This window comes from Clarias gariepinus, chromosome 25, assembly GCF_024256425.1.
Source record: "Clarias gariepinus isolate MV-2021 ecotype Netherlands chromosome 25, CGAR_prim_01v2, whole genome shotgun sequence".
NCBI lineage: Eukaryota > Metazoa > Chordata > Actinopteri > Siluriformes > Clariidae > Clarias > Clarias gariepinus.
Genome location: NC_071124.1, coordinates 22,207,208 through 22,351,386, shown reverse-complemented (window position 1 = coordinate 22,351,386; position 144,179 = coordinate 22,207,208). Strand labels below are relative to the sequence as shown.

At 40.0% G+C, this 144,179-nt stretch overlaps 5 protein-coding genes across 9 annotated transcripts; 3 read left to right on the top strand and 2 right to left on the bottom strand.

The window, feature by feature from the left end:
- Window positions 1–8,270: 8,270 nt before the first annotated feature.
- Window positions 8,271–23,610, top strand: mkxb (mohawk homeobox b). Its single transcript, XM_053486440.1, has 7 exons — window positions 8,271–8,405; window positions 9,247–9,492; window positions 11,206–11,353; window positions 11,565–11,718; window positions 13,310–13,594; window positions 22,594–22,627; window positions 22,731–23,610. Exons 2-7 carry the CDS (start codon window positions 9,329–9,331, stop codon window positions 22,921–22,923), a joined length of 978 nt encoding a protein of 325 aa, XP_053342415.1. The 5' UTR covers window positions 8,271–8,405; window positions 9,247–9,328; the 3' UTR covers window positions 22,924–23,610.
- Window positions 23,611–31,663: 8,053 nt separating this feature from the next.
- rab18b (RAB18B, member RAS oncogene family) lies at window positions 31,664–42,630 on the bottom strand. Its single transcript, XM_053486441.1, has 7 exons — window positions 42,470–42,630; window positions 40,255–40,310; window positions 39,148–39,209; window positions 37,579–37,651; window positions 35,582–35,700; window positions 34,520–34,586; window positions 31,664–33,699 (listed from the first exon to the last, which is right to left on the bottom strand). The coding sequence occupies exons 1-7, from the start codon at window positions 42,535–42,537 to the stop codon at window positions 33,527–33,529; spliced, it is 618 nt and encodes a 205-aa protein (XP_053342416.1). The 5' UTR covers window positions 42,538–42,630; the 3' UTR covers window positions 31,664–33,526.
- Window positions 42,631–45,716: 3,086 nt separating this feature from the next.
- LOC128512917 (patched domain-containing protein 3) lies at window positions 45,717–48,664 on the top strand. The gene is given in 4 exon segments (XM_053486432.1): window positions 45,717–46,469; window positions 46,685–46,806; window positions 46,897–47,042; window positions 47,148–48,664. Coding segments are annotated over 4 exon segments (2,535 nt in total). The 5' UTR covers window positions 45,717–45,719.
- A 630-nt stretch (window positions 48,665–49,294) lies between these two features.
- On the bottom strand, window positions 49,295–62,550 carry yme1l1b (YME1-like 1b). Its single transcript, XM_053486431.1, has 18 exons — window positions 62,365–62,550; window positions 61,621–61,731; window positions 59,293–59,473; window positions 59,043–59,135; window positions 58,090–58,199; window positions 57,819–57,969; window positions 57,271–57,354; window positions 56,566–56,739; window positions 56,321–56,473; window positions 55,109–55,241; window positions 54,930–54,992; window positions 53,706–53,818; window positions 53,363–53,518; window positions 52,800–52,951; window positions 52,374–52,500; window positions 51,987–52,060; window positions 50,863–50,949; window positions 49,295–50,740 (listed from the first exon to the last, which is right to left on the bottom strand). The coding sequence occupies exons 1-18, from the start codon at window positions 62,395–62,397 to the stop codon at window positions 50,597–50,599; spliced, it is 2,139 nt and encodes a 712-aa protein (XP_053342406.1). The 5' UTR covers window positions 62,398–62,550; the 3' UTR covers window positions 49,295–50,596.
- Window positions 62,551–63,798: 1,248 nt separating this feature from the next.
- mib1 (MIB E3 ubiquitin protein ligase 1) lies at window positions 63,799–124,303 on the top strand. 5 transcript variants are annotated; one of them, XM_053486430.1, is made up of 23 exons: window positions 63,799–63,966; window positions 64,770–65,009; window positions 67,255–67,426; window positions 68,937–69,066; window positions 71,525–71,629; window positions 73,447–73,513; window positions 76,565–76,769; window positions 77,770–77,953; window positions 78,429–78,573; window positions 80,108–80,241; window positions 81,150–81,257; window positions 83,549–83,746; window positions 83,853–84,004; window positions 106,677–106,809; window positions 109,128–109,214; window positions 110,098–110,256; window positions 114,832–115,013; window positions 115,510–115,699; window positions 117,702–117,780; window positions 117,969–118,055; window positions 119,877–119,945; window positions 120,367–120,467; window positions 121,526–124,303. In XM_053486430.1, exons 2-23 carry the CDS (start codon window positions 64,781–64,783, stop codon window positions 121,664–121,666), a joined length of 3,057 nt encoding a protein of 1,018 aa, XP_053342405.1. In that variant the 5' UTR covers window positions 63,799–63,966; window positions 64,770–64,780; the 3' UTR covers window positions 121,667–124,303. The 5 variants fall into 5 exon arrangements, with proteins under 5 accessions (XP_053342405.1, XP_053342404.1, XP_053342402.1 ...); XM_053486429.1 differs by having other exon boundaries at window positions 119,874–119,945; XM_053486427.1 differs by having other exon boundaries at window positions 117,969–118,088.
- Window positions 124,304–144,179: the final 19,876 nt, after the last annotated feature.

The following is a 144,179-nucleotide window of genomic DNA, read 5'->3' as shown; positions in this document are numbered from 1 at the left end:
TTATTAATATTATAGTAGTATTATAATATATCATTCTATTTTTCTTTCCTTGAAAGTAATGTGAAGTAAACATATGTAAAAGTTGGTCTACAAGTGTTTTGCAAGACAAGCTTATTTTTAAAAATTAATTTTATATATATATATATATATATATATATATATATATATATAATATTTATTAAAAAAAAAAAAAAAAAATATATATATATATATATATATATATATATATAATATATATTTTTAAAAATTAGCTTGTCTTGCAAAACAGGTCGTTGTTTTTTTTAATTATATATATATATATATATATATATATATATATATATATATATTATATATATATACATATATATATATATATATATATATATATATAATTTTATATATATTTGCATGTTTCCCTGTTTGGTGGGTTTCCTCTGGGTTGTCCAGTTTCCTCCCACAGTCCAAAGACATGCATATTAGTGTGAATGTTGACCAGAGGTCCTACTATGGTTGTGAAAAATGGGAATAAATACAATAATCATCTTTAGCCTCCACAGTTTTTAGTTGGACTCCAGAGGTTTCCTGTAGATGGATGGATGGACTGATATATATATATATTGCAGAAAATACCATTGCATTAACCGTTCCTTGTTTTTTCCTTTTTAAATACCACTGAATACATTTTTAAAACCAGTATAAAGTTGCAATATGGAATCCTTAAATGTACAGTATAATGCCTGGCCAAAAAAAAAGTCACTATTTCGGAAGGGTAAAATTATTAAGTATTTATAAACTAAAGAGATTAGAAATTACTGGAACTGGGTTACGACTCCTTCAACACATCATCAAAATCTGGAATGTTTTAATAATGTTTAATGATTATAATCTCCGTTATAAAAATTATCAGCAACTCAAGAACTCAACAGCACAGTATTATAAGGCGCACAAGGCAAGACAGGGCAAGACGGGACGGGACGGGACGGGACGGGATAAGTGAGTCGGCGGCTGTCAGGTTCGATTATTTCCCGTGGTAACTCAACCAGCCTGAAGTGGTGTTTACAGCTCGGCTCAGGAACCGGTCAATGGAGAAAAGCCTGCGGAGTCTCCAAATATTGAATTATGGATGGGGTTCTTGACTAACAAACATGACCTGATCCATGAAACACGGAGAAGCCTGTGAGGCGAAGGGACGCATGTGGAGAGCGCGAGTCCGCAGGAAAGCACTCGGGCTTGAAGGAACATATGGGAACTATTTGTTGGGTTAATGATGCATTAGTATGAAAAGAATGATTGATGGCTAAGTCATAATTATATGATATGGTTACTCCAGTATTTTAACACCCAGGGAGCAAATGTGGCACAACCCTGCATGTTCATACGGCAATTCATCAAAGCAAAGTCACACTGGGCATTGGCTCTTAGAACCATTGTTTTTTTTAACTCCACATCGCCTCAAATTAACGTTATTAACGGTACGACGCGTGAAACGCCGCAATGCCCTGAAAAAGATGGATAAGCGGATGCTTCTGAGTGAATATCACATTAATCCAGGTCTTATTTCTCCAATAATACCATCGTCAGACCTGAGACTGGCAACAAGACGTCTATTTATAGTCGTATTACATCATTAATATTCCGTTTTCCCCTTATGTACGATGTCTCATTTAGTTATTACGCCGCTCAGAAAATCCCGAGTGAAAAGTTAAATGACATTCGGAGGCCTGGGCAGCAGAGTCGAGCTGCCAGAGATTGTAACAGCGAATCGGGACGCTTGTTTAAATTAGGTTTTGAACGCACCCCTTGAAATAACACGGCTTAAAATAAAAGCTGCTGCGATTATGAATGAAAACCTCGCTGTGTTTTCTCGTGCAAGCATATTATTTAAATAAGGATATGAATGTTTGAAAAACAATACAGTTGGTCTAATACAGTCAACACTGTAAAGCGGAATAAACAAAAACAAATCCTGAAGAACAAATGCCGAACAAAGTTCCATCACAAGCCAAATATCAGCTGTGATCGATTGATATAATGCACTAACTCTAACTCTGAGCCTAAGTGCTAAGTGATATTAATCAATTATTATAGTGTGTGTTTGAATTATTTCCTGTGTGTCTGTAAATCACAATACAAAAGATATTTTTATTCAGAAAATAAAAGACCCAGAATCTGTCAGTTATCTTCAGTAACCAGTCTACCCCGGTCAGTGTGGGAAAACTGCCCAAAAGTCAGGAATATACACTGTTTAACACCTAGGGGCGGTTTAGTGTAGCCGGTGCACCTTCTGGCATGTGCTACGAAAGTGTGAGATAACCAGAGAGCTCGGAGGAAACACACAGCCTCCAGGAAAACACACTTGAGATCAGGATTGAACTGAGGATGAGGTGACACTGCTACCTGCTACATTACTCGCCCTGTTAATTCCCAGGGTCAAGGGTTCGATTCCCGCCTCGAGTCTGTGTGCATGGAGTTTGCCTGTTCTCCCTGTACTTGGTGGGTTTCCTCCAGGTACTCCGGTTTCCTCCCACAGTCCAAAGACATGCAGATTAGGCTAAGTGCCGTTCCCAAATTGCCCATAGTGTGTGTGTGTGTGTCCAGCGATGGATTGGCACCATGACCAGGGTGAACCCTGACTCATGCCTTATGGCGCCAGGCCCCCACACCAAGCGGTATAAATGATGAATTAATTATTAATAGTGGTACAGTATTAATGCAAACTACATACACACAGACCCATGGTGGGTGCGGAACCCAAATCCTGTAGGTGCAAGATGACAGTGATAACCACTAAACCAGACCTCTCGGGTGACATGAGGAAGAAATCTTGTGAAGAACCAGCGTTAGAAGTGAACCCATCCTCGTTAAGGTGACACCATGAATAAATTCCTTCTATACCTGTTCTGTGGTCGAAGGAGCAACTGTTTAACAGGAAATTTGTTCAGTTAACATGAAGTCTTGTTTGCTCTGGTTTTATAAATTAGCCAGGGATAATCTTTTCTTAGTCGCTTAGGAATTGAAGGCCTCTCGCTCGTATAATTGCTAGTTCGCTAGTATAATCAATTTTCATTTACTGCATTCAGCAAACGCCCTTATCCAGAGCGGCGGAGAGAAGGGCTTTTAAGTTTTCTGCCAAAAGCATCCTCCGTACCAATATTAATAACCCATATGCTGAGAATACTGTCAAGCTAAACCCCTTTTATGGCTGCATGGAGGCGTAGCGGTTAGACCCCCAGGGTCCGGATTCAAATCCCGCCTCATTGTCTGTGTGCATGGAGTTTGCCTGTTCTCTCCGTGCTTGGTGGGTTTCATCCAGCTACTTCGTTTTTCCCCCCTCAATACAAAGACATGTAGATTACTCTAACTGGCGTTCCCAAATTGCCCGTGTGAATGTTGTCCTAAAATGAGAATAAATACAATGGTCACCATTGACCTCCACGGCCCCTAGTAGGACTACAGAGGTTCCTAGATGGAAGGAGAATCCTCTTTAAGAGATTAGTTACTATGATATGTAAATAAACTTCGTAAACACTACGAGCACTAACAATGCAGTATTTGATTTCCAAATGAGACTTTTTCACATTGAATCATTCAGAAGGTTGTTTGATATTGTGCAGAGAGAAAAAAGGTTTATAATGTTGCTACTCACCGGATTAAGTGTACTTCGTGACCCTCTTCCCATACTGTAGCGGTTTGCAGAAACATTCTGGGGAACAAACCAATTAGACCCGAGTCAATCAAGTGTGAAATCTCAACTTAGACGAGAAAAGATCCAAATCAAATTCGACCATGTTGCTTTTGTTGTTGTTGTTGTTGTTTTTCCTCTAGAAGCATAAACCCTCAGGACCGAGCTGCTCCCCGCGTAATGGGCGAAAATCAGCTTAGACATGAAGGTGGCGCTGATGTAAGCTGGTCATCGGGATCCGTTTACTGCACCCTGTGGAGGATATTCGGCCCCCGATGATTTATTAGCGATGAGAAAACATGACGCAAAAGGGATTTTATGGGATTTAACTTTGGAGATAGTTGATTAGTGAAGTGACATTATGAGAGGAGAAAAAGTGAGTTCAAACACATGGGAATGAAATCACGGCAGGCTGAATGAATAAACATTTGTAATATTATTTGTTCTAACAATAAAAATTGCATTAGAAGGATTTTGAATAGATTTTCCTCATACTCATCCTCTATGCTTGTTTTGTCATTTACATTATGATACACAAGCAAATGGGCTTCATGGTGGTTTAGCGATTAGCACTGCCTTGCACCTCCAGGGTCTGGGTTCGAATCCCATCTTTGTGTGCATGGAGTTTGCATGTTCTCCTCAATGGTTGGTGGGTTTCCTCCCTAAATTGCCCATAGTTTGTGAGTGTATGTGTGTGTGCCCTGTGATGGATTGGTACCCTGTACAGGTTGTACCTCGCCTCGTGCCCTAAGTCTCCTGGGATAAGCTCCAGGTGACCCTGAATGCAGGATATCATTAATCTTGTTTGTTTTTTTTTCACTCATGGTGTTTTGCACTTCTTCAGTAACGTAATGCATGGAAAGGTGCATGTTTTTCTGTCTTGCTAACTTTGAAAGAGAAAGCTGCTACAGCATAAGTGATCACAGGAACCTGCTTTACACAATTATAACCTGATCAAACATATAATATATTGATTTAAAATGAAATTGTTTAATAACTTCAGGATGAATGCAGTAACATTTTATGTAACATGTCATGAGTTAGATAGAAATAAAGTTCCCAGGATATACAGTACTGTGTGTAAGTCCAAGATCAGTCTGGTTAATAAACCTCTGTGAATGTAGGTCAGGATAGAATCGGATAGAATATTATGTTTTAGTTCGATAAGGAAAAATGGAGGAAGCGAGATCTTTGAGGTGGCACAGGAACCCGATCTCAGATGCTTTGGAGGCTGGTTGAAGAATGCTCAATCGTTCGTAAGATTTTTTTGCCCAAATCAAATGGTTGGTCCAAGTTTGAGCAATAAAACACTCCAAGACAAAAAAAAATGTATGAGCTTATGAGGTTTATTTTTTAAATGCCTTAAACATTGTATACTAAAACTATGAGGTAATGTAATTTAGCTAAAAGTAAAATCTAAGTTATAAATTATAATGACTTTGACTCCCATGAAGGGAGGCACGCTGGTTTAGTAGTTAGCATTATCAACTTGAACCCCCAGATTCTGGGTTCGATTCCCGCCTCAGGTCTGAGTGCATGGAGTTTGCATGTTCTCCCTGTTTGGTGGGTTTTCTCCGGGTTCTCCGCTTTCCTCCAACAGTCCAAAGACATGCAGATTAGTCTACCTGGCGTTCCCAAATTGCCTGTAGCGTGTGAAAGTTGACTAGAGGTCCTACCACAGTTGTAAAAATGGGACTAAATATGATGGTCACCACCGGCCTGCACAGTCACTAGTTGGACTCCAGATGGATGGATGGATGAATCATTTTGTAATCATTTGAAAAATGCCAAACATGTGTCATAAATATACAGAACTGTAAACCATCAGTACAAAAAGGAAAAGCGACCAAAGCCGAGCCCGTCGGCAAAATGGCGTCTCGGTCTGATGAACGAGGGCGGAGAGTCACGCAATAAGGCTAAGTATAACTTTATTTCCTTGACATGAATGGGGCGAATATTTTATGTGTCAGTAGCAATTTGACACAGAAGTTATGTCTAAGCCAATGACAAGCTAATCCACACGTTTGTCTAGCAGCAGGAGGAGAAAAGTGAGCCGTCTTGGCACTGTGCTTATTTAGATAACACATGTGGAGCTGGTTATGAGAGAGAGAGAGAGAGAGAGAGAGAGAGAGACTGAACACTTTCTGTTACAACTCTGAGTGCCGTTTGAAAGATGCAACAACCAATCAGATTAACAGCCGCGGCCTGGCGAGTCATTACCGCCCAATCAAACGCAGCAAATTCTTCAAAAATAAACAAATAAAATATGAAATGATGGAAGGATGTTTTCTTTTATTTCTTCTTCTTTGTTTAAAGCCTTATTTTCAGGCATGTCTAGCTGAACGGCCGAATTGAATTTCATCTCAGTTCACCGTCTCGTCCTGCCAGAAGCAAAAAGGTCAATAATAAAAGAACAAATAAATTACCTAAATGTTAAACGCCCCCCACAAAAAAAGGGTGCAAGATGGAGTGATGAAACATTGATTTTTTTCATTTTACAGACTAAGAGGCTGTTTCATATTGATCTCATGGCATATTATAATTACACACCAACATTTTATTGTCTGTTGCAGAACATCTCAGATTCAAATGCATGCGGTTTCCTCAAAATTGGTACTGTAAAGTCGCATTGTCTGGCATTTTATTTCTATATATATTAAAAACTAAAATAAAAAACAATGTCTGAAAGAATGCACGGCTGTTTTTAGTGCTCGACAGCCACATAAGTCGATTTTCATATACAAATTTCTGTTTCTATTGTCAAGACATGTCAGGACCTAGAACTTGACATTGATCTCCTGCTTTAAACTTTCTCCTTAACGTTTCCGAGATGCTTTTCTGCTCACCATGGGTGTAAAGTGGAACACTGGAGGAAAAACAAATCACTTCCTGCTTCACCCCGGACACGTCCTTTTCTCCTTTACTGTAGACTTTCTGAAACAAGAACAGACCCCTTGTTTTTACCCGCAGTGACCATCCTGAAAGATGAAACCAGCGGAGCTCACGAAGCGATGAGGGTCATCCTTCACCCTACAGACAGCGGGGTGGAACAGATCACAGAGTGAAAGTTATAAATCAGAGGAAATGCTGAGTGTGTCTTGCATCATGCATGCGCGAGTGCGCTCCTCAGAGCTTGTAGATGCTAACTGGTGGAAAGGTTCTGTGAGATCTCTGAGGAAATGGGATTTATGATGTGTGCAGCTGTGTTACTGGACTGTACAGGCTGGAGTGGAATGTGCTGTCTGGGCTTACAGTGTCACAGGGGGATGAGCTCAGAGATCAACAGAGTTTAAGTATGTTGTAATGATAATAATAATAATAATAATAAGAGTGGGTGGCACTGTGGTCTCGCACCTCCAGGGTCCAGGGTTCGATTTACACCTCGGGTTAGTGTACATATGCTAGGGTTTGGGCATTGGCTGGGATTTGAACCCAGGCCTTCTTCATTGTAGGAGAGTGTGTAGCAGTGTGTGTGTGTGTGTGTGTTTCCTGCAATGGATTGGCACCTGGTCTCCTGGAATAGGCACCAGGCCCCCTGCAACCCTATATAGAATAATCATTATAGAGGAAAAAGAATAAATAAAGGAATGAATGAATAATAATATCCAGTTTTGTTAAGCCTGTCTGAAGTCGTCAAGACACTGAATGTTGACAAGCTTTCCTGTTCACTGTCTATGTAAAGAGTGCTTATCTTCCGCAGCCTTCCTGTCGACTCAGATCACTCAGGCCGCTCTGCTCTGACCTACAGAAGCCTACAGAACCGATGTGCTTTGAGTTTCCTTCCTGCTTACCGTGGATTTCACGGTAAGTAATTAACTTCCTTTATTATAAAATATATAATATTCCAGCAGAACTGACTCTCACTATATGTTATTTTATTCTGCAGCACTCTCTTGAAGCTATAGAGACAATTGAGCATCGATGTCATCCTCTATATCTGAACTGGGTGCCAATCCATCATACACATACCGGTCTTTGGACTGTGGGAGGAAGTGAACCCATAACCCTGGAGGTGCAATGCGACAGAGGTAACCATTACGTCACCATATTATTACTAAAACAAACTTAAAATCTGTTGATCTCTGAGCTCATGCAAACAGACCCAAGGCGGGAATTGAACCCGGACCCTCAAGGTGCAAGTCAACAGGGCGAACCACGACACCACCACCATGCCACCACAACGTGTGTGTGTGTGTGTGTGTGTGTGTGTGTGTGTGTGTGTGTGATTATGATTCTATGCACCAGCTGACTGGGTGGTAGCAGGTGTGCAGGTGTTTCTATTAAAGTGGCCGCACATGCTGTAAAGCTCTGTGTTTTTTTTCTGAGTTGTTTAAATGCTAAACAGTGTTATTTAATATCTTTATATATATATATACTGACTTGGTCTTGATTCGATTGTAGTTCCGTGTTTCATGTACAGATGTGAAAAACATCTGGCGCGCTGGCACATTGGCACGCGCGTGCGTGCGCGCGCGCGCTCGGTGCTGCTGTGGGTGTGCACCGATTCAGGTTCCGGGGCGGGGCCGCGAGCCCCGGGACTAACGGTGTCGGTCGGTGTGGCGCGCGAGCCTGCAGTAGTCGCGCAGCAGCCACCGGGGACGCGTGTGAGCGCGCGAGCGAGCGAGCGAGCGCCAGAGACAGAGAAGTGAGTAGCGCGTGCCCCCGGAGTCAGCATTAGGATTTCCGAGCGATGGAGCGCGCGCGGGACTGAGTGATGCTGTGGGGTCTGCAGAGTCTAACGGTATTATTATTATTATTATTATTGTTATTGTTATTATTATTATTATTATAGCTTTAGGTATTGATTTAATTAACATATCATTAATTATGTACTGTTTGCATTTATGATTATTATTTCTGCATGTGCATATTTTGATTTAATTTATATAAATAGATTAGACTTTATTTAATATATAATTAAATCTTTTTTTCTTTTTTGATTAAAAATGCCTGCTCTTATTATTATAATTAATAGTAGTAGTATGTTATTATTATTATTGTTATTATTATGTTTTTTTTGTATTCCTTTTTATTAATCCATTTTTAATTATGTAGGCTACTGTTTGTATTTATTTTTATAATTTTGCATGTTTATATTTTTATTACATTTATATAAGTAGATTAGACTTTGTTTAATATATAATTTTTTCTTTACTTTTTCTCTTTTACTACAAATGCCAGCTTTTATTATTATTATTATTATTAATATTATTATTAATATTAGTAGTAGTAGTAGTTTATTATTATTATTATTATTATTATTATTATTATTTTAGGTATTGTTTTTTATTAATGCATTTTTAAATATTTACTGTTTGCATTTATTGATTTAACTTTGCATCTCCATATTTTTATGACATTTATATAAATAGATTAGACTTCATTTAATATATAATATAATCTTTACTTTTTTATTTAAACAATCCCAGATCTATCTAACTATCTATTTTTCCGTCTGTCTGTCTGTCTGTCTTTCTATCTTTCTGTCTGTCTGTCTACCTTTCTTTCTGTCTGTCTGTCTATCTATTTGTTTTTCTTCTTTCTTCCTACTCTAAATGCCTAAACTCTCGTTCTGTCCCCAGGTAGAGAATCTGGTCGTCCTCGCCCCTCTCGACCCACACCCACTCTAACTTCCACCCTTGATGCGAGAGGACACCTAAGACGATGAGCGCGCTGGTGTTCAGCAACCTGGACGAGCGTCTGACTTTCGAGGAGAACGGAAAAGCTGTCGAGAGGAAGAGCCTGAGTTATCTGGAAGTGTTAAATGGCCAGCATGCAGACTCTCTGACCAAGAGGATGGACGGAACGCTGCAACACCGAAGGCAGAGGTACGAGCAGCCTGGGTTTAACCAGAGAGAAGGGACAGAAAAGTGTAAGATGAGTTTGAGAGAAATAAAATGCAGTAACTGCAGGACAAGCTGTGCTGTGAATTCTGGAGTCTGATCCGGTCTCAGGCGGATGGTACAGACCTGAAACCAAACAACTATACATTATAAAATCTGTGATCTAAACATAACTGAAACATCAAATACAACAAGATAAATCCACGTAGTCGTCTTTTAGCCGGTTTAGAATTTCTGTGCATTAAGTGATTCCTTTTTAAATGCCTTGATATTTCAAATGTCTGACCGAGAGGTCATCTGTAGACGATCTGCAGACGCTTGTATCACGCAGTTGTACTCAGTTTAGTGTTTTATGGTCATCAGTGTGAAGAGAAGTGCGCGTGTGTGTGTGTGTGTGTGGCAAGAGTGAACAGACTTTACTCTACACTGACATCTGCTGCTTAAACAACCTTCTGATGATGCTTTAGTGATGTGATTGAAACAGAACCATTCATTCATTTGGGATTCCCTTGAATGTCAAGTTTAGATTTGTTCTGTGAGTTCAGATGATTCATACATCCAAATACAATTTTTGTAGCGTCATGCATGCACGAGCACATGGGATACAGTTATTATCTTAAATGCTTCTCCATGTTATTCCTATGTTTGTATTTGTCCTGCAAATATATTTTCAAGCTATTTGAAACTCTGATCGAGGTTTGATCTCGTGAGCTAGTTGTATTTTAATTTTAAACCAGGAAAAAAAGTTCTTCTTTAATGTTGCCATGAGATCATCAAATTCCACTATTAATGTGCACTATTAAAACTTTTTTGTGCTTTCAATATGTTGATTTTTAACAAGGGTAATGCTCAGAGATTCTTTATGGACAGAGATTCTTAAAGTCTTACAATGGGAACTCCTCTGGAATCGTGTTGTGAAATTTAACCTCCTGATGCTTTGCGAAACATTGCACTTAATTAGGAATTCCAGAGCTCTTGTACTCACTCAGTCCTCAGAGCCTTTGTACTCATGATATGTATATATATTTTAAAAAAGCAAAAATTAATAATAAAAAACTAAGAAGGACAGGAAATATGTCTCCGTAACACATCCTCGTGCCAAAGTACACTTTACTTCCCATTAAAGAATCTCTTTTCATTTTTAAAGCAGTCTTGTGAAATTCAAACTCTATCTATGACCTTCGGAACAACACACTTTGTCTTTTAGCACATTTTCACAAAATAGTGCTAATAATACGCTGGGATTTGAAGTGGGATGTGAATGAACTGAGATGTAACTCTAGCAGAAGTTCAGCTTATCTACTGAATCAGGCGCTTTCTTTAAAGGAAAGCACAAATTATCCAAAATGTGGGCATCATTTTAATACCCGGAGAGCTCAAAATAGCAAAATATGACCTCTGTTTAGCGCTGTGTGGCCTCATTAAACTAAATTGCAAACAAAATTTGAGTGAACAAAAAGAAAAAGAAAAAAAATCTTTTGTTGCACGTTCCAGGGCTGTGCTATTTCAGCTATTTCCCAAGTGTAGTGTTTGCATTTCAGGACTCGGAGAAATCACCTGCCGATTAAACAATTATCCTCTAAAAGCCTGGAAAGCTAACCAGAACTCCCCAACCTCTCGAGTGAATACGTGTATAGCAATTGAAAACTAAGATCGCACTTTCTTTTTCTCTGTGCTTGTTTTTCTTCCTGTAACGAGTGGAGGGAAGGTGCGGCACAAGCGGCAGGCTCTACAGGACATGGCCAGGCCGCTCAAACAGTGGCTGTATAAACACAGGGACAACCCGTATCCCACCAAAACCGAGAAGATCCTGCTGGCCCTCGGCTCCCACATGACCCTGGTGCAGGTGAGCTCAGAGGAAGGCGTCTAAAGCATGAATGGGATCTCTTCTAAAACTAAGATAGAACGTAAAAGGGATACCCGGAGGTTTTTCGGTAATAACGTGATTAAGTGCCACATCTTCTGTCTGAAGCCTGCCTGTGGTTGTTTGTGGTTTGGACAAACTCTACACCTAATCATTATATAACGAAAGTGAAAGGCATTGTGTTATGTTGCAGGTATCGAACTGGTTCGCTAACGCACGCCGCAGGCTGAAGAACACGGTGCGACAACCCGACCTGAGCTGGGCTCTACGCATCAAACTGTACAACAAATACGTTCAGGGCAACGCGGAGAGGCTCAGCATCAGCAGCGACGACTCGGCTTCTGAAGGTGAGAGAGATACAAGGAGTTTTACACACTCACCTAGTACTATTTACATCAAGGCTTACCTGTCATGGGTAAGTAAAAGCATCAGCGTGTCGACAACAGCCCTAGGAGGTAAAGGAGTAGGATTAGTTTTATTAGAGGATCCTTTTTTTTCTCTCTAATTTAGTCGCATCCAATTCCTCCCCGTCACTAGGGGGCACTCACATTAAGCTACTACTACCACTCAGTCGGGAGGGTCGAAGACTATCACGTGTTTCCTCCAAACCATGTGACGCCAGCCAACCGCATCTTTTCAAACTTTTCGCTCATTCACTTTTGGGGGTGGAGTAACACACTTGGAGGACCGCGCTATCCGCTCCTTCCGCTTGCGTGAGCTCGTTAGCAGACGCCCCTGACTGGCTGTAGAGCCGTGATTATTGTGGGAGCACTAAGTAGCTCTCATCGACTCCCCTCTAAGAGAGCTCAGCCAATCAGCTCTCTCTAGACCTCCGCCTGCGAGAGGTTACAGCATCACCTGGGAATCGAACTCGCGATCTCCTGATGATAGGACGAGCACTTTACCACTGCGGTACTTTTTACTTTGATTCTATTACATCATACAGCAAGTATCTGTACTTTTACTTAGCTACATTTCTAAATGGCATTGGATTAGCTAACTACATTGGTGTGTAGTATTTAAAGTTGGAATTTTGCCACCTGCTGACTGTTATGCATATTTACGTACAGTAAATTGGTTCCACTTTAGCATCAACGCTGTTTACAAGCTAATACAAGTCCTACAATTTTAATACTTACATCATTTTTAAGATGAGCACTTTTGTACTTTTACTCAAGTACATATATACATGGAAGAGTTTTACTTTTAATTGAGTAACACTACTTTGCCCACAAATTTATGACGACATAACACACAAAGTCGTTAAATCACACAAAGTTTAATTAATCTTCCTAGGAAAAAAAAAAAAAAGGAATCTAGCATCTACACATTTACCTATGGGTATAGTGCAGCGTGTTGTTGGATGTACAATGAGTACAGAATGGATGTGTGTATCTACCCGTACAGAAGTCGGTCAGGCTCGTCCTAGAAGCCCTGGCTACTGATTTGTCCGATCATGTCACGAAAGATACAGCACGTCACATGATTTCACAGGAGTCCCTAAGACTGTACACCCTTTTCTTTAAAGAGTCAAGTTATTATTAGCGGTAATTGTCATAATAGGTGCCATTATAATTCAACACAGGAACGCCTTGGAGTTCCTTGCAGGGAAAAGCTGCCAGAGTTTCCACACTATAAAAATTACTCTAAAAATACTTAGATCAAACGTATAATAATTTAACAGTTCAAAAAAAGAATATTAAATCTAGAACCTTAAAGGGTAATATGGTTTGTCCACCTTAAACCGATGAAGAAGCACTAGAAACCCTTACCGTTCCAATCCACCTTTTACTAACCCCGTCTCCTATGTAGCTCATGTACACCACGCTTATCCACAAGGTTAGATTCTGCTTCTGCACCATTTTTTTTAACCCTCCTTCATCCTGGACGTTCTATTCGCTGTGATTTTAATAGAAGAAATTACTCTCGTTGTTCCAGATGGTGAGAACCCTCTCCAGACGCAGCCCAGCGAATCCGAGTCCAGCCAGCCCGCGCACAAGACGGTGATCCAGGAGAGCCGGGGCCTCGATTACGTCTCCCCTCCGAAGTACAAGAGCAGTCTGCTGAACCGCTACCTCAACGACTCGCTGCGGCACGTCATGGCCTCCAACTCGGACTCGCGCAAGAGGAACCACTCGGGCTCGTTCAGCTCCAACGAGTACGACGACGAGCTCCTGTCGCCCTCGTCGTCTGAAACGGAGGCCAACTTCACCTACCGGACAGGTCAGACGACACTTCCTGTACAGAGAAATTCAGTTTTGTACCATTTTTTAGTTCCTGTAACGGTAGGATGTCAGGAGAGAAGGTATGAACGTTGATTAGGAGTAAAGGAAATGCTGATTTCACTCATGGAAGAAGTCTCCAGTGTCAGAAAGTCCTTGTTCTCTTCTGGTTTCTCTGTAGCACGCGTCTAGCCATGTTTTTTTTCTGTTAATGAATACTCAGGGCGAACGATTATAGGAATCCCACCCGGTCGGGATTTATTTATCGCGTCCTTAATTACAGACTCTTGCTGGGAATATCTGAGTCACATTAGCAGCTGCGTCCCAAAACTGTACATATTTTAAAAATAACAATGCGCTCAAGTCCCAAGATGACAATCACCAGGATGACCTGCTAATTAAGAACGCGTCTGTGCCATCATTCGACTTCTCTTTTTTTTTTTTTTCAGGATGGAAATTTGTATTACTCAGCGGTGTCATAGCTTATAGGAACACCTGTTAACGTCTCGGGAAGGAGAACGGTTCCGTCAGGCCAGACTCGTGGGGTTTAAATTCAGCGTTTGCATAATTTCCACCACATTTCTGTAAATGTTCTATTGCACTGTTGGTTTTGTCTCTTTGCCATTATGGAACAGTTCTGGGCAATTAAGGAATGTTCTCCGTTTTGGAACTTGTAATTTAAGAAAGTTATTTGTGCGGCTCGCGTCCGAGCCAAACAAGGTATCCAACCGCAAAGCGGCGATTCTCTTGCGTTTTTCTAATGGGGCGTAAGAGCGGCGGCGGTTATCGCGGCGATCTTATCGCGTCTTACATGCAGAAAGTCGTGCAGCTTTTAAGCAGGAGAGTGGGTTAGGGAGGTACGTGGCGTAGGCACGACGAGAATTCTTTCCCCAAGGTCAGCTCCGGTCAGCTTTCCGAAAATAACCGAGACGTCTGTGGTCGTGGGATTTACAGTGACGAAGCATAAAGGGTCACTCGGAGAGAAATTTGCATTTACAGGGAAAAAAAAGGAAACAAAAGGAAACAGAGAATGCAAGAATGTAAACGTACGTGCTTGCATTTTAACACACATTTCTAAAAATCTCGCTTAGTGCATATTCGAAACTCCTGATTCGCGAGCAAGGCTTTTCTATTTTAAAATATATATATATATAAAAATCGAGGCCCACTTGACGCTTCCATGCTATGACATTTCTTTTTATGCTCTGCCTTCTTTCTTTCTTCAGCTCTCCAGATCTATCAGTTTTACAGCAACCGATTTCAGTACTTTTCCACACTCGGCAGCGTACGCCGTGCGCCAACGCTGCTTTCAGTCAAACTGACAGGCCGCCCAGTGCAGAAAACGAAAACAGAACAGAAAAATCCTATTATCCACCATCACGTTAAACATATAGAACAAGTCGAAGAGGGAAAAAATGGAAAGAAAAAAAAAGTCCTGCTAAACAGTTTAGCGTGTCTCTCTGGCAGTTCTGGAGAGCTGGCGCGCGTCTGGACGTCGCTGCTAAACCCGCTGCCATTTCATCACACGGCGACGTGCATGGAAACATTCTCGTCAAACCAGAGTGGAATTATAGAGAAACATCAGAGGCTTTAGAAAACCCTCACTTCACGCTGTTTCCTCCATGAGGATTCACCACTGCGGGGCCAGGAGTCGCACCACATGGACGCGGACGGTTCTGCGCCCGAGTCTGCGGTATTTCACCGTCTGTACGGCTCACTTGTCTGTACTCAGTGATTTACATTATTTACACTTTTATACTTTTCATATCTTTACTTTGTAAAAAAAAATCGAATTCAGATCAAATTAAGATTTAGTGAAAGTGACAGGGGAGAGAGAGAGAGAGAGAGAGAGGGATCGAGTAAAGTCTGGAGTTTGGAAGCAACATCGAGTCAAAATAAACATGATTTTTTTTTTTTTGCTTCAAGTCAAAACAGACAGCAGAGCAAAAAAACAACACGTGACTAAAAGCCTCTCGATCCGAATACCATGTATATCTCTCGCATGATGTTTCTTTTTTGCACTTATTTTCCCCAGATTTTCTCCCTAATTTACTTCCGTCTAATTCCCACCCTCCTGATTAGAACACGCCGCCATCAACGACTCCTGTTTCTTCCGTTCGCATCTCTATAAACTGCTGCTTCTATACCGCTAGGGAGCGGCGTAACACACCCGGAGGCAAGCGATATCCTAACAGACACCCGTAATTGGCTAGAGCCGCTACGATTTAAGACGGGGTGCGATTAGGCCACGCCTCCCTCCTGAGAGAGCACACTGTAGCTGTAACATTCCTCAGGGACTGAGGTCGTGCTCTCCGGATGATAGGATTGATGATAAGGCTAGCAAATCAACCTAGATTAGACCTCCAGGGTCAAGGGTTCGATTCCCGCCTAAAGTTTGCATGTTCTCCCTGTGCTTGGTGGGTTGTCTCCTGGTACTCCAGTTTAGACTAATTGGCGTTCCCAAATTGCCTGTAGTGTGTGAATGATTGTTTGTGTGCCTCGCGATGGATTGGCACCCAGTCCAGTGTGTACTCTGCCTCATGCCCTTAGTCTCCTGGGATAGGCTCCAGCCCCCCTGTAACACTGTACACAGGATAAAGCAGTATGGACGATGCGTGAGGGAGTGATAATGTGGGTAGATCAGTAGCCCAGACACACTCAAGACAAGTAGATTCTTTAAATGATAATGAAAATATTTATTTATCAATATCAATTGGCGAAGGCAGTGAGTCAGTAGTAGCGAGCTACTCGAGCTGGGTGATGCGGTAGCCTCCTGCGTACTGGGAGCCAAGAGAGAGAGCTGATTGGCCGAGCTATCTGAGAGGGTGGGATGGGATTTACACTAGCACTCTCACATCGATTACGGCCAATCATGGGCATCTGTGAGCTCATGCAAACGGAATAGCGAAAATTTTATGTTTTAGGCAGCCATGATCTGAAACGCCGGCCTCCCAGGAACTCCTTTAATGGCTCAAGCATGTGGAAATGTCTTGGAGCGAGGTCAGGACTGTAGTTAGCGGCAAGATATCCGCCGATCTCTTTTTCAAGGATCAAGCGTTCCGCTGGCTGAATGTTCACGCTAGCGGCTGCAGCGGGCTCTGAGCCACCTCGGCCTGGATCGTCATTCACAGATCGTACGGTCTTCTTTAAAACGTTTGCACCGGTCAAATGTTTAACTAAGAGTCTCATCACCGTACCGTGCTTGAAGTCTTCTCTAAATGCTGATGGCTTCATTCGCCAGAAACTTCATCACTAGTCCCGATTTGACTTGAACACCCCGTATATTAATAATTCAATCTCATTGTCAGTGTTGGTCTAAAACTTCTGATCAGGAGTCACTCAGGATTTTTTTTTCTACAAGACTTTTTACTTTACATACTTTCATGTTTGTTTGTTTTTATCCTTTTATGTTCCAGTAGAGACTCCTTACAACCTGATTAGTCAGGGCTGGACTCGGCAAACAAATAAAAAAGTCTTTGATGTAATTCTGTGCATTCTGAGAGCACTTTTAAAGTTGGGAAAAAAAAATTTAAAAAAGGGAAATAAATTGTTACTATTTTAAATAGTCCTGATTTTTTTCCTTATTTAGTATTGTCTATTCCCACCCATCTCCCACCATTTAGGAAAAAAAAGAAAAAGGTTTTAATTGTACACCTCCAGCTGAGTGACTGCAGGCCTTTAAAATGCTGTGGCAGTTCAGCTGAAAGGTGCTGACGTGGTTAAGGTTGGGGCCTCAGGGGTCAGGGGTAGTTCAGTAGTTAAGGCATTGGATTATGGTTCGAAAGGTCTTAGGTTCAAATCCCACGACCACCACCAAGTTGTCCCTGCTGGGCCCTCGAGCGCAGCCCTAAACTACTTGAATGTATGAGTGAGTGGCTCTGGATGAGGGTGTGTGCCAAACCCTGTAGATGCTCAGAATCTTTAGCACAGCAGGAGGGAGCGTGAAGATCATGTGTGTTCATTTAGTTTTTGAACAGTGATATACACTGATGGTGAACTGTGGGGTGTCTGTAGAGTCGTGCATCTCTGATCGACATATTGTTTCAATTTTACGATCAGCAGGATGGTAATTCACCTCCTGAGAAATTTTACACACACACACACACACACATTCAGGCAGTGGAAGCCTGAACCCTTAATGGAAAGTTACATCAGAAGAGATTTTACAAAGTTACATTCAGTAAATATTTTGACTCCAGGTTCGAAGCTGTATCTGGCTCCGATCCGTGCGAGGATAACGGGTCGAGGGCGAACTTACAAGGGTTCGACGTCCCACAGAGGCAACAGTAGGAGGCAATAAACCTCGACTCCGATGTTGACTCAAAGCAGCAGAGTGTGAAAACGTGGCACAGGCTAGGTTTCGGTTATTTGCTATGTGTGCAATTTGTAAGTCATTTTTGTGTTTCAGTTGGAATTCCGTCAGGTCGGGTCGCTCACATGACGCTCATTAAGTTGCTTTTTTTTCCCCACGCCGAACAAAACCTGACTTTGGCATCTGGGATCCGTCATTGATTACAACACCGCCTATTAAACATTATTACCGGAGTAGGCGATTGATTACGGTTAAGTTGAAACAAAGACCTTCTTCGCCCTCAGAGCTTCCATCAAGCCCGAGAGCCTGTTCGGTAGCGCACAGGAATTAGGGTCAAATGATTTATTAATGCTTTAAAGTAGCTCTTGGCGCAGGTGCTGTTTGAAGAAATCCGAGCTGGAGATGTTACAGGCGAAGGAGATCGAAAAAAAAAAAGGGGGGGAAAAAGCATGCATTTTGTGTGCGAGAGGTCGCAGGCCAATTTTCCCTCTCACGTCTCCCTTGCGAGAGATTTTTGTGTGGTTTTTTTAATCCCTGATCTGGCTGCTTTCAGCGGAATAATAGAGCAGGTCCACTATTACAAGATAAACTTAAACGGATACTTCAGGAAAGGCCCGTGAACACTGGTCAAAGAATGTTAGAAATGTGTCTGAGGGCAAAAGAAATACCTCTGGTGTGTGTGTGTGTGTGTGTGTGTGTGTGGTTGTGTGGTTGTGTGTGTGTGTGCAATCTAGAACTCCAGTATACGGTACTAGAGAACGTATTAGAGAGTTGAAAAACACCTGATGGGAATGTTGGAGTGTTTAGGAACAGTCCGGTTCTGTAATCACACTCGTCTAGCCGTCTGGGGAAAAACTAATCAGACGCCGCCGTAGACGAGTTCTGTGGATGAAAAAACAAAAGGCAAAACTGATCAAAACTCCGATTAAGTTTTAAAATCTCCTTTTAACGCATGCATATATTTGATCAAAAATAGTTTTTGTTTGTTTGTTTGTTTTTTGTTTGTTTGTTTTTAGCTTTTGTTCTATCCTTGCCTTAATCCTTAAACACAGTTTTCTTTCTTTTTTTTTTTTTTTTAGAATAACCAGATTTATAATCCTGAAACGTTCTACAGTAGAATATGAGAAATATATTTCACTACTGAAACGTTTGTATACGTATTATAACAAAAAAAGTTTTTTTTTTCCCCCATGCCTCCATCCATACACTCACTGTCCATTTTATTAGGAACACGTGCACATTGATGCGGTTATCCAAACCGCCAAATATGTTTTCTTAAAATGTTCACATCAAATGTGAGAACGAGGAAAATTGTGATCTTTGTCACTTTAACAGTGGTTTGATTGTTGTTTCCAGATGGGCCGGTTTGAGTGTTTCAGAAACTCGGAGTCTCTGGGGATTTTCACACAGAACAGCCTCTTTACATAGAAAAAAAAACAAAAAACAGATGAAGACAAATTGGTTCAAGCTGCCAGGAAGGATGATATAGTAACTCAAAGACATGAAGTTCCTGTTCCAAAATCTTTTTGTTTAGTATTATTATTATTATTATTATTATTATAACATGTTTGCATTTTGAAGGTAAAATGTTGCAGTACCTCTATAATCCTGCAGGTGGGGCACTTTAAACCATTCACATGTTAACAGCGTCTTGTGTGTTCTGTCGGGCAAATTATTTTCTGAGTTTGTTTTATATTTGTAGCAAAATCAAAAATTAAATCAAGATATTTATATAATCGTGATGCTTATACTGTAGAATCGCAATACACATGGGATCGACACCCAGGTATCGTGATATCATGGTATCGGCTGGTCCTCTGTGATTCTCATCCATAGTAGCGCATTATTATGTAATCATACAACAGCAGGATAGTAACTCTGTTTCCCAAAAAAAAAACCTTCCCAACAGTGTGTGACTGATAAATGGTACTTAGAAACTAGTAACCGTAGTAACCAGTGTAAGGATCCATCTAATGATGGAAACTTCAAAGCACTTACGTTACCCAAATTGTCTGCCAAACGCCAATATGTAAATGTAACGTAAATAACCGCGGTGAGACGAAAAGCATCTTGTGCAACACTTTAAACATCGACGTGGATGAGCTACGACAGCAGAAGACCATGTCATGTTCCACTCCCGTCAGTCAGGAGAAGGAATCTGAGACTATCGTGGGTAACACCGGACACCTGAGGACTAGAAAAAGACCAGAAGTTTAGCTTCACCTGTCCTGTTACAGTGATACAGATCAGCTCTTCTTCATTCTGATGTTTGAGATGAATATTAAAGTTCCTGTAGCTGTATGCATTATGCTGCTGCATGATTGGCTCGTTGGATAATTTCACAAAAGTTCAAGTATACAGGTGTTCCTAATAATATGGAGAGCTAAGACGGAGACCCCCCCGAAATCTGGCTGCTCGTTTGTCGGAAGTGGACTCGAGACAAGTTTTATCAGGAGACCGTGATCCATCAGCAGAGCTCTCTTATCAAAGGCTTGAGTGACGTCGGCATGGAAACCCTAAAGTCCGTCCCTGTAGGATAAGAGCTCTGGGAATGGATCTCGAAATGACGGAGGATAGATCTCCAGCACAAATCTGTCTCAGCTCAGTGGAAAAAAAAAAAAAAAAAAAAAACGCTACCTGTAAGTCCTGTGTGAAATATCTGGAATAAACTTCTCCGTGTGCTTCACCCAAGGAGAGAAAGTAAAGGTCGTCCGGGTCCAGATCGAGCTCTGCTGGATCCATCCGTAGGCGGAGTCGTCTGGATCCGGGCGAGATTTAGTGAAGCGCACGTCGGAAAATAAATTCCATTAATTACAAAATGAGCAACCGAACAGGTGTGGTGCTGGAGAGCGCGATGAGTAAGACGGCGATCCTGAAAACGACACGATCGGCAATTATAAACGTTTTTTTTTTTATTTGATTTCTTTGTCAGTAAAAGCTCTAGAGAGTGGTTTGTGAGAACAGTGTTAGAAGGATCAGAGAAACACACACACACACACACGCACAAAGGGAAAAAAGAAAGAAAGAAAGTAAAATAGCTTAAATGATGCAAATGAGCTGTGGAGCGGTGGAACAGAGTGCGCGTCTGTTCCTGACACAGCGCAGATATGCTTTTTCCATCTCCGCACATAATTGCATTTGTTTTGGCCCGAATGCCCGAGTACGGTCAAACAACCCACGGGCTGTTCGCCTGTAACTCTCCAGATGCAGATGCAGGTTTTCTCGCCAACACGCACATGCCTTTCGGCATTTAGATTTACACGCGAGCGAGCTAGCGATGCCAGCATGAGCTCACAGACACAATGGCACACACACACACACACGAGAAAACAAAAACAAAAATCTGTCTTTGCATTAGATTTGCTTGCGCTCGTAAGCCATTTAATCCAGTTTCGCCCGCCGTGTACTTGTTGCCAAGGCAAAATATTGAGACTGCAGGATATTTCGGTGAGATTCGGTGTCCAAAACATTTTCCTACTTTGTTGAATGCGAGAGTTCCAGCGCGTAACGAGGATCTGGATTCCTCTTCCCTTTGTGAGAGCTTATAACATTATACTGTAGCTTTACTACTTAAAGGAGGAGAACGCAAATCTAATGTAATAGGCTTTTGTCTCAAATCAAGTGAAAACCTCGACAAGGTCTGCTCTTTATGTGGGCGGAACAAGATCCAGTTTTTCCGTACGCAGGCCTGCAACGAGGGCCGTCCGTGCTTAATGATGTTTTATATTAATATTGGTTTGCTAGGTGGCATTGTGGCCTTGAACCTTCAGGGTTGGGGTTCGATTCTCACCTCGGGTTTATGTGTGTCCTTGGTGGGTTTCCTCCCACAGTACAAAGACACGCAGTGGGTAACTGGGGCCAGGGGGAGCTCAGTGGTTAAGGCATTGGACTACGGTTCAGAAGATCCCAGGTTCAAACCCCACAACCACCAAGTTGCCACTGTTGGGCCTTGAGCAAGGCCCTTAACCCCCAACTGCTCAGATGTATAATGAGATGAAAATGTAAGTCGCTCTGGATAAGAGTGTCTGCCAAATGCTTAAATGTATCCTGTATTCAGGGTCACGGGGGGCCTGGAGCCTATCTTAGGAGACTTAGGGCACGAGGTAGGGTACCCCCTGGATGTACAAGGTGTGATTGGCATTCCTAATTATTTGTTTGTTCCCTATGATTGATTGGTACCACGTCCAGGGTGTACCCCATCTGGTCCCCTAAGCCTTGGTCAGCTAGTGTCTCTGCCTTGGCAGTGCATGAATTTGTGGGTGAGCGGGTTTGGTTTAAAGGGGCAAAGCTTCTTAAGGAGACCTAGAATGAAGGGTGTGTCCATTACCTTTTTCACAGTATCGCTGACTGCACCTTTAATTACAGCTCTATATACATCTGACCTACACCAGTGGGGTACACCCTGGAAGGCACACACTCGCATGCTCATTCATACACTACAGGCAATTTAGAAATTAGCGTCTAATCTGCATGACTTTGGACTGTGGGAGGAAACCGGAGTACCTGGAGGAAACCCACCAAGCACAAACTCCATGCACACAGACCCAGAGGTGGGAATCGAACCCAGACCCCGGAGGTGCAAGGAAACTAACCACTAAGCCACTGTGCCGGTCCTCTATATACAGTACTTGTTTTTTAACAGATTCAAAAATCTACAATGTTTAATTCCTTTTTTACTTTCTCTCTAGAATCCATGGACTGTGGCTCTCAGTTCCACGACGTGTAAGTGACTCTTTATATGTCCCTTCTCCCTCATTCCCTTCTAATCGAATCTACTCTCCAGACAAGACACATGACGTACTGCTGTATCTCCTCCTCCTCTCAGGTGCAATCCCAAAGGAGGCGTCCGAGTTAAGAGCGGCGCGTACTGGAACGAGCTCCACGCGGCCATGGCGCTGACCAACCTGGCGCAGAGCGAGGAGGCCGCGCCCGCAGGCACCACCAGCTGCATCATCCAGAAGTCCTCGCACATAGCGGAGATTAAGACTGTCAAAGTCCCGATCGCGCCCCCTCAGTAGTGCTCAGACGACTCCGGGGTCGACTTTGAGGTGGAGACTTGAGACGCCGAGACTCGAACACGGACCTGCAGCGGAGCGCAGCTCCGGAAACGATCGATCGCAGTGTTTTATAAGGACATGATTTGGACGTATCACCGACGTGCCTGATTATGAGTTATGACATCCAGACGGTACACTAACACCAAAAGGAAGCGATGTCTGATGGATCGAAGTTTGGTTTGGACTCTTGAGGAGAGCAAATTTCTGATTCTGAAATCATAAAGTGACGTCGGCTTTTTTAAATATCATGTTTTTTGTTGTTTTTTTTGTTTGCGATCCTTCATATACATGTTTACCACTTTTTCCTAAGTTAAGTATAGTGTTTACTGAGGCAGGATTATTGTCCAACGATTATTGCTCAACAGTTGTTTCTCATTATTTTTTATTATAGAGGTACAGCCATACTAACGTTGCCTTGTGTATCTGATGATTGATGAGCCTCCAGGGAAATAATAGCCAGGTTATATCATTTTCTCGAACTCTCGCTGACCCATCTGTGAGTAATCAGCTCTCCGTGGATCGCTGACGGTGACTCAGATCATCGTCGCTCACTGCGTCCTGACCAGATTCGCCGGGTTTCAAAATATTGTCTCGGAAATATTTCTCTCTTTCCAGCATTTCTCCTTTCAATAAAACCAGACGACCTGATCCTGTTTGTCTTTCATTATGTAAAAAAATGTCCGTGGTGACAGACGTTTTTAGCGAACACACCCCGTTTTAGACGTCGAGTAAAGTCTGCTATTTCATGACCTGTTATGGGAAGCTAATGCACAAACATCCAAAGCAAACATGACGTGACGGGAATATTAATATAGCAGAATTCCTTTATACGTCAAGTAAATATCCGACGCCACAAATTCTTTAGGGAGCTCATATCCGTTAGGGGCGTTCGAGTCAAACCGGGACTTGTGATGAAATTTCTGGTGAATGAAGTAGAAGTAAAAAAGAGCTTTCACGTTTATAGAAAACTTCAATCACGGTACAGTGATGAGACTCTTCACACGTTTGAACACCTGATCCTTGAAATTTGCCAGATAACGAATTGTCGTCAGCTTGTACAAGAGACGCATCTGTTTGTGGGAACTAAACACATAAACATTTACCAAGGGTTAGGGTTAGGGTTGCACTTTACAGGAACTCGGCTGGGAGTTATTGCCACATCTCCCTGACCTCGTTTCAAGGCATTTCTACATATTTACTTGATTAAAGGAGTTCCTGGGAGGCCAGTGTTTTTCGGACTTAAATTAGACCGGCTGAGGAAACTTTCTTGATGGTTTCATGCATTAGTGTAGCAGGGGATTATACAGAGAAAGTCCCGCTTTGACTTGAACACCCGTCGTAAATTTTCCCATTTCTTTTCTGTCCCTATTATCTGGTTGATTGATCATTTTTATCATTTTTTTTTTTTTACTATCTATATGTAAATATAACATGCATAAGAAAGCACCTTTAATGTATTAACAGTACCTCCACTTTGCCACCCCATCCTTGATTATTTTCCTAGAAAAGCATGCCTGTGTGGCCGAGGAGTTTCTTATCTAGCCGCCCAGTCCATGCTGGAACACTTAGCGCCGCTCGTACGTAAAGCCTCCTCTGATGTTAAGAGGATTTCTCCAGCACAGATAAGCGAGTGCATTCCAGTTACGCACCTTGATAATATTAAATATGAGTCGAAGCTGAACAGTATTTTGACAGGAGATGTGTTGCAGATTGTATTGTATTACAGCTGTTTGATTTTTTTCTTTCTTTTTTCACCGTCTTCTTATCTAAACTTTGATGATTTATGTATGCTTTTAGGTTCCCCCACCTGAGAGCGTTTCAGCTACACCCTTTAAATCAACAGCGTTAGGATTTTTTTTTTCCTACCCACAAATTGTCCTTTATCACTGTTACAATTTCAAAAGTGGTTTGTGGTTTGGAAACGAAAGCATTTGGGAGCTGTGGGACGGAACTGAAAAACCAAGCGGCATAAACATCTGTATGTGTTTTAAACAGCTGGTGGAGAACCACACCTGACTGCTCTGGGAGAAAGATGCACTTGTCGGTGTACACGCAGGTCATTCGGCGTAGTTATGTAAGCAAGAAGATCCAATTCTAGAGTTGAGTATAAGTGAAGTGTTGGTGATCCGGATCTGTCGTGTTAAGTCCGAAGAACTTGTCACTTCCAGTGAAGAAAGCCATCGTTAGGCTGAAAAATCGCAACACACCCTTCAGAGAGATAGCAAAAACATTTATCGCAGCCAGTTTAACCATGTGATGCAATCTTAAAAAATAAAGAACGTACTGGTGAACTCGGGAACACGGGGAGTCCACGGACAGAGCTGCCTTGGATGATAAAGGAATTCTTTCCCTGGTGAAACAAAACCACTTGGCAAGATCAGGCCAGATTGAGAACATCGTCCAGGAGACGGGCGTGTCTGTGTCAGCAGAGTCAACAACCGAGAGAAGACTTCACAAAGGGTGTGCTGGAAGATGTTAAGCAATTGGTCAGACATACAATGAGGATAAACAAAGTATGGTTTGTTAAATATAATCATACAAATCGTGGTATTGGTACTAAAAAGTGTCTCACCTGTAGGTGTAGTGTCCGTAACCTTTTTGAATCAATGATCTTAACTGTCATTCAGATAAAACTTGGCCAATTTGGATTTCACATGAAAAGACATCAACCCGAAAAAGTGTATTATTCTAAAATATTTAAGATAAAATTGTTAAGATATCGCAACATGAATTTGACAAGGTTACGGACACTACAGATTTTTCCCTTTTTTAAGCTTTTACTGAAACAATTATTTAAGGAACAATTTTTACAAGTCATATGCTGCCAGAAGTTTACACCAATCAATACAATATAAAGAAATATACGTGAATAACGTGCATTTTAAATGATTATTGTTTGAAGTGAGACAGTATAACGCTGAAAAATGGGCATTTTTGTGGCACATATAAAATCATCTCTCCAAAACAGCTGAAGTTAGAAACTTGAATTTTTAGGGAAGCGAGATCGGTCACTTCCATGTTGGATAAACTTTGGAAGTAGCTTCTTTGTTTTGTTTATTATTTTTTTGCAAAATATCAAATTAATTAATGTATTTATAGCCATATCTACGAAACCCTGTACAGTTCTGGAATGATGAGAAGGGAGGAATATGGAGAAGGAAAAGGAACTGCTCCTGATCCGAGGTGTTCTCGGCATGGCGTGTACAATGACTTCCAGCGGAACTGGTTCCCTTTTATTTATTGACAAAAGAAGCAAGAATTCTTCTAAAATGTATACCTGTAGTGTGTAGTGTGATACTTGGTGACATTCCGGTACTGTACGCGGGGTTAAACCTCTCTATGCAGTGCTTCGTGCTGCAGATGGATCTGGGACGTATCCCGAGACTTAGTGTAAAAGAAGCAAAGAAATGAAATGGCCAGATGCGAGCAGGAAGTGAAGAGAAGCGGAGCCTCACCAGAGACGGGTGACCTCTATGACTTCCACAGAAAAAGCAAAAGCCTTCATTTTGTTGCATATACATTAGAGCACAGTGAAATTCTTTTCATTTCTACACTACCTGTTAAAAGTTTAGACACCCCTTCTAACTCCATGGTCGTTCCTGCTGTTTATTCCTTTCTACGCTGTAAAACAACACTGAAGGCGTTTATCCAAAATCTGCAATAATCCCATTTGAGCAGTTGATATTGAGATGTTTCTGCTACGTCTGCTCTGTAAAGCTTCATACTGGCTCTAATCCGAGGTGCTGGTGGTTAATTGCTGATTTCTGAGCAGGTAGTTCCGACCGAGTAATCTGATTGGACGAGAGGAATTCCACAAGTGCTGATAATGGACAGTAACAGCACTGGGACAATTAGCAATATGTATCACTCTGCATCCCAGGTGTTCTTACATTATTAATTTAAGTTACTCCTTAATGACACCAACTGTGTGTCTCAGCGGGGGTGAGAGTAGGTCTGTACGGTCCGCAGTACTGAGGAGAGAGCAGCTGCCTGACAAAACCCACATTCACAACCAGTCACTTTCAGTAAGAACACACATCTGATAAGGTTATGTCGTCTTAAACACTTCGTCTCCTTAGTAACTGCTGTCGTTCTAAATCGCCCCTGAACCGTCCGTGTTCTCTGATTTACAGTTACAGAGCTAACTAGCTTCTAACACAAGGCAGAATCCCAAATCCCTCTCTAACCCCTGACCAAGGGCACTACTTGGTGTGTGGAACAAGGGATTGTACACCCTACATAGCACACTAGCTTTCCATTTCACACTATTTGCTGTCATCACAGCCGTGCTGATATTCAGTACAACAGCACAACCTCGATCCTGTAATATTACTCAAAACATTATGGCAACACTTAGGTCCCAGGTGGCAGGGTGGTGTAGTGGTTAGCAATGTCGCCTTGCACCTCCAGGGTCCGGGTTCGAGTCTGTGTACACCAGTGGTTCTCAAAGTGTGAGGCGCGCCCCACTAGTGGGGAATACAGGCATGACAGGTGGGGCGCAATGAACGGGAGGGAATTAGTGGAAAATAATAGGAAAGTACCTATTATAATTCATGCTTTTCTTTATTGACAATAAACATCGGACACTCGAAACTAAACAATCATGTGCAAAGAAATGGATCATTCATACAAGTAAATTAAAATAACTTTAGAGAAAAAGTGGAACCATAGTGCAACAATAACGGTTTAACGTCGGCATGTTAATTGCAGAGGAACAATATATAAGGAAACATTCGGTATTATGTATGTAATTTTATTTATTCCAATGTGTATGCTGATGTTTCTGTATTTTTTCAGACAGTACTAGTCTGGCATTTCTAGTTTCCAGTGTGGCAACAAAGTTGCTTTTTGATCCTTCAGGCGCTGAACAGAAGGGAAAATCAATATCGTTCTACGCTTTTTGTTGGTGTGCGGCATTTTGTGATGATCCCTAAATCATTCGTTGCGCTGTAGAGAATAATGGTGTTTATGCTTTTAAACTTGTATAATTTAAGGCGGATGTAGCTTAAAGACAATGTAGAGAGGAAATATATCTGGGTATCTTATTCACGGGTTTATTTACGCAGATATTGAATTCGGAGATGCGAATATAAAACTAACTTTACCGCGGACACAAACAGGTGTTATAAGCTAAAGTGCCCCCTGCCACGGATTGCCCAAACTCATCTCCCCCCACCCTTCCCCAACACATTCCCACGTAATCTCTATCAAATATTATATTAGGACATACATTCAAAGGTTTATTATTATCAAATATATTATTACTATTATAATTAACCCTAGGCACGTGACAGCCGTCGACACGATTAATACAAATCCCCAAAAATGATTATTTTATGGCACATTTATTTTGTAGGGGTTTGTCAATGTACAAATAACAAATTGTTTATCACAAATTGCATTAAATAAATATTGTTTGTGGTGAAAAATTATAGGAAACGATTTTTATTATAAAATAAGCAATATAAAAATATACATGTTGTATATGAAAAAAATATATATAATTTATATATTTTTCCCCTATACAACATTTTTTATATTGCTTATTTTATAATTAAATTCATTTGTTATAATTTGTAATTTGTAAACCATAAACCTATGAATTTATGTTCTAATATATTATTTGAAAGAGATTATGTAGGGGAGGCAATTCGTGGCGAGGGGGGCATTTTAGAGCATAACACTGGGTCAGTAGCGTATTGTATTTAGTGAGCATAATAACATCAATGGATACATTTGTTACATGGACCACAAAAAAGCAGGTGATTCAGCATCATCAGCCTAATCATCCAAAAAGCCTATGATGAAGCCTATGTTGCGCTTGGATTCATGGTGAGGATGGTGAGGGCAGAGGAGAGACCTGTGTGTGTTTTGTGTCTTAAACCGCTGGCAGCAGATAGCATGAGACCCAACAAAGTAGGAAGACACTTAGAGACAACACACCCCAGTCACGTTAATAAGCCACTCGACTTCTTTGAAAGAAAGCTCTAGATAAGTGATGAAGTAAGCCTGTTATAACAATTGCACGTGTATTTTATCTGTTTTGAACTTGCCGTTATTTGGTCTTATTGGTTTAGAAATTGATATTTCAATAAAAAATACACTTGGTCGTTTTCGTTATCATTTTGTTGACAAGTGGGGCTTGAAAATTCGCCCACCCCCTTAAGTGGGGAATGACAGAAAATGTTTGAGAACCACTGGTGTACACGGAGTTTGCATGTTCTATCCGTGCTTGGCGGGTTTCCTCAGGGTCCTCCAGTTTCCTCCCAAATGCAGATTAGGCTAACTGGTGTCTCCAAATTGTCTGTGGTGTAAATAAGTGTGTGTGTGCCCTGTGATGGATGGGAATCCTGTCCAGCGTGTACCCCACCTCGTGCCCTAAGTCTCCTCGGATAGGTGTCTCGCATCTGCAATATATCATCTTATAAACATCAATAGTGTATCATTTTACGGTGTCTATGAACACTATATGGCCAAAAGTATGTGGACACCCAACCTACTACAGACCTCCCATAAGAGTGGTGCTTAAAACCTGTGCCAAGGTGTGTGTGTGTATCAGATGGTCGGCTCGACCGGAGCAGTCGAAAGACGAACCACGACATGGTGTATTTCTTTTGTCTGTCTATGTAAAATCGTGGACTCAGGAATTCATATTCCTGATTTTAATATCATTGTTAGAAATAATCACATGGAGCCTCAGGTGCTCTGTAAGATCCAGTCCAAGATGTGGGTTTAATTAATACATGAACGGAGTCAGAAATCTACCAAGACAAACATCTAGAGCAGTCATCATAATGGGACAAATCAGGCTGCTTGTAACGTTATACAGCTTCCTTTAGAAACTGACATCTGTCTTGCCGGCTGAACGCCATAACCGTCACGAATAACCTTCATTAGGTAAACACATTCAGCAAAAACAGCAGCATGACATTAGAGGTATTTAATAATTGCTCATTCCTGAGGTGTGTCTGTTTAACACACGCAATCGGCGTCCGTCTTTTCACCGGGACGAGTGATTGATCGACGTGAACCACACGCGACTGCAATAACACGGAATATGAATGGCTCTACTCATCCGGGTATTTGTTGCCATAAGGCGGCCATGTTTGGGGTCTTCTCTCCGCTTATTGACACAGTAACAAGATAGGTGAGGACCAAGTTCCTGTCTGTCTAATGAACTGTCTCTGGTCATCTGGAGTTCATTTTCAATTTCTCGAACTCACGCCACAATATGATAGATGATAAGTACCTGATTTAAATAAATATACAGCGATTTTTTTCTTTCTATTATTCAAATTTAATAAATTCATACACCAGCTCCCTTTATAGCACAATGAAGCATTTAGTAAAGATAAACTAAAAAGACACGGAGGTTCAGAAAGGTTCATTTTTACGGCCGACACTGGCTTCACCCCGTTAAACATTTCGTATTGTTAGGACCGGGAACTGAAACGGGTCGGTCATGAACCTACAGTTTCCTGGGATAGGTTTCAAGCCCCCTGTGACCCTGTATACGGGATAAAGTGGTATAGAAGACAAATAATTAAACTGAATAACAATAATTAGGTTAATTACATAACCAAACAAAAAAAATAGGTTTAACTTCCCTCATTGTAAAACCCCGAAATTTGGGGCAAGAAGTTACTGCCAGATTTCAGGTGATTTATTGAATGAACACATTGCACGGTCTGATCTCGAAATAAATACACCTGATCCTGGAAGGCCAAAAAATGCCTAAAGTGCAAGAACATTTGAGATCCAAGTTATAACTAGTCTGGGCAATATGATGAAAAATAAAAACAATAATAATCATATGCTAATTTGTAACATTCATAAAACACGACATGAATCACGGCTAACTAACGGCCTGCAAAACAGATGTGCTGCATAACATCTGTAAAGATTCTCAGCTGTTAAACAGAGCTTGATAATCAATTTAATGCCTGTAGAACACTTGAAACATTGAAAGAAACTATTTTAAGGATTAAAAAAATTTTAAAAATCTATTCATGACATCATTACACAGATATCGTCGTATCGTCCAGCGCTAACTGGAACGTTCTAAAAGTCCAAGGAAATGTTAAAAAACTGATAAACATGATGTTTAAATAATGCTGAATTTATACAGCAAAACCAAAGACTCTGGATTCATGTGATTTTAAATAAAAGTACAAATTCAAGCGAACATTTAAATTACCAACCCCTGAGTTTTTAATTTTAATTAAAGCTGATCACGGCTCCAGCGTACTGAGAAAACTTTATACCTTGATGGTGTCCAAGCACTAGTAGAACACTGGGATAAGTGCATTAGTGTAACGGGATTATATAAAGAAATAAAGGAGTTTTTTTGCTCTCATAATTGTGTTGTTATTCTGTACAATCAATAGTTCTGATTTGATTCGAACACCACTCGTATCAGAACTGAAGTTTTTTTTTCATGCAGAGATCATTTCCTCATTTAGTAAAAAAATTGTTCAAGATTGATTCTAATAGAATACAGACTTTAGCTCACTTGAAAAAAAAGCAAAGTGGTATCGAGTGGTACCAGTTCTGATTCTGATTTTTTTTTCTATTGTTTGTTTTGGAGCCACTTTGGGTATGAAAGAAAAATTTTAAATGTAAAGATAAAACGGTGAAGATCAAAAAACCATATAAAATAGTCGTCTTGCGTACAGTCTAGAAGAGAAAACTACGAGGCAAGCAGATTAAATGAAATTTTATTGCAAAAGAAAACAGTACTGATGCTCTCAGTGACACACTTCCAATCTGATCCGATCTTAAGGTAATACAGAATCCAATCCAGGACACACTTTCAAATTAGGCAAATTCGGAGCAGCGAGGACCTTCGACAGCTTTGTGATCTACTCGTGAGATCGACACTAATAAACGAGCTGTATGAAAAGAATGTTCAATTTGTTAACTGTTGGAATTTTCATCAAAAAAAAAAGGTTTATTTGTTTATAGTTTATTTGTCAGATTTTTATTTATATTAATATGTAACTTTAAAGGCACAAGAACCATTCGGCTCAGAATATTTGTCTAACTTTGTCTAAAATTTGATTTTGGTTTGCTTTATTTTACAGAAGCTTAACATTATTATGAAAAAAAGTGCTAAACTCTCTTGAACCTGATGAATGCCAGGTTAAAAACCCTTTTTTAAAATCATCTACTTTTTTAAAAACTGTTGTAACGTTAAACGTGCTCCTGGTACAGACTTCACAGTACTGTGTGTATCGGTGCAAACGGGAAGCGATGACACCGACTGCGCATGCTGTCTGCTTAAGAGATGTTCGGCTAATATCGGGTAATGCGACGGCTACCGCCTTGTAACATGCTTTAACATCACTTTTACATATAGCCACTTAAAAACAGATGGGTTTAAACAATCAGATCGACTGATTTACTTTAAGAAAAGTACTGACACCGGCTTTAAAATAAGATCAGGTTTAATATACGCTCTCGGATATGGATACACTGGGTGAGATGGTACTGATTACTGAACAAAATGTTGATATAGTGTAAAGGATTTACTTTTCTGTCTGCTCCGGTCCGGTGCGACCCGCAGTGACGGGGAACAGAACCCCTTTTTCCTCTCCGAGCATGCTACCGCTCTACTAATCAGGAACAGTGTAAATGGAATCAATCAGGACTACTGAACTACTGATGTCTAACAGTTCTAGCGCTTTAGTGTGATGTTAGATCAATAGTGAATCAACGGTCGTGTTTAACACAGCGATTAGAGGTTTAAAATAAAGGAAAGTCAGAAAAATAAAAACAAGCAGTTTTAGGACAACATGAAACCCAGGACTCGCATGCCAGGATAATAATACACATCAGTGGTCCATGACTGGGAATGAAGAGTGTTATTGAGTTTAAAAATGTTTCTACTGATGTAAAAGTTACTACAGAGACGATAACGCAAAAACAATATGAACTGAAAGAGGGGAAAAAAGAAGAAGAAGAAAAAAAAGCACTCCATATATTTTTTGTATGAATATTCCTCGAGAAACATTACCAGGAGCATGCAAAGTGAGGACATTATAAAGACAGCAAATAGGATGGTGTTTGGTGCAGAGGGGGGGGAAAAAAAAAGCAGGCAACACTCAAATGATTACAAAAATAAAGCAAATATATTGGATTAGATAAAGCAAAGAGGCCTGGGGACGAAAGCACAGAGTGGAACTTGATGGAAATTTTAGCACGGTTAATCTCTAAATTCGAGAAACTAATCCCACCCTGTGGGGATTCTCTACTTAATTAACTGCCCCTGTTTTTACTCTGTAATAATTATCACACTGAGAGAACGAGAGAGAAAGAGAGAGAATGATGTCAGCATCGGTCCTTCTGTTTCAGTAAAAGTGACGTCGTGACGGCAACGGTAATTCAACGCAGCTCTATGATAAGTTAGATTAAAACACCATACAGAAACCGAAGTGGAAGGACAGACAGGGTGTGTGTGTGTGAGCGTCCTTCGGCTGCCCGGACAGAGCCGACCTTCGCTTCTCGTTCAGAAGCCAGGAATCGCAGTTCGTTTGTTTTGTTTTTCCGGTGAAAAAGTTGGGAGTTAAATGAGCGAGCAGTATCCTCCGCAGCTGCCGTAGCCCTGCGTCTGCTCCTCTCCGAGCGGGACACCGCGGTTCTGGGCGCTGCTCTCCCACAGGCCCGGGGTCTGCAGGATCTTCTCCACCAGCTCCTCGAAGGCACACTGGACGCCGTCCTTGGTCTTAGCGCTCGCCTCTGAGGAGAAACCACAAGTATTAGGGATGAGATTTAAACAACACGAATAATCAGGGTGGTAATAAATTGTTTATGCTTTATAAAGTTTTTTTTTTATTGATTATTTACTGAGGATAAAAACGCATGGTCAATTTTTTGCTTTTTCTTCTTAGATTTGTTGTCTTGTAATCACTGCCTGACCACTAGGGGGAGTCATGATGAATTATATGCTCTACTGTACTGCTACAGTTGAAAAGAATTTTTTTTTTTGAAAAGGCATGAACATAAACATAAATAAGAGGGGTGTTCAAGTCAAACTAGGACTTTTGACTGTTTTTTACAAGAATCAGGCATTCCACCTGCTGAATGATCAGTGGGAAGCATCACTTTTATTCACCACACAATACCGGTTTGTCTTGAACGCCCCTTTTATACATGTTTATTTCTGTTTAGCTCACATCTACTGCTCGGTTTCCTGTTCGCATTCTTTTAATATTTGACATTGTGCATTTCGTAACACGTGGGCTAGAAGAGTTCAGGGATACAAGGCTCTGACGCAATACTGATGACATCATCATGTAGAGCACAAGGCAACTGGCATGAGAATAACTGGATGACTCGAGCCGGGAGCGGGGGGTCAGGGTAGACGCAGAGTTCAGTGAATTACACAACACAAACACATCACCATTATTTTAACACTTTGAACTGCAGACTGTACGTATCGAGTAAATGATTCTTGATACTTTGTATCCTTGATTTTTTTTTTTTTTATAAACAGGCACGACGACCAGTACAGTTTGCTTATGAAGCAAAAATTACATGTTTTGAGGAACAAGCTTACCGATGAACAGCATGGAGTGTTTCCGAGCGAACTTCAGACCCTCGTTTCTGTCCACCTCGCGGTTGTCCTGCAGAAAAATCACACAAACAAACGAAAGTATTAATTTCAATATTCTAATGTTTCTACAACACACACACAGAGGTTGGACAATGAAACTGAAACACTGGCCAATTTCGGGAGAGTTACGGTGTGGAGAAGCCCCAAAGAAGCGTACCACCCAGACTGAGTCCATCAAAATGTGTTTGATGGACAGAAGGATGATGATGATCACTGTGGTGAAGAATTTTCTCTTGATAGTAAAAATTTGTGTGGCAGAATGAATTAATTGACTGTCAATTAATCAATCAATCAATCAATCAATCTTTATACATCCATGGACACTATGGACAACTCCACGCACATCACATCTACACTACATGTTTACGTTTACATTCTGGACCATTGCACAAAGTCACTTTTTCTATGCATACTTGCACACCATTATAGTTCTATGTGTATAGTATATTTCTATTTTCAGGGTCAATTTCTTTTTTTGTTAAATTTTTATTAAAATTTTCTATCATATTTCTTCTATTGATATTTATTACTTATAAGTTTTAATTCTCTTTTTAAGGTCACTGGCGGTCGTGTAAGCATTTCACTACATTTCGTACTGTGTATGTGACAAATAAAATTTGAATTTGAATTACTTTTTTTAACACCACATAGGAATAGGCAGGTTTAAACAACTTTTTGTTTATTCCCTTAATAAATGAAATTTATTAAATTAAATTTTTCAATTTAAAAACAGCATGTTGTATTTACTCTGATTATTTTTGTGTAATATGAAATTAAGTTTGATGATCTAAATCAACATCAAGTGTCACAAATAGGCAAAAAAAAAAAAAAAAGAGATACTTCAGTACTGTATAAAGTGGTCTAAGAGGAATAAAACACTTTAATGTTGTAACAGGGGCTCCACACCGATCTTGATGGTTTTCCTCTAACAGCACAACCCCGAGTGCTTGATCGAATCATTCGTATGCGAGACGGGCGTCTCATTGCTGTAGCGAACGGACCAACCTTGTCGATTTTGTTCCCGACGAGCATCTTGACGAGGTCGTTGCGTGTACAGTACGTCTCCAGCTCGCTCAGCCAGTTCTCCAGCTTCGTAAACGAGTCGCGCTTCGTCACGTCGTACACTGAAAAACACACAAGAGTTCATCCAGCCGTTTCTCTAAAATCATGTTTGGGCATTTTGCCTTAAAATCGCCTCGGATAAAATCAACTGCTCTAGCACTTGAGTTCCTGCTCTGTGTGTGTTAGCACCTTGTTAAACAAGTTCCAGCTCTTAATATTTACAAAGCGGCTCATTTTAAACCAGCGTGTGTGTGTGTTGCGCATCGCGTCCTCAATACCACCCTGTCAACAGAAAAGCCTTAGCGTGCTGAAGAACGATAAACCAGAACACGGTGTTTAACTGGCACGCAGGGCGACGTACTAGCCGAGTAATCGATGCCGACATGTTAGCAAACACACACACACACACGGCACCGGTGTGATCGAGCCAGATCTGTTCACGTAAACAGCGCCGTCTGAGATGGTCCAGCTGATACTCGACTCGGATCACTGTGCTGGATCTCTCGGAGACGCTGCGCAGCTCTGTCTGTAACGGAACGGGCGATGACAGCTCGACACCCGACACGAGACGCCGCTGCTGTCTGGTTTCTGTCACTTTGGTTTGCACGAGTTTCTAAATTCAACGTCAGAAATTTCAAGCGAAGGTTATTCCTGGATGATCTCATGAGCGAGAGACTCCAGAGTCAAGTAGCTTCTCTGCTTTTTAAACCTATAAACGCGTCCGTGCTGTTACTCTCCAGAAGGGTTATTTTTATTCTCATGCACCACTTTAAAAGAAACACCTGATCCGATGATCAACCAATCGTGTTCAGGTTAAGAAGTAAATGATTGTTTTGGTGGTTGTACAGGCTGGTTGATGGGACACGTCAAAGCCCAGAGAGGGTTTCAGCTGACCAGAAGGCTACGTTGACTCGAATAAAGAACCGTGCTGAGAAGAAAGGCAACTCAGGATGGACAATCCCTGAGACTGATGGGGTACAAGAGCACAAAACAGGGTTTTAACTGGAGTCTGACAATGTTGCAGCGGATTATTGAAATGGGACAGACGAAGACTGGAAAGAGAGCAGACTTTTTTCATTTTTTGGTAAACTTTAAATCTCTTATGTTCATGAGAGTTCTTCAATAAATATCCTCGGACCCAAACGATGAAGCGCAAGATTCCATTTAGAGTATTAAGAATTGTGTATACAAAGGGGCACAAAAAAAAAAAAATTTTTAACTGTGCCCTTTTTTAAAACTTGAGTTGACTTATGCCAACAACGTGTAATATGTTTCCTCTAAAGATGTGTACTACGCACACTAAATAAAAGAAGTGCACAATAAAAGCCTTCTTACTGTAGAAAACTATCTACACAGGATCAGAAGTATCATGACCCTTGTGGACTCTAGTCAATGTTGTTTAAGTTAGTTCATTAAAATCAAACGTGTCTAGATGCCAATGTGACTACATAATTCAAACAGGTCTTACAGCTACACTTTGATGTTTATATAAATTTTGCAAGAAAATTGTTTAGCGTATATATTTTTCATGTTGAAGTGTGTAAGCATTTTTTGGGCCTCTCTGTATATTGATAAAGTATAAAGTAGTTACGTATGTTGCCTTCATTCCAGCCTCTTTACATTCAAAACTGTTAAACTGAACTAACTATATAGTACTGCATTCATACCTAAACTAATATTTACAAAAGTTTTTTGCCCCTAAACTTTCCTAAAATACCACCTCAGGCTCAGATCTTAACACCAAGCGGTGCTGTGTGCATGTCACTCGTGATCCTATGCATGTGAAAGTAGAAGCTGTTGAGCTGTCCATGTTGTTTAGATTCTGACGCGTCGATCTGGCCGTGTCACTGCTCCCACAGATGTTCAGTGATGAAACACTACTAAGACATGAATGACGCGCGTGTGTGTGTGTTGTCATCTCCGATCGGATGGTCGCTTACCTAATATCACCCCCTGCGCTCCTCTGTAGTAGCTGGGCGTCAGAGTTCTGAACCTTTCCTGTCCGGCTGTGTCCTGGGGAAAAAAAGAAAAACAAACAAACAAACAAAGAAAAACTTGTTAAAAAACATTGAAATGCCAACAGTGACACCTTGTGGCCAGAATGAGTTACTGCTTGACTGTCAGAAGTGGTTATTCTACCACTACAGTTAATAAAGCAGATAAATATGATAAAAGTTATAGATATTATAGATTGGGAGATGTAAATCGATTACATCACACATCCCGGTTATTTTATGTAGTAATTCATGTAGATCCCGATTTGATTTGATATTCGATTCTTTTAAACAAACTTGCCAAATAATTCCTTCCTCCGCCTGCCAACATTTTGATAGTTTAGTTTAAAGCGCACCACCTGTAGGTTTATAGAGCTATGATAATGTTTTACCACAACATATACATAAAAAATATATATCTTTTTAACAAATCGATTTTGGAGTCAGTGTGGCGATACATGTAGAAGAATGACCACGAAAAAAAGAGAACTACTTCGACTCATCTTCTGTGGTTGTGGCTTATCTGCCTCAGAAGCTTGCCATGCTACGAGATGCTTTTGCTCAACACGGATGCACAGAGTTTCTGTAAGCTTTTAAACTACTGGTTTGGGTGCGTTTCTTGGTAACGAGTGTGTGAGAGAGAGAGAGAGAGAGAGAAAGAGAATGGCAAATCACTGGTTTCAGAATAATGCCAGAAGAAAGAGAAGGAAGAGAGATGGATTTCTACAGATAGATTCATAAGTACACTGAGAAGACAACAGATTACGTGAAGAAAACAGATAAGTCTAAAAAAATTATCATTTTAATATTTCAGGATATAATCATTCTAGATGAAATATATGGAGCTATAGAGTCGACTCCAGCAAAGTCGCAACCTCATGTATATATGAAGATTTTTCTTTAGAACCCAAGTGATAACTTTGTTAACTTTGTTAAAACCACTTGCAATTTCACAAAGCGTAAATATCCTCCGCAATTTCTTTATGGCTTTTTGCGTGGCAATATATAATTTGTCATGTGTTTTAATGCTAAACTATTAAGAACAATATAATTTATTCATTTAGCAGCATAAATATTCATGTAAATTAAGCTAAATTTCCATATAAAATAAAATACTGTACACAATGTTTAGAGAGAACACAAAGCGACTGTAGAGGAAAATGCGGCTTGTGGTGGTGAATTTTTACCGTATTTACCATACAGTACTGATAGCAACAAAAAAAAAAAACGACAGCTCATACGCAAAGAAAACATGCTTGCATGAATTACAGTACATGACATCGATCACTTTACATTCTAGCACTCCAGAAGACACAGCAGTACAGTATACAAGTTCATCTTTACATTCTTTTTTTTTTTTTAGGTGTAATGTATTACACTGAGTTTGAACTGCAATTAAAATGTTTTGGGAGCAGACTTAGGGATCAAAGTATGAATTTACGGGTGCTCTAGGAACATAACGCCTGCGAATTTCAGAGGTCAAATCCACATCTGTATGTAACTGTACGTACTTACCCATATCGCAAGCTTGGCTTTGTTCCCATCTACTGCTATAGTTTTTACTTTAAAATCCACACCTATGACACACAGACAAAAAACAAGTCTTAAAACCACTCAGACAAATTCAGTTTGTTTATGTTTTTTAACAACTTATTTACAGTTAAGAAGCTAAGGTGTTTAAGTGTTCGTCATTCCCGATTTTATTTTTCCTGGTCACGTTTCTTCCACGATTTTGATATTGTGTCAAAGGGTTATTAATCCAGTTGTGGCAATTCCAAATCTTCTTTTTCTTTATTTTTTAACGCCATGCCAGCTTCTAAGGCTGTATTCAAAACGAGAGTCAGTTTGTGTTATTCGATATTAAAACTAGATAAGTTTAACTTAAAATTTATATTATATGTTTAACTTAAAAAATAAATTTGGATTTACTTGTTTAAAACCTTTTCTAAAATTGCCAACAGCATAAAACAAGTTCCTTACAGGAGTAAAAGAATTAGTCAAGTAATATAGTTTTTGAATGGACAGAAGGGTTTTACACTGTAATAATCACTTCATAGTAAAAAAATTTGTGCAAGTGTTCTATTCTGCATCTTATATAAAAATGACTTGATTCAAATCTTCTTAGTTGTTTTCTTTGCCTAATGCAACCCAATAATTTGACCCGTCTGAAATGGCCATGCAGTGTCTTTTAAACAGCTAAACATTATTAGCTCTATATGAACTGCATTTCATCTTTAAATTGTATTTAACCATGCTCTTTATTGAAAGTTTAAATTGAGCATTAAAGCAATTATTCTAACAACATAAAAAAAACAATGATTTACATCTAAAAACTAATACGGTGGTTTTACTTTTGTGGATATAAAGTTAAGAAACTTGGAAATTCTTGCATTATACATATATATTAAATTCTATTAGGCTTTCTGTATTTTTAGATATTTCAATTGTTTACATCCACAGTAATCCAGGCTCAAAGTCTGTGCATATGCAAAAGAGGAACAGGGACAACAGAATCATTCTGAATTTTATTTAAGCCTGTTTAATCTGTACTGATGTAAAATATCTGATGTACACAGAGGTCAACAGAAAGTCAATTCAGGCTAAAATAATCCTCTGACTCACCGATTGTTGCGGCCAATTCTGGGTCGAACGTGTCGTCTGTAAACCTCAGGAGCAAACTGAGGGGAAAAAACAGGTTTTTTTTATATCCAGTATTTTACACTTTTTTTGTTGAATAGATAAAAGGATTATTTCATGAATAGAATAAACATTGAAACCAACTTAGGAAATCATCGCCTCCACCCAGGTTGAAACGAAAGCCAGGTGCAGTGAATCAGATCATTTGCATTCGACTCAACAAAAAGAGTCGACTCTCTTTCAAATCTATAAATTGACTCGCTGGACAAAATCACCACGGATGAGTGTTTTTCTGCCTAACTATGGCTGTAACTTCGTCATGAAATCAAATAAACCTCCTAATTAACTAAACATTACATACTGTACAATGCCAGTGACAAGTATTTGCCCCTTTATTATTTATTTTATTTTATTTAGTTTTGCATATTTGTCACACAAATTTTGTGACATGACAATAACCAGAATAAATTTAAAAATGCAGTTTAAAAAAGATGATTTTATTTATTAAGGGGAGAAGTTGTCCAAACCTGAATGGCCCTATGTGAAAAAGGTCATTCTCCTTGCCACACCCAAGCCTGATTACTGCCAGAGCTAGTGACTCAAGAAATCAATTATATAGAGCCCGTCTGACAAAATGACAAAAAAAAGGAAGGGGAAAATACCGTTTTATGGCAATGTGTATTTGCCCCTTCCTTTTTTTTGTCATTTTAAATATAAATTACTTTAAGGTGGAACAGTTCAATTCTCATTTAATTGTTTCTGTAAAGAAATCATGTTGTCTCAAGGTTGTTTTTGTTCACCACTCCCACCCCTGGCTCTCTAATTACATTATGGATCTAAATCTAATAACTAGATATGCAGAAAATCTATTTAAATAATTTTAAAACCAGCCAGGCACTACAAATGTGATCATCCTTACATTGACGTATTCATCCTTCTAAGTGTTCCTCATTAACAAGATTCATGATTACACTCAGATGTTAAAAAGACACATGTTTGGAGCAAAACATTTTGATTATATTCATCACAAAACAATATAAACACCAACCGTGAATCAAAGAGTCGACTCATTCTAAAAGGCACATCAATAACCATGCAGTTTTTTTATGTATTAGGTATATTTTTATGAATTGCAAATATTTTTAAAGATGCATGGTCTTAAAGGAGGACAATATAAATCAGAAATGTGAATCATCAGTGCACTCATCTACGCAGATGACACTATCATGTGTCATTCAAAACGAGTCGACTCCTTAATGAGTCTGTTCAATGAGCCGACTCTTTCGGATTCAATAACACAAAGGAACGATTCATGACTCGACTGTATCGTCTTAGAACAACAAACTAACTATATATCTTCATAGTATATTATGGAAATATTCTTAATACACAAATTAATGAGAATCAAAGACTTAAACATGCTTGTCATGATTCCTGTACCGGAAGTAGTTAAAGTACAGAAAAAAAATGGTCAGTGTTTGGACTCCTTGGCTTTACCCCTAAATCTATTTTAAAATCAAATAAACAAAACATCCTTAATAAATTATATAACACTTTTTAATAGCAAAATGTAACTTCTTTCTTTTTAAATTATGAATAAAAACACTATGTTTTTCGTCATGCAGACTCGAAGCTTATCTTCTTGGCTAGCTCTGGGATGTTGATTTAGATACCGGGAAAAAGGAAATAAATACTAATTAATCTGCTCGGCTGTCTTTAAAATGATGTTTAAGTGAAATATTCTTCACATGTCCGTGGAATTTAGCGACACATCGCATGTAGCTAGCCAACGCAACGCCACTTCCGGGTCTGTCTTGCCAACGACCCGGGCTCTACGCTGTGATTGGCTGCCACATGAAGTTGACCAATCATATTGCCGAGAGACATAAAAAAAACAACCAATCATAGCTGAAAGGCGGGACTTATGCGACAGCTGGGCACGAAATAATAAAAAAAATGTCCGTGAGCTTAGCTTGTTACGTATAAAGTTGCATTTAAAATATATTTTTTAACATGCGGAATGTAAAAGTTAATACACCAAGGTTAGTAAGTAACTAAACGGTAAAATAAAGATAATAAAATGTTTCTAATGTCAAATAAAAAACGCTGATATAAGGAAGCTAGCCAGCTAGGCTAAGTTTGTTTCGCAACTTATGGCTCTTTTGTTCTAAACATTAAATAAATAATAAATCAGGTGTACCTGGATTTCCCGACGCCGCTCTCGCCAATAATTAATATCTTTAAGGTGGTTAACACGTCGTCGTCCATGTTGTGAGTTATTTATTTATTTCAGGAGCTTCGAGGCTGCACGCGGTGACGTGACACTGTTTGTGTCTGAAGGTTGGCGAAGTTTGTGGTGGGCGGAGCTTCAGAGGGCGAGATAAACCCTATGACGTCATTGGTCGCACACGCGCACAAAAAAAATCGACTTAAACCTTACCTCAAAGAATCGAAAATAAAGTATAAAATATTAATACTGTTAGATTCTCTGGTGACAGTTGGGGGGAAAACTCACTATGTCCTAACCACGACTTACTAAAGCCATGGAAATGAGATGCGATGTAATATGTTCTCCCCGTGCTTGCTGGGTTTCCTCCACATACTCCGGTTTCCTCCCACAGTCCCAAAGACGTGCAGATTAAACTAACTGGTGTTGCCAAATTGCCTGTAGTGTATGTGTGTGTGCTGTGCAATAGATTGGCACCCCGTCCAGGGTGTACCCGGCCCCATGCCCTAAGTCTCCTGGGATATGCTCCAGGCCCCTCATGACGTTGTATGCGTGAGTGTCGTGCTGCTTGATATTTCAATTATGTTTAATTATGACATCATAGTGCAACAGAGTCCTCAGACCAATTTTATGACGTGCATGATCCACAATTTCTTATTTTTTTACTCACAACTTAAGAATCTTTTTTCAGTTAGTTCATATTCACTGCTGCAAAACGAAGAAAGAAAACAAAGCTGTAATTTATTCTCATTCTGTCATTTATAAATTTATATTAAATGTACATGCAAAGAGAAAAAAAAGCTTGGAAAAAGCCATTTCCACATGTATGGGTCATTAAAGAGTTCCTGGGAGGCCAGCGTTTCAGGTTTGAAGCAGGCAGTCCGATCATGGCTCCTATGTACTAAGTAAACTTTCTACCTGGATGTTATCCAAGCACTAGTGAAACACTGGGATAAGTTCATTAGTGTTTCAGGGGATTATAGGGAGAAATAAAGGGAGTGTTTTAACACTTAGAATTGTATTCTGTTATTCTGTACAATCAAAAGCCCCAGGGTGACTTGACCCTTATTAGGGCTTAAGCACTATAGGGTTGCGCAGGACCCTCTTGTTTTCCTAAGGATTTTTTCCCGCCATTTTGGGCTTTTTGGGGGCCTTAACATGCCCAAAACCCATGAAAATTGGCAGAGAATTTGGAATCTGCTGTCATTAGGATGTCTGAGAGTTGCGTGGCACGGGGCACTTACACGAGATTTTGATGCATAACACTTGCACGTCTGCACACAAAATTCGGTACACATTTAGAGCTCATTGAGCTCAACACCTTTCACGCTGCATGTCATGGGCTCAACTCAACAGGAAGTCAGCTATTTTGGGTCATTTGCCTAAATGCACCCAATGGATTTTGATATACTCCGTCTAGGGAATTTATACGATCGCCACCAAACCGGACCTATGTGGTCTAAAGACATTGAGAATGCAAAATTGTAAAGGGATTTTTGATATCTCAAACAGGTAACAGCACAGCAACTTTCTGTGTGACATTATATCAAGTGATGCGCTTAAAGATATCACATTCAGTGACATCATAGTGTTTCTGTGGCCTATTCTACACACGTACACATCATAAATGTTAACACTCACACACACGCACACACTCATATCATGAACATCCCTCTCTCACACAAAGAGACACTCTTGCACACGCATGCATGCACGCACGCACACACACATCTCTCACTTACACATGTACACAGACACACACATACCAGCTTTTTGGAGATCTTAACATAAAATTCCCCCTATTCTACACACACATCACAAATGTTAACACACACACACACACACACACACACACACATATACACACACATAGTTAACATGACAAATATTTAGGGCCCAGACTGAAATCAGCCCTATATAGTGTGTGATGTGCGCAAGTTCTGCAGTGCACCCGGGCGGCAATGGCTTTTTGGAAGTCTTAACATGCTCAAATAACAGAGAGATGGTGTTTAAAAAAAATTAATTTGCCCCCCTTCATTCCCTCACTGTGAAGCTATGTTGGCTAATCAGAAGCCGAGAAAAAAACAAGTACTTTGCACCCTGATGTCAAACACAGGAGATACCTTACCCATCAAAACGCATACATGAACCAATTATTCTAAACATGGTTCTTCCTTTATGGCGTCTAAACACTAGTGAAACACCGGGATAAGTAGAGTTACTATCATAACTGTGTTCTTTTATTCCTCACAATCAAAAAGTCCCACTTTGATTTGAACACCCCTTGTATAACTATTAAAATTTATTAAGAAACTTTGATTTCTTCAATCAAATACTGAGTAAAAGTCAATTTTAAAACGTTTAAATCTCTAATTTAAAAAAGTACAAATTCCCCCCCAAAATTATTTATTTATTAAATTAATCATGTCACTGCAAAGTGATTATTTTTCCTAGAAAATAATATAAAAAAAACAAGGCTATCATAATAAATAAAGCATATTTCTGAGACCTTCTGTGCTTTCTAAAATAAAATTATATCCAGACTTAGGTGATCCTCAGATTAGACAAGACATTTCTGGAATAGCTTTTTCAATAATTTTGTTTTTGGTAAAATACCAGAACACAGCCGTGTAAACAGACTCTAAAAGGACGAAACTAAAACTAAATAACTAAAAAAAAAAAAAATACTGGGTGAGTTTATCCTTTTGCTTCTTGGGTGAATTACCAGTGAGCCATTTTTCTGAGGATGGCTTTCCTCATCCAGAAACAAAGACCTATTGTCCTGTTCCCAAAGTGCATAATGGTCTCAGGGGATACAGGACATACCTGACCACTGCTTCAGAAAATTACAGCTCTTCAGCCCTACTAAACTTTACTGCTGCCTGATTATTTGGGAGACAATTCCTCATTGTTCTTCCAGTTAAAAGATAACAAAGATCCAAAGAAGAACCATTGTGGTCGTCCTCCGTGCTCATGTGCAACTGATCATCTGAAAGTTTCAGGTTCTCTCTTCTTATCCACCTGATCCAGCCCATGAGGTCATTATGAAGCTCTTTATGAGTGTATTGGAGCAGAAAACAACCTGGAACAGAAGAGGTTAATGTGCCTCTAATTGGAGAAACCAGCAGTCTGAGAAGGACAGACGGTTAAGTCACAGTATAGGTACTGATGTTGGAAAAAGTTAACCTAAGTGTTCAGAGCACGTCAAGTCCTCGTGGTCATCATGGTGTTCAACACGAACTGTGTAGAGAAACCGATCAAATCTGGTCTCGAAAGAGTCGGCAGATTCATCGGTCAGCATCCGTGGTGGTTCGTCATCATCCCGCTCAGTCTGTCTGCGACTCTAGGCGTCGGTTTCTACTTCATCGAGGACAGAAAGACTAACGACATTGTGCAGCAGTTCACACCCCATAACGGGTACGCGAAGATGGAGAAGCATTTCTTCGAGACCTTCTTCCAAAGCAACATTGATAAAGATTATGATGATGACGACAGCGAAGACAACTTGTTTTCTGCTTTGAGGTTAACCACTGAAGGTACATATGCATCCGCAATTTTTACCAGTAGGACGGATGTTCTTAGTGAAGACGCTTTGGAAGAGATCCTGCTCGTGGACAACCACGTGAAAAGGATGAGTGTGGAATATGACAGACTGAAGTTCTCCTATATCGATGTTTGTGCTCGAGTGAATAAGTCATGTCAAGAGAACATTCTTCTTAAGGTTTTGGACTATAACGCAAGCAACATCCATGGGTTTAACCTGACTTTTCCTGTATATCATGACCAAGCACTTGGTGATGTTCATCTGGAAAATTCCGTTGGGCAGGTAGAAGTGGACAGGAACGGATTTGTTCAGAGCGCCAAGGCAGTGAGGCTGATTTACTACCTACGGCAAACGAACAGCATGCTGGAGGATGCTTGGTTGAATGGATTTGTGGATTTGCTAAGCAACCAGTCGACAAACGTGACACAGGTACGTCAAGACTTCTTAAGGTATCTCATTTATGAGCTAGAGGAATCCAACTGACCATCAATTTGCCATCTTTTTACCAGAGTTAAGATTACCAGTACTAGGCTCAGTAGGTATGTTGATAACTGAGATATCAAAAAAAAGGGGGTATTTTGGAAGCATTAGTAGCCATAACCCATGAACTGAATGCATTACTTAAATGGACTTTTATTTCCTAGGTGTCCTATTTCACATCCATATCAAGGCAACAGGAATTTGAGAAGAGCACCGAGTCGGTCACACAGCTTTTTTCCATCACCTACTTCATTGCCATTCTGTTTTCAGTCCTGTCATGTGTAAGGTTCGTTTCACACTTTATAGGTTCCTAATAATTACACGAAGAATATAAAAACAACTGATAGTGTATCTTTCCAATGATTTTGCTGTGTAGGCTTGACAATGTGAGGAATAAAGTGTGGATGGCCTTCCTTGGAGTTCTCTCAACCGGACTGGCTGTGCTATCTAGCTTTGGCTTGCTCTTGCTTATGAACGTCCCATTCGTCGTAACCGTAGCATCTTCTCCGTTCCTGGTACTTGGTAAGTGACTTCTTATCCAACATTTTTTTTCCCCTGGAGTCATGGTGAATTAAGATATGCTTTCCACTGGCTTTGGCTTTCACCTAAACACTGGCTTTGTTTCAGGTATTGGCATTGATGACATGTTTATCATGATCTCTTGCTGGCAGCATACCAACGTTCAAGACAGTGTAGCAGAGCGCATGGCTGCCACCTACAGAGAAGCAGCCATCTCGATCACAATCACGACTTTAACCGACGCAGTGTCTTTTTATCTCAGTGTTATGAGCCCCTTCGGTTCGGTGCAGTCGTTCTGCTTGTATGCTGGGACAGCCATCTTGTTCTGCTACCTCTACAACATCACTTTCTTTGGCGCGTGTTTGGCATTGAATGGCAAAAGAGAGGAAAGCAATCGGCATTGGTTGACCTGTGTGAAAGTTCCAGAGGAAAGCCTTCCTGGATCTTCGAAAGCTTACGTTGCCTGCTGTGTCGGAGGAGGCTACAACCACGAAACAGGAACGGAAGAGGAACACATGATGAAATTGTTCTTCAGAAAGTACTACGGACCTATTCTAACCACAGGTCTTGCCAAAGCAACGGTGGTTCTCCTTTATATCAGTTATATTTCCATCAGTATCTACGGATGCACTGCGATCAAAGAAGGGATTGACCTGAAGAATCTGGCGGTCGATCAATCATACGTAATAAAATACTATGAAGATGAAAAGACGAACTTTGCCGAGTATGGTCCGGTCGTCATGATTGCGATCAATGAGACGTTCCTGTATTGGGACAAAGTACAATGAGGTGAACTTGAATCTTGCATTTGGGAATATCAAGGTCTTCCTTTCATTGGGAATTTGTCCACTTCTTGGATTCATTCTTTTGAAGGTTATGCCATGCAAAAGCACCTCAGTATCAGCTCAGAAGCTGACTTTATGGAACATCTGCACTCTTTTTTACAAGATCAACCAATGCTAAGGTTGGACATCAACATGACTGATGATAGAATTCAAGCCTCGCGCCTATTTCTCCAAACGGTTAACCTTCCATCTGAGAAGATCATGCTAGAAACATTGAGAAAAACTGCCCAAAATTGCAAAATCCCTTTAGTGCTTTACCATCCTGCTTTTATATATTATGATCAATATACCATGATTGCAAGCAGCACCATTCAGACCATCAGCATAGCTTCTGCAGTGATGCTTGTCATCTCACTTATACTCATCCCAAGTCCGGTTTGTGCCTTATGGGTCACTTTTGCCATCGGATCAGTCGTTGTAGGAGTCTCAGGCTTCATGGCATTGCTAGGTATCAGCTTGGATTCCATTTCAATGATCAACCTGGTCATTAGTATCGGGTTCTCTGTGGATTTCTCGGCTCATATCTCCTACACGTTTGTATCCAGCGCCAAGCCTGGTGCGGACGATAAAGCTATGGAGGCGCTTTCCCATCTGGGCTACCCCATACTGCAGGGGGCGTTTTCAACAATTCTCGGGGTAGCGGTGCTCTCTGCATCAGTGAGCTACATATTCAGAACCTTCTTCACCATCATGTTTCTGGTCATTTTGTTTGGTTTGCTTCATGGCATTGCTTTTATCCCGGTGTTTTTAACCTTTTCTGGATTTTGTGTCAAGTTTTAATTGATGCTTTGTTTACTCTTAGTGTCAGAGGTATATATGTATGAATTTTAACACTGATAAACTACAATGTATGTTGGCATTTTACATTGTTTTTTTGTTAACGACAGAGAAAACGTGTTTAAATGTTTAAAAGCAAAACCTTTACTCCATTTGCTCTTAAGTTCTTGTGCTTTCTTATTGTATAGTAGAACCTCGTTTTGAAGGCTAGTTCTTAAAGCAAAAAATTATATTGATATGAATTTTGCCATAGGAAATAGTGTAAATGCAGATAATCCGTTCCAGACACTGAAAATATTACCAATTTCCAACGCTATAATCATATTTTTGCATATAAAAACCAGCATTATTTAACCTTAATTTATGATTTCTTTGGCACCAGCTGATTTTTTTAGTGATTGATTACTTCCGTAATTTTCCAAAATTATCGCAAACTCACTTTGCTTGGCTTTTCCCTGATGGACATCTCCCTAATGTACTGCAATTTCTTGCAAAATTTTAATTCTTAAGGCGAAAATTCGTAAGGGAGGGCATTCATATGCCAAGGCTCTGTAAAGAAACTTAAAACCTAAAATTATTTTGTGTCTGTGGATATGATGTGCTTCGGGTTTCCATATAAATAAAAAATATAGATTTTAAATCACAGTTCATCATATAGTTTTTATTCCACATTGCACAAACTCAATTCAAAATAAAAATCCATCAAACCTTAAACTTGCGCTCTATACACTTATATACAACAATAAAATGTCCAACATAGATTTAATAATATATATACACATACATGATTAAACATAGATTGGATTAAGGAAGGGGAAAGAGTAAGTGTTGACCAAACCAAACCATACGCGCTAAGAATAAAGTGTTATTTTTTACTAATGAAGCAATAGACACATGTGCCAGGCTTTTAAATATAGATTTTTTTTCTCCCTCAAATACATAATACAGCTTATATACAGATGCTTAGATCATGTTTCTTGCTTTTTTAGTTTTCATGAGGAAAATGAGAACCATGTTAAATAAAATTTTCAAATCTAGAATACAACTAGATTGTGCTCTGACCTTGTGATCTACTGCAGTACCGGAGTTTTCTTCATCTATACATTATGTTTTCTAGATTGTGAAATCCCCGTCTTTGGTAAAGTCGGTACGAATGAACGTGTACAGTCTGTGTATTGATCTGCAAACCTTCCTATGGAATTATGAGAAAGTAATCCAGCATTCTGGGTGAAAAAAATGAGAAGAAAATGATCTTGAAAGCAGCAGTTTATCCCTCAACCCTCACTCTCTCTCTCTCTCTCTCTGTTAATGTGCACAAAGTCTTGGGCACAAAAGTTTAAGTACAAACTTTATTTATTCAGTACAAAATAATTTCTGATTTTCAAATTTCAGTTTTCCACCACAAAATCAAATGTTAAAGAAAAATACCTGTACACCAGAAAATAAAGTAGCTCGACCACACAGGAAGTGTGTGTGGTTCTGCAGAATTCTAATTAAAACCTAGCTGACTTCCTTATAAATCTACACTAACTGTACTTGACGCTAAAGTGTCCTCACACCAAATACTGACTTTGTTTTGTTAATTAAACTGGGATTTAGTGTGCCTAAGACTTTTGCACAGTACCGTACATCCGTGTCATTATACCTACAAAGTGCGTTGAAAATTCCTCCCAATTTCTCTGTACATTTTCTAAAGGCCGCCGTGAGCAGGATAACGCGTCATCTGACCCCTTTATTCTCTGCATATACTCGTCACCTCTCCACTCTGGAGAACTTACCTGGAAAGAACTTCAGCTAAGTGGGAAAGAGGGAGTAGTGTGAATTTCAGCGTGTGTCCACAGAGTGTAAGCCTATCAGGAAGTTCTATTGCTTATGTGCTTAGATACATTCTCTCTCTCTCTCACACACCCACACACACATCACATCATCGACTCATCATCTGCTTTCCAAAGTCTTCCCCTCTAAGACCATTTGAATCTCTTTGGCGTCCAGCGTCTCGTACCTCAGCAGAGCCTCGGCCAGGTTCTTGTGCTCTTTCGCACGAGCTTTGAGGAGAGCTTTTGCGCGCTCATACGAATCCTGGGGGGGATTGGAGAAAAAAAGAAAAAGAAAACGGGGGATGTTTAATGAAAAACTAATTACAGATGTGTAAAATCGTTCTGATGGCGAATCGGTGGACGCTGAAGCTGGACAAGGCTTACTCTCAGAAGTGTCCTGACTTCCTGTTCGATGGCTGCTTGCGTCTCGGGGCTTTGTTTCGACAGATCGGTGTACGTCATGACGCCGAGCTAGACCGTGAAAAATAAATTATTAAATTAAATAACAGAAACACCATAGTAAACAAAACTTCCTTTCATTCTATATTAGTTAGCTTATTTTAGTGTGCTGTGTCATGATATGCAAATATTTTTCGACAACAAGTTTCATTCGAGAGGTTCCTTGTTACAGTTGCACAAAAAAAGATGATTTGAGTGACCAGACATAGAGCAGTAATTATGTTAACATGTGTGTGTGAGAGTGTGATTGAGCACGAGAAAATTGTCCTACACAATAAATAACCCCACCCCCTTCCTCCTCCACCTCCTCTTGTCTCACACCAGCCACAATTCTTTTTAAAGGTAAAGTGCAGGATAATTTGTATTATTTTTACTTATTATTTTGTATTCATTATTTTTACATGAATGTTTTTGGGTTGTGGAACAAATCATCCGAGTTGCCATTATTTCTTATGGGGGGAATTCACTTTGACATACGAGTGCTTTGATATAGAAGCACACTTCCAGAACGAATTATGTTTGTACTTTAAATTATTAAAGTAAAATATCAACTGAATACATCTGCAAAATGTTGATGTGCTGTATTTTTCTCTTAGGGCGTTTTCACACTAGGGCCCCAGGGAGCGTTCCAGAGAACACTTGACCCCAAAGTTTGGTTAATTTTGATCCATGAACCGTGACGAGACTGCTTGAAATGTCGCAAGCAGACCGAATCAGATAGAGAAGCCAATGGTACCCGAGAACTGTACATCATCAGTGCTGTTGGTCTCCCACGAAATCAGTCCCAACCCCATGAAAATATTATTAATAATAATAGCTTTTTGCTATAGTTCATCCCTTGTTCTTATTCTCGTATTTAATGGAGGCTCACAAACCAAGCAGGTGCATAGTGCCATCTGCTGTATTGAGGGTGTTTAAAAAAATAAAATAAAAACAAAAAATAAAAAAACAAGCATACCTGAGAACAGAGAGCAAAAACACTGTGAACACTGGGAAGGGGGGAGAAAACGCTTGCCCATAATGTAAAATGCCCTTAAACAGATACAAACCTTTTCGCTCATGCCGAACTGCGTCACCATCATTTTGGCGATTTTTGTAGCGCTGTCGAAATCACTGGACGCTCCTGTCAGAAGGCGTGAAACATTTCAATCAGGACAAGACAAATACACAAGTCAAACTAATTTTCACTGTAAAATTTAACTAATTAATTAAGCGATTATAACAGCAGTGATAAACACACATTAATAAATCGCATCTAAGGAAAAACAATTCCTTTTAAATTTATTTTCCATGCAGGTGTTTTCAGAACTTAAAAAAACTCACAAAAGGTTAAAATCTAAATAGCACATAAGCACTACATACACTGTCGCGCACACAAAATATGACACTTATAAAGTGACACATCCTCACTGAAGTATGAATTAGCTCTGACTCACCTGTGGTGATGTTCTCGTTTCCGAAAATGAGCTCCTCTGCCACGCGGCCCCCCATGCTGACGTCCATCTGGGCCAGAAGCTGAGCTCGGGTCTCGCTCCAGCGATCGTTCTCTGGCAGCATGGACACCTGGGACACGACAGAGAGCAAGAACGTCCAGGAGGGGAAAAAAACAACAACGAAAAAAGCAATTATGGAAAGAGAAGAACCCTTTGGAGACTCCTTTTATAAACATCCCAGGACTGGAAAACTTTTCCATCACCCGTCATAAAAACCGTAAAAAAAAAAAACAAAGAGACGATATTAAATCGAGTGCATTAATAACATAAACCCGTCATCTGCAGGGACGGTGTTGTATAAGATTAATCAACACTTTCTGATCAATCGAAGTTGAGAACCCATTGGGATTTTGAATGAATGTGACTCACATGACCCAGGGTGGGGCCTCTGGGCATGATCGTAGCCTTGTTGATGGGCATGGCTTCTTTGGTGTAGTATGCGATAATGGCGTGTCCTGACTCGTGGTAGGCTGTGATCATTTTGTTCTTCTTATCTATCTCGGCACTCCGGCGCTCCGGGCCTGTTTGGGAGACAGGAAAAGAAAAATTTCAGTGCGCTTGATAAGGATTTCTAAAAATCGAGAATATGAACAAGAAAATGTCCAATAAATGTCTTTACGATAGTCATTTTCCTCACAATTTTGCAAAAAAATTAAAAATAAAATAATCTAATTGTAGAGTCTTGTCTAGAGTCTAGACAGAATTTTCTGGACTCTTGGTTTCCACGTTTGACGTGTGTGTGTTTAAAACATACAGCGCCTAAATAATAGGAGTTGTTTCTAAGCAGCGTGTTAACAAAAACACATTTCAGACAAGACGGAAAACGAAAAACAGACTTCAGAGACGTTTGCGTGACTTGGCGCAGTGAGGGACAACAGAATCTGGATTCCAACAATCCCGTAATGTCATCGTGATTTATTAGTGATTCTGACCCATCAGGATTTTGTCCTTGGCGAACTCCAGCTCAGTCATGGTCACCATGTCTTTTCCGTCCACCGCAGCCTTCAAGGCGGCCTGGTTCACCAGGTTCTCCAGCTCGGCTCCGGAGAAACCCACCGTTCCTCTGGCGATTATCTCGGCCTCCACAGCTGCGCACACGCACGCACACACACACGCGTTCGACACTTTAAAACAAGGCTGCAACTGACTCATGTAGACAGTGTAATAAGTATTTAAAAAATAAATAAATAAATCAGTGAAATGTTACTACTGTATTCTTGAAATGTATTATAAATCACAATAGGCGTGTGTGTAATCATATACACACACACATACCCGAGTCCACTTTGATTTTCTTGAGGTACCACTTCAGAATCTCCGTCCGTCCCTTCACGTCAGGCCTGGGGACGGTGACCTGCATGTCGAAGCGTCCGGGACGGATCAGGGCGCTGCAGAGAGAATACGAAACCCATCGGATTAATTATTCATTCAGAGCTCTTTTCTCTAATGGACTATTCAGACAGGGTTCGCTGACTGGCGCGCTGCAGACCGAACGTCGGCTCAGATAATCTTTCAGGAGACTCACAAAATAATAGTAGCAGAGATAACGGCTGTAGTCCAAGTATCTATATCTTGCGGTTTATCCATTTATTTAAACAATGTAGCTGAAAGCAGCTCAACCTACCAGAAACTAGCTACAGGAATTCAGACAATAAGTTATTTAAAAAAAAGGTTTTGAAAACTCTTTTCGTTTATACACTTTTGTCTGCATAGGCAAGATGGTTTGAACATAGAACTATATATTTTTTTATCCTGCAACTAATAAAAAATAGAAATCATATCTGTAACCTGGCGCCAGACAAAACCCATTCCAACTCGCCACTATAAAACTGCTTAAATTTTATTTTACTTACATTCATATGCTTATCATTAATACAGGTAGTCCCCAACTTACGTCCGTGGAACACGTTCATAAGTCGGATTTGTTCTCAAGTCAGACGAAGTTATGACTTGTACAGCTTTGATACAAATCTACAATGTGAAGCATACCAACCCACTTGACTAAATCTGTCCCCTTTCCCCACACTGCCATCATGTGGCTAAAAACTGTTACTCGACCCTAAGGAAATGAATCTCATACGTCAAAATGTAACAGTGTTGTCTCTGCGCCTTTAAATACGTGAAGGGACTTCCAGGAGGCCATTTAGTTTTATGCCATTAGGATTATTCACCAACAGGACCCTTTTCCATGATCGTGCTCCTGGACTGATTTGTTGAAACCGGCGAGGCCGACTCATTTCTCTTTGGACGTTTTATATATTCACTTACACACTAAAAATATTGCATATAATTGTAAATATTGATATCTGGTGCACTGCAGTGTTTTTTTCCATATAATACATGTGAGCAACCTCCGTTATGGAACCGGATGTAGAACCAAGGTCTGTTTGTATCTGCGGAAATTTGTAACTCGAATGTTCATAAGTCGGGAACGACCTTGTATTTAATCCTTCACAAGTTATTTCCTCATGTTAGGTTCGTCTGACTGGAGATACTCACTTATCTAAAGCTTCAGGAAAGTTTGTAGCACCAATAATGATGACGCCTTCGTTTGGTTTAAATCTGCAAATGAAAAAATAAATTAATGAAAAACATAAGTCGGTTAAATAATAAAAAAAAATTAAGATAATAATTGCACTGTGTCTGTGTGTGTACACAAATAGTCGAGGCTCTCTTACCCGTCCATCTCAGCCAGAAGCTGGTTGATGGTCTGCCTCGAGTACGGATGCATGGGAGACTCGATTCTTTTCCCTCCTACGCTGTCAAGCTCATCGATGAAGATCACACACGGAGCGTTCGATTTGGCCTCCCCTGATAAAAAGATAAAAAAACTTACATCAGGTCTTGGGATATTAATGAGTCACACAGTTTAAATATGACCTTTGTGTGTCCTGATGCATAGACCGATCTGATAAGCTGCAAAATCACAACACAATGCTCGATTTTCTTATTTTTTGTTTTTGTTTAGTGTATATACTGTAAATAGAAGCTAAATGCTGCATTTGGTTATATTTTAACTACTATTATTTCATTCTTTAAGGGCTGTAGCTATCGAATATTTTAGTAATCAAGTATTCGACCAAAAATTTCATCGATTAATCGGATAAAAATGTAGTTTGGCTTAATTAAACAGCAATGTAAAATATATAAGGGAAACAAAGATTAATTGGTTTTATTTATTTTTTTATCTACTTTTTTTTAAATGCATACAGCACTTTATTAAAAATAAACATTGTCATTACTCAACAATACAAGTAAAAGCTTAAAGTTAACCGATAAATTAAGTGCATTACAGTGCCATACATTCTTATTTTAAAGCCTTTTCTCAGATGCAAAAAAAAAAAAAAAAAGATATTTCAAATGACTAAGTATAAAAAAAAAACTAAGGCACACATTAAAATAAATTTTAAAATAATTTTATCGCTTCCTTCTATTTTGCAGTCCGCAACAGAACGCTCCCTCAAATCAATACACAACTAACTGTTTGCGTCTCCTTCCGCTTTGTGGGTGACGTAAGCGCTTCTTCTTTGTCGGTGTTTACCAGCGGCTTGCATCCGGAAGCGCGCTGTGTCACGCCAAACAAATAATTGTGCAAAAACATAATGCAAGCTTTTAAAATTAATTAAAAGAAGCTTCGAGGCAGAAGATTTCGCCTCAACCATTTTTGTGTAATCGATTTACTCGAGTTATTCGAGGAATCGTTTCAGCCCTACATTTTTTAATTATTCATTCATTAGTTACTTCACTCTCTAAAGACATGCGAGTGCAACACATGAGCATGACTGTACAAACACCGTAATCGTGATTTGTTTCTAATCCCTGTTTAACGCCTCTCACGTGTCCCCGAAACACAGACAGATAGAATTATGTACGAGTGCATCAGTGCTTACTAAACAGGTTCCTAATGCGGCTTGCACCGACACCGACGAACATCTCGTCGAACTCGGACCCGGAGGCGTAGTAGAAAGGCACTTCAGCTTCCCCCGCCACAGCACGAGCCAGCAGGGTTTTCCCCGTTCCTGGAGGTCCAACTAGCAGGATCCCTGCAGCGGAAACGTCAGACAGGACCTCGTTATCATGCGAGACTCTCTTGATTAGTGAATATATAATGCGTCATGTCTGCGGCCGGTGTTACCTTTAGGGAGTTTTCCTCCCAGGACGGTGAACTTCTGCGGGTTCCTCAGGAACTCCACCACCTCCTGCAGCTCGTTCTTGGCCTCCTCCACTCCTTTCACGTGCTCGAAGGTGACGTTTTTCATCTGGACGGGGTCCACTGCCGAGTCCAGGCCTGATGTGGTTCGGAATCGCACTGTCCGGAACGGTTAGATTACAGTTCACACACCAGAGGCAGGCCACACACACACACACACACAAATGCACTTCACAAAATGTGATGCCATGCTCATAGAAATTAGAGTATAAGGGAAGATTCCGCTTAGCTTTAGAAGGCTTTTTAGATTTTAAGAAAGGTGTTCAAGTTAAAGCGGGACTTTTGTACAGAATAACAGAACTCGCTTTACTTCTCTGTATAATCCCCTGCTACACTAGTGCGCTTATTCCAATAGTGCTATCAAGGTAAAAAGTTTTCTTATACCGCCAGCGGCGCGTCTAAAACTCCTAGCCTCCCAGGAACTCCTTTAAAGGCCCAAAACATGTATAAAAAATGTCGCGAGGACTGATGTCTGTAAACTTCATTCTGTTTTACTCCTTCATCCCCAAGTCCCGCTTTCACTCAATGCCCGTCGTCGATATCTCGCAAGCAGGAAAAGACACCTTGGTGAGCATTTGCAATTACAAAACAAACACGGCACACGAAGGAAATTAGTTTGAAAGGCTTTACCCGAGAGAAACGGTGTTTTGGAGAGTCCATACAGTCCCACCAGCAAGAGGACCAACAGGATGAGCCGTGTTCGCCTTAACGACTCTAAAGAGGACAAACGATTTTAAATACAGAATCGTTATTAGAGCAGGGTCTTTAACTAATCTTTGTACACAGAACTACAACTTATTAAACAGAAAAATATATACAGTTATAGGAATAAAAAATTATTATAGGGGTTATAAACATTTTATAGATAGCACTGAAATATGTTAAACAGCATACAGCATCAAAACTCAATGAAAAGGTGATTTAATCAAACCTTAAAACTTGACATCAACAACAATCTTTGAAAGAAAAAAAAAAACTTAAAGAAAACCAAATTAAATCTTGTAATTTTTTTTAATATCTATTAGTTCCTGTACTACACTAAGCAAAGCTTTCAGGTTGCCTGGCAACCATCAAATTAACTCCTCCCATCTGCTGCCTTCTGAAAGAATCACATGAGTACTGTGAAAACCGTTTCCTACTGGTCCTTAAACTTTTTTCAATCCGTGTTTCGACATTACCTTGTGTTCTCTGTGTGAGAGCCTGAGCTTTCAGAAAGCCCTCGGCGAAACCCGTCTTGAAAGCGTCCTGATGAGCGTCTGGAATGTTCCTGCTTTTCAGAAGGTTGTCTAAAGTCTCCGGAGCTTGACCCCTGTCCCGCAAGAGTAAGCCCTGCAGAGACAACAGTGACACAGACGCCATGAGAACAAAACTTCAGAAAACTCTGGCTGCAGGTGAACTATTTCCCTCCACATTCCCCACAGATTTCTCTCTCTGGTTTGCGGATCAGACCTTCATGAATGACGGCGTGAACGTGTCCGTGTCCTGCGGATGTTCAAAGCTGGTCTGAAGTCGCCTTGTTTTGGACTTCAGGGTCTTAAAGCCTCGTCTTTGGAGCAACACTAGAAGGAAACAAAAAGCAAAACCGCAACGTGTCTTTAAAAGGTGTCTTTAAAAGTTTTTTAAAAAATGCTATTTGGATTAAATTATATCACACTGCACCATGTTGCATAAATTGGGAGTATAGAAAACTTGTGATTGTGATGTAATCAATTTAGCATTTTTTAGGGCTTTTTTTTTTTTAAACAAAAGTAGGGGTTTTATGAGACAACATAAAAAATATAAATAAATAAAAATCACAAAAGGTTACACAGCATTTTAAAACTTTGCATACTTTAAAATATAACATAAAAAAGACAAATTAATGTTTTGAAAACAGTAAGAAATATAGCTTCAAATAATTAAAAAAAAAAAAAATCACAACGCCCAAAAAGTGATCCACTCTGTATACAGTGTGTGCATAAAGAATACTGTACGAGTATATCATTTTCTTTAGCTAAACACGAAACAATTAAACACAACTAAATATGATCCAGACTTGATGATTATTCTTTAACTTTACTTTTTTTTATTTTTTTTATTTAAAGTTTAAAAAAAATCCATTTGGTTTAATTTTTCCTGAAAAAAAATCAATTTGGTTTTATTTTTCCTGAAAAAAATCCTGTACACTGTTATGGTGTCTATATTTCTTTGCAATACTATTTTATTTTATTATTTGTACATAACATTTTTGTCTCTGTTTTTCATAAAAGAATTTTTCATTTTTAGGTCATCTGCGGTCATGTAAGCATTTCACTTCAAAGTATACTGTGTATGAAACAAATAAAATTTTATTAAAAATGTTGAATTTATGCATCAGAGACGTCCTATTATGATAATCGTGTCGAGAGTTGAGAGCGAGTTACCTGGCCAGATGTTCATGTCGGCACACGCGGTCCGAAACCCTAAAGGTTTGCAAAAAACAGATGATGCCGCTCCCACCCTGCTGAGGGCAAAACCTGGACGAGAAAATACATAAAAAAATAATTAAACAATGTTCCATTACTCACATTACTCGTTTCTTAGACAATTCTTAAACGTTTCATTTGTGTTTTCACTCATGTGGCACAGCTTTGCTTTATTTTCTCTCTCCTTGTGAATCTCTCTCTCTCTCACCGTATTTGTTGTGAAAGAAAGAGTCTGTGGACAGGTAGGACGTCCTCCAGGGGTGCGACTCCGCTTTAGGGGGGATTGAGGACACGTCCTGAGTCACGCACGGCAACAGTCTGTCCACGAGTCTGTCCAGCTGCCCGACTCCCAGATCGGCCAACCCCATGTCTCTGAGGCTCCATGACGGCTGCACCACACGAACACGCGATAAAGGTCACAGATTAGCGTTAGGTATCGTTAGGAAGCGTCACACACAGACACGTTTTACTCATAAACCTTTGGGAACCCCGATCACGGTTTCTCTAAACTATTACATCACCACCTGCCTGAGATATAACAGTATAGTAATATGATATATAATAATACATATATATATTTTTTCATCCTAAAAGCTTCCTGCTTGTCAGTGTTAATAATGATGTCACAAAAAAGTTTTTTTTTTTAGTACAGTTCTCAGTTATTCATCTTCAGTAATCACTTTATAAGATCAGAGTACCGGGAAACAGAGGTGCGAGGTGGGAACGCCTTATGCTTTTACACACTCGTTCACACCTGGGGGAGAATTAGGCTCAACAATCCAGCTCGTGGCTGGTTTTCAGGAAATTACCCCCTTTTCCACCGAAGTGAACCAGGTGCTAGTGTCGCCGGCTCAACAGTGAAGCACCGAAGAAGTCACTTAGTTTTTCCACGGGCTAGAGAGCTACGTCATTACATCACTGTGGACGTCTGTCTACTTTCCCAGTTATACTAGTGGCAGTAAGTAAATAAACAAACAAAAATCACAGCGGCAAGCACAACGACAGTGGTGAACCTAACACATGGTTTTGCGAGACTACTCCTGTTATTCGATTTGACCCAACGTAACAAATACTTGTTTTGTGTATCACCAAGGAACCTGATCTTTACATAACGCCTAATATTATAGATATTTCTGAAAAGAAAATGTAAATGCCTTCCTACTGTATTAGTTATGGGTGTGTAGGTCATAGAGCTGTAGCTATCAAATATTTTAGTAATCGAGTATTACACAATTTTTTTTATCGATTAATCGAGTAATCAAATAAAATGTACTTAATTAAACAGCAATGTAAAATTTATAAAAGAAACAAAGATTAATTGTTTTTCATTTTAGAAAAATCTACTTTTATTTTTTAAATGCATACAGCATTTTATTAAAAATAAACATCGTCATTATTCACAATACAAGGAATAGTTTAAATTTGACTGAGATGAATAAAGTGCATTACAGTGCCGTACAATCCTATTTTAAAGCCTTTTCTCAGATGCAAAAACTAAAAAAAAAGGTACTTAAAATGAGGCACACATTAAAATAATTATACAAAAACACTAAGTTGTGCAACTTAACTTTCAGAACTAAAAGTTTCTAAATCTACATCTCAAGCATAACATATAAGACTTTACTGACAATTTATGTCGTTTTCTCTTGCTGTTTTTTTCTTCTCTTGGTTCACTGATATTTTTATCGCTCCTTTCCATTTTGTAGCTCGCAACAGAACGCTCCATCAAATCAATACACAGCTAACTGTTTGCGTCTCCTTCCGCTTTGTGGGTGACATAAGCGCTTCTTTTTCGTCTGTGTTTACTGGCGGCTTGCATCCGGAAGCGCGCTTTGTCAAATAATTGCGAAAAAACATAACGAAAGTTTTTTTTATTAATTAAAGGAAGCTTCACGGCAGAAGATTTTGCCTTGATATTTTTTTGCAATCAAATTAATCAATAAAATCGTTTTAGCCCTAGTAGGTCAGAGGATGAGATTGGCGCGTGCTGCACGGATGCGGATATTTCGAAGGAGACAGACGTCACTGATGACATCTACTTGTGTTCGGGTATGACTGGCTTACACCTGTACTGAGACCACCTTTTCCCCAGTGGATCATTTCCGAGAACATTTGACGCCAAAGTCTGGTTCATTTTGATCAGTGTGAACACAACCGTTCTGCACTCGAAAACAGTGCATGGGAAAAAAGGTGTTCTTGGGCACGGATCAAAGCTAAAGGCTGTTTAGACGCGACATCTCCTGCGAAATCTCCATGTGCACATAATATGCGCCGATCTCATCCTCTGACCTTCACAGCCATAGCCGATACAATAGGAAGGCACACGAGAAAAAAAGACTTTCCTTCCCAAAAATTTTTGAATAATATCAGGGACAGCGTGAAAGTTAACTCTCTTGTTCTTCTCGAGTCTAATGGTGGATCACAAACCAAGTAGGTAAATACTAATGTGAAAACACCCTTCGAGCAAATAAATAAGTGCTACCTGTCCTACCTGTTCTGTGTTCACCTGGACACCAGGAGACAGACGGGGACGTACCTCTGTGAAGTTTATCTCCTGCTCCGTCCTCCTGTCTCTGCGCTTAGGTTCCACCACTGATCCTTTTAAAGCGTGAAGGGCGCTGATCAGGTGGCTCAGGGGAACCGTGACCTGAAAATGAACAGGTTCAGAATGTTAAAGTTTCACTCAGGTGGCCATTTCACGCATGCGCAAAAGCATTACGTAAAATAAATATTAATAAATCTTAAAAATCATAATTTTATATGTATTATTATTTATATTTATTGATATTTTTTATAATAGTTCAAAATATTTTATTTGTTTACAATAAATAAAACAGCCCAGGCATTATACATTTAGACCTGTATTATAATTATAATAAAAACAATAAGTTTCTCAGGCAGTTCCGTTACTCTAGGCCTGAATTAGGGTGGTACAATCCCAAACAGCGCCCTCCTCCCTGTACAGGCGCACTACATGTATAACTAATAACGCGACTTCCACGTTCTACCTAGTGCACTACTCTAGCTAATCGCAAACAATTCGGTGTACAGCCCTAATATTTAGCTAGGACCAGCTAATTATGCTAATAGCGTTATTCCTGAAGCTAAAGTAACGTCACCACTAGCTATCACACACACACTAACTAACAAGCCAATCAATTATCAGTTGATACTCCGAGTTACAAACTAATAAGTCACAGCTAAAACGCTAGCATCGGTGTTATCTTGCTAATCTGAGCAGCTAGCATACGCGTCTGGCTAGTAAGAGCTGTGCGGTTACCTGCGGCTGCACTGAGGACGAGAAAGAAAACATATCCGATAAAGTAACGACAAGTGACACGACGCATAAAAGTAGACTTGAGCTGTGTTAATTTTTAGCGAAACGTCCTCCAGTGGCGTCCTCCAGGCTCCAGGCTAATCCCAACAGCGAGCTCTTCGACTCCGGTAGCGTCCAACAAAGGTGACGCACTTTAGCGCCCCCGTGTGGACGCGGTGATATCAAACCGCTGTATGTGTGCAGTTTCAATAATAATAATAATAATACAGTAATAATGATAATAATAATAATGATACTAATAAAGCTAATAATAAAAATGAAACTATTAAAGCTAATAATAATAATTGTTCTCAACTACATACTTTAAAGTTTTCACACTATTTACAGTATTACAGTTTAGATTTCTTTAAATTTTTTGCAGATATGATATAAAGTGCAAACATTATTTTATAGTTTAAAAATGGTAAAAAAAAACCTAAGTCATTTATATTATTACATGTGTATCTTTTTTATCAGATGGTTTTGCTTAGTTATTTGTTCATAATTCTATTTTTCTTTTTATACACCATTGTTTTTTTCTACATTCTTAAAGGGGTTTGTATTATTATTTATAAGTGACATAATGGTACATAAAGAGTCAAAGTCAAACGTTACATAAAGTGTGGTTGATGATGATGATGATGATTATTATTATATCTATAACAAATGCATAGCACATTTCATTCATAGTAAAAGATAAATATGAATGAGTTATTTTATAATTAAACAACAATAATAACTATTATGTTAATTAAAAAAAAGTTATATAATATTTCATGGTCATTGTCACAGAGAAGCTTTAGTAAAGGAAAGAAAAATTCTGGATTTTGGTACGGTATTTTCTTTAGGATGTACTAAGTAAAATTCAGATTTTAAATATTATAAAATAATAATAATAATAATAATAATCATCATCATTATTATTATTATCATATCCAGCATTGTGCTCATTCTTTATCATTTATATGTTTATCTGTAAATAATATTATTTTTACTGTAAAGCTGAAATTTCACTCAGGAACAATAAAGTTATCTATCTATCTATCTATCTATCTATCTATCTATCTATCTTGTTATAAATCAACTAATCACAACATTTTCTTCAGTATTATGTGTGTCTGTTTTCTCATTAATAACAAAAATGATAAATTATAGTACAATATTGAAAGAATAAACGTTTAACATAAAAGATTCAGGTGGAAATATTTCAATTATCCAATTAACTATCAACAGTTTACAGAACAAAAACAAACCTAAAGAATATTAAAATATATAAAAACAACAGAAAGCAACGAACAAATAATTAAAAACCTTTAAAAAGGCAATTAAAAAAACTATAATTAACTAAATGGCAGTGTTTGTGTGACGTCACGGAAGGGCGTGGCTGGGGGCGTGGCTGGGGGCAGCTGTAATGGCGGCGCTGTGAGTCTGACCCGAGTCTCGGCTTCTCTCTCCGCACCGCCGCGCTTCATCATACAGAGCAGAGCTTCGGGGTTTCTGTTTAATCCGCAACCTGCAGACGGAACCACAGGGGAAACCACAAGGGGACACGAACACAGGCTGAGAGTAAGTACCGCTTGGTGAGCGGGGATGGAGGAGTAAAGCGGGGTAACTAAAGAGGACAAAAGCCTGAGCGCGGAGTCCCGGAGCTGCTGTTTACAGAAAGGTGGAATTTTACAGGAGAGAAAGAGAGAGAGAGAGAGAGAGAGGAGGAGACGCGGTGCTGCTCCGGGTCCTGGTCCTCTCCGGTCCTCTCAGCGCTGTGCTTTAGCGGTTAATTTCTTTTCTCATTATCTCTCCGTGAATGAAGTCAAACTGCATTAAAACTCCCCTTCTTTATGGCTTCTAGACATTTCTTTGTATCTTCAGTCCATCTGTTGATCCTTGGCTCGAGCTCACCTTCTGCGTGTTTACTTGTTTACCCTGAATGTTTATTATTTAGTTAGTTAGTTCATGTTTACACGTCGTACTTCTCGTGTGTGTGTGTGTGTGTGTGTTTATTTGCAGTGAGTGAATCTGCCGTACAACTCACTCAGCTAACCGACTAGACACTAGCTAAACTAGCTAACGTTGGCTAAAAACGGTCCAAAGTGACACAAGAACACACGGATAATTAAAAAAAATATATATAAAAAAATAACCTTTATAACTTAAAACCCCTAAACATTGATAGCGCCAATGCTAATCATGCCGTGTTTGTGGATAATAAGTGAACTTTATGGTGTGTGTGTTAGCTAGCGGGCTAATCAGCTTGTAAATAACGGTTACAGAGCTTAGCCTGCTTTGCTAACAAAAACAAAAAGATTTGCTGTATTTGTGTTTGTATTTTTCTTTTATTCGTGTTTTTTTTTTTTTTTTTTTATCTGGAGTTCTCTGTTAAATGAGCAGCGGCCGGAATAACCGAGTGATGATGGAAGGAGTGGGCGCTCGAGTGATCCGCGGGCCGGACTGGAAGTGGGGGAAGCAGGACGGAGGCGAGGGCCATGTCGGCACCGTCAGGAGCTTCGAGAGCCCCGAGGAGGTGGTGGTGGTCTGGGACAACGGCACCGCGGCCAACTACCGCTGCTCCGGGGCCTACGACGTGCGGGTACTGGACAGCGCGCCCACAGGTAAATCAGAGCTGTTTTTAATAACGAAAAGTGCATTTCCATACAACAACACACAATGTGATGAGAAGGATTTGGGACTAAACAGGACTGTGTCCATAAGAAACCCATCAATCGGGCTTCATTCTGCTAGGCTGCATAAACATTAGACTGTGGAGCGATAGGGGAAAGGGTCACCTGATGATCCCAGAGCCATTGGCGCGTCAGGATCAAAAGGGAAGCGCATCAGTCCAGCGATGTGTCGTGCCATATTGTATGACCAATCGGTCAGTCTCGTCACGGCTCAGCAACATTCCACAGTTCATTTCAGTTTTATTTGTTTTAGAGCTTTTAACCACGGCCATTGTCGCAAAGCATCTTTAAAGGGCGCTAGTGGTTGGTTTCTTACCTCCCAGGTTAGATTCCCAGCCAATGCCAAATCCCAGCTGGTCCCAAGCCCGGATAAAATGGGAGGGTTTACAACAGGAAGGATATCCGGCCTAAAAACCTGTGCCAAGTTGTTGTGTGGATCAGATGGTCTGCCGTCTCGTCGACGGGGAGTCACAAAACAGTTTTATGGAATCAAAAGAAAATTATGGAAATGTGTATGAAACAAAATGATCAGATTGTCCCCGATGAGCGAGCCGAAGGCGACGGTGCTAAGGGAATGGTTCCCAGAGATGGCAACAGGAAGAAACCTTGACAGGAGTGAGTTAATATGGAGTCCAGTTTTTTATTGGAGGCTCAGGTAGACTGTATATGTCATACGTTGGAGGACCCGAAACCAGGCTCAGAAAATTCTGTCCAGCCACATTATATCACGCGAAAACGGACTGGATAGAATTTAATAAAACTTTCGCAGGTTTTTGCCTGAAGTTTAATTTGCAACGTAATTGCAATCAAAATGTTGAGTAAAAGCGATGTTATGAACAGTTGTGTGTGTTGGATTCAATGGATTCGATTCTACTTTGAAATAAGCTACTTGTTCAATGTAAACAAACATCTGCACTAATAAATATTAATCAGAAAATTCAAACCAAATATTTTTACTGAGATTAGTTCATGTTTTCCCCGCTGAAATAACCGTGCTCAAGTGTTATAAGAGAATTTGAACACTTTGGAGTCGTTTTAGGACAAAACCTTTTCTTTATCTTCCTAACTGATCTACTTTTTTGATTTCTTATTTGTGATTTACTTTCCGATTACCGCACAGGGAGTGTATTTTGCTGAAGATAAGTGACGTTCAACTTGGCGTAAACAAACTTTTTTATATCCTCTCTCCCTTTGATTGTAATAAGATAAAATGACAGTAGATTTTAAATCTTTGTGTGAGCTAGGCACATTTTGTAAAAATTTCTTAATATTTCCAGACCAAGCCAGTGGAAACCATTACCAATATAATATTGTCACACCAAGCTAATAAAGAAAAAATTGAAGGTGTTCATCTTTTTTGCAGGCAGACATGTACAGGGGTTTTAACCTGATATAATAGTATCACCGAGTAAATTAAGGCTTTTCGGTTTATTTTAAGCCTTATCCTTTAAACTATTTCTGCAAACTTCCTTTTCCTGTCAACGACGGTTCCTTAAGTTAGTGCGGCAATAAAAGTAAAGATAGCTCACGTTCTGAATGTACTGAATGACGAGGGTGTCACATCTATGGAGGTTTTTTTCCCTGATGCCACGGCCGTATTCCAGGACTCAAACTGTGAGAGAGTGCTTTTGGGAGCATGACGAATCAAACACCACGTTGTGTACTGTAATCAAAGTTAAAGGTGACAATGAAATTTTAGTGTGTGCGACTTTTTTCGGCCAATCGACGTGATTGTAATATCTGTACCAGGAGTGTTTGTGGATCCCTTTTTGTTGTTGTTAATAAATTCAGCGAAGTAAATGTTTATAGCGCTTTGATCAATGGACTTCGTCATTAAAATCTGGATCTAGAAATGAAGTCATGCTTTCTGCTAATGAGCAACACAGAGCTCATGGTGGTGACGGGAAAAAAACTTCCAGAGATAGCACAAGGAAGAAACCATGGCTGGAACAGGACTCAAAAGGGAACCGGTCCATTTTCTAAACAAGCGCGGGTACTTACATTGAATTAATGCTTAGCCTGTTTTAAAGATCTCCTGAATTATTATTATTATTTTTTTTACTAATTGATATTATTTATACAGTCCCTCGCTCCATAATCGGCTCTTTCCTCAAATGTCTTAAACTTGCATCTCCTCTAAAGCACCGACTCCTTCCGATTGTCTCTGAACCCGTAGGTATCAAGCATGACGGCACCATGTGCGACACCTGCAGGCAGCAGCCCATCATCGGCATCCGCTGGAAATGCGCTGAGTGCACAAACTACGACCTCTGCACCACCTGTTACCACGGAGACAAACATCATCTCAGGCACAGGTTCTACCGCATCACCACGCCGGGCAGCGAGAGGTGAGCGCTTCTGTTTGTCTAATATTGAGCGGGTCCTCCTCCTGTGTGTTCTGGCTCCTTTTACCCAGAACTAGAGTTCTGCTCTGATCCAGTCGTCTAGACATCACAATTTGTCCCTTGTTAAAGACAAATCTGTAGGTTTGATAATTTTTCCTGCTTCCAGCACATCAACTTCAGGGGACAAAACATTCACTTTCTGCCTCGTATATCTCGCACACTTCCAGGTGTCATTGTAACTGCAGCTAACTGTGATGAGGGCAAATTTTGATGAGTCATAGCAACCGTCTGCAGTGGTCACGACCTGCCAGAAAGTGACCCAAGGAAGGAAAACCAGTGAAGCCGCAACATGCTGACTGCTGAAACGCTTTAATGCTAGAAGGTTCTGGTAGAAAAGATTTGTTTTGGTGGCAAAAGAGGCGACTAGGTCAGAATGTTATGGCTGATCTGTGTATATTTGCTAACAAAATGGCAAAAAAAAAGTTTGTGCTGTTTTATTTTTTGTTGTTTGTTTTTTTTACTCTGAACAAAAGAAATCAAAGTCGAAGAAGTGCAATATTCCACTTTGTCCTAGTCACTCGGTTCTGCAGTTTTGTAAAAAATTAATTATTTATTTCTTGTTTGCTTTTGTTTACAAGCAGTCTGAATTCAAGTCGAAGCAAAATGATTAAAAAAAATATCTATCACTTTAACCCAGGATTAGGAACGGAAATAAGAAAAAAAAACTCTGTATACTATACTGTCTCTATACTAATTAGTGTTCGAAATGCAAATCTAGCAAGGCTTAGTTCAGCTGCCTGAAACTTTGGTATTTAAAGATATTTAGTTGGCTAGTATAGTGTATATATTTAGTTTTATCCTATTATTATTATTATTTAATTTAGTTTCTTCGCTTTGCGATGAGCAGTGTGTATTTTAACCCCAACACCAGGATTGAATAGAGTCCTCGGTCCCCCATATGGTGAGGCGATTATCATTGAAAAGGCCAGCAGTTGGTTAGAGCTCACTCGTGCCTGCCCTCATCGCGAGACAGGAAACAATGGGTTTGTCTAACATCTGCTCCGTATAAGCAGCAGTTCTCCCGGGAGCGTCACTCTGCGCTACAGAGTTTTGTTTTTTTTCCCCTTCTTCTCTGTAAAGGAATTGCCAGCGTTTTTTTCTTTTTTCTTTTGCCTGCCAGCTGCCTCGTCTACTCGAGCAGTCTGAACAACAATAAAGCTGACGGTTCTGTGTGTGTCTTGGGGCAAGATCAAAGGCTTAACAAGGATAAATATCAGCTTTAAAAGATATTCGATGTGGCTGCACAGGAGCTCGGGTTGTTGTTAGTACTGTGACATGATCAATATGTTTGATCTCCACCTTTTAAACTGTTGCGGTATTAACCGTGACACCGTGAAGTTTGTCTTATTTAAAACTATCGCGAGTGTTATCGGAATTAAAATGATAAATCCTGTTTAACGTGTAAGGATTAGTTTAAAATCTTTTTTAAGGGGGACTTTTTTTTTGATTGTAGGGTCCTTTTGGAATCTCGGCGCAAGTCAAAGAAGATCACGGCGCGAGGAATCTTCACCGGCGGCCGCGTAGTGCGTGGAGTCGACTGGCAGTGGGAGGACCAGGACGGAGGGAACGGCAGGAGGGGAAAGGTACTGACCAAACTGATGTGGAGGGAAAAAAGGTCGGCGTCAGTGTTTCTTAGAAATAATAATTCCACCTAACAACTCTTATACATCACAACTAAACACACAACGTTACACACTCCAACTTTAAATAGAACGTCTTTATAACTGCTTTACACACAACACTGTTACTGAGTGACTGATTAATTAATTAATAAGGCTTTCACGCAGCTTTACAGACCATTTACTAATCAGTGGGGCGCGAGCGCACCCCAACCTCACAACGCGCACACCACAACCTCACCCCATTTACTGTGGGATTAATTAGTGGAGCCCACACACAACTTTACACAGAACATGGTTACACACCACCTTATTATACAGAACACAATTACACCCCACTACTTTGTCCCCCCCCCCCCTTTTTAACTGAGAGATTAATCATCACAACTTTACACTATTTTACACCCCCTACTTTACACCTTGCAACTGCAACCCCCTTCCCCTCATTTACTGAGAGAATAATCAGTACAGCCCACACCACAACTTTATACACCACAATTTTACACATCGTAACTTTATACAGAACAGCTTTACACCTCACGACTTTACACGGCACTTTTACACAGCGAGTTTACAAACCACAGCGTCATAGAGAAGAAACTGAACAACATTTCGCAACTTCATAACAAATTTTATTGAGCAATTAATTAACGAGGCCCTGGCGCAACTTTATTCAGAACCACATTAAATGATGCAGCTCAGTACAGAACATTTTTACACACAAGTTTATAAATAAGACCCCCCGCCCACACACACAAACACACACACACACAACTTTTTACACACAGCAGATTTTCACTTAGCATTTCGAGTTGATTGAAAATTAAGTCCGACACGACACAGCTTTACTAAGTGCACGATAAATGAAGCGTGCGCACCAGTTTACACATCACACTCGGGTTCGACTCAAAGCTGCGGGACGGGGATTCAGAATATGAGACGTGGTGGGCGTGGCTTGTTTTCAGAGAGATTACTGCAAGGAAGGATTTTTTTCTTCCAGATTTAGATCCACTTCTGAAAATATTAGAAAGCTTCACAGCATCTTTAGCAGCTTGTTTATTTCCCTGTTTGTTTGATTGACACGTGCTGTAACGTGTTCCTGTTAATTACAGTAGCGTTGACCTTGACGGTGTGAACAGGTGCACTTTCAGCGCTGAGTCACTCGGTACTGCGTGTACGCGATTAACGCCTAATTGCAGCGTGCAGGATTACACGCTTACTCACTGTTTGCTTTTACGCTCACAGTAGAGCGCTTAATGCATGACAACGAAAGCGACACTTGACCTGAGGGTGTTTTTATAGTGAACAAACCTCGTTTCTGTTTCGCTAAAAGGTTCAATTCCTCGTATCCTGCCGCCAGGGCAAATGATCACTTAATGATGACGCTTTTATAAATCCGGATAAACCCTGGATCGTGATCGCGTCTCTCATCAGCATCATAATCCCAACATATCATAACCGAATGTGTCTGTTAGTGCTTCAGGTAAAGTGCAGATCAGACCAGAGTTTTAGTGCGTCTGAAATTCCTTCCTTTTAAACCTCTAAAGTTTTAAATTAATAGATGGACAGACTTTATTGATCGGGTGAGGGCTGTCACCGAACACACCTTTGGAGGAAGTGCGCAGAAATCAGAAATGTACACGTTTGGGACCTTATTTAAGCTTTTCCTGCCAATTTTTTTTTTTCTTTTTTCCGACTAATAAAATACCAAAAAAATATATGCAAGAACATTTAATTCATAAATACATCATCAATATTTAGCGATAGGAAATAACTAAGAGCTGAAGTCAACTCTAAAGCATGACATCTGTAGCATCTAAGCATTGACCAGGGGGCGGGAAGGTGGGTGTGGGTGTCCTCTTATGAGGTCACATATGGGGGAGGGGTATCTGATTGATTGATTGGCTCGTTTAAGCCCTATTAAACTTTAGAAATTAGAAATATAGAAAACTACGGAGAAATAAAAAACTTTAGTTGTTAAAAGACTTTAAAATTTATATTATATACAAATTAAAATAGGAATCTAGAAATATAATAAAATCTAGAGGATTTGAAATGGAGTGTGGAGACCATGTCCAGTATGTGCAGAATAATATTCAAGGTCGCAGGAAACACGTTAAAGGTCATTAGACATTAGACAAAGGCCAGTTGCGACTTTAAGTATAAACTTTAAGAAGGATAAAATGTGCGAGATGTCTTTTTTTTTTTTTTAATAGTGCATTTAAAGTAAAAGGAATAATAAAAACGCTTGATCACATCACAAGTGGTTGATTGATTTAATTTCCCATGTTTGCGGTTTTACTTAAAATGTTGTTTAAAGTGGCGATAAAGCAGGGTGAGGGTGCCAATACAATAGAGAATGTCGCATGCACACACCAGCACGTGTGGTGGCGTTTAATTCCCCCCTCCTCCTCCCCTCCAGGTGACAGAGATCCAGGACTGGAGCGCAGCGAGTCCACACAGTGCCGCCTACGTCCTCTGGGACAACGGGGCCAAGAACCTTTATCGAGTCGGCTTCGAGGGCATGGTAAGTCAAGCGTGTGTATACACACACACACACACACACACACACACGCACGCAAGCACACGTCTCATAGAGCAGATGTTCCCATTGAGTAAACCCCGGCAGCCGGCTGCTTTTGTTCAGGCAGCTGGAAGCTCCATCACCATGATAAAGGGAAGCCTTTGTTGTGCGAGAGGACGACAGAGTGGACTCGGGGGTCGAAGACTGCGTCTGGAGAAAGCGTGCCGCTTTTGTTTCACCCACTTTTCCCTGTGTTCTAATTGGTCGAGAGTCCTCGTGCTGGTTTGAATTTGAACCTATAGGACGGCGGGATAAGGAACAGCTTCGGGCTTTTGTTATTCAAATCGCTGCGTCCAGGCCGTCCCTCAGATTTGTTAAGAAAACGGAGAATCTGTCTCGGCGGAGACGAATGTTCGTCATATCTTAACATTTATAATTATTTGCATTGTTCTTAAAATTTTTTTTATCCGCTTTTTTTTTTTGGTCAGCTTCAAAAATTCAGTTCCTTTTTTTTTCATTATTATTATCAGATAATTAAAAAATAACTCACGGCAGGAAGTACAAAGGTAAAGCACTTCTGCTCAGAGATTCTGCACTTCTGCTTTTAGCGATGTGTTCGGCTAAAGATTTGCATTTAACACAAACACTTTGTATTCAAACCTGTATACGAGGTGGCGTTCAAGTCAAACCAGGATTTTTGATTCTACAGAATAACAGAACACAGTTGTGGGAATAAACTTAGTTTTGGGTTATTTATATAATCCCATGTTACACTAAATTAAATCATGTTTAATTTCTTACTTTTGTTAGATAAACTTAATGTTATCCTCTTTCTTTTCTCTCTCTAAGTTTTTTTTATTATTATTATTTATTTATATATATTTTTTTTCTACATTCTAGAACAATTCTGGAGATTTCAAAACTATAAATTAATCCATAACTTTAGGTAATTGATAAAATAACAACTGACTGTTGCTGCTGCTGTTGTTAAAGACTTGAAGGTCAGCTGTTCTGGAAGAGTTCATGCGAGAACAGTATCATCAAGTGCGTTTGCAAGACCTTCCCATTAAAGCGAGACCAAAACTTACCTCGGAGGAGAAGTTCATTTAGAGTCACCAGCCTCAGAAATCACCGATTAACAAACAGCACCTCAGATTAGAGCCGTTATGGAGCTTTACAGAGCAGAAGTAGCAGAAACATCTCAATATCAACTGTTTAAAGGAGATTATTGTGTATTTTGGATAAACGCCTTTAGCGATGTTTTACAGTGTAGAGAGAAATAAAAAAATAAAATAAAAAAAGGAAAGATCATGGAGTTAGAAGGGGTGTCCATACTTTAGACATTTTCTTTTCTTATTCTTATTAATGAGAATTCTAATAATATAAGAATAAGTCTCCTGTAAAAGATTTCCAACCCTTTACATGGAGTGTGGAGAATTCTTGCTTGAAGACGTTCCTAGGCGTAACTTATCACCGCGCGCAAAACCAAATACGTACATGAAGACGTCTGGGGTTTTTGACCGCGCTGCAGCTTGAAACTACGGCGGGCGAAAGTGACCCAGGTGTTTCAGATGAGGCGTGGCCTAAAGTTACAAGATTCGCCGGTGCATTCTTTGTGTATCAGGATCTCACACTGTATCCACTCATATACACACACTAATTTATCATTCATTAACGAATGAGAGAGTGAACGGATGAGGCCAAACAGCGGGTTGTCCAAACTTTATGGGATTTTTCTGATGATGTTTCGTTATTGTTTTGCTTTTTGTCTCTCTCTCTCTCTCTCTCTCTCTCTCTCTCTCTCTCTCTCTGCTTTATAGTCGGACCTGAAGTGTGTGCAGGATGCCAAAGGAGGAACTTTCTACAGAGACCACTGTCCTGTTTTGGGTGAGAATTGCTTTTTCTTACATTTTCAAAGTGTTTGTTGTGTGTATTAGGGATGGGAATCACCAATCACCTCCCGAAACGATATTATCACCTGTGCAGATTCGTTTAAAATTGCACTTCTATAAATATTTATAAATTTTATAAATATCCCGATTCGATTTAAAAAATTTCCCCCAATTTTGTTAATTTTAAATCTTTAGAAAAAAGTTTGTGATGAAACAAATGTACCCCGTTCCTTGTAACATTTGTTTACTTGCTTAAAAAAAACGAGTACAGCATTTAAACAACACAAACTAACTTCAGATATAAGAGTTTAACATTTAAACTTTAAATTAAATTAAACAAGAGGATTTTAACTGAGCAGCGCACCAAAATTATTTTTTGTAAACAAACTTTATTTCCTACGACACGGAATGAAAATGTGTAAATATTTCCTAATGCGCCACCTTTAGTCTTTAAACTTCACTCGAGAGTGAGCACGCGGGTTGAGTAGCTGAGATTAGGATTTTCAACTAATTAATTAGTGCCCAGGGTGTTTTGAAACCGGTGTGAGCGTGTGTAAAGAGTGTGTCTAAGACTAAATCCCCTCATGGAGTTTGGAGAAAAATGGCAGTTTGGAGGGTTTTTTTTTTTTTTTTTTTTTTTTAGTAAAGGGATTTTGTTTTTGATAACGTAACACCATAAACACATATTTGTGTCTCGTCAATCAAAAGCCTTTGCACTCGGTACAGAGCAGTTTATATCTAAGGCTGATGAGCAGATCAAACTGAAAACCAGCCAAATCTGGTCACTGACTGATCGGACGGTTCATCTCTATTAAAATTGTCTAAATATTTATAATCTCTTCCCCCAATCATTAGTGTGTATGTGTTTATATGTTTTGTGTGTGTGTGTGTGTGTCCATCCAAACAGGGCTGGATGATGTCTTAAAATCTTCTACTTTATAAGGATATGTTTTGTCACAGTTTTCTTTTCCGTTAAGAGATCATGTTATTTTATTATTATTATTATTATTAGCCTTACTGTTTACATTTGACTTGATGTTAAAAGTCTTGTACTTATTCTTCAGCTTAAAACTAATAATTAAGTGTAAGTATAAAGCAATAAACATATTTTGCACATTTGTTTATAAACTTTAAATCTGGTGTTTTCCCCAGCAGCACCTTAGCAGACATGTAAATTGTACAAAGACCCTAAAGAGTCACGACCTGCCGTGTGCCGGGTCACGGCGCCTCAGCACAAGATGTCCACTAGATGTCACTAGATGGCAGGCTTTTTTTGTTTCTTTTTTGAACTTCATGGTTTAAAAGCCTTCCTGGCCCGGAGCCACAATCGACCCGGTCCGGGAGCCGGTCCCGGCCGCAGTCCCCGAGCTGAAGTAAACAGAATGTACTCACTTAACACACGCTCAATAACTCACTTTTGAGCGAACGCGCTCAATCGAATAAAGTGGGCTAAAAGCGAGGTAAGGTTGCACAAAGTTAAAACATGTGCTCGATGTAATGTACAGTTTACAGTAAACCACGCACTGATGGACATCAGGACAGATTTTCCAGTACAGGTCAACCCATCTTGTGCTGGTTATTGTTGTTGTTTTTCAACCGGTAGTTTATTACAAGCTGTCCCAGTGTTGTGTGACATTTATTCTCATAACGAGCTGCCAGGTGTCTCATTGCCCGCACAGAATTAGCATCAGCGAGACAGCGAGCCTAGCCTGAGTCATGGAGTCTTCCAGGGAGAAAGCAGAGCAGTATTTAAAGCTAGGCTATTCATCAAGACGAGACAGATTCGTACCGCCGCGATCTTGAATTCTCCGTCCTGATTGGTCAGAAGATGTTAAAAGTGGATTAATATGTTATAGGATGATTGTTTTTATAACAGCAAGCCGCAATGTGGTTTATTCCTCCTACAGTGTATTGGATTCTGGGGACGCTTTATTTAAGATCTTGTCACGCTTTTTTCTCCTTATAGTTACTTTTGAGGATTTCTGACGTCCTGGTGACATTCCTGTTTCGGAAAACTTGTAGAGAAAAGATAGCTTGAGCATTCTCGTACGGTGTCATGGTGTACAAGTTGAGACGAGTCTCAGAGCTTCCCCGAAGTGTGTGTGTGTGTGTGTGTGTGTGTGTGTGTGTGTGTGAACGCCCAGCTGAAACGTCCCTTATATAACGTATTTCTCCTCAGTCCAACTTCATCCGTTTAACTCCTCCTACAAATCATCATCTTGGTGTTTGTGGACACCAAATGTCGGTAGTGTTGTTAGCGCCCCCTTCTGGTCCAGATCAGTCATCCTCATTTCAGTTTTTTTGGCTCTTCGCTCTTAACGAGCCCATCAAACACTCCACTTTCCTCTATTTCTAAGAATATCCTCCTCCCCTTTTATATGTGGTTTTAGTGTTTATGCACAGTGGCATAAAAGTGTTTGCCCCCTTCCTAATGTTATTTTATTTTATTTTTTATTTTGAATATTTGATTGAGATCATCAAACAAAATTTGACACACAAAAATAACACGATTAAATACCAAATTCTGTATTTTTTTCTTTTATTTTAAAATGAAGATTTTATTTATTAAGCGAAAAAAAGCCGGCCAAACCTGCCTGGCCCTAAAAAATTTTATGGGTTAAAAAAAAAAAAAGGGAAATAAAATAAAAGTAATACTCCACCTGCATTGCTAAAACATAAATAAACTGTGATCAGCCACAATTCATGGAAAGCTGAGGTAAATTTTACTTTCCACACCCAGACTTGTTGAATCAAGAAATCACTTTGCATTTGCATTTTTTGCGTGACAATATTAACCACAAAAAAATAAATAAATCTGGGAGGGGCAGATACTTTTTCACGTCATTGGCTCCTGCTGGGCTTCTTATATGAGGTCACAATAGTGTGAAAATATTATAAATTTTTTATTTTATTCATTTATTTGGACACACTGGAAACCTGTCTGAATGTCTAAAAATTTTCATCATGGAAATCTATTTATATTAAAAACCGATCGACCAATCAGAAGAGGGAATGCGGTCTTTATTTCCTTCTGCGCTTCCTCCAGGTGAGCAGAACGGGAACAGGAACCCCGGCGGCCTGCAGATCGGAGACCTGGTGAACATCGACCTGGACCTGGAGATCGTCCAGTCTCTGCAGCACGGCCACGGAGGCTGGACGGACGGCATGTTCGAGACGCTCACCACCACGGGGACGGTGTGCGGCATCGACGAGGACCATGACATCGTCGTCCAGTATCCCAGCGGCAACAGGTCCGAGCGGCCGGGTCTCGTCTCATTCACGCGCCGAACACTGACCTCATTAACACGTCTGTGATAACGCTGACATCACAGAGAGAGAAAAGCAAAGCTAAGACGATAGATGATTTCAGTTAGATGATTTTCAGATAGATGGTTTATTATGATTATAAAAGTCAAAGAACACCAAGTATAATATGGAAGTATATATAATACGTATGAAATAGTATAATATAATATGGAATATACTATAATAAACTTTTTTATATTATTATTATTATTATACTTAACGATCGAACTTATACGACCAAAATGTGTGTGTATAATATATATATATATAAAAAGTGTAGCTAGATTAAAGTAATTTTTTATTTCAACTGACTTCAAGCTAACACAAGTTTCATAATTCACATAATAAAATTTCATTTATTTTAGAATAAGCAATAAATTAAGTTTTATAAATTGGGCATTCATTTAAAAATATATATATATTATATGCTTTTTTAATTTTATTGTTTATTTTCTCTATTTTTTTATACACAAATAAGAGGTGAAAAATCGTTTCAATTAAGCCTCACAATTGTTTTTTTATATTTATGCGTGTTTGTATTTAAAGTGGTAAAATGTTGCAGCTCCTCTATAATGCTACAGGTGGCGCTCTAAATTATTAATTATTATAATTATTATTTCCTAAACTTGTTTGATTGTAACAAGGCTAAAAAAAAAAACATATGAAATTTGGATTTTTATAAAATCGTGATAAATTGAACCGGCACCTGAGTATCATGATATCGTATCGGCTGATCTGTGTAAAGCTGCGTAAATCATTTAGTGACTCCTGGTGCCAATCCTTAACAGGAACCAAATAAAATAAAAACCTGGAATTCGTGGTGGCAGATGTTTTGTTGTTGAAGCACGTTTAGGATCACCTCACACAATGTTTTAAGAGAGCTGTGTTGGTCTCCTGTCCTCTCCCGCCTGAGTGTTAATCATAACTGTGTCCCGTCTGCCACAGGTGGACGTTCAACCCGGCCGTCCTGACCAAAGCTAACGTGGCGCGCAGCGGCGAGGTCCCGGCCGGCGCCGAAGGAGGAAGCTCCCAGTTCATGGTGGGCGACCTGGTGCAGATCTGTTACGACATCGACCGCATCAAGCTGCTGCAGAGGGGACACGGGGAGTGGGCAGAGGCCATGCTGCCGGTGAGCTGCACAGCCCATAATCACACTCGTTATCTCGTTACTGTAATAAAGGTTGATGTGTTGGAAGCAGGAAAAATGGGCAAGTGTGAGAATTTCAGTGACTTTGACGAGTGACAACTGACTGTGACGTCTAGACGACTGGGTAAGCCTAAAAGACGAGCATCGACAGATCACCAATAGGTTTTTTGTTTTTTAACTAGTAATAAAGCTGAGAAACGGGCGTGGAGCTCCTTCAAATGTCCCTTAGCTCATTTTTTTTAAGCCGGAGTGTTGTTACCTCCCTTCCTCTGTGCGTTGTTTTAATTTATTTACTTTCTTTCCTCCTGTATACACGTCACATGTAAGGGTGAGGACGAAAGGTGGGTTACGGTCAAGGAGAGTGCGCATAGAGAAGACTGATCTCGCACACAAACACTTATACACTCTGCTGACTGTGTGTGTGTGTGTGTGTGTGTGTGTGTGTGTTGCTCTGCAGACTCTGGGGAAGATGGGCCGAGTGCAGCAGATCTACTCTGACAGCGACCTGAAAGTGGAGGTGTGTGGAACATCCTGGACCTACAACCCGGCCGCCGTCACTAAAGTGGCTTCTGCTGGTTCTGCCATTACTAATGCTTCTGGAGGTATTACACACACACACACACACACACACACACACACACACACGAATACACAGTACTGTCAGTCAAAATATGGTACTGGTGCTAAAAAGTGTCTCACGACTGAAAGAGTACATTTTCAGATAGGATCATATAACACCATGTTTCATAATACTTAACACTTTTTTTTTTTTTTGTAAACACAGATACACATTATTTTTATCAAATTAAAAGAAACACATTTGCTAAATACAATTTCATGTCCTTTTATCTCGTATTCAAAACTTTTTTTTATTCAAATGTTTTAACGATCTCAACTGTCATTCAGATAAAATTTGGGCAATTTAGATTTCACATAAAAATCTAATTAAGTGTATAATTCTTAAGTGCTAAATTTGTTAAGATATCACAACATAAATTTGACATGGTTACAGACACTACAAATTTTTTTTTTTTTGCTTTTATAAGCTTTTCCCAAAAATGATTTAACCAACAGTTTTTTACAGGTCAGAAGCTTCTTGAAGCTTTTACCAATTTTAGTAAAAATATGAATCATTTGCATTTTAAATCAAAATTATTGTTTGAAGCCAGACAGTATAATGGCCTAACAATTTATATAGATACAACATTATACAGATATAAAATCATCTCTCAAAAACGGCTAAAGTTGTCAACCTGAAATTTTTTGGGGAGCAAGATCGGTCACTTCCATGTCACATCAATTTCAGAAGTAGCTTTTTTGGCCACACACATTTTCTGTATTTTATGTATAAGCTAAAAAAAAGTAATAAAATCAACTCTAATACTGTTTTTTGGCAGAAAAGCAGTAAAGCCTTTGGCGCATGCAAATAACTGCTGCAGAGCAAGAATGTCCTTAAAAAGGTTTCTACATAAAAAAAAAAAAAATGTTATGTAAACGGTAAACAGTAATCCATTGAACAAAGTCAATAATTGGTGTGATGAGGCTTTGCTTAAAATATATTCCCAGGTACAGCGAGTGCAGATTTATAAGGAATTTATATAGGCCTAGCTGTTTAGTTTTACTGAACTTTCCTCGGGACCAGGCGCGGTTCTTCTGAACACTTTGTCGCACCTGCTGCTTTTTCCATGCAGTAAAATACAGAGATTTCTTTTTTTTTTTTTGTCTGAGAAGTGTCCCCTTTACATAATATGCTGCTTTTTTTTTTTTTTTTTTTTTTTTTTTTTTCTCCTACAGACATTTTTCTGTAAGATTAGTATTTTTATTGCTGGAATACTAATGCCGAATTTTCTTTCTGTACCGACTTAATATAGTCATAACCATGTAAAAATAAAGTTTGTACTGAAATAATAATAAAAAAAAAAAACCACTACAGGGTTCCTAAGATTTTGCGCAGTACTGTATATACATATTGTGACTGGTTTTATACAGCGCATATAAACGCCTCGCCTTAAGAGTTTTTGCCTTAAGAACTGACATTTTGCAAGAGATTTGCCATAGAAACATTTTTCAGCATACGAACAAGTGATTGCAATTTAAACGGTGTCCCCTCTGAGCCCGTGTCCCTGTGTCCATCAGAGCGTCTGTCTCAGCTGCTGAAGAAGCTGTTTGAGACTCAGGAGTCGGGCGACATCAACGAGGAGCTGGTGAAGGCCGCGGCTAACGGAGACCTAGCCAAAGTCGAGGACATCCTCAAGAGACCCGACGTGGACGTGAGACACGCTTTAAATTTTTAATGTACAGTAGGGAGCATATCTGTGTGTGTGTGTGTGTGTGCCTTCAGCGTGCAGCAGTAATCATCTGTAGTAACCTGTGTAGTGTGTCCCTGTGCTGACATCTCCACTCACGAACTGTCGCAGTCCTGAAAAGCAGCGTTTCATTTTTACCATCGTCTCCCAGATCTAAGTGATTTATGAAATACGACTCAGGTTATAATCAGACTCATTTTCAGGCAAAGTTTTATTTCTTATTGTTTTCAGTTTTATGTTTAATCTGGCCTGCAGTGAAATGTCCTGATTATAAATCTTAACCAGAGAATGCGTTGCCTGTAAAGGCGTTTAGAGAAGTTCAGTATCTCATGAGATTGTTGTTTCCTAACTACCCGACCCGGTCGCAGCTCAGCCCGTGCCTCAGACGCCTTGTTTCATCATCCAGTTTAGCTGCGGCGTAGCTACAGCGGCGTCCCGCTCCCCCCTGGGACGGACGAGTTTGCTGACCCACTGTAACGCCTGCACATGGATCGTTAAAGGGGGGTGGGGTGGGGGATGGCGTGCTGATGTTGGAGCAGCGAGTGGCGCAGTGCCCCGTCGGTCCCCACAGGACGCAGCGCTAAGAACAGAGCGAGAAAGGGAGAGCAAGGAAAAGGAGGGGGGGTGAGCGTCCGAGCGGTGCACGAGTCAGGACGAGACGTGTCCTGCGAATGCTCCAGCGAGCTCCGGCATCAATATTCATGCCATCACACAGCGCTTTAACTTACCGCAGCGCTGCAGATCACACACCCGAGCTCGCGCACAGGGGTGCACACACACACACACACTTATCCATATGCACGCCTGCAAGTGCACGCCTGCAAGTGTATCTGTGTGTAGTTCCGCCTCCAACGTGCGTTTGTGTTCCGCAGGTGAACGGGCAGTGCGCGGGACACACAGCCATGCAGGCGGCGAGTCAGAACGGCCACGTGGACGTCCTCAAGCTGCTGCTGAAACACAACGTGGACCTGGAGGCCGAGGTAACCCTGCACACACCGTCCTGCACCTCACACACACCCGAACGAGCGAGGCGGCTCTACTCACGCTTTAACCTTTGCCGCAATACCGCCCGAAATGTTACCACGCCCCGTAAGACACCCAGCAGCTGTGACCTTTTCCCATATCAGAAAGAACTGACCAAGAATCCAAAATATGATTAAATATAAAAGACATTTCAGTGCACGTTAAATGGAAATTGATTAAATAAAAATATTATTTAAAGAAAAACATCTGCTTTAAAAATTATTTTAAGAGATGTTTTTACATAGAATAAAAAAATACAGAATTTTGTTTAAATAAAAAAGAAACGTGTACATGTTATAATAATATATTTTTATTATCAAAACTTTATTTTATTAAAATAATTATCTAAGTGGAAAAATCACTGCTAATAATATACAAATAATAATAAACAAAATGTTTTAAAATTAATTTACGATCCCATATACTGTTAATGCATTTCCTTTATACTAAACTACTTACGAGTAAACCAACAAATAGTTTGTTTTTCTGAGGAAGAAAAATGTTTTTAAAAAGAAATTTAAAGTAAAAGGTGATATAAAAGCAAACATGCTGTGAATTGTGAGTAAATGTTTAAACGTAAGTATTTTTCCTGTCCGTTATTAAATAAGGCTTTAAAACCCTAACGTTTTCTCGAGACTCGCTGTAACGTCTTTATACTGTTAAACTGCATCTACATTCTTCTTGAAGGGTCACATGACCAGATGAGCGATCCACTTCAGTGCGAGTTTCTACTGTTATACGAGTTTAGTCATCTATTAATCATCGTTAAAGACCAATTTTACATTACAAATTACAAAATGTAATGTTTCATAAATAAACCCAAACACAACTAATATTATGTAGCAAAAACATTGTCGCGTTGTGAGTGTATTGTTTTTCCGCCTTTGTAAATATTCCGTCTCATATTTCTGGGCTGTAAAACCGGCAACTTAAAAACACGAAGCGCTCTTTCTCCTGAACTCAGACTGTTAATCAGACAGAAAATGGCTTGAGGGTTTTAAACAGTCTTTTCCTTCTCTGAGAATGAGCATTTTGTTAAAAAACATGAGAACGTCCAATTCAGGGTTTTAACTCTTTAAGGAGGATCTATCAAAAGTAAACAAGAGTTAGAAGGAGAATTTTTATATATCCTAATAAAATAAAAAAAAAAGGCTTCAGAGGTTGAGTTGGAGTAAAAGGAGATCTCGGAGCAGGAGAGTGTTTCATCATGCAGGTAGCACATCAGCGGTTTGCTTAAAGAGGACAGAAAAGGAAGAAGCGCCGTAGGCTGGAAAGGTGAGAATTGTTATTCCGGACGGGTGATGAGCTCCGAGTTCAGGATCACTGTGTTTCCAGGATGAGAAGTACGTGTGTGTTTTGTTCTCTCAGACAATCTTGGTCTGAGCTGGGTTGTCAGTATCGAGTAAAAAAAAAAAGAAAAAAAGAAAAAAGGTTAAGCTTGATTGGCATGAAGAAAATCGTTTCTCCACATGGCCCAGAGATAAAGCAAAATTGGTTAAGTTGTCTGGGTGGGTGTGTACTCTTTCTCATCTGCCAATCAGAGCGATGTTAGCCAGTCGTTTGTCTCCATGCGTTTGTGTATGCAGAAGAGGGCAAATAGCTCTTTGTGTATTATTCTTTTAAAGCAGACAATTTAGGGAAACTAATTTATCGTGTAAGATTTGTGATGTCATAAATCACAAGGCAAATTTGCCGGTTAGTGTTTTATTTTTGTGTTTTCCTGGTTAATATGATTGTAAAACTATTTCTGTCAAGTCATGAAGTAGTGGATGTTTTAATTTATTTGTTTATTTATTTAATTTTTTTTGTGAAATTCGTTGTCTCTAAAGGTAGATAAAATATAAGAGATTGTTGGCGTCACTAGCAGATTCATGGTGTTGGTCAGACTCGCTCGCTGAGCTTATCGGGCAACAAAGCTATTATAAATACTAGCATGTAACAAACGCGTAAATCAACATATTTTTACACTAAATAAGGCAATATTAACAAACGGGCCCTCACACACTATGGCTGATGTCAAAGTGCTTGTCCCCTAAATAAAGATGTAGCACAGTAGCAATTTACGTTTTTTGATGGACACGCCCACAATAGTAGTAGTAGCTACATGCACGAACAAGAACATCTACCATCAATGCAAATGTGTACTAAGACAAATCCAACGTTTATGCAAACAGTGGCTTCTAATTCGCATAATGCAATGCAGTTGTACATTAGTTACAGAATTTTATTTTTTTTTTTTTTTTTTAAGGATAAGGACGGAGACAGGGCCGTGCATCACGCCGCGTTCGGCGACGAGGGCTCGGTCATCGAGGTCCTGCACCGGGGCGGAGCCGACCTCAACGCCAGGAACAAGCGCAGACAAACGCCGCTACACATCGCCGTCAACAAGGGGCACCTGCAGGTGGTGAAGACGCTCCTGGATTTCGGCTGCCACCCCAGCCTTCAGGTAAACCTCGCCAAAGACGGAACCTCGGTTTGCAAACGTCCCACTTAACGCTTCCACACTTTTTCTTTTTTTTACACACGACCGTGAACATCTGCACTCTCTGCAGGACTCGGAGGGAGACACGCCTCTCCACGACGCCATCAGCAAGAAGAGGGACGACATGCTGTCAGTCCTGCTAGAGGCCGGCGCCGACGTCACCATCACCAACAACAACGGCTTCAACGCCCTCCATCACGCGGCGCTGCGAGGGAACCCCAGGTACGCCCGCTTCTTTTTTTACTCTCCGAGTTTGGGATTTAGCCAAGGGTGAACCGCGGTCTATGAGCTCGGGTGTGAAAGCTGTCATGAATGCAGTGTAAATACTCTTTTTGGTTGAGCAGCAGAACGAGTCATCATAAACTTTTTAAAAACAAGCTGCCCCATGGTGTAAGCTTTCAGCCTGGGTCTGTTCTCGAAAATACTCTTCCATGTTTATCAGGAAAAAACTGATCCGGTTGCGTATTGTGATTCTTTTTTTAGTGTGGCAATTCATGTATCGTCACAATGACTCCCAAATTTTTTTAAATAATAATAATTGTTAGTTTATATAATTGCATTTGAGGTGGTAAAATGTTGCAGTTCCTTTGTTTAGAATAAAAAAAAAATAAATAACACAATGGGGATATTTATAATATTGTGATACTCAAAGAATCGCAATACAAATCAAATCAGCACAGAAATATCGAGATATTGTATCGGTTGGTCCCTGGTGATCCCCTTCTCTAGTCTTTATCCCATCCTCTCCATCAGGGTGAAACAATTTTCACCTCAACACAAAAATTGCCTCAGCATACGAAGCATTTTTGTCATACGAGCAACTAAAATAGTTGCGCGTACATTCGGGAGCTGATCGAAACCTTTTTCGCTTTAGTGAAAAGCCAAGCGAAGCGAGATTACAATTTTATTAATTTATTTTTGCATTTTGTGCAAGATTTAGTGAAGATGTAGCACCATTGGTAAAGGGAGCCGCTTGCAGATTGGTTCTTTAAAGCAGCCTGTGCCAAGAGGAATAATAAATTACGGTTAATTGAGGTTAAATGTCCTTTATATATATTTTTTTTATTTATTTACATGTCTATTCTAATTTTTTTTTATTGTTTTTATATGCAAAAATATCGTTATAGTGTTGGAAATTGGTAATATTGTAATATTTTTGGGTGGTTGGAACTGATTATCTGCATTTATATTATATCCTGTGGGGAAAACGTGTTTCACTATACGAAATTTTGCCTTAAGAACTCGCATCTGGAACAGATTAAATTTGTACACAGAGGTTCCGCTGTATCAGACGTTTCTTATTAGCAGGTCCAGTTGTTTTGTGCCTTTTATTTTTTTGTAGCTGATTAAATTCACCACAACAGAGAGCAAAGAAGGTTATGAGTAACCTGTTGTACACCGTATTCGACACGTTTCAGCAGCACTACAGCTCAGTCTCACCTCATCGCTCATTTTACCAGCTATAATCTGCTGAAAATAAATATTAAAATCGAATAAAAATCTAAATTTGTCACATAACACAACACTCAGTGAAATGATACACAGTGAAATGCGTGTATATAACTGCCCATAAAAACAGCATGTGTGATGTAAAAAGAGATTCCTGAACGATAAATAATTCACACTAGAGAGTAAAATTAAATAAAAAAATAGAATTTTCCAATAAAGGTAATATAAAAAATTTAAAAGAAAAAATGTGCAAAATTTCAAAATAGAATTAAAATTGTAAAGAAGTGTAACAGGGTATATACTGCGTATAGTATAACTTGCGCAAGTATAATTTTATGCATAAATATTTTACGGCTTGTTTGATTCAGTCGGATCAATTCTCTCTCTCTTACTTTTATTCATTTATTTTTTGTTGCTGCACAAGGCCAAGTGCGTGATTGTTTTATGGTGACCCCCGCGAGTGGTCTTGGGGTCATGACCTGCCTAAAAACCCCCACATGAATCAGAGAACAAGATAATTCAAAAGAAAATGTTCTACATATGTTAGTTTTAGGTTTAACTCCAGCTCTTTTCTGCCTCTTTATAAGTCAGACTTAATCCTGTACTGTGAAGCGTGAGAGTTTTAAAGCCTCATCCTGAGGCAGCGCTCCGTCTCCCACGTCGAGGAAATCAAATCGAATATGCCGTCTGTCCTGCTGATTGTTACGTCAGCTTGGTAAACGCGTTCAGGCGTGGGTGTTTCCACACACACACACACACTTTATGCTTTCGGTTGATTATTCCACACTAGTGATATCCTGGGATGTTTTTATTACCTCAGTGGGATGCAGTTATGGCATCTCGTAGCTAAACTTGGATAATTTTCAGCGCAGTATCCCGTTTTATTGGAATTAATTTCAAGCCCGCGTTACGGGTGGGCAGTACAGCAAAAAAATAAAAAATAAAATGCGCCGCACTTTGCCTCTGTACCTGAAGATGTTTATATGATGTGCAGCTTTCACCTGATAGCTGTTTTGTAGAAAAACTTACCAACTGAAGTGATTTGTTTATTTTTTTTTTTTACTTTGGTCAGCATTACAGAAAAGTGCTGAGGGAAATGTATGAATGTGTATGTGTTTTATTTATTTTTTTAATCAGGTTACAAGAAACATTATTTTTATCTTTATACTGCAGGATGTTGTGGATAATACGGACACTACACATGTAATTCATTAACAGACAATAATTCAATGTGAGCATTTGTTCCAACACTGATATGATATTGCACAACTGCAGTTCAACACCTTGCGATTGAGTGCAAAAGTTTGTACGATTTGTAAATCTGTACTCAAGTTCTCCGTTGCGTATTCCCTCCCACTGTGTCTTTGTTTCCCTGTGTGTGTGTGTGTGTGTTGCGGTGCCTGGTAGTCAGAGAGGTCCAGGTCCTCCCCGTGTGCCACTCTGTTTACAGTGCTGTCGCAGCGTTCGCTTCCAGCAGCCCAAACAATGCGATTAATAGCCCGTGACTTACAGCAGCGTTTGTAGCAGACCCCGCAGAGGAGTCACCGTACGCTTCACACAGTCTTTTTCTCTCTCTCTCTCTCTCTCTCTCTCTCTCTCTCTCTCTTCTATATAACTCGTCTATGAGAACGAACGGGCCAAGCTGTTTGTTATTTACCAGTCGGAGTTCCGACCTCGATCACACAGCTGCGTGCGAGCTTAGTAGGATACCAGGAAGAAAAAAAAGGCTTCTGCAGTTCGGGACTATCCTAACGCATTAGTGCTGTTCGCTTAAATACGTTTTAGTTGAACAACGAGGATGAGAAGAGATTTTGTTTGAAAACTGTGAAGTTTCCTCGAAAGACATCAAGCAGCGTCGAGTTTGTGGTCAGTGATATTGAACAACTTGTACACTGTACATATAATATAAAATAGTAAGACAAATGAAAAGTAAATGATTAAAAAGTATATAAATAAAATAAAGTAGAATTACTGTGTGTATATATTCTATATATAGTATATAATTAATATAATCATGAGAATATTAGTCAGGAGTGTGTGACAGAAAGCTCATCCTGATTCAGTTGTGCATCCAGATCTGATTTTGTGAGTGTGTGAGTGAGTGCACGCGCAACCCCCCACACTCTATAGCATCTGGCTTTTATCTCCTCTCCTCTGCGCACCAGTTTACTGCGAGACTTCTGAACCCGAGCGTGTCGCATCGTCTCTTCACTTACACTGCCTGTATAAGGCATGAAGACGTTTGTGTGTGTGTTTGTGTATGCGTGCGCTGTAAAGTGCTCTGGCTTGGCTAACTTTCTGGGATCCTTGTTTTTTTGTATTCGAAAGCTCTCCCCCAGCACACAACTGAGTTTAAAGTAAGGACAAATCAGAAAGTAATTATATTTACAAATTGTTTTATGTTTAAGAAAAAAGAAAAGCACAGGAAATGAGCTTGAAAGTTTTACGAGTTTCATTTATTAAGGAAAAGAAAAAGTGCAATAAACTATTTAATTAGGGATGTAAATTAAGGCATTTGGCAATATAACCGAAGTACCGTATTGTGATAAATTTCTGTAAAACACAATATTGCTAAAAACTGAGCAAAGTTATAGTGCCACATTTTAAAAAAATGTATTTTAAACACTTTCATTTAATGTTTGTACACTGGGGCAAGTCAAATATTTTTGCTTTCAATCACATTTTGCAGTATGTAAAACATTTTTTAAATTTAATTTTCATGAAAATTAAGCCTGGAGGGAAACAAAATTTATTATTTTTATTTTTCATTACGGATGAACAGTTTATGGTCTGAGCATTAACTTGCTTTAAATCAGTTTTTACCAAGTTTAATTGATATTCAGTTAAAAAAAGTATTGAATGAAGTATAGTAAATATAGAATAAAAATAGTTGTTAATGTATTAGTTTTTAACATTTGTAAAAAAAATAAACTAATGCTAAAAACATTTAAACTGTCTGCTTATAGTTAGGTGCTTACAAGTGGGTGAAAAAAAAGTTAACGCTAACAGAAACTGATATCACAGTTTAGACTGGTTTTAATTGTTTTTTTTTTTAAATGAGTGTACAAATACACTTGTGTACACTTGAAATAGTGGAAAAAGTTTTCATTCAAAAAATGTAAGTAAATAGACATTTTCTTTCAGTGAGCTTGCAAGAGTTTTATTGTATTAAAAAAATTAAGTAAATCTAGTTTTTTTATACGTAAAAAAGTTCATGTTTAAATAACTTGAAATACATGGAGTTTAAAAATTTATAATAAAAGAAAACTTTTGCGATCTTTAAAAAAAAAAAAAAATTCATGGTTGTCCTTTTTATGTTGCAATTCATATAGGGCAGTGAAGTTACCATATAGGAAGTTACCTAGCCTGTTTAGGGTAGTAATTTTTTTTTCCAAAAAGTGTATAGATTTTTTTAATCTTCTTTCTTTAAATAAAGATAAAGTTAAAAGCACATTATCTTGGAAATAATTGTGCAAATATATCAAACGTTGTTCTTTGCCTAATTAATTTGTTTTAAATGAATTGGTTTCAAGTGCAATATTGCAAAAAATTCTAAATGTTTAAAAATATAGTTTAATGTTCTTGAAAATAAATTGATACTGAAAAGAACAAAATAATTAGCATTTTGCATCAGACTTTTTAATTTCTTTGTAATTAACTGTAATTATCAGCATACACACTACAGGGCAGAAAAGTGTATCATGACATGATTCATTCAAATAGCAATTTTATATAAACAAAGTGCCTAGCCTTGACATAAAGCAAACATTGCAGTAAATGAAAATGCCACCATTTTAGGAGAACCAGGCCCGTTCCTGTTGTCATCAAAGCATAGCTACAGCTGGTTGAAGGGGACCAAATCCATTGAAGATGTGATTTGGTTCCATTTTACCAGCTTTAGCAAAGCATTGGGCATCTCTGAGCGAAGGGGGGGGAAAGGATGGTCAGGCGGTCCAGCTCGGAGACGACAGAAACTCCTGTGGAAAGATTTCACTTAATCGTTACTCAAGGGATCTGCTCCACCTCTGTCTGAACATGCGACAGGATTGTGTTATTGACTTCCCACTACATCTAAACATCTCTACACCCTCTGGCAAGCCACCGCCCCCGTTTACTTTGCTATTTGCCAAGGAAGAAAAACCGGGCCTAGAGAAAAGGGTAGTAATAATAATCTGTCCTGGTACACTTGAGCCATGTCAGGGAGTCATGTAGCAATTACAGCAGCTGATGGATGGGGCCTGGTGTCGCTCTGGCGTCCGTCACGTGTCCTAGTGACAGTCACGCCATTCTCTACTTCTAGCCACACCAGTGTCCCAGGGTGCACCGCGGAGCATTTAAGCGTTTTCCAGCTTAATTGCGAAGAGTCAGGAAGAAAAGTGCTCCTCAGAGAGTTGTACCGGTTTTAGCAAACAAACACTGATATTTGCACGTTCAAGGCGAAAGTTTCAGCACTGTCAGGGAAAACACTTACTTTTAAAAGCATGTCCTTAACATGGCACTGGTTAAGCATCAGGCGGTGAGATGCTATTTACAACGCAGATTCCCCCTCCTCGCTCGGCGGCATCCCAGGCAACTTTCGAACCCCCAAACATCCAGGCCATAAGTGGGCAAAAGCTAAGGACGGCAGCTGAAGGTTTTATAATGTCAGCATCTGCTGTGGATGTCAGTCAGACTAAGGGGAGGTTAAGGGAGGGCTGGGGTGAGGAGGAGGGGGTAGAGGGATCACAGATACACCAGCGACAGTGGTGACCCAACGGCACTAATTTGGAAACAGCAAAGTACCACAGTGACCAAACAGGCGAGTGAGTGACAGAAAAAGAAACGGCCTGCTTTCTGTCTAAAACACAATCAGGGGCTTTAAACTCGGCCTGAAAATCCTCCTTTATTATCTTGCCTGCTATTTGACGCCAACACAATTAAAGCTGCTCACTTTCGTGGTATGTATCTTTATAGATCAAATATGTGACAACCCCGTGTCGAGGACGACGACATAAAGTTTCAAGGACGGTTGCGCAGTCCTGGCATCGTCTAGGAATATTAACACGGAACGTTAATCGCAGAACGCGTAGTCCCCTTAACACGCCTCATCTTCGCTGACGGCTCGAAATCCCTGCTTTGTCACGTTTCCATGCCCTAATCTGACTTCTGTGGACCATCAAAGCTTTTGGCAAAGCATGCAGATGTAAACAAACCTGATCAACGAGATCCCACTAAGCAGCGTACATTTAATTTTTCCCTTTGGAAGTGTCACCTTAGAAATTTCCTTCCATTGGTCCCCCCTCCCCCAAAAGTGCTTTGAAAAAGATTACGGCATTAATCATTCAGCCGTAGAAGAGGCACCGGCTGCGATGGTTCTGGCAACTGTTCAAGGCCTGTATTGCAGCAAATTGTCAATCGCTGCCTTTCTGGTGATCTTTAAGGCGGTGGTGGTGACCTGTCCAAAATCAGCCACATAAAACAAAATGCTAGCGGCCTTGCTCTAGTTATCTAGCATGCAAATTGCTCTCTTAGGGAGGGGCACGATTGGACTTGCTGGCGAAATCTCAGAAAGGGAGCAGTGACTTCTTCCGGACTACGTGCTGCAGTCAGCCTCTGCATCTCAGCAACCAAGCGACACACCAGCGAAAGTCTGACCGACATACTTACCTGTAATAATTTGGAGATTAGCACCTGACCGAGAATACATACTTCTTTACATTCCATAGCTGTCATATGTTCATATGGGCACATAAAGAAGTATGTACACCAAGCAGGTAACCCCTGAAGCCAAGCTCAGCATCCTTACCTTTTTTGGTTTGCTCTGGTAACATCGGAGAGACGATACACAAGCAGAAACATTTGTGTCCAGAAGCGCAGTTCTTCCCACCCACCCTTCCTCTACTCTGCACTGTGCAATCTTACGGCAATACTCCCTCTATAACGTAAGGTGACTTTGAGCAGTGCTTTAAAATAGACCTGCCGGCTTGTTCTCACCCCAACCCGTCAGAACTGGCTGTTCTCACCAGCATACATTAAGCGTGTCCGGGTCCACACAGTGCCGTCTGCTCCAGTGACCCTGGCTGTCCTCTAGAGAACTGAGAGGATCCACAGGGGAAAAAAAAAACTGCAAAGAACAGCAGCACCCGTGACTTCTGACGCCAAATGAAAAGGTTATTACAATCTTTTGCCCTAAAAACAAAAAGGAATGACACAAGGCATTGTGCGGTTGCCGTTTAGTTCCTGTACTCCTTTAGGGAAAGGCATTGTAAAATCCTGGAAATTAAGTCACACTCAGTCCTTCATACCCATATTTCATCACCATGGAGCCGTCTGACCACATCCACTAGTCGTCTATCAATCCTGTTGCTGATGTTTGAAAACGAGGTTGATCCAAGTGGAACAGGAAGCTATTGTGACCAGGATTTGGGCTTTAGGTACACAAATGAGGCCAGAGGTCACATGCAAGGGCTAATGCCCACTCAGCAGTTGCGGATTGGTCCTGGTGCACTTAGTTTTTTTTTTTTTTCTTCTTTTCTTTCTTTTTTTTTTAAGCCCTTCCCATTTTCCTACAGCGCACTTTTTTTATTCGTGTCCCATTTTATCTTCTGACTGCATGCAGTGGTTCAACTCAGAGGATGCTAGAGATCAATACTGGTTTGCATGCTAGCGTGAAATGTTCAGTCACCCTCTAATGAATCTTTGCTCCAGCTCAACACATTCCACAAGTCAACGCCGCCCCTGTTTCACCCCTCTCCCTATCCCTGACTCCCTCCCTCCCTACCTCCCTCTCTGCCGAAGCCCTATCGGACGCAAGGCCGGGAGGACAGGACGAAGGTGGAAAAATAACAGAAGGGCACTTAGACGTGCTATTCTGGGCACCGGTGGAAATCCTGGACGAGTTCTCGTGCTCGACAGAGTTGGATATGTTGGCGTCGCATGACTGAACGCGACCTGTGAATGGTCGGCTGCCGATGACGCCACTATTTTTGAAAGAGGGTTGGACGCAAAGGCCCTGGGGCGAGTTATGACGTCCCATTTAGGAAATGTCACAGAGATCCGAGAGGTCCAATGTGGGAGGGCGCTCTTTGGGTTTTAAGGCCTCATGGCGTTGTTGCAAGCAAAAATAAAAAAATAAAAAATTTGGGGTGTTTCCTCTGTGGGTAGCCAGTGGGGGAAGTTGAGGTGGTGGTGCTGCAGCATGCACAAAAAAGGGGGTTGTTATCCTGACAGTCATCAGTTTAACGCTTTGACACAAATACCCAGGAGCCACCCTGTGAAAACATCCCACACCTCCACCACCCAGGCGAATTAATACGGCACCACCGTCAATTCCGTCAATCCGAATCTCAACCCCCCACCTCGCGTCCTACAGTGACACCAATGTGTCTTGATCAGGAGCTATCCAGATAACATAAACCTTTCGCCCTACCGTAATGGAAAGAGTCCAGGAAGTCCCAGTAAGATTCCAGAAATGGAAGGTGGCTGCTACAGATAAAATATATATATATATAAAAAAAAAATCAAATATAGCACCGCTATTTTAAAGGTGTGTCAGTGCCCCAGAAGGAAACTATATTCCATTTTGAAGTACAGGCAAAGTAGAAAAGTCCAAAGTCCAGAAAAAAAAACTGTTCCTTAAAGAAGGATGGATTGAAATTAAAAAGTCCTTTATTATTAAATATCATTTGCACTGCAGCCATAAGTGGCTAATGAGCTAGAGAGCAGGCTGTGCTGCAGCAGTCTGCTTGCCTGGGCAGCGCTGGAATTGCGAGAGAGAGAGAGAGGCAGGGAGGGAGGATGAGAGAGAGAGAGAGAGAGAGAGAGTGAGAGAGAGGAAATCCATGTGGACAGTAGCAACTTTCCCCCCAGTTCCAGCATCACCTGCTTCCGTATCGCTTTTTCCTGCAAAAGGTTGAGTCGCGGGAGCATCCCACCGAGATGCAGGCACTTCATCTGATAGAGGCAGCGCTGCTGCTACTGCTGCAGAACGGTAAATTCTACTCTTCCTGCATGCATGCATGCACGCACACACCCAATCTGACGCTTTAGAGAGAGAAAGGGGGGAAAAAGACGTCAATGCGGATTGTCCGGCTTCGGGATGCAAAGTCTCACTCAGGGGGGAGGACGTATGGAGCACGGAGCATATATTACCTGGCAGCGCACTTTCCCCCGGCTCTCCACTCCTCTCTCTTTTCGCTTTTTTTTTTTTTTTCCCCCTTTACTGCTCGAGAAGCTGTAATGACCTCCGGCGTAGTTCTTCCAGATGCTGCAGCCATCGGATGCCGACTCGCTGAATCAGCTGCTCTAACCAGGGGGTGGGGTTGAAGGGGGTATAGAGTGAGAGTGTGCTAGAGAGAGAGAGAGAGAGAGAGTGTAAGTCTAGTATGGGAGGAGGGGAGCAAGGGAGCATTGAAGCTGGAGATAGAACAAGGCACCCTTACCTTTAGGAGGGGATAGGCGTCATGCTGACACGAGAAGCTGCTGTTGCTACTCTAAAGCCAGGCAGACATAATTGCAGCACTTTTACATTCGTCTTCCGTATATGTGTGTGTTTGTGTGTGTGTGTTCATGTTCACGAGCATCAGGAGATTCTGTCAAGATCTCAAATACGGCCCATGCTCCAGTTTTGGATCTTGCATATCTGTTCTAGTTTTTATTAACAAATATTTAAGTCTCAGAATTTATTTATTTCTCCCACTCCAAATCTCTTGAAGGTTTAAAAAAAATAATAATAATCTCCTTTTTTACAAATATAAGTGCTTCTGATTAGTATTCAAGGAGTTGCTCGCCGTGACCTGCTGCTAAGTCTTTTACGACGACTCAGAGAAAACATATCAAAGGTGAGCCAAGGATCTAGAATCAAGAATCTCCGTTACAGATCCGTTTCCTAACAGGGCAAAAGGTCAAAGATCAGGGTTGAGGTGGACCACAGCGGTAAAACCGTTAACACTTTAAAGGGTGAGGAATAAAAAAAAAAAACCCGCTCACATCAGTCACCAGGCTCCTTTCTCTCTTGGGTCTCGCTCATCTCCCTGTGACCATATTTAGTCAAGCGGTGCAAAAAATAACCCCCCTCCTCCACACTCCAGAGAAGTCCCCCCTTCCCCCCCACCCCACCCCAACCTCTTTTTTTTTTTTTTTTTTTCCCCCCCATCTCCTCCTTGTTCACACCACCACCACCACCTCCTCCTCCTCCACAGTGGTGCACGAGCTCCTGGAAGCCTCCCATCCGATGTTCCACCTATCGATTGTGCATCCTGCAAGGCAAGCTCGGCTGCATTATCGCAAAGGACCTGCTCGCCTGGCTGCCATTCGCTGCTCTATTTTTAGTCCTGCCAAATAAAGTGGTCTCTTCATGGTCCCGCTTGTGTTTCGCTTGCTCGCTCGCTCCCTCCCCCCCCCCCTCCTGCGCTTCTCAATAGTTTCCTCCCTCCTTTTTTTGGCATCTTTTGAACCCCAGCACTCACACACACACACCACTTCTCTCTCTCTCTCTCTCTCGCTCTCTCTCTCTCGCTCTCTCTGTGTGTATTAAATAGTGCCGGAACACACTGCATATGGTACAGTAGATCTTGCCTCTGCTTACCTCTATACTTAGTAACGTGCACAGTTGGGTGTGGAAGAGCAAGGCGTGAGAAATTTGCATCCAGGATCGTACGAGTACTAAAGAGCGACATGGACTCCATACTTTATCACAAACGAACGCTCACAACTTGGACCATATAATTTGGCTCAGCTCTGCGGCAGAGGCGAACATTACCTCAGCCATTCAGATCCTCCGTTTTTTTTTTTTTTTTTTGAGCAGTCATCAGTGCATGAAGTTCTAAATCTACTTAATTAATTATAGTCCTAGCCTACACAGTTTTCAGCTCCCAAAGCCCGTTTGTTTGCATGCAGCCTTAACAGTCCTTAAACCTGACTGATATCACGAGTTAAATAAATATTAGCGTACACCTAAGGCCAAGCCGAATGAAATTTTTCAGATCGAATGTGTTACCTAGACGAATAATAGTCGTGTCAACATTTATGTACCATTGGTTTCTCTTTCCGAATCATTACGTCCAGTTCGCGCATTTGCGTCATGATGTAAAACAGTCGGATAAGAGATTTCTAAATTGGGTTTGGATGCTAAATAATAGGGGTTTTTATATGCTTCTCGTGTTGTCCTCAGATAACAGTGTGTAATAATTAATATCGGTAATATCCGAAGAGGAAAGCACACTATTCGGGTTTTCATGCCTTTTTAATATTGTTGTAAATTATGATACTATTTTGGGAAATGCACGCAACTAAAATCTGTGGAAGAAAAAATTCCAATTAGCAGGAGTCATAACGAGAGAATTATTAAACAATCAATTGCTTAAAAGTAAACTAACAACCGATAATGTAATTATATTTTGCATAATATTTTTCACGTGTTTCACGCAGCTATTAGCGTATTGGCAGTTTAATATTAAATCTTTATTTTTTTTTTAAATAAGGACTGAGTTAATAAAAAAATATATTATTATTATTATTAATTTATTTCTTTTTTATGTGCTTTTATATCATTAACTAAGGTGTTGGGATTGTGGCATTAGAACGTACAGAAATTTAAAACTGACAAAAAAAAAAAGGTTTTATAACCGTTAATAGCTGGTAATTAATCCAGCGTCGACCAACATTTTTTTTTCCTAACCATTGGTTAAAAAAAATTGCAAACCCTTGTGTGGAGACACAACCAAAAATAAGTGTATGTGCGAGGTATGTAAAAAGTATGATATTACATTGTGTGTGTGTATAAAAAGACAATCCGGATTAAGACACGCCCACTTAAGGTTTACATGCAAATATTTAAAGCAATAATCAGTTTCAGATAGTGATAGTGTGAATTATTAGTTGCACTCCAGCTTCCCGTTAGAGACCCATTATCTATAAGCTAATCCTATAATTAGCATCGACGTGATGTAGCGTCTGCGCACCAATCCAAATGACTTAATTGCCGCGCTTTATTATTCAGATCGGGTTTGTTTTGCTCTTTCCTATTCCCCTCGTATTGTGTGAAGTGCAATTCAATTACGGTGTTGTCAGCCCTAATATATAGCCATTCGATTACTCGGTATTTATGGGTCGTACAAGGATTGACTACGTGCCAGGTGTAATGCACTCGCCCTGACTAATGCATCTCCGCCGCTAGACACAATCAAACAAACCACAACATTTTCACCAACTCTGTTTCGGGCTTCGACTCTCCCCGTCTGATCCGTCGTGCTTCAGTCATCATCAGTGTAGCGTTAGCTTACAGTTTGGTCTCTTTTTCAGGACAGAGCGTTGAGCTCAAATGCGATCGGTTGCAACCTAGTCTCATTTCCTGATGGGCTCTAACACCGCCAATCAATCTCCCGAATCCTTACGGTTCAGCCGAGGAGTCGGTCAATAACGAGAAGAACCACGGAAGGACGTGTCGAAGGAACTTTACGCTTTGTGTTCACTTTCTGGAAATTGCATCGTGATTTCATAACGTTACAGCAGTGTGGTATCTTTAAGTGTGAGCAGAAATGTGTGTGTGTGTGTGTATACAGTATTTATATATGGCGGAGCAAAATAACTGGTTAAATAAATAAACTAATTCTAATCATTTGATGATAAATGGTGTTTGTGAAACTGTGGTATAGGAGCAATATCGCACTCGAGGTCTTGCTGTTGTACTGAATATTAGCACAAGTGAGTCATGCTGATATCGAGCACAACAGCACTCCCTCGTGTATGATATTGCTTAATTAATGTCACATTTATTAGAGCGTAGATGACATCAGTATAAAAAACCTGACTGTTAAAAGGGCGGGGCAACATTTGGCATTGCTGTCGCCTGGTATAATGTCCCAAAGCCTATACAAAAACTGTCCTCTCGTCTTCTATCCGTTTTCGCATAATATACACAACACTACATTTAATAATAATTGTGATCACAATGTGTCAAAATAATCAGTTTATTTATTTATTTATTTATCTCGTATTAATTAAAGTGTTCAGCCCTAGTGCAATAAGTTAGAAAGTAAATCGATGTAGATTTGCAAATATTATTCTCACCTTCGTTAATGCATTTGTGTACACTTTGTGAAATTTATTACAAAAAAATAAAGGTTAAAACCTTTTTTTTTTTTTTTTTTTTTTTTTTAAATAAAGCTTGACCTAGATCATTAGCAGTCTTTTGAAACATTCCTAAAATTCCTACAACTTAACTTGGTGTAACGTACTTTACAAAAGTAAGTAATTTTTCACGGAGTCGTACTAATATTATAATAGCTAATAATAGCTAAAGGTCTGTTTGTTAGACTGAAGTGAAGAGAAATAAATTTTCACATTAATGAAATAATGAAATCTACATTTTTAAGCTTACACATGACATGCCAATAAAGTTCTCAAAATGCAAGATGGTGCCAGTCATAATTTAGGGATTGCGCCTAAAAGCATTCCTTCTGTTTTAAGCAGGGGTTTTTAATTTCTCTGACTCTCCAGGTGGAGAAGGATAAATGACTTCCTTAATGTTATTGGTTGCTGATTCATTTTGGCTTGGCACTCTCCCTTTTTTTTTTTTTTTTTTTTGTCAGGTTTTTCTTTTCCCTCTCAACCGATCTGTCTGGGGGCCAATTCACATTTAGATGAGATTGCGATACAGTAAGACCAGCATCCACAATCTTTCCCTTTTCCCCCATTTCCCCGTCTTGGCATGGTGCACTTTCGAACTCGCTGCAAGCCCTATTACTTCCGAGCGCTTGTGACACGAGGCTTCTTGAGTAGTCACTCGGTACGCTCATTCTCCCTTAAAGCTTTCTATCATCGGGTGGCTGAAGCTGCTGAGCGGCACGCAGCATAAAAGTGATTTATTGCAGGCCACCCCGAGTCGCGTTAGGGGGAAGCCGATCTCCGAGCTTACAGTTCGTCCCTCACGGCCGCAGCTCCACCTCCATTCTTCAATCACCTGCATCGTATCTTTATATATCTAACATCTGCCGTAAGAGACATTAAATCAGGCTACGTGGTCCTCCTCATGACTCTGAATGTCATCACGTGCAACCAAAGAACGTCTTCTGTAATGTGTAAGGAGATTTCATTTGGTCAGTCCGATTGGATTGTCCGTGCCGGATTTATTCTCTCAATTTGGTTTCATCACAGCGTATACATACTGACAGCTCGCACCCATTAATAATTCATCGCTGCTCATGGTTAAAGTGGCATTTGCTTCTTCTTTTTAATGGTGAGCCCACAGCTTGACTCGACTTCAGGGGGTACGTGGAGCGTCTGGTAACCTTTGGACGCTTTTCTGGTCACAAGCTTTCAGGAATATACTGTAGTAGTTATCTCTATACAAGAAAAGGTTCATTCTGTTTTTGGCTTTGTTAGTTAGAAAACAGCAGTAAAACTGTGATTGAACCAGTTAATAGTTTTGCAGGTCTGTTCAATTCATTGAACTGATTTTACAATTTAAATTTAGATAAACAAACATAAACACAAAAATTAAATGGTCTAAAATTGACAAATTCCTTAAAAACGGAAAAGTTGTTTCATCACCGTCACCTACAGGACTGGAGTGTGGTGCAGATAATCGCTTTGTACCAGAAGTGACACCCAAACTACAGTAAGTCCCCAACTTACTAACAAGTTCAGTTCCATGAGAACGTCCGTAAGTCGGATTTGTTCATGAGTACGACAGTGTGAGTCTTGTACACCTTTCACACAAATATAAAATGTAAAGCGCAAAAAAAAAAAAAAAAAAAAACCTGCGCGCACACAGATATACTGGACTTTGGACATTTTATACATTCAGTTACACACTGAAAATACTGTATTTAATTGGTATCTGGTGCACTGCAGTGTCTAATTTTTGTACAATACACATGAGCTACTTCGGCAATTAGTTCACCTTCATGGATGTTCGTAATGCGAGGTCCATTCGTGAGAATTGTAACTCGAGTGTTTGTAAGTCAAGGACAACACAAGTTACACAGCATTTTATTGGTCGGTATTTTTTACTACTTTAAAACCTCTTAAGGAAGACAGCAGCTTCAGACAAATCCGACAATTAACATTAGCACTAGTGCAGCGAATCAAGTTGCAATTCAAATACAAACAAATACAGTCGACCCTTGAGCCATGAGGTATTCTAGCATGGTTGGCAACAAAAAGTATATTTTTAAAATTAATTCATTCATTTAAAAAGGGGCTTCATTAGGAATAGGATTCATCAGAGACGAGCCGATACAATATATTACGATACCTAGACAGTGATACGGTTGGCTATTCTGTACCTTTTTCTATAAATAAAAACCTAATCAATATGTTTAGATTTTATTAGTAAGGAATTTGCTCCTGATTTTGCTCTTGTCTGCGAATGCGTAAATAGTTTACAGCGCGCCACCTGTACGTTTATAAAGGAACAGCGATATTTCACCACCTCAAATCCAAGCATGTGTAAATTACAAAATAATAATAATAATATAAAAATCGACTTCGAGTATGAAAGCAGATCTTGTGACTTATTTCTCTGACAAACACCAGGTTTGTCCAATTTGGACTGGATTAGTTTTACATGGGGAGACGGGATAATTGTTACTGGTGTAGATCTGGGATTTTAATCTTTGTTCAAAAACAAAGGCAAAACATTTTGTCATATCCTGTAGGATGATGTTTTTTTTGCTTTGATCTTCATATATAAAGAAACTCCAGGAATTACTTGCTCTTTGACGTTTTTTTTTTTATTTAATTTTTTTAACAAAGCCAAAACAAATTTGTGGTTTTAAAACACACAAAAAAATCTAGTTGACATTAAAAATAAATAACTAAATCCCCTGTGTACTACTTACAAGTCATTGTTTTGTTCTTTATTATTAAATTTATTATATAGTACATAAACACAATTTTCTGCGGTGATCGTGCGTACACATGCTCATCCCTTTAAGACGTCTACGATGTCCTCAGCGTTAGCTGTCCGATACACGTCCAAAAATCATATCCGCATTCGATTAGCACTTACAGCCGTTGCTTTTCATCACAACTCCAAAATACATTTCCATCACTTTTCATCTCTCTGGTAAAAAAAAAAAAAAAAAAATGCACATTCCAACCTTTCCCCTGCAAAACATACGTCCACCAAGACTAGGACAAAGGACTCATCAGTCCAGCAAGCCTCCACCGGAGCCGCTTAGAGTTTTTGCTTCCTCTTGGTTTGGGTGCAGACTCTGGGTCTGTGCCAAGCGTTTCACTCGTCTTTTGTAATTCCTAGAGACGCGACTGTACACAACGGCTAAGTCGAGCCGAGCAAGAAGCAGCAGGCCGGAGTTGGAGGAAGACCAAAAATGCTTCTCGCACAGTTTGTTTGTCTTCACTGGAACTATGCGTCGTTTTCCAGAACAGACTGTAAAGCTTTCGGTTATGAGAACCATGTGAATCAATTGGTATAAGTTTGACCGAAGTGATGAAACTGATTGTGGTGAAGGTGATTTATTATTTATCTGATCCGGTTTACCACCATGATGGAAAGTACGCTTGTAGTGTGATAAAGATTATACTAAAACTTTACAAGCTTGTGTAATGAGCGGGTTTGAGACCAATTCAGTCACAGAAAAAAGCTGATCTGAGGCTTTTCAAAGCGTGCATTTTTGGATAACGTAGTGCCTTTAAAATGTGTTTCCGTTGCACCATTCGGAAGCTTGCGCACTCGGGACAGAATCGTTTATTATTTGTGGCCGATCGGCTACGGCTGATCAAGATGAAAAGCACCCAGTTCCGGTCACGGGCTGATCGACCTGTGCGTCTCTATTATAAATGTAATAAATCAATGTGGCGATACAAAAGAATCACAATTACAATAACTGAATGTTTGTTTTTTTTTCTTCTTTGTTTTCTTGTACAAAAAAACTATCTCTAGTAAACATGATACCTACTTTGGATTGGGGCATTTTTTTTATTTTTAGTTATGTATATATTTATTTTTTTATTTATTCGAAGTTTAGCATGTTTGTACCATCATGATGTCAAATACACACACACACATGTATCTTTTGCACAAATCTAGCTAGCACAAATAACATTACCTAGATACAGTATGTTTTGTCCTTTAGTCCGAGATGTCAGCTGCATACGTATTCTGCTCAGGTGGACTCGCTCGACTCGCTCACGGTCGGTAAACGAGTTGGAAACGAAGTGATTTAAAGACCAGGATTTATAACCTCGCTACATATCAGCAAAGAGACCGCTCTATTCCTCCACGTCGGCGGAGCTGCAGCCGACCACCGATCGAAGACTCTAGTCCAAGGCATCGGATTCTCCATCACACAAAGACGATAATTCTCCACTTTACATTTTATCTCCCTGCCACGCTTTATCCTTCAGCATTAGTTTTTAGTCCTCAGCTTTAACTTCAACCTGGAGAAGATTCAAGTCAAACGCATCCGAACGTTATTTTTTTTTTAACAGCCGAATATTAAAGTGTCCATTAAATAGCGTTGCTCTGATGCGTATTTAAAACCGAGGGGTGGCTGTTCGAGCAAATGCGGTGTGGAAAAAGGGTGAGCTTTTTAACCGGAGTGCCTTGAGGAATCAAGCGTGTGTGTGTATGTGTGTGTGTGTATGTGTGTATATGTATGTATGTATGTATGTATATATATATATATATATATATATATATATATATATATATATATATATATATATATATATATATATAAAATTGGGTCATGGATATTACTGTGCCGTCAGGTCCCTCGTTGACTCCGAACGATTTGTGTAAGAAGGACCGTCTAAAACGGTAAATGAATACTTGGCTAAAAGCGAGCTGTCATGCGCACTCATTTCTTCTGTTCCTCCCCCTGACCTTGTGTAATGATACCAGGTCTGAACCTAATGACAGGCGTAGGTTGCTCAGTAGCAAAAGCCGAGCTCTTTAGAGATTCATCAGAGAACTCAGATGCTCTTGCGAACGGCGTCAGATCAAAGCTCGCAGTCTAGTGCCGATGAATGCAAAGGAAGGTCAAAGAGAAGAAAAAAAGAAAATTATGCAAGTCACAGCTGACAACTTGCTGCTCTTATTAAAACTCTCGAGATGCCCCTTTAGCCATATTAATTACCTGATTTAAATTTTATGTGTAAAGGATCTCGCACCTTTTCAGATTTAAATGCTTCATTGCGCTTGCCTTTGTCCTTACTTAAGGTGGTCAGGTTTAAGGATTAAAACCATTAGAGTGGCATAACGGGTAAGTCCGGATCCGTGTTCCCGGATGATTTCTGCCTCTCTTCGACCACCATTCGGGATTTTAACTCTTCCGACTCTAAACTTTAAGGATGCAGTTCCTCCTAACTTCATGGCAGTTTTAAAAAAGATTTCCCCGGGTTCATGTATTTCAGAGAACATGTACTGGCTTTCGTCCTCCACGGCAGGTGTCCAAATCTGGAGTCCATTCTTCTTCATTCAGTTCCTCAGAACAATTCGTAGTTACGTCCTGAAACCAAAGGTATGCATAACTGAGATTAAACAGACGTCTTGACAAACTGTTATGATGGTTTGAATAACATTGCAAGTTCTGGTATTCGTAGCAGGCCTGGTTTAATGGGGAGAAGACGAGCGTGTCCAAGTAATTTTCTATTCCTTCACACACATCATGCCGAGGTCATTATTAATCCGATGTCGTTATGACATGCCACTCGACTTCCCTTTTGGGCACTGCAACCTGGACCTGCGGTTGGTCTTCCATTATAATTATTGGCCTCCCAGCCACCTTGGAACGTCCGCCTGACCCTCTCAAGCAATGAGCAAAATTGTGCCGAGGAGCTCTTTTTGAGCAGTGTCGAGCTCCTGCACTACAACAAATTACAGCGCTGCTGCTGCTCGCGACAACAGACCCCACTGGTGCACACCCAGGGGACCTTTGCGTCTCACAGGGTGACCCAGTTCCATCAAGGTTCTCTTTCACCTCACTTCCCCCACGACACACACACACACACTCATCGATGGCTTCTGTACCCTCGATGTTTATCCTTTAACCTCATTTCTCTCAAATCCTAAACATGTTTCGATTTCGCTAAGGAAATCACTTTCTTTAGGCTTCCTCAAAATTCTGCAGTGTCTGTTTAAGTGCGTATCCAGTGGACAAAATAACTGCAATGCAGCAATGCCAGAAAGTCATATCAATATTTGTGTCTATTTTTTTTTTTTGCCAACCTGACACTCCAGTGTGGTAAACGAGCATCATTCATTGACCAGACTGAGTAACCAAGAGTAAGGGGTTGGAACTGGGATGACCTGAAACTTCAAGATAACACTTTCTCAGGGATCCTCTATAGAGCTCATCAGCCAAGCACATCTTTAAAGAAGCTAAACTAACCTTGTTCTTGTTTCTCCAAGGGAGTGTTTGGTGTCTGATGCTGACACTATGGAACTATGATCCTTGGAAGGCAAATTGTTACACTTTAGATTTTGTTGTCTATTTAAACATTATTCCGTCCTTATAAATTTGTGTTCGATTCTCGGGTGATGCTGTAGCCTTGTGTAGCCGAAGGCCTAAAGACAGCTGATTGGCCGAGCTCACTCATTGGGGGTGGGATGTGAGGCACTTGTTGTTGCCCATGATCATGGGCGTCTGTGAGGTCATGCAAGTGGGAGGAGCGGATAATGCTGTCCTCAGTGTTACACCGCCCCACTGGTGAGTAAACGAGCAGATCAAAAGGATGCAGTAGGCTGGCGTCTGGAGTCGTTTGGAGGAAACGAGTAAGGGTCTTCAGCCCGTCCAGTGTGTCTGGTAGTAGTAGCCTTAATGTGGGAGCCCCCTAGTGATAGTTTTGGAATTGGATACGACTAAATACGGAGGAAATCTGAAAAAAATCTACAAAAAAAGAAAATTTGCTTCGGTGCAAGTCAAGAAGTAAACTCAGGGTTCAAGGATAATACAGTTCTCTTAGCTTCACCTTTCTGAAGCAGTCTGCCAAAGCAGGGAACTCCTAATGCTTTTGACTTAAGTACAATAGGATTTTATTTCCAATCTGTGGAGTATCTGACAAGGCTTGGAGTCCAATGATGTCGCTTTGAATTTAATCGAAATTGGCTATTTTTAGGATATAAACTGCAGGATAAAAACTTCTTTCTATGTGATTTCAGGAAATGTAGGGAACATGATTATTTAGTTTTTACACAGAAACACTGCTCTGTCCCAATTCTTTTCAAAGGTAAATTGCAGGTTTATTTGTTTTATTTTTACTTTACATCAGTGATTCCAGTAGAGAATTCAATTTGGTTTACGAGTGTTTTAGAATATGAGCTTGCTTCCGGAACGAATTATGCTCGTAATCCAAGGTTCCACTGTATATATTTGGCAGATGTAAAGCATACATGTCTGTTTTTTGTGTTAGTCCATTTTTTTTTAATTTTATTATAATAACAGTTTAAGGAGCAACACCTTTCAATAAAGAGTTGGAAATATATGCTTTTCCTGTTTTTCGGGGGGGGGATGTGAAAAGTGCATTATCTGAGTGGCGGGGTATCACTTTGTGGCAGATCTGAGACTTGCGTTAACTTATGGAAGGAATAGTTGAGGTGAACAGCACGAACATGAGTTTTAATTGTACTTTTTTGTCATAAAAATCTATTAAAGTTGCTTAACACACCAGACTTAAGATGCCGCTAGTCGGGTTTGAATAGTGAGGGTTTCTGCGTGAGGTTGGAGGTTGTATGGATTTTGTGTGTGCAGCATGTATACTGCAGTGCAGCTGCTTCACTCTGCAGCCCTGTAAGTGTGTATACTGCTGCTGCTGCTGACACCGACTCTCTCTCTCTTTCTCTCCCTCTCTCTGTCTCTGAAAAATAAAGAAAGGAAAGACTGATTGTTTGCAGGATCCATCACGTTAGTCCCAGAGGACTCCGAAGTCCAGCACTCGTCTCAATACACACGTGTTTTTTTTTTTTTTTTTTTCAATCAATACATTTTCTAAAAGACAGATGGATAATTTTTGCTCCTCTTTTACACTCCGACCCCACCCACCCCCATCTACTCTTTGCCCTCTTTCCTCCTGCATGCTTTCCTGGAAGTCTTGTTCTGGCTCAAACATTGATTGGAGATGTGAGATCCGGTGAGAACTGTCAGCCATAAAGCCTGCGCAGCTCGCCGACTTGTCCCTGTAGACCAGAAGAGAAATTATTCTTTCCAGGCAACGCGTCCTTTATCTGTTCTTTTCCTCTATTCCTGCATCTCCTCCCTGAACGCAACCTCTTCACACTCTCAGTAGTTGCGCTAATCGTTCTCAGATCTCATCTCCCCTTTTTTTCTTCTTTTTTTCTCACATATTCTCTTCCTCTCACGTGTAACGTACACAACCCTTTCCTCTTACTGCTCTCGTCTCGGCCTACCTTTCGCTCCCGTACCACCTTTTTTTCCCCCCATTCTTCTTCCCTCCAGCCGTAAACGATTTCTCATCTCGAGCTCTCCTCATTTAGAGGTTTGCTTGGCCGCTGCAGGTGCTGCACAGATTCCCAATCAGCTCCCTTCCTGCCTTTTTTCCTCCCCCTCTTTCCCATTACACACCGCTGATCCGGAGTCAGGCTCAGCGTCTCAGTTCTAGCAGAGTAGAAGTAGGAAGGGGATGAGAAGGCTGATCCCAGGCTCACGTGAGGCCCTGCAGTGCTCCTCAGGACTCTGTACCCTCTACGTGACCTTCACACCCCACACCGCAAACCCTCCACTCTTCACCGAATTAAATTCACCGACATCCTCATAGTTTTTAAACGTCTGCGTGAAGTGTAAGAGTGTTTTCAGGAACGTGATCCGTACATCGAGTTTATACCTAGTGTCGACATTTATTATTTGTTCCGTTCTCTTTATGTTCCCTGATCTTGTTTTCAGATTTACAGCATTTATTTATTCTTTTATAAGATGACCTAAAAATAACCCCTTCTCTCTCTCTCTCTCTCTTCTGGTTCATCTTTTTCCTTTTCTGCCTATTTCTCTCGTCTTCTTCTTGCTTCGATTTCCTTTCTTTCTTCTTTTCTTCTTTCTTTTTTACATTTCTCCCTTTTTCTTTTTTACTTTATTTTTATCTCTCTCGTTTCCACTTTTGTGCTTAATTTTCCTGTTTTTTTATTTTCTTCTCCTCTTTCTTTCTGTCCATCGTTTTTGTATTTTACTTCTTTGCGCTTATTTTTTTCTCTTTCTTTCTCTTTCTTCTTCTCTCTTTCCACCCCTCTCTCTTTCCACCCCACTCTCTCATGCTTTTTACATGTTTCTTCTTTCTTTTGCCTTCTTTCTTTTCCTTTTGTTTTCATATCTCTGTTCTTACTTTTATTTTGGTTCTCTTTTTTTCCTTTCTTCTTTTAACCCGTTTTATGTCTTTTCTTTCTTTCTCTAAATTTCCTCATCTCTTTATTGCCTTTTCACTTGTTACCTTCTTTCTCCTTTTTTCGTCTTTTGTCTTAATTTTTGTTTCTTCTCACTCTCTCTCTCAGTGCCATGCGCGTGCTGTTGTCCAAGCTGCCACGACCCTGGATAGTGGATGAGAAGAAGGACGATGGCTACACTGCCCTTCACCTGGCTGCGCTAAACAATCACGTCGAGGTGGCAGAGCTTCTAGTCCACCAGGTATACACACACACACACACACACACACACACACACACCTCACAGTGTGTGACACTCTTGCCCTGTTGTAACAGTCCCTCTCGCTCCCGGAGTGTCAGTAATCCTGTAATATTACCCGATCCATTTGGAAGTGTGAAAGCACCTGCGCTTACAGCGACCATAAAGCGCTCGACATTAATTGAAGCTGATAATTGATCCACTTACAGCAATTATAGTTGGAGGGCTCGGGAAAGAGCTCTCGAGAGTCTCGTAGTCTTCATGCTGTTTGCCAGAGCTCTCGTCACACGAGTCGCCGCTTAAGTCAGACAGCCAGTGTTTAAAAAAGGGGAAAAAAAGACGACACCAGAAGACAATCCTACTAAACATTACAGCTCAGGCGGGGAGACGATGCCCTGTTGCTCTGTCCCTCACTGTAAGGATGTAGATTTATATTGTTTTAAAATCTGCCATTTAAATCAAAATCACTTTCTGTTCGCTGTTAAGGCACACTCCATAGGGTCGAGCACTAACTAGCAGAGAGGGATGAAAATCTGATTCGGTTATGTATCGTGATTTATTTATTTATTTATTTATTTACCAAAATGCTTGCATTGGAAGTGGTAAGATATTGCAGTTCCTTTATAATCCTGCAGGTGGCGTCTGCACAGCCATCTGTAATACATTCTGAAAGAATCGCAAATTGCTTTAGCGCATAGCTATCGCGAATATATCGTATCGACCGTACCCGTCCCTAACGAGATGAAAGTAATGGCACCGCAGCACGGTGAGGTCGCGGGTTAGAGCCGATAAAACCCTTGAGGATAGTATGGAAAACGAATAAATCGATGAAAGTAATGGCACCCTTGGAGCTGGTATTTGTAGGCCGCCGAAACCATTCTGATGTACACCAATATCAATCATCATAATGCTCATAATCGAAGATGAACGAATGAAAGTAATGGCGCCCTGTATGGAGGTATACAGTAGAAGATGGACGAGTGATTGAAAATAAAGGCACCTTTGAAGTTGGTGCTGTATGCCAAAAAAAAACCTTTTGATAAACTGCGATGTATTCATTACAAGCATTATATAGGATAGTATAAGAGGTAAATAAATAAATGAAAGTAATGGCACCCTTGGAGGTATAGAAGATGGATGAAGTGAATGAAAGTAATGGCACCCTTGGAGTTGACACTGTAGGCAAAAAAAAAACTTTTTTTTTGATATACACTAATATTATCATCCCATGGTCCAATAAAATCACGCTCATTATAGAAGATTAATTATCGAGTGAATGTAATGGCACCCTTGGATGTATGGATAGATAGAAGATGTGAATGGAAAGTAATAGTGCCTTTGAAGGTAAAGGGTATAGATGAGTGATCGAAAGTAATTGTGCGTTTGGTGGTATAGAATGAATCAAAGTAATGGCACCCTTGAGTTATTCGGATTATAAGTTGGTACTGTAGACCAAGTTAAACAGTAAGATATACACCAACATCATTTTCACGCTCGTTCACCTTTATTTATTTATTGCAAAAGTCAACTTAGTTAAATCACAAAAACTAGTTGTTACATAATGCCTCCAGAAAGACTCCTCCTACTTTCTTTGGTCTTGTTGCATGTCAGGAAAAAGCTGCATGATCTGCGCCCTTGAGTTAATAATCGTATCAAGAGTTTGTCCTGCAGCTCATCTCGACTCGGCTGTGAATTTAACACCCAAGACATTATCATCGCGGCCTGCACCGAAGCTCAGGTGCCACTTCTTCACTTCCTCTGCCGCGTGACTCTACCCGTCCCGCTGGCCCGCCGTAGATAGAGCACGCTCCAGCTGCAGAGCTCGCTCTTCCGTCTCAGCGCGTTAGCTGGTAGTAGAAAGCCAGAGGGCTGGAGAAGGACAGAGGGTTCAGAGCAGTGAGACTTGAGCCTCTTTGAGCGCTGAGCCGCAGTAGGAGCTGCACTGCAGCAGTGCAGAGAGAGAGAGAGAGAGAGAGAGAGAGAGAGAGAGAGAGAGAAAGAGAGGGAGAGTCCGTGATGCTGAGGGGCTTCATTCAGGGAATATCTGAATACAAATTGCGTCCCAGTACCTCACGTTTCTAAGCACAGCTCGTGGGAGCAGAATGCGGCACATGCTAAAGTGCAAATGCACCCAAAAAAAAAAAAAAAAATGTCTATAATCTATTCCATGATATGTGTTTCTTTACTCTGGTGCATTTTTCACCGTCAGGTTTATTGCAGTTTTCCATAATGTCGTTTGCGCACGACTTCCAGACAAAACGCTCTCAACCAAACGCGATTTAAGCACTTTGTCTGTTTCTGTTTCTCTTCCTCCCTCGCAGGGAAGTGCCAGTCTGGACATACAGAACGTGAACCAGCAGACGGCGTTGCACCTGGCCGTGGAGAGGCAGCACACACAGATCGTCCGGGTGAGCGATGGCTGGTCTTCCCCTGCCTCTTTATTCTTTATTCCTGTTCTCATTTCCTCAGAATCAAACAGCTCTCCTTTACTGATCTCAATCGAACACACCCGCTCACCCCCTCTGTTCTACCTTCCTCCTCCTCATCCTCATTCTAAACCCGTCCACATTAAGGACACAAACTGTGAGAACGGCTCAGCTTGGCTCTTCCACGCATGGCCTCCTGCAGCAGAATTAGCCTCTGTGATTGAATTAATTCAGCCCCAAGGACTCCAGAGCGCTACTAGGCTCGAAGTGTGTGTGTGTGTGTGTGTGTGTGTGTGTGTGTGTGGCCTGAATGGGGAATTAGGGATTGAATGTTGGAGTGCCATCTTGTGGACGTGTCGCAGAAACTCACCCGCATATGGTCACGTTGGATATTAGTGTGTTATTGATTAATAATGTTAATAATACAGAAGAAATAAGTATTTATATAAAAAAAATTGCCTCGTATATAAAGTGTAACACACTACAGGAAAACAATCAACTGCAGTCTACTCTAACGGTGTTGTCGTTTTACGAACGTTTTACAGTTTCTTTTTTTCCTTTTTTTTTCTGAGAAACAAAGTATTTAATTTCATTTTTAAAACAAAATACATTTTAACTATGATCTGTCTGTCACTTTGTGTGAACCAGATTTAATAAAAATTTAATGTCAGTTTAATGCAAAAATGTAACCTTCATTTTTGTCAGTTCCGATGGGGAACGCTCGTAGAAAACGGTGTGTCACTATTATAGAAATTTAATATAGCAAGACGCTTAAAGAAGATATATATAAATATATATATATATATATATATATAAATTCTTCTTTAAGCGTCTTGTTAAATGAGAGTCCTTTATGTCTCTGCAGCTGCTGGTGAGAGCTGAGGCCAAGCTGGACGTGCAGGACAAGGACGGGGACACGCCGCTGCATGAGGCCCTGCGTCACCACACCCTGTCCCAGCTCCGGCAGCTCCAGGACATGCAGGATGTCGGCAAGGTGGAGCCCTGGGAGCCTTCCAAGAACACGGTACACACACACGCACACACACACAAACACACACCTTACATCGGCTTTAAGCGACACGGTTGTGCTTTGGGTCTTTGTGCGAAACTACAGGATTATCATCATGAAAAAGCCTAAACCGGCTCCCTGACACTGGAGACTCCTTACAGAAAGTCTGATTAAGTGCAAGTTTCTGCACAAAAACATATTGGATTAGTATAAATTTGTCCTGTACATTTTTGACCATTCAGAATTGAGAATCTAAGCCCCGTGTATGAGATGATCATTTATCTGATTTTATAATAAACCGGATTAAGTTGACGCCCAAATCAGAAAGGCTGAACCTCTCCGCTCCATCTGTGACTCCTTCAGTCTCTCCGTGGCTGTAATTGTGCTTCTCCTCTCGTACGATAAGCCACAGAGGGGCGCTGCTGAGATCAGAGCGAGATCAGCGGGAGGACGGCCTGGTCGCGCTCAGAAGCCCTAATTGAAATCTCCGGCACGTTCGCCTGTACGATCCAGCAGCGCAATAGAGAAAATTGAATTTCCCGGCCCAGCGGCTCCATCAGAGCAGATGTAAGAAGCGGCGAGCCAGGACACAATCAGGGGGAAGCGATCCAGAGTCATTCCAACGACAGTGTTCCCCTCTTTTTCTTCTTTTTTCCTGTCTTTTTTCTTTATTCCCCCCATCCTCTGACTGTCTCGCTTGTCCCGTTGACCCGAGCGTAAAGCAAGAGCGCCACAAGAGGGAAGAAAAAATGGCAGGGAAGTTAAAATAGCGTAACAGCTGCTAAATGAATCGCTTGTTCGCAGCCCATTAAGGGCCGTATCGGCAGTTCGGCGAGAATATGCGCACTCTGAAGTGCCTTCTTATGAACCTTTACTGCAAATCAGTGACTCCCAGAGCAGCCCTTAAAACACCACACACACACACACACACCTTAAAATGTTAAGTACACGAGGCTTAAGGACAGGCCCTGTGGATTAATGCTGCTGCTGAGATCGTGTCCTCAGAATGTAGTGAGATGGAACCATAACCGTTAGTGACTTATAAAAACACACACACACACACACACACTTAGTGTCTCATAGATGTAGGATGTTGCCAGATATTTACATATTCTGTTGATATTTGGGCAGTAAAATGATAAATGAACCGAGCACAAGGAAATAAATCATGCCATCCGCGCAGACGATGTAATCTACCCGTCTCTCAGTCTAACAGACTCTTCCCGAACGACATTTAAAGCATCATGCTAGCGTACACAAGTTTTACTTGCTTTTTTTTTTCTTTTAACTTACTTTAATATAATTATATAAATGATGCAACGTCCCTTCACATTCGTGCAACTGCGCTTTCAGAAGTCGTCCCGAGCGTGCTCAGATCTCCTGCTCGTGTTACACAGAACATGTTGTTGTTATGATTTGTACATGTTGAAGAAGCACAACTACAGTAAGCAAAAGCTTTTTTTTTTTTGTTTGTTTTTGTGCATCACAGATGCCGTACGAGGTAGTAAAAAAAAAAAAAAAGCCAGTTGGATAGATAAATACTAAAAACATTTAAAAAAAATTATTAGCCAATTATTTATTAGATTGCGTCGATCTCAAGTCTAAATGAAGTTGTAACTTCTTCACACAAGTTTCCGTCTCTCTTCCCCGATTTTCCACCTTAGACCTACAACCACCGGACATTTTATTAGGTATGCCTTGCCACTTGTTTAGTTTGGACCCATTAAAACTTCTTAAATTCTTCATCGTATAAATTCAACATTTTGCCAGAAACACCGGGTGGCGCTCCTGTCAAGGTTTGACGTCAGCTAACAACAGGAAGCTGAAGCTACTAAAATGATGACAGAAGACCATAAAAACGTTAATGAGTCTCGATTTATGATGCAGCATTTGGACGATCGGGTCAGAATTTCACAAAACGTGAAAGCGTGGATGCATCCTGCCTCGCATCTCGAGATCTAGTGCGGACGTCCAGGAGCCGTTTGCATCAGTGAAAAGCCAAGCGAATGCGTTCATGTGTTTTATTATTATTTTTTTTTAATTGTTTGTTTATTTTTCACGTTTCGTACAAGATTTAGTGAAGACGTATAGCAAGAAGAAAATGGAGCTGCTCACAGTTTGTTTTTTAAAGCAGCCAGTGCCAAGAGGAATCATGAATTTAAGGTTAAGAGTTAAGAGGTTTAATGTCCATGTATTTCATATTTTACTTAATTTGTGTGTCTTTGCACAAACATTTAGAAAATATATGATTGATTGTAGTTTTGGAAGTTATTAATTTTTATGTAATATTGGTAATATTTTTGGTGATATTTCATCATAAGAACTAAATTTGTATGCCCCGGTACCACTGTCTGTGCGAAAACCGTATTAATTTTAAACTATTAAAATCCAAATCCCCAAAATTAATTTTCTCTTCGTTCTCCTCCGTTCATGAACTTTGTGGATATTTTGCTCTAAAATCGAGCACATCGTCTAGCTAAAAGTTTCATCTTTATTCCCCATCTATTTGACCCGCTGTCCGACCTCCAGTTAAACACCGTCTCTCCTCCTCATTAACACCTCGTGCTGTCTGTTCATGTCAGATCCCCAAGACCTTCTGTCTCTCCCTCAGTCCCACCCAACACCCGACCTCTGACCCGCACAGATACCATCACCACTTCCTCATTCTCTCTGCCCTCCGACCTGCCAGCGGGCCACATCCGCTCCCTGCGACCGCTTTAATCTCACACACACACACACGCACACGATGGCAGGAGGCAGATCCAGGGCCAGGGGTTTGTCATTTATAATGCAGGCAAATGGCTCTGACAAATCTCTCACCCTTTAACTGGTGTGTAATCCATCCGTTTAATACGACTCCTCCAGGGGAGGCCAGGATGCTGAAGTGTGCCGTCGGCATCTTTTATAGAGAACGTACCGCAAAACATTCCAGAACATGTCCTGCGCATCGGCGTGGATCTTTATGGATCTTTCGATCTGTTTACTCTGTGATCACCTTTGGGCAGCTAAACGTAAAATATTTTTTTCTCCTTCACATTGTGACTAGAGTTTGTCTATGGGTGCGTTTTCATGGCAGGAACTCTTTAAGGAACCTTCAGGAATGAAGTACATCAGTATTTCCTGAATGTCGTAAATTTTATTTCCCGGTACTTTTCAGCAAGGATCCTGATGGAACTAAATTAAACCCGTCTTGCCTCAGGCAGCGTTTACACCCTGGCGGATCGCTCGTTCATGACGTTTAAAAACCTGCTATTTATAAAAACGTGTTTTTACCGCTAGAATCTTATCCGCTACTCACAGACTTTAGGCATTCCTCAGTGGCTTTGGTTCGTCAGAACCTTTTGAACAGATAAGACTTTTTATTTCCCAAGTCATAGCTCATTTTCCAGTTCCTGCGTTAGAATTATTATTATTTTTTTTATATAATCGCAATCAGCGACCAACCATCTGACCTGCCATAATAAAACCCTACAGTTACTTGGAAGTTTTTCAGCTACCCAAGAATTTTTAGTGATTTTCAACTAAAAGAGCCAATGAAAATTTTTTGTTTCCAGGCCATTGTTCTTTGGCATGTTTTTTTTTTTTTTTTTTTTTTTGGTTGTTTAGTTGTTCCAGAGTCTCTTTTTGTAGAACAAGGAACATTAGCGAGGATTTTGCTGTAGAAGTTCTTGGCAGGACATGCACAAACTTTCACACAATAACCAAACTTTACCTGCCTGAATGATTCGATTGCTGCAGCAGGTTTTCAGTCTGAAAAACTGATCTAGATCAAGATCTTACAAAACGTGTTAAAAAAAATTTTAATTCATAAAGAAAAAATGAATAAATAAAACTCTTAGAAATCATTTAAGGAACTCGATCACTTTCAAAGGTCTGAAACTTTCAAAGAGTTTTATTTTATTTTATTTTTTTATGAATTAAAAAAATGTTTTCAGGAACTTCATAACCCTAGAAAGCTTTTTAGGAATCCTAATTTTCAGAGGTCTGAAATGTTTGGAGGGGTATGAATTTAATTTTTTTTTTTTTAATAAAGTCAAAAATAATTTCAGGAATTTAAACCTTTTCATGAACTTGGAAACATTTTCAGCTTCACTAATTTTCTGAGGTCTGGAGAGGTAATTTTTTTTTCCTGAAACATGATTTCAGGAACTGAAACCAAACTATTTCATGAACTTTTCAGGAACCCATAAACTTTTCTTAGTAACTCAGAAACCTTTCCATGAACCTTGAATTTTTTTTCAGGAACTCAGAAACTGATCGACCTGGAAAACTTGTTTCAGAAACACAAACTTTTTGTTGTTGTTGCCCAGGAACCCGAAAAGACAATTTTTTAAAAACCTACAAACTTCGGGCGCTATTTTTTATTTCCAGGCCATTGTTGCAGGAATTATATGGCATCAGTATATTTATTTACTTGTTCTCATTTGGTGCTGTTTTGTTTTTTGTTTTTAATAAGATAACAGTCGGATTAGCATTGTAATTAGCATTATAGCTGAAATCACACACCTGTTACTACTTCGCCCAGTATGGAGACTTGAGTTCAGATGATTCTCAATGCCTGCTTTTTCACTCTTTCATGTTTCCCTTTAGCTGATTATGGGACTCGGGACCCAAGGAGCGGAGAAGAAGAGCGCCGCCTCCATCGCTTGCTTCCTGGCGGCTAACGGCGCCGACCTGACCATCCGCAACAAGAAGGGCCAGTCTCCGCTTGACCTGTGCCCTGACCCGAGCCTGTGCAAAGCCCTGGCCAAGTGCCACAAGGAAAAGACCAGGTACTCCCAAATAAAAATAAAAAAAATTCTGAACCTAGATATTTATTAATACAGCATGCTTCATGTTGTTTTTATTATTGATTTACTGTAAACTATTAAACAAGTTATGTGATGGTAAAATTAAAAAGTGTTCGGAAATTACAAATATCCACAAATACAAATGCTGTTTTTTTAAAATGTAGATATTTTCATCTAATTATATTCAAATTGAATAATATATTTAAAAAAATATTGTTTTATTTATGTAATCTCACCTTGCCGTTATCTCGCTCATGTCTAATCTGCATTAATTTTTTGTCCCTCTCCTTGCCTTTCTCCATTGATGCCCCCTCCATCCTCGGTTCCTTCCTGCTCTCATCCATCTGCACGGCTTGTCATGTTTTCCTTTCTCCCCATTCATCTTTTGTTTGATTTTTCCTTTCTCTCCCCCCCTCCCCCTGTCTTCTCTGGCGTGCTGGCGCTTTCCTTCTTCCTCCCGTCTCTCCGTGTCTCTCAGCGGACAGGTGGGCTCCCGTAGCCCGTCTCTGAACAGCAACAACGAGACCCTGGAGGAGTGTATGGTGTGCTCAGACATGAAGCGCGACACGCTGTTCGGGCCGTGCGGCCACATCGCCACCTGCTCGCTGTGTTCTCCTCGCGTCAAGAAGTGTCTTATATGCAAAGAGCAGGTCCAGTCTAGGACCAAGGTACTGCATTGATGTCTCTCTGAGCTGCTGTTTAACTCTCAGTCAACCCGAATGACATATTTGGCATCTGTAATTGTCTTGCTTTTATTATTGCTCAGCATTGCTCAGGCTAATAACTAAACTTTAGGCCACTCCCCCCATCTGAGCCATAGGGGACTTTTCCCACATTCCTGAATTCAATCCCAAATCGGTGTAATCTCAAGAGCGTAGAAGATTTAAGGCCCCCTTGCCCGGATTGTTATCGGAAGTCTTTTCTTTAGCTGCGAATAATTTTCCGACCATGCTTGAAATAAAATAAAAAATAAATAAAAACGTTTGTGGGTTATTTAAAATTGCATTATAGCAGTGTTTAGGTAGTTTATAAGTTTCTAGACTTTGTACTAAACAATACGATCTAACAGAAGCTTAAAACCAGTTTCTCTCATGTATTCTGAAACATGGCGAATAAGCAGTAATATAAAGCGCCACTTATTTTATAATTGGTCGTTATAGCAAACATATTTTATACGTAGGATTCATATACGGTATTCATATACGTAGGAAAAAGAAGTTATCACCCATTCGAATCAAGACACGACCAGGTAGTATAACCAAGGTGTCGTATCGGCCATACAAACATTACCCATGTTTATTTACTAAAGGATGAAGAAGCCCCAAAATGTCAGCGCTCCAGAACTACCCTAACCATAAAACACATACTTTTGCACTGCCCAAGTTTTAACACCATAAGAAAACAGAAAACCAGAAAAACTCTTAAAAAACGTCTGTCTAAAGTGTACGTAAAGAACCAAATGTAAAACCTTGTTCTTCTCACCAAGACCATGCTTGCATTATGTGATTTATTATTATTATATCCTTTTAACTTTCTCACTACTTTCTTAATCACTTACATTATAACATAATAAATCAACTTAATATTTGATGTGAATCTTGCCATGAAATAGCCTGAAAAGCTGATATGGCAATAAATCCAAATACAAACAAACAATCAGTAACGATTGTTGTCTGTATTCCATACAAATACAAGGACATCTAAGTTCAAATTGTCCACATGCTTAACGTAGATACTGTAAATGTACAATAAATATTATTGAAATGCTGTGGAAATTTAAAACTGAAAATTTTTTTCATAGACTTATAATAACCGCACATATAATTTAGATATCTGGATCCTAAAACGAGCATAAAGTTCTGATGTCGGTTCATAGAACATTTTATTGACCAGACCTTGTTAAATTTTGATTTAGGACCCCTGGTATAGAGAACGGTGGCGTTTTACCGCCTCAGATGCGAATGTACATATATAAATTTTTGTATTTTAATTTTTTAATTATTATTATTTTTTTATCGATTCTGGAGTCAGTGTGGCGATGCATAAATTATTATTTTTTTCCCCCACCATCTCTTCCAAACAGTACTCTCTAATAGATACTACACTGCGTATGGTGGTGCCACTTACAGAAGTGGCAGATTCAAAGCTTCTGCAGTTACAGGTACAGTGTAGTTCCAGCTACAGATACTTCCTGGTCGCTGGTAACCTAGCGGACGGGGAAGTGTAACGGGTAGTTTTGTTACACTAGCTAGGTACGTCGTGACAGTTCTTAGACACTACGGCAGGAGTCGTAGTGGAGTCGTAGTGATTTAGGGGTACAGCCAAACATTTCATAGTCGTTTCGTTGGTGATTTACGAATGAAAAATATTTTAGGAATGTGGGAAAGCCAAAAAGATTTTTTAATTCAGGAGGAGGTGCTATGACCACAAACCTTTTTTTTTATTTATTTATTTAATACACATTTAAAAAACAAACCTAATCTGGTAGAGCATTTTAATTATCAACAGAATTAACTTTAACATTCTACTGTACCTAAAGGCAAAATAAAAAGGAAATTTAATTTGTTTCTTTAGTTATTTTGATTTTAAGATGCAGATTGATTATGTATGTGGTGTGTGTGTATAACCTGTCACACACCTGTAAACCCTCGTTTCCTCTCTGGCCCACAGATTGAAGAGTGTGTGGTTTGCTCAGACAAGAAAGCAGCCGTGCTCTTCCAGCCCTGCGGTCACATGTGCGCCTGTGAAAGTAAGTCAGCCTTCATATCTTGATCCTGATCGCACGATTGATTTATACCAGCGGTCCATATCTCGCTTTCATATCTGATTCGATCCGTGCACGAGTACTGTTCCCGGGCCTGGAACGATTCTGTTCACACTGATCACTTTGGAGGTTTTAACCTCTCTCTTTCTTCGTGTGTGTGTGTGTGTGTGTAGACTGTGCGAGCCTGATGAAGAAGTGCGTGCAGTGTCGGGCGGTGGTGGAGCGGCGTACTCCTTTCGTCCTATGCTGCGGAGGGAAAGGTATGGAGGATGCCACTGATGATGAGGACCTTAGTGAGTGAACTTCCACAAGCTCCCTTTTTTTACTTTCTCTCTCTCTCTCTCTCTCTCTCCTTTTCATATTGTATCCATACCTGGATCCATGTTTTTTGACTTGTCGTGTTGCTTTTGTTTTAATTTTTCTCATGTTCATGTTTCTAATATGTTTTTTTCCCCCTGTTGTAGGTGTAAGTAGTTTTTTACATTATAAAAGTCTTAAAGGAAAACTTCACCCTGAGTCACCGTTAGAACCAAGCGTAAAAAAAAAGATTTATTTTTCCAATATAATTTGGAATTTACTGTATAAATGACGCCCTCGCTTCAGGTCAATATAAAGATAGCGATGCAGCGGCACTTTAGTTTTTTTTTTTTTACTGTTTTGATTTTGTTTCGTCTGTACGCTCTAATAATAATAATAATAATAAAAATGAAAAAAGAATTCCGAAACTTTCACGCTAATACCACCATCGACGCCATGATGTTCGACATCTCGTACTGTCGTATCGCAAGCTGACAAACTGCCTCACTCTGGGAATGTTCTACTTCAGTTCTACTTCAGCTTTAAGAAATCTGACTGTTTTATGCTAAAGATTTGAAGATTCTCACTAGCCAAAACCCCGGGCATGCTAAATGTTCATAGGAACAATATAAATACAGCACAAGACAACAAATTAAAACCAAAATCGATAAAGAAATATCGAAAATGTTCCGATTTTAAACACATTTAACGTGTTTCAGGGTGGACTTTCCTTTTTTTTCTAGCGAAATCTTTCCAGGTTTCACAACCTCTCTCGTCAAACCAATAGTTTTTTTTATTTTCAATCCTGTATTTTTCTGTGATCGTATGAGTGTATTATGTTTTTGTGGTTCGTTGTTATTCGCTGCCATTCATCACGATATCACTTGCCCCCCCACCCCCCCTTTTTTTTGCCTTAGTTTGAGTTCAAAGGGACACTAGTGTAAGTTCACTTGTATGGTATTTGTTTTTTCAGAGGGATCTGTTTCTTTGTAGCCACTCTTAGATGTCAGACAGATCCCTCCAAGCTGACATCACACACACACACACACACAGTTCAGTCAACAGAGGAATGCAGCTCGTAACTCTTATCTTCTCGTCCCCCTCCCCTCACTCGCCCTGATGCCTGCGTTCTGTTTGTCATAAGGGGCCACTTTTAGTTTAGCATCCCACAAAATGTCACCCGTACTCTCAGAGACGGGCCAACGTCCTCGTCTCTGCAGACGCACTGCATTCGCTACATTCTCGGATCCCACTCGGCTTGGATCCTGGCTGGAAGCTGTAGTCACACACCCCGTAGACGAGAACACTTTAGCATCTACGTCCGAGGGACTCGTCAGCCCAGAAGTGGGTATGACGAACACCACAGCAAGAATGACGGAGGGAAAAAATAACCCAGGGTGGGAATCGAGGGTTATTTAACGTCCTAGATCACCTGAGACCAGATCTTTACACCTTTTTACCAGATTTCTAATAGTCAGGCCATGTCATTTCCATCAGTAATGCCCCAATAATGGACACACTTTTACCCAACGGTCGTTTTTATTTTTTAATCAGTGATCATGTCAGCTGCTTGGGATCCCACCCCATCTCCCTACCACCACTCCAAGCAGTGAAATGGCCACTTCTTCTTAATATGAACTTCTAACAGACTGCTCTTTTCATTTGACTCGTGCTCTCGAATAGTTCATGAAACAACACTGTGCTGTAGGGCAGTCTAGGTTAGCCCTGAACGTTTGCCGAGCGCCGTGCATGACGTAACCCTGTGATTGGTTGCTTCTCAGCAGGGAGCTCTAACTCCTTGGCAGGGGGGTCGCAGGATCTTCTCCAGCCCAACAATCTGGCGATAAGTTGGTGTAAGTATCCTCTCCTCCACCCCCCCCCCTACTTTCAATTCTCTCTTTTCCAAAACTTCCTTCCTGATCTTTCAGACCGCAGAGCTCTTTGCACTTTCCTTGGCACTGGCTGCTCTGCTCTTTCAGGAGCCTCCAGAGCCATTACGTACTGGCTCCAGCTCCTGACAATGAGATAAAACTCTTTCCTTAGACTGTGTTTAAAGTACTGTATAAAGTCTAAATCAAGCTACCTGCCTTCCTTATGAGCCCCCGTAGTAATAATTTTAAGTTTCTAAACTGAAGCAAAAACCTTGGTCAAGGTTCTGGTTTGAAGCGCCAGCGGTTCAGCAGTCACTTGCTAGCAGTAGGCCGGGCGTCTCGTACCAGCGGGTGGCGCTGATATGCTGAGCGTTCTCTTCATCTTCCTGTCTTTGCATTGCAGCCAGCGGAAACATCCCAGCCTTGCAGAGGGACAAAGACAACACAAATGTCAATGCAGATGTGCAGAAGCTCCAGCAGCAGCTTCAGGACATCAAAGAGCAGGTACGGTTTGTTGCAGTGATTAACCGGCTCACAGGATAACAGATAGATGAGTCTTTAAAGTTTAGGATCTTGTGAGTGGGCCCAAAATAGAGTTGTCTGGAAAGTCCTTAGTCGAGTTCTGCTTGGATATGAGGAGCAGAATGCAACCTTGGAGTGTGGCAACATTCCGAGAATTATCAGAGACCAATGAGTATTAGTTGTCTAGGAGGTTCTTTGTTTACGACGTGAGAAGACTTTTTTTTTAGACGTGAGAAGCAGAAGGCTACCTGAAATGGTGGCGAAGGGGTAACATTTCAAAAATAACCATTAGGGAATGAGTAGTAGCTGTCTAAAGGTTCTTTGTAGAGGTTTGCTTGGATGTAAGGCAGAAATGGCAACTTGAGGTTATGACTATCAAGTAATAATCTAAGAATAACCAAAGACCAATGTGTAGGAGTTGTCCCAAAGGTTGGTTGTTGAGTTCTGTTTGGATGTGAGGCGCAGACAGCTACCTTATATAGTGGCAAAGAGGTAACATTCCAAGAATAACCAGAGAGGAGTGAGTTTTAGTTGTGTAGAAGGTTCTTTGTTGAGTTCTGCTTGGGCGTAAGGCGCAAAAGGCCATCTCAGCGTATGACCAAGTACCAATCCGAGAAGAACCTGAGACCATTGAGTGTGGACATCAAGTAAAAATCCAAAAACAACCAGAGACCATCATATAGTAGCTGTCCAGAATGTTAGTTTCAAGAGGAATTAGTAGTAGTTTTCTAGAAGGTTCTTTGTTGAGTTCTGCTTGGATGTGTGGCACAGAAGTCTGCCTCAGCATATGGCCATCAAGTAAGATGTTCTTTATTGAGGTTTCCTTTGGCCAATAAGTAGAAATCGGGAAACAGCCAGAGACCAACATGTGGTAGTTTCCAGAAGGTTTTTTGTTGTGGTGGTCTTGGACGTGAGGTACATAAGACTGTGTTTATAAGTAACTCCAAGAATAACCAAAGACCAATGTTAAGTCATGGCCGCTTGTGGGATGGGAATTCACTTGGAAAAAACCCTAAACTTCTCTGTTTGATTTGTTCCAGACTATGTGCCCGGTTTGTCTGGATCGTCTGAAGAACATGATCTTCATGTGCGGCCATGGCACATGCCAGCTGTGCGGCGACCGCATGAGCGAGTGCCCCATCTGCCGGAAGGCTATCGAGAGGCGAATCTTGCTGTACTAGAGCTCCAGGCCTGCGACTCCGTGGTTCTCACCGCAGCACCGTGCTCCCGTGGCTCATGCTTACATCAGTGTTACGTCAACATGTTCTATCCTTTTTTTTTTTTTTTTTTTTCTTTGTTATTGTCTTAAAGCAAACTTCTGGACTCTGAATGTTTTTTGCTACATCATGTTTTTATTCTCTTCTGTTCATCACAAGCTCACTGCATGGCGAACAAGGAAACCATCGCGTCTTCTGCTCCGCTTTATTCTCATAAGTTTTTGGCTTCTCCGTAAAAGCTTAGTTGTTTATTAGGGGGAAAAAAAAAAAAATATATATATATCTATTTAACAGAGTATGTTAATGCTCTGTGTACCAGATCTATAAGTTCAGAACACAGAAACACTAAAAGCCTTCACCTTAACGCAACTCTCGCTCACTAATGCGGAACGCTCAAAGCTGGGTTACGAGGATGCGCCGATTCCGAGTGAAAGGTGGTCAAATCCCCACAAAGTCTCACACATACATTGAACAAAACTGTGTCTCACATGGTCTGTAACGCCTCCCACAGAAATACTATCCAGTAATGTGTGCGTATGAGGAAGAGGGTGGATAGCGCTTTCCTCAGATTGTAGCGCAACACCGTGCTTCACCGTAGATCTCGATAACACAGGATTGAGTGAACACTCAAGCAAGGTGCTAGCCAGACATTACATCCATCAGCATGAGGTTTATTGCCACTTAAGAGCAAAAACACCAGGGTTTTGTAAAAAAAAAAAAAAAAATTGCAAGGATCAGCACCTCCGACCACAGCCAGTAGGAAATAAAAAAAAAAAGTTACACAAAGACTAAGACACACAAAAAACACTACACAATCAAGCTGATCTTGCTTTTTATTTATCAACAAACCTCAATCTAGATAGTGTTAGAATTTTAGTTTCAGCTTTATTGTATTCCGGAAAAGTGGGATCCTGAATCTGAACCAAAAAATGCTAACTAGTCAGAAAGTTAGAGACACGCTTGTCTTTGATTTAAACTCGATCCAGCTAATCCAAGTCCCCTGTTTGTTTGTTAAACTGTACACAGCTGTCAGAAGCATATAAACTTTACTGCATAAGCCATATACAACGACCGTCATTCCAACATCGATGATTCTGAAGCTCGTCGCCAGAAAAGTCTACCTGACATCCAAGACCCTCACGTGTACTCGAGAGCAAAACTTGCAAAAGCTGCCGTTCACAATAATAATAAAAAAATCTTAGCATTCTACGTGTTTTACGAAGTGAATCGAAACAACAAAAATCGAATGGATTTTCATTCTCGCTGTGGAATCGGTGCATCCTGACTCCAAGCGCAAGACGATCGACCAGCTTCCTGCGCTTTCTACCAGTTTCTGCAAACACGTTGAGGTTCGACACGAGCCGATAAACACTAAAACACTGTCGCTAATCTTGTTGTCCAAAAAAAAAAAAAACTGCCCGGAATCTTTTAGCTGCCATTTCCAATATTGTAGTCTACAATCACAATATTTAAGACATCCTTTTTTTTCTCTATCGTTTTAAACTAGAATCTTAAGTATATCTAAAGTAGCGTAACCTCTAATTCATACATCACAGTATGAGTATGGAATGATCCACTTTACATACCAGCTCTACTACAGTATGTACACACAGGTAGTATTATTGTTCCACGTCCCAAGACAGACATGCTAAGGAGAGGAGATTGAGGATTAAAGAGCACAGTTGTGTTTGTTTTGTTTTTTTTATCGTTTGGCAAAACAAATCAAAGTTGAAATGACTGGATGGTAATGACGAAATGTAATAGAATCAATGAGGACAAAAAAAGAGAGAAGTGAATCTCTGTGAAACAAAGAAAACCTCAACATAGGTTGATATGTTGTGGGAAATAAAAAAAATAAAATAAATTATTTCCCAAAAAAACTCATCATAACTCTCAGATGTAGATTGAAATCAAGCGACAAATTTAACCTCAAGCCCAGAAGACAAGAGTAAGTGTACAACATTGTACAAGTATTTGTGTTTTGGTTATTTTTGTTTTTTTAAATCAAGGTTAGCAGGTATGAAAAGTATGATGTTAGGTTGTTGGGTTTTTTTTCCCCCCAGATGATAATGGTGACTTTTTTTCTGACAAGAAAGAAAGATTTGTAGTCAAAGAGAAAGAAAATGAAATATTTACCAAAAGACGGAGTGCTCGTGTAGTTCAGCATGTCTAGAAGCTCACGTCATGTTATATCCCTGATGTAACCTCTATCCTCTTTACGGACAGTGTTTTTCTTAGTTTTTTTTGTTTTTTAATAAACCACGCTGAGGTCTTTAATTAAGTGGAACTTGTTATATAATTTATTGGAGTCATTTCCGTATGACTCTGCAGATCACCAGTGCAAAAACCTTTTTTCTTTTTGTTCTTGTTTTCATGAGGGGGAAAAAGTTCAAATAAAAGAAAAAAAAGTAGCTTCATACTTTTTGCCTTTTTAAGATTTTGTATCATTTTCAGTAAACGTTAACATCCGAGGCTTAGATGCACTAATGTACTTTAATAGTAGTGTCGTATCGTGTCATGGTTACTTCAAAGGTCTATTTTGTACCTTATTTTCAGTACATAAAAGTTTATCCAGGTTTAAAAATAAATAAATGAATAAAATGTTTGTTGTATGCAGTATGTTTATCATGGGAATCTGTCCATTCAGTCTGTATTGCAAACAGCTTTTAAAAGAAATGCATTGCAGAATAAAGATCCAATGAAACAACCCGCCGTGGTGATTGGATTTCATGTGACCTGACGTAAAGTCACGGTTACAACCTGGAAGTTGATTAATTTCCTACATGAACACTCGTGAACTTCATTCCTCTTATTTTTTAACGAATTATATGGCGCAGGATATTTTTTTTTTGCCAATTTATATACAATATGCATTATGTACTGTACAAGCAGAATTCATTTTCTCTTTAAGATAGTTATACAAAAGCAAGTGCCTCAGCCTCCATTTATGTATTGTTTTGTTTTGCATCCAGCTTTTATCACATACATTTGTTAATATGGATATAGAATATTATTCTGCCTGTGTTTAAAAAAGAAAAAGGTACCACAGTCTTAATATTTTTAATTTAACTACCTGTATTTTTGATTATGGACGCCCACTCGCGCCCAGTTCATGTGTGAGAATGATTCCTCGTGTTCCTAAAGCCCCACTTTCACTTCTTGAGTCTTGGAATACTATATGGTCGTCCCTTCAGGGAAGTTAAAGTGTTGATAACTTGTCATGAGGTGATTTTTGCCCCATAACGTGGCTGAGTCTAGACCTAAGCACCTGAAGCAACCCCAGATCATAACACTGTCTCCAGAGGCTTGTACAGTGAACACTATGCATGATCTGCTTCTCTTCTTACCCTGAAGCGCCTATTGCTCTGACTGGCCTTACCGGATGGGTCACATGACCTTTTTTCCACTGCCTTAAAGTCCGATCTTTATGCTCCCCAGCAAACGGAATACTTTTTTTTTTCCTGATTAGTTCTTTTTTCTTATAGAGACACAGCTGTTTAGTCCCAATCCTGTGACTCCTTCTCGTCACATTGTGTATATGGAAATGCTCTTACTTTCATTATTAAACACTATTTATAATTCAACTTCACCAAACGTTTAAGTGATCTCTCTCTGATTCTAAACGTTAAAGTTAATGCGTCGGTACAATCCTTTAGCTTCATCTCCTTAGTTGTTTTCTTTGCTTTATACAGCCAAAAATCAGTGATTTCCACCCAGAGCTACTGTATTGTCAGGTCTTCTGTTCTCGAACGTTAACCAACACCTTCAGAGCAAATGTAACAGTCCTGTGAACAAAAATATTCAATCTGTTACGATTTATAATAAGGAATCCGATTTCTTTTTTTATTTTTAAGTAAAAATAACTTGCTGTAATTTCCATAAACTGTGATCAGAGGTTAGGTGAACACCAAGATCATTTCGTTTAGACTTATGGCTACATTCTGTAATTTAAGGCGCTGAGAGAAAAATAAATTGGACAAGACTAATGCAGCAGCTCGGCCTTGAGCGGTTCGCCACCGCATGTTCGTGCTCTTCAAAAGCTTTATTCATAACCGCTGATTCCCCCCGAGCCTCCTTCTGTTGAATAAGTTGACGCAAAGTCGCTTCTCACCAGTGAAATTCATCACATTCACTCCCTTCTTTTTTCCCCTCCTCGAGCTTTCGATATCCTTGAATCTGCTAAATCCCGAGTACACACCGCTCCTTAATAATGATTTGTAACTCTCTGTGACTTGGCACCTCACTGCCTCCGACTCCACCGCCGCCGATCGGAGAGAAGTGCTGTGTCAGGCAGAAGGAGAAATGGATTGTGAGCACTTTTGAAGACGGATGTGTGAACGGAGGGGGAATATATCACCACGCGTCGGTGTGCCGACAGTCAGCTCTGCGGTATCTGAGATCCTGTTGATAAGTAGATCTTCTGTTGTGCATCCATCTCCCCGGCTGATTCCCTGCGGAGGTTTGTGTCTTGGAGCGAGCTGTGGGATGCTGGGTACGGGGCTCGGTCAAGGCGAGACTCGTCTTCCGCTCGCACCGCTGAACTGGAACAGGCCTTGGTGTTTTTCGGGGAGGTAGAACATGCTTCAAGAGCAAGTCATCCGGAGTCGGGAGTGATGGATTAGAAGACGTGTTTAATGCTCGCATCCCAGCATTTGATGTCTTATTGCGCTAAAAGAAAACTTTTTATTCTTGTTCTGTGCAAATCCAAATTTATTTCAGTTCATTCATCGTTGAAAGTAAGAACTTTATCCTGATCAGAGAAACTCTGGATCTGTGTGAGAAATTTTACAAGATTTAGTGAGGAACATCGCTCGACCATCATTAAACTCATTAAAGTGCAGACGTGGGACGTATTCAGTTTAAAGCAATCACTCCTCCATTCTCCGTACCGTTTATCCTGTACAGGGTCACGGGGCCTAGCGCCTATCCCAGCGTACTCGGGGTGTTGTACCTTAGGACTATGGGAGGAAACTCGCTGAACATATGGAGAATGTGCGTAAAGGAACTCGTCTCGTCCCCTCAACCCTGGAGGCGTGAGGCCACAAATAGTGGTGAGGGGAACCACTATGCCACCCTTAAACTATCATTAAGAGTTTTTATATTTAAAGTTTTCTTGCTCAACATTCTCTCTTGCTCTCATCGTCCATACGCTAAGTATGTATACAGGGTCTCGGGGAGACTGTAGCTTATCCTAGGGGACTTAAGGCACAAGATGGTGTACGCCCTGGACGGGGTGCCAGTTTGTCTCAGGTTACACACACACACACACACACTCAGGCAATTTGGGAACGCCAATTAGCCTAACCTGCATGTCTTTGGGAGGAAACCGGAGTACGAGGATGAAAACCCACCAAGTACACAGAACCAAGGCGGGAATCGAACCCGGACCCTGGAGGTGCGAGGTGACGGTGCTAATCACTGTGCCGCCCTAATGCTAAACAGAGCTAAAAAGAAAAAAATGTACAAAGTGTTTTCCGACTTTTTATTAACACTGATTTTCTTCTTTGTATGGCATTTTCCAACCCATTAATTCCATTCATAAAATTACATTTAGTGACACAAAGCTCCGAAAGAAATTCAAAAATTAAACTTGGAGTTAAAAGTTGAACAAAATTCAGCTGAACAGTCATCTCTTATGCGTGACTTGTCGACTACCACAGACAAGCACCAACACTTTAATCTATTGTGGGGTGCCATTACTTTTGTCCTAATCACCTAGTCATTTTTTTCTTAATTTATTTATTTTCTGGTCATTAATATCGAAATGACTATGATTCACGAAAGTTGTGTGTATGTGTGGAGATTCTTACGTGCACTTTTTTACTAGGTGATTAGGACAAAAGTAATGGCACCCCACAGTAGATTAAAGTGTTAGTGCTTGAGATTAGATTTTGTTTTTTTTCCTGGTCACCTTGTATTTCACAAAGGCTACAAACTGAAACACTGACAGGATTATAAAATGCCCTCCGGCATGAGCGTCTACCTCCATCTCGACCGTGTGGAGATTGGACAACGCGGCCCGGTGTGTCTCAGTGGGAAACAGTAAACAGACGTGGAACCCTGCTGTGTGAGTGATGGCAGGTCGTCGAGGAGGAGAAGAGGGAGGGAACCGGCCCTAGCTCGCTCGCGCACTGAGCTCCTGCTGCTCATGAGCACGAGATAATCCAGAGATCATCATAGCAGTTTACCGTAGTAGGTTTAGTCTCGAGTTCAATCTCAAGGTGCACCACAAGGTGGCAGTGCACGCTAGACTTGTCAAGGAGTCGTCAAACATGGCCGCGTCTTCCTGAGCCGTCTCGCTTGGGCAATTTTTCGATCAATGATCAGTTATACTTCTACTAAATATCTCTCGTCAGATGTACTCCTGAGCACCACGCCCAGAGAAGACCTGCCCTGGTGTTGTGACACCGCGCTCCGTGAGACTGAAGGTCCTCCGGCGTCACCTCGGCGCTGCCTGATGGAGGATATTTATGGCTCGGCGTTAATGATATGCTCGGGCAAAGGCCACCGAGACACAAATGAGAGGACGAGGCCTTTGGGAGACCGTGGAGTTCGGACCCGAGCTCTGGCACAACCGCCCCCTCCCCCCCCCCCACCCCCTATATACTGTGAAACCATAAAGGAGACACCATGTCCGCGCCCTCCCTCCTTCTGCTTCTTACCTCACTGAAATGATTTGTTTATGGATCTAGACTTGGTCAAAGTGTGTATGCGTGCAAACGTCTCCATAGCACTTGGTGCTGTAGGAGTGTCGTCCCAGTTTCACAGCACTGCGGCCTGGTTTTACAAACATACACAATTTTGTTTAACCAAGAGGTTTTTTTTTTGTCCTCCATTTTTTAATGATTTAACAACATTTTTTATTTTATTTATTAATTTATATCATTTTTCTTTTTTTCTTTTTCCTCCCTAATTGCTGTTTGTGTAACCTGCTGCTGCTGTAACACAATAATTTCCCTCACGGGATCAATAAAGTCTATGTATTTATCTATCTATCTAACATAAAAGTGACTCTGTAGTAAATTATAAACTTTTAAAAAGTAAAAAAAAAAATTGATATATGACTTCTCATTACTGATGTTATTATGCTTATATTATTATTATTTTTTTTTTAAAGAAATGGTAAAAAAATAAAATAGTAAATTCTTATAAAAATTTTAATTAAATATTATATTTATGATAAATCTTATAAAATAAATAAATTAATTGATAAACAAATTAATGCATAAATATGACGAAGCCATAATATTATAAAATACTATTATTGCTTTTCTTAATGCAGCCAAAATTATAGGTGTTTTAAAAATGTATCCTATTTTATATAAATCTGTCAATTTTGATCCATACATCTGTTTTATAATTAAATAATTTATCCACACTTTCTCATTTATCTTTGTATTTCTGAGTGTATATATTATATTTATTAAGTTATTCTGCATTTTTTTCTTTTACAATTTGAAGTGATATTTATTTTAAATATTATAATATGTTATATTTCAATATTATGTATAATATTATAAATCACATAAATAATAAATGACTCAAATTTAGCCATAATATTATAAAAACTTTTTTTTCCTTGAAGCAGTCAAAATTGTAGGTGTTTTAAAAGAAAGAAAAATTGGGGAAAATTTTATTATATTATATATAAAACTGTAAATAAAAGTTTATCTGTAAGTCTATTTTATGACTATATAACAGTCTACAGTATCTGATTTCTCTTTGTAGTTCAAAGTGTATAAAATCCCACGTCGAAATAAATCCATGCTGTATTTTAAGAAATATATGAATTTTAAAATATTTGGGAGGAAAAAGTAAAAAAAAAAAGTGACATTTTTCATTTTATTTATGAAACTTTGTTCGGATTTCTGCAGTGTAGGTTAGTTGCGAAATCTGATTGAGGATATGATAATCTCTTATATCTTATGTCTTGTATCAATGAAATGCTGCTGTTTAAATTCACTGTAAATAATCATCTAAATGATTTAATATGGAATATAAAGTTTATTCAGAAGAACAAATTTAATTGATGCCAAATCATGTTTTTTTTATTGCAAAATGCTTTCTATGAACTAATAATCATTCAATAAGATAGTAGCAATAAAACACAATACAATCTGCTTCTCTTTCAAGTCCGTCAGCATCAGATAGCAGCAGCTCGCTGGTCTCACTGTGTACCGTACTGATCTAGTGTTAGTGTCGCTGATTGTTTAGTATCGCCTCTGCGTTAAACGCTCCTATAAACGGTGTATAAAGTCTGCAGGGGTGTGATGAGGCGTTCGGCCCCCAGTTTGCCGAGCTTATCGCCGGGCCGGGGCTGGAGCCGGAGCCTCCCGGCCACATTTACAGTGCAAATGTTATCGTTCCAATGACACTTTAAACAGCCTTTATCAATATATAGTCATTCAAGGTTTTTATGAGCTTTGATAAAAATGCCACTAAGCACGTTGGGGTCATTTCAACCCTCGCTGCTCGGTGGTGCCAGTGGGCTCTCGGTGCCCGAGGCTCAGACACAACGTCTTGGTGTGTTTGAAGGACGAACGCAGATAGCTGCTGAGGAGGAAGCGACGCTGTCGGGGATCGTGCTGGTGCGAGTGCTCCTCTGGCACAATCTTATCATACGATTATCTTTAAAACGTTCGGGTTATCATAATTGCTTACTTAATAATTCTATAAATCTCTCCGAGTGCAACCTTTGGCTGGATTGTAAACCCGGAGAAACACTGCTTAACTCTCAGATTGGAGCAAAAGTGTTCTGAGTAAAGAGTTGTTGTTTTTTTTTTATTCTTTCTTACGTTTTTCTTCCTTAAGGCCTGTATTGTATCAGTGTTAATGATTGGGAGGGAACACGCTGTTCCTGGAGGCTCATAAAGTGAAAGTCATGGCGTTTAACAGGAAGGGAAAGCAAGCAGAGCTTAAAGGGTGTGTGTGTGTGTGTGTGTGTGTGTGTTTGTCTAAAAGTGACAAAAAAGAGAAACTTTGAGTATAAAAAATGACAAGGTTTTACAGTAAAAGTATGAAGCAACATACCTGAAGCAGTCAAAGGCAAAAGATGTTAAAAAACAGAAGTAAATGCACTTAGTGGTCACTTTATTAGGAACACCTGCTTATTTAGCCATTAGTGTGGCGTGATCACACAGATCCAGGTCAATATACATAGGAACGGCGAAACTTCTCAATGTTTTTTTACTTTGTTGGTGCCAGATGAGCTCACACACACACACACACACACACTGCTCTTTAAGGCTTTACATGGAATGGTGCGAAAAACTAAAAATATCCAGAAGGCAGCAATTCCGCGAGTTTGTTGATGAGAACGCTCGCACAGTAAGATCCCAGTCGCTCAGATCCTCACATCTCATAACACACTCCGTATTTTTGCAGGAGCACCAGAGGTTACATTAAGCACAAACTCAACACAACCGGAATTGAAAAACATTGGTTGATCTGCTTCTTTGTTTTTCAATTCCTAATAAAGTGGCCATTGGGTGCAACAATCCAGACATGAATTTCTTTCTTTTCTTTTATTATTTGTTAAAAATTCTTGCACATTAGTCCATCGTGACACGGGGTGGTCAGCTGTACAGAGGATTTAACTCTGCATTTAAATTTAGTTTGTTTTGTTTATTTGTTTGTTTGTTTTGTGTGTAAAAGAGGCAGTGTTCGATACATTTTATATATAAAACTAACAACATGATGACATCACATCTGGGCAAGACGAAAACTGAAAAACTTTTTAAATTCATCCTAAATAAAGCTATAAGGAGTAAGAATTGTTTTTTTGCACTTAAGTAACTCAGCGAAAGGACGTTAACGTCACGATGTTATAACTCAGTGTACTGTATAAGGGTCATAAAAACAAATGTAATTTTTACATATTCATCTTTAAGCGTATTATTTATTAACTACTAGAAATCATTAACGGCAGTAAAAAATAATAAAGGTATAGAGTTACATCAGCGATGACTGTAAACCCTCCGGCCACTATCAGCTCCTGAGTCTGCTATTAAAAATAAGCCCAGAGATTTGTTTCTACCTTAGACACGCCCCCTTTTTAAAAACATAAAGATTGTAGTACTGATGTTTATTCGGAATTATATGCCGCAGACTTTACACAATCTAAGGCTACGAATAACCGCTATTGAAAATCATGTGCGTGTGGGCGTTCAAGTCAAACCGGGATTTGTGATGAGTGGTGCTTTCTCATGAATGGTGTGAAATCCATTACCTTTTATAGATGCACAGTACAGTGATGAGACACTTAGCCGCATTAAAACATTTGAACAGTACAAAAGTTTTAGGAAGGTCGTGTGTCCATGAATGACGATCCGCATCCACATCCCTGCCACATCCCACGTACAGTCCTGACCTCACTCCAAGCCAGTTACACATGTTTAGGGGCGTTATAGGAGTTCCTGGGAGGCCAGGGTTTCAGACGTGTATCAAACAGGCAGTCCGATCATGCCTCCGCGTAATGAGAAAACGTTCTACCTCGATGTGCATTAGTGTATCAGAGGATTATATAAAGAAATAAAGAGAGTTTTTACTCTCATAACTGTTATAACCAAAAGTCCAGGTTTGACTTGAACACCTTATTAGATATGTGTTTTGGATTCACCAGCGATTATAAAAAATAAAAAAAAATTCTATATTTCTCATGTCTTTTATTTTTTTTTTAATCAGGACGATCACTAACTGGTTGCTAAACTCCACGTGAATTTCATCACGGTTACAGACCAGCTGCTTTAATTTCACCCTCTCTCATGCTGAATTGTAATTTGACCTGATGTATCATGGCCTGAATGTGGTGTGAGAACGGGGAACGCTGAGGGCCGGGATATTTCTTGCGTCGTCTATTGATTCGGGGTGCGACCCCTGGCTGTAAAAGCGAGATAACTCAGTTAGGCATTAACTTCAGTCAGGGGTCACTCTGCAGTTTCACAAAAGAGAACATGAGAGAGAAAGCGCACTCATGATGGACTCTGGAATATTGATTTTTTTTTTTCCGCTTGTCCGAAAAGGGGGAAAAAAAACTAATCCTTTTTTATTTAAAAATTTTTTTTGCTTTGAGAAAACACCATAGCATTCCATTCTCCTCGCCTCAAGGCTGCAGGAGGTCCGAGAGGAGCACCTGCCAGATGCTGGCCTGTTTTTGTCGGATTCTTGTGTTAAAAAACAAAAATAAATCGAAAAAAAAAGCACTTAGGATGTAGGAATCGTGTCAGTTCTTCTTGCAGTTGTGAGTCTAACACACGATGTAGAGAAATGTGTTACCTATTGTCTTCATCTCATGGAAATAATCCTAATCCTAATCCTAAAAATGTCACTGCACATACATTACCAAACTCCCTAACCCTGATCACAGGCTGTCCTGGAAGGAGTCTCCAGTACCAGAGGGAAAGCGAAGAGCTACATTTGGGGTTTCCTGATACAGAAACAGCTGGTTATAAATTGTTAGCGCAAGAAATAAAAAAAAAACAAGAGAAATCATTTTTCAAATTTTACAAAAACCTTTTTTTTTTGCAGAAAACATTAATTTATTTATTGTTTTAAAAGTCCCATATGTTACTATTTATTTGTGTGTGTGTGTGTGTGTGTGTGTGTGTGAATTCTCCAGCTGAAATCATTCAACTTAGTTTCATTGCTTTTACAAACAACCATTTCAGTGTCTACATTGCCGTGAAAAAGTATTTGCCCCCTTCAATTACAGTTTTTTTCAATATTTGTCACACTTAAATGATTCGGTCTTCTTTAACAATTTGTAACTTTACACGATCATAACCTGGATAAATACAAAATGCATTTTTTTTTTTTACAAAATTATGATTTAATTTATATAGTAAAAAAAAAAAAAAAAGCTGTGCAAACCTGCCTGGCCCTATGTGAAAAAGTAATTGCCCCCCCTTGAAATAAATCATGAATAAACTGTCAAATTAACTTTCACTTGCCACACCCGGACCTGATTACCGCCAGACCTGTTGAATGAAGGAATGACTTAAATATAACCTTTCTGACAAAGTGAAGTACGCTTAAAGATCTCAAAAATCATGACGATCTAAAGGGGGCAATTACTTTTTCACGACACTGTATGTAAATGAGTTCCTGCTGAGACACTCCCCCCAGGACAGCAGCAGGGTTGTGCAACAAGCCGGGGGAGGGGCTTTTATTATATGAGTTCACGTTAGGGGGGGAAATGTAATTGGATTGTTTAAGCCCCGCCCCCAATACGACAATCAAAAAAGTACAAAAAAATGGGAATGTTCTTCGAACGTGAAAAAATGACTAAAAAGTGAATTAGTGAAAAAAAATTTCATCTATCTATTGTATCATTGACAACATGAAAGTGATGTTGCGTTACAGCTGTAGTCTTTGATATTACCAAAAGGGCAGCAAAAGTAATGGCACCCGCCAGCATGAAAGTTCCATCTACAGCAGAATTTTACACATTACATAGTTGATATAAAAATAAGATTCTTTCACAAGGTCCGGTTTTCCCAACTAAAACCACTCGAACACACACACCCACACACACACACACACAATTTTATAACTGATTTGTCGTTGGTCTTTCAGCTGCTCCAACTTTTGATATATTTAAAAAAATGTAAAAACTTTAATTATTAATTTCTCTTAGTTTCTGTTCTTTTATATAATCCTACAATTATAAGAAATTGTTTTTGTGTTTTTTTCAAATAAAAAACTAAACACAAACTCACACACACACACACACACACAATGTTTATTAACGTGAGAAGGTAAAGCAAGTAGTCAAGGTCAGTCCACACTGCCTGAGAACAGAACACCTGGGCCTTGTGTTGTCGGTGTGTGTGTGTGTGTGTATGCACAAGATTCAGCAATGCACTGTTTCCGACCCAAAACCTTTAACCAACACGGCTTTTCCTCTATTAAAGCGCATTCAATAAGAATTCTCACTTAAAGTTCTAAAATATTTCGAACATTTTTTAAAAACGATTTACAGATATAAAAGGTTTTGACATGAATTTTTTCAGTATGACATTAATTTAGTGTAGTTAGTGCGTGATAGTTGGGGTATGATGTTATTTTGTGTGTGTGTGTGTGTGTCAGCCCGACGACAGATGAGCTGTGGACGTGATAGAGTGACTCTGTGGAGCTGCGAGCTGCTGATCGAGACTGGCCAGAGCAGGACGGAGGAATGTAACACCGATCACACACCACGCCGAGTTAAAAATACAACCTTACGTCTTCTGTCTCGGGCACTTTAACATTCCCTTTACATCATAATCACTCACACTCAGCTCGTTTTCATCTCACACACACACATACACCACACACATACCACACACATCACCCATGTTTGCAAATTGTCTCACAGATTAAAGCATTAAATCAACTTAACAAGTTCCTGTATTAAAAACGTAAAACATTTCACATCATCACTGTTAAACACGAGTGTAATATAATAGTAGCATTAAACAATAAGTCTCCTCTCTCTCTCTCTCTCTACAGCACTGAATCCTGTACAAGGTCACGCTAGGCCTGGTGGAGTACAACATGGACGGGGTGCCATTCCATCACAGGGCACAAGCACACACACACACACACACACACACACACTGAGCACAGGGAGAGCATGCACACAAGTCCATGCACACAGACCTGAAGTGGGATTTGAACCCAGAGCCTGGAGGTGCAAAGTGACAGTGATAACCACTATACCACCGTGCTGCCTTACGTTAATTATTATAATCATTTATTTATAATAATAATAATAATAATAATAATTATTATTATTATTATTATTATTATTATTATTATTATTATTATTATTATAATAAAAGCAGAACTTAATTGTATTTTAATGGCTTCATTATTATGTTTCTAATATTTTGCTGTTATTATTGCATTAATAATATATATTGTGTATAATAATAATAATAATAATAATAATAATTATTATTATTATTATTAAGATATTTAAATTTAATATTATTTTTTAAAATACAAAATACTATTATATATGGTTAACAGTTGGTGTATAATTATATTTTTATTATTATATTTTAAATAATTGTTGTTCTTGTTTTTGTTATTCTTATTTTTATAATATTATATATTTTTTTATTATATTTTTATATATTAAATAAATACATACATAAATAAGTAAATAAATAATCATGAATCATAATCATTAATTAATAATAGTAGTTGAATTAATATTAGCAATAACTATTCACAACACTACAAATATTCATATTACAACTTAATATTATACACTATTACACAAAAAAACAGACAAAAAAATATATATACAGTATATATATATGAAATTACAATAAATACAATACAAAGTTACATAAATATAGATATAAAATAATTTTGATTTAAAAATAATATACTATTGATTCAAATACATTTTATACAAATAAAAGGATCCAGCTGCCAAGCCCAGACTTCACTCCCCATGTACATCAGTGAGCCCTGGCTGCCCATGACGCTGCCACCGGTTCACCATTTTTTCCTTACTGGTAGCACTTATGGTCTGTCCTGACCACTACAGACCAGGAACAAGAGCTGCAGTTTTGGGGATTCGCTCTGACCCAGTCGTCTAGCCATCACAATTTGTCCCTTTATCAAAGTCACTCAAATACTTTTACGCTTTCCCCATTTTCCGCTTCTAACACATTAACTTTAGGAACAAAATGTTCTCTTGGTGCCTAATCCTCTATATCCCACCCAGTTCCAGCCGCCATTGTAACGAGATTTTGTAACTGTTGCTACAGTGTCAAGGCCCTAATTGTGATGAGTCACACAAAAAAAATCAGCATCTAAGAAAGAAAAAACAGTAAAGTGGAAACTCAGTCACGGGTGACCAGGGCTTACAGACGGCTCACGGTTACAAAGCTAACTAGGATTGGAACAAGGGATTGTACACCCGACACCCCGGAAGACCCCGGAGCTGATACCTGCTTCCTTTACTTTCCTTATCATTAACTGTTATGTATCGTTAATATCACATATTATTATTATTACTAAACGACTGATGTTAAATAGTAATTATGGATTGAAACCTTGGATTACGAGCATAATTTGTTCCGGAAGCCGGCTCGTATTTCAAAACGCTCGTAAACCAAATCGATTTTTCCCATAAGAAATAATGGAAACTCAAATTATTCATTCCACAGCCCGAAACAAATACATAATTAACACAAAATAAAAAAATAAAAAATAAAAAATAAAACAAATTAACCTGCACTTTACTTTAAAAAGTAAAAATCTTTGCCCGTCTTGCGGAAAAAGCTCCTATAATTTTGCGTGCAATTGAGTTCCTGATGAAGTTTATTGACATCATATAGGACCGTAATGTTGTCCAATGGTGACCTTTAATAGTAAACAAGGATGTACGGCTGTACAGGACAGTGTTTGCGGCTATTTAACGGCCTCGGGATAATATTCCACTAAAACACAACAGATCAAACGGACTCCATCTGAGATTGGTGTATTTATTATTATTATTATTATTATTATTATTATTATCAATTATATGACTTAAAACATGAGATGCTTAATGATAAGTGTTAAACAAGTTCCACCTTAATAACAATGTAATAACATTTATTTTTTATTTTTGTAGTGTAATGTAGCTCTTGATTTGTGTTGTGTTGCAGCGGACGTGTGGAAGTGGTGACGGCGTGAAGTGCGGGTTTCCGCTTTTCATATCAAATCGGAGATGAGCGCTATCGCTGAATGCTTCCTTATCGAAAAACAATTTGGCTGCATAGAAAGATACTGGTGTAGATTTTCTCTGTCCTGTGGGTACAAGGGTCCTGTTTGCTCTGCACACACACACACACACACACACACACACAGAGGTCCTGCACATCATTTTGCTCCACCATCATATTCATACACTTTAATCCCACCTCACATCACTCTATAATAATTCACATTTTTGGTTGATTTTTCGCCCCGCAAGTTAGATTGCTACATTCCGAAGCTTGAGTATAATTCCAAGCAAAATGTTCCAAGCAAAGTGTTTCAAAATGAACCTGAACCGACCTTGTACTAATGAGGGGGAAAAAACAGTGATAGTAATAATAGCAAATAGCAGTAATAATGATCTTAATATCACTAATGCTGTGTTATTGCTCAGAGCCATGGCTGTTAAAGGTGCAGTCAGCGATTTTGCTAGAAGTTGGACAAAGTTCAGGATTTTGAAATTCTAAAGAGAGACACCTCCATAAATGACGTCCACGTGAATGGCTTGGGCTTGAACATTTAAAATTTAGTGTAGGGAAAAGATTTTTGTGTAATATGGTTTTCAGGGGTTATCACCGTTGCCTTGTACCTCCAGGTTCTGGGTTCGACTCCCACCTTGCAGTCTGTGTGCGAGGACTTGGCATGTTTACTCTGTGCTTGGTGGTTTCCTCTGGGTATTCCGGTTTCCTCCCATGTGCAAATTAGGCTTAATTAACCTTTAATTAATAAAGGCTTATTGCCGTTCACAACTTGCCCATAGCCTGAAAATGAGTGTGTGTATGTGTGATGTGTATCCCTGCGATGGATTGGCACCCCGTCTCCGGGTGTACCCCATCTCGTCTCCTGGGATAGGCTCCAGGCCCCCCCATGACCCTGTTTACAGGATTAAGCGCTATAGACGTGAGTGAGAGTGAGTGAGTTGTTTCAACCAAGTAATCTGATTAGACGAGAGCCGTTCCATGAGTGCTGATAATAGACGATAACAGCACTGGGACATTTAACTATATGTATCACCCGGCGTCCCAGGTGTTCTAATAATCGTTAATTACACTAACTGTTGGTCGCAGTGTGTGTGTGTGACGGTAGGTCTGTACGGTCCGCAGTACTGAGGAGAGAGCAGCTGGCTGACAAAACCCACAGGACTGTCCAGAATCTCTTTCCAGAAACTACTTTCAGCCGCATCAGAGCCGTGCTGATATCCAGCACAACAGCACTCCATCTCGTGTGATAAGTAAAAATATCAGGGACAATTTCAGACACATCTCACTTTACACACCGATGTTAAAACTGGACTTTTGATTTGATGATGTTGTAAGTGACGTCAGAAAACAAATCAGTGCTTATAGTCATATGAAGATTTTATAAACTGATATTTAAGGGATGAAACATTTAAGCGAGTGCAGTTAGAGGAAAATAATCAACAGACCTTCGCGAAAAAGAAAAGCTTAATTTATTCCTCTTAACTCACGCATCATGTTTAAATGACATACATTTAATCAATCTATGATGACGTTTGTTTTTGTAAGAGACTTTATTTTAAAATGTAAACACCACGTCGCTTCTTTACAATCTGACCCCACCCCTCCCCTTTCTCCCACCCCCCAGATTTACTCCTTTAATCTGCTGGAGTGTTCTGTCAGTGATAACAGGTGAGCAGCGCCCCATCGAGCAGAGATGCCTGGCTGGGTTGGGGGATGGAGATGTTTGTGTGTGTGTGTGTGTGTGTTTGAGTAAGAGCCCTGTAAGACGGAGCCTCTGGGTCAGCATGAGGTTATCCTGACCCTCGTTTGAGCCTGAGCCACAGTGTTTATCAAGGCAGAGAGGCAGGAGGCAGGGGGCAGCAGGGCGCCAGGGTGTGTGGGGGGGGGGGAGTGTTGTGGGGTGGAGGAGCTTTACTGAAGGTGTCTGTCAAGGATGGCGCTCCTTTCTCTCTAGCACGGAGCCGCAAGGCCGTTTCGGGGGAGCGGGGCAGATAAATAGCCCTGTAATCACGTCCCGCTGACCCTGGGAGGCAAGAAATAGTGGCGCTCTGTGTTTCTGTGTGTGTGTGTGTGTGTGTGCTTTCAATTTCTACATATGCATCGTTGCATTGCATTCAGTTTTGTACAGCTTGCAAAATGAAAGATTGAAATGTTTATATTTATGCTAAATATTCTCGGGCAGGGCAGGGCGTGATGTCTGAAGGAGGGGCGCGAACACGGTGGGCCGCGTTAACCATTAACCGCCTCGTATAACCTCGTTACTGATTGACGCCTCGCGTTCTTGATGCTCGTCCTGACCCGGGACGTGTCCTCCGTGTGCGCAGGTGTCTCCTTATCCACCTGAGTCCTCTATCCACCGGCCCGTGCACTCGCGCCCCCCGCCAACCCATTCCACCCCCCCCCCAACTCCCTCCAACACAACATCCAGATCAACTCCTTATCCTGTCCTCTGTAATCGCTTAGGAATAAAGACGCCTTTTTCAAAGCGCAGGAAGTCCAGGCTGACATTTTAATGCCTCCTTGTTTTCCCTCAAGGGCAGAAGTCGTCCTGATATACGGGAGCAGTTGTTCCAGCCTGGCTAAACTATAGACTCACAATTTCCAAACTTATTAAAGTAGAAGAGCGGCTTTGTTTTGAGAAGGTTCTTTGAGTGCAACCGTCTGTTGGAAAGTTGTTCATACTCTCAAACATATGACCATAATATCATCATTAAATCATCATTCATTGTTTAATAATTATATAATAACATTAGCGTACAAGCAGTGACTCGCCTCTTACAGTACTCCACAGTCCAAAGTCTGAGCACTATTATTTTATCATATGTAAGGAGTAACACACTCAGGGGTGTTGTTTAATAGGAAAATAATCAACGACAGGGTGGAGCGATGCGGCGTGATGCGAAGCCGACTCAATCTTACTTTATTCTCACACTGGAGACTCCTTCCATACATTTCATATCAGTGATTATGTAAGGTTCGTTGTTAACAAGTACGTTTAAATCATTTAATATTAGCCTTTAGGTTAGATGCACTGGATGGCATTGTAACATGTGAATGAGTTGTTACGCTGTATGTACGCTATACAGTGTAATACTTTAATAAAAGTGATTTTAAAAACAAGAAATTGTCATTTTATCTGTGTGTATGTATCCAGTGGGTGTACATATACAGTATATATATAAAACTCCCTGAGAAGCCATGAGGAGGAAACCTTGAGAAGAACCAGACTCAAACGGGAACGCATCCTCATCTGGGTGAAACCAGAAAGCATGACTCTAATGCATGTATATTCTACAAGGGGTGTTCAAGTCAAACCGGGACTTCTCATAAATGAAGGCAAAAAAACTTCAAGCTCAGTACGGTGATGAGACTCTCAGCCGCATTAAAACATTCGAATGGCGCAAACGTTTTAAAGAATGTCCGTATGTCCGGACCAACACTCCTGCACGTTACAGGAACTAGGATTGCCGCATCCCTCGTACAGTCCTGACCTCGCTCCAAACTGTTTTCACAAATGTGGGCCTTTATGGGAGTGCCTGGGAGGCCAGGGTTTCAAGCATGAAGCAGGCAGTCCGACTACCTTGATGGTATCCAAGCACCGTTGATACACTGGGATAAGTGCATTAGCGTAGCTGGGGATTCAATCAAGACATAAATCTAGTTTCGGTTTGTCTTGAACAGTTTTGTACCTGAATCTCCATCGGTGAACGTTTCACCAAAGTGGCCTTCATGTTATCTGGGAGAGACTTAGTACAAAAACTGCACGTGGCAGTTTCAATTCCAAAAGGTTGTGACGGCATACACAAGTCGTACCGAGAAACTGCGTCCTGTTTTACAGTGTTTTACGATGTATGTTTATTGACATGTACTCTACTACTCCTATAAAAGCACCAATCACGGTTATAGGAACAGCGTTTCCAGTTGGTCCCCTGTTGGTCTGAGAGACACTTTTACATAACGTGGGCACAATAGCAGATCTCAGAGAATGAGAGAGAGAGAGAGAGAGAGAGTGCGTGTGTGTGTGTGCGTGTGTGTGTGAGCGTCTGTTGGCTTGGCTTTGCAGGCCTGCGAGCAAACACAGCCAGGTACACAGAGCTACTGCCATTACAAGCAAGCCAATTGTTCCTAGGTGATGGAGCTTTGAAGTGCACAAGGTGAGAATGTGTTGTTTTTCATGTCAACATCTCAGGAACAATTGAGCTGTGCTCTCTCTGAAAGGCATCAGGGATTAATGTTTAAAAGAAACCTGGGCTCACACAAGGGTCAGGTGTACTCCACATGCTTTTCCTCTCTCTCTCTCTCTCTCTCTTTGACATTTTCATGGAAGGAAACATATTAGAGGTTAAAGGGTTTGAGCGTAATTCTTCTCAAGAAGCCTTGTGATGACCGTTTATCATCTCCGTGCCTGAATATCGTGTCCTGTTTATTATTTCTGAATATCAGGATGGCTAGATATCCCAACCCATGATGTCATATCTTCTTGGAGACGGATATGTAATCTTCGTTCTTTCACGGATACGCTTTCCCAAAGCAGGACGAGTCGCACCACCCCAGATGAGTGACACCCGTCTGACTGCGTCATCACAACCATTTGCATATCTTGTTTGTGGGATCTCTCTATCGGATGGACAGAGAGTCCCCGACCTTCTCTGCAGGGCCCAGATCTCATCAGGTTCTGGCGTTCTCTAAACATCAGGCTCCTTGGAGGGCCAGCACCGTGACTTGATCAGGAGAAGATTATCAAAACAAACCATGGGTGGGGAAGGGAGGAGGGCTTAGAGGTGCTAACTAGTGAGTATTTGGCAGGTGGGGGGTCATTATTAAGCTCAGTAGGTGGGTGGATTGAGGCTTGGTTGGGGGGGGGGGGGGGGGGGGCGGTGTGTCATAATGAGTGCTCATTGACTTTCTCCTTAAATTATTTTTTAAACCGTTGTATTTAGCTGTCTTTATTTTTATTCCTGGACATTTCAAGTCAAGTAACCTTCATTACCCATTTGAACAATAAAATCACATAATGTCAAACATTAATGAAATAAAATCCAAAATAAAGTCATAAAATGAATGAAGCAATAAAAAGCAGTAAAAAGATGAAATCACCGATGATGAGATTTTAGATCGAGCTTTATTTTTTATTATATACAAAAATCTATAGGAATGTTTTATTTTATAGAAACAAATAATTTTATAGAATTTTTTTATAAATTTTTTACTTTTATTTAAAAAATATAGAAAAATGCATATAACATTTAAATCTTATAGAACAATGTAAATAGAAATAAATATTATTTTTTATTTTATAGAAAAAAATAGTTTTCTATAATTAATTTTCATTTTATAAAGATTATAAAAAAAATATTTATAAAAAAATTATAGAAAAAACACAATTTATAGTATTCTGTTACCTCAGAGATTAAACAGGTTAAATTCAAACTGAAGTTTAAATTTAAGTCTGAAGAATCAAATAATGACCTGTTTCTTAAGTAGAATATAAACACAGATGCGAACTTACAACCAAAAGTATGTGCACCCCTGACCATCACACCTATGCGTCCTTATCGAACGTCCGATTACAGATTTATTTTCTCTTTGGTGTTATAATGCGTTCCACTTTTCTGGGAAGATTTTCTTGGATTAACGTTTCTTTAGCTATGAGAGCTTTAGTGAGATCAGACTCTGATAACGTGATGTCAAGGAGGCTCCAGTTCCAGTTCATCCCAAAAGTGTTGAGTTCAGTCAGGGCTCCGTGCGGGACACTCAAGTTCTTCCAGTCGTTGTCTTCATGAAGTTGGTTTTGTGGGCCTGGTGATCACAGGAGTAGTGTTACACTGGATAAGGGTTTGGATCTTGGATGAAGTTCCAGTGAAGGGAAACTTCTGTAGTGCTGAAGAATAAAGTGACATTCGATATAACTGAGTAGTGGGGAAGAGGTTGAGGAAGAACCACATACTGTGTGTTCAGGTGTCTGTGTCTGGCTGGTTCACGACCAATGAAAGAACATGGTAGTGTATAAACTAAGCTCCAATAATAAAAAATAAAAAAAAAGTTTACTTTTAGATTTTACTTTTTAGATTGAAAAATTGTGATAATTTTTTGATTAGTGCCTTAATTAGTCCATTTTAATGAGCAAAAATTTTACCTTCTGTCTTTACTTTTAATAACTCAAGTAAATCTTCCATGAAGCTGTAGTTAATAATGAACTTTATTATCCAACTTCTTTCACCTGGATCACCTCCAATGAATTTACAACAGTCAATCTGAGACCTCTCTTTCTCCAACTATACATGCTCATATATAAAAGAATGAGGATTACCGGCAAGGAAATGTTGTTAAGTCGAGTATAACTTCAACAGCTCAGGTTTCACAAGGAGCTTCATGAGAACGAAGAATATTACATGAGAAATATTGTTTTACACTGTAAGAAAAACAAACAAACAAACAGGAAAACAATTCTTTTAAAAAATGGCTGGTCTCGTAAATGTGACTGGTCTCATAAAGGGCTCTGAAGTATAAGGAAATGTTTTTATGGGTCGACAGACAGGATTGAGATCTGGGCTGGTAGTTTCAGCAAAGCTCTGAAGCTCGCAATGCTTTCTGCTTTCGACCTCTTCAGGATTTATGTGCAGGTAGGGAGTTCTAGAGGTGTCGTAAAAAATGCTGTGGAGAGTTAGCTAATACGTGCTGCACAGGCGCTACACGGAAGTTTGAGGAATCGGATTTGTAATGGTTTCTAAAAGCCGAAATTAGGGCAAAAATGTTAC

Bases quoted from the DNA above. Each gene is read 5' to 3' on its own strand.
- yme1l1b (XM_053486431.1), bottom strand. From the start codon at position 62,397: ATGTTTTCTTTCTCGTCCTCAGTGCAGCCGCAG. The intron at 61,732-62,364 runs GTAACCGCACAG...GTTCATTTTCAG, and splicing joins CGTCCTCAGTGCAGCCGCAG to GTCACGGTTCCCCTGAGCCA. The intron at 52,061-52,373 runs GTGAGTCAGAGC...GCCTTCTGACAG, and splicing joins AAACGAGAACATCACCACAG to GAGCGTCCAGTGATTTCGAC.
- mib1 (XM_053486426.1), top strand. From the start codon at position 64,781: ATGAGCAGCGGCCGGAATAACCGAGTGATGATGGAAGGAGTGGGCGCT. The intron at 77,954-78,428 runs GTGAGCTGCACA...GTTGCTCTGCAG, and splicing joins GGGCAGAGGCCATGCTGCCG to ACTCTGGGGAAGATGGGCCG. The intron at 118,089-119,873 runs GTGAGTGAACTT...GTTGCTTCTCAG, and splicing joins CACTGATGATGAGGACCTTA to CAGGGAGCTCTAACTCCTTG.
- mkxb (XM_053486440.1), top strand. From the start codon at position 9,329: ATGAGCGCGCTGGTGTTCAGCAACCTGGACGAGCGTCTGACTTTCGAG. The intron at 11,719-13,309 runs GTGAGAGAGATA...TCGTTGTTCCAG, and splicing joins CGACGACTCGGCTTCTGAAG to ATGGTGAGAACCCTCTCCAG. The intron at 13,595-22,593 runs GTCAGACGACAC...CTTTCTCTCTAG, and splicing joins CAACTTCACCTACCGGACAG to AATCCATGGACTGTGGCTCT.
- rab18b (XM_053486441.1), bottom strand. From the start codon at position 42,537: ATGGACGACGACGTGTTAACCACCTTAAAGATATTAATTATTGGCGAG. The intron at 39,210-40,254 runs GTGAGTCAGAGG...TGTGTGTCATAG, and splicing joins AGAATTGGCCGCAACAATCG to GTGTGGATTTTAAAGTAAAA. The intron at 35,701-37,578 runs GTAAGCGACCAT...TGTGTTTTTCAG, and splicing joins AGCGCAGGGGGTGATATTAG to TGTACGACGTGACGAAGCGC.